Here is a 144,179-nt window from a genome sequence, read left to right on the forward strand (position 1 = left end):
CATTAATAGGTAAATGGAAATTATAGCAAGTGAATAGCTCATTCTTTGCAAAATAAAGCAGCGTAATTCAAGCTATTAAAAACAATACCTATGTTTACTTTGTATGTGTGTGGTATTTTCTGTTTACATTTTGCTGTTCTTAGAAATATTGCCCAGACAGAACTACCATAGGCATGGAGAAGTGCAAGAAGCATTCACTGTGTACTCAAAAGAAGATTTAGATAGACGAGGTAAAATATGTATGAATAAATAAAAAACAAGAGTCAAGCAATCTTAGAGGTATGTGTGCAGTTTGGTTTAAAAATAAATATAGATATTATTAAAGTATAAATAAAAAGAATTATATAAAAATGTTGCAAATGGCATTTGGAAACAGGAATGTACATTTGAGTCTATAGTTTTCTTCACTTGACTTTAAGCTGTCTGTAGACTGATATAATTGTAGCTTTTTGGTGGAGATTTTGGAATTAAAGACATTTTAGGGCTCTTTAGACTTCACAAAATCATATCCTTAAACTTTAGGAGTCTTTCTGACTATCAAATGTTGAATATTGAATGTTTACATTCATATTCAACATTACCAGTAGTTACACTGTAAATAAAATTGATCAAGCCCAGAACTGCAGGTAATGAGTAGAAAACGATAGCACGGAGAGGTAGCTGAATGGAAGAAGGAGATTAGAATTAAAATTCTAATTAACAAAATGAGAGATACTCAAGAAGGCAAAGCATCCTCAAATCAAGAAAGGATGCTTGCAGAAAGACCCTCAGAGAAAATGTAAACACTGTTGAAGTTAAGAAACACATATGTGATTTTCAGAATAAAATCCAATAGGGATTTTTGAAGAAAAAGTTAAATCTACAATATGTATATTAAAAAAAAAATTAAAAGTCAAAGTATATGAGTAAAACAAATTGGAGAAGTTCTCTGAAGGAGAAGCCAAGATGGTGGAACAGCATGGAATTTTTTTGTGTGCCTGGTGTCCATGAAATGCAGGCAGACCAACACTAAACCATCCTACACACCTAGAAAACTGATTGGAGGATTAACACAACAATCTGCACAATGTGAACCACAGAATTCAGCAGGTACATGGCGTGGAGGGGCCAACTTGAGGAGCGAGAAGGAGCAGGAAGAGAGGTGTTTTTGCGAGCAGAGAGATGACAGAGACTGGGCGGGGGGTGGAGGGGAGAATATGGGAAAAGCATCCCTCCCCAAAAGCAGCTGGAGGGAAAGTGGAAAATTGGAAACAGCCGCAGGGACTAAACTAAAAAGGGAGAAAGGTGAGGGTTTAAATTCCATTAAGACTGTAAACAAGGGGAGCGCAAAGGCTGCAACTCCACAGCTCCGTACCTGGCAGTGTTCTGGTGGGAAGGGCGAATCCCCAGGAGCAGAGTAGGCTCCAGGAGCTTCTTGGGCCACACGGGGAAAAGCAGTTCCACTGCTGGAAGGACTGCTGGAGCCACCTGGTCGCAGCAGACCCCAGAAAACGGCTACATTCGCTGGTGCTGGAACAAGGTCGTTAAGTGTGAAGCCTGGTGTCAGATGTGTGTTGTGATTTTCCATAATCCCAGAAAAGCTGCTCCTACACTATCTTGCGAACTTTTTCTGGGGCGGACTGGCACCTGGCCATAGTCTTGGGGCACTGGCAGCAGCACGGTCCCACAAGCGTTCCTGGGTGCAGCCGGCATCTGGCTATTGCTCAGTGAGACCATTCAGCAGAGGGGCGGAACAGGACAAAGCCACAGTCCTTCAAAAGTAACGGAGCGGGGAGAACAGCCGCATCTGAGACAAAACTCCGGAGAGAGGTACTACCTGGGGCTTGGTCACGGACAGTGAAGAAGCGGGGAGTGGATGAAAGCCGAAGACAGAGGACAGGTGCGCGATTGCTGATCAGGGAGAACAGAGTTCCTTCCAATACTAGAGACTGGATACCTGGGTGACGTCATTTTCATCATTACTGCGCATGCGCATATGCACCTACAAGCGCAGCAACACCCCACCCCAGTAGGCTAGCAGCGCCATCTAGTGGAGAACAGAGCCATTACACTGAGCCCCGCCCAACTGGGCCAACCTCACTCTTTAAGAACACCAGTCTCACCGCCTACTTACTTTATGGACTATAAAAGTGCTTCATAGTCCCGACTTCTAGGGAAAAATGAAGTAATTTCAGTCCTATTTCAATCCGGTAGCAGGTCCATCTATTCAATTTTCTTTCTTTTTTTCTGTTTTTCACTACTTTTCTTTTTCTTGAATAAAGAGAAAAAATTCATTTTTCTTTTCAATTTTTAGTAAAAGTATTTTTCTTTACTTTTTTCACTATATTTTTATTTTTTGTAAACTTTTCAAATTCTATTTAATTTCCATCATTTTAGTCTACTTCAGTGTATTCACCTTTTCAAATTTTCAAACGATTTCCTTTTTTTCTTTCTTTTTTTCTCTTTTAGTTTCTTTTCTTTTTCTTGAATGCAGAAAGATAAAAACTTCATTTTTACTTTCAATTTCTATTAAAACTATTTTTCTTTAGTTTTCTACTATATTTTTTGTTTTTATGTAAATTTTTAAAAATTCTATTTTACTTCCATCATTTTATTTTAGTCCACTACAGTGTATTCACTTTTTCAAATTTTCAAATGATTTCCCTTTTTTCTTTTTTTAAACTTTTTTCTCTTTTTCACTTCTTTTTCTTGAATGCAGAAAAAGAAAAAATTCATATTTATTTTTAATTTTTATTAAAAATATTTTTCTTGGGGCGCCTGGGTGGCTCAGTTGGTTGAGTGTCCGACTTCGGCTCAGGTCATGATCTCACAGTTTGTGGGTTCAAGCCCCACATCAGACTCTGTGTTGACCACTTGTTCAGAGCCTGGAGACTGCTTCATATTTTGTGTCTCCTTCTCTCTCTGCCCCTCCCTCGCTCATGCTTTGTCTCATTCTGTTTCTCAAAAATAAATAAATGTAAAAAAATTTTTTTTAATTTTTTTCTTTAATTTTTTTTCTACTTTATTTTTTACTTTCGTGTATATTTTTTCAAATTCTATTTTACTCCCATCATCTCAATTTAGTCTACTTCAGTGTATTCATTTTTTCAAATTCTCAAATGATTTCCTTTTTTTCTCTCTCCCCCTTTTTTCTCTAATCTGTCAAACCACTTTCAACACTGAAACCAAAACACACTTAAGATTCTAGCATCATTTATTCGATTTGTGTGTGTGTGTTTAATTTTTAAATTTTAATATTTTTAAATTTTAATTTTTTTAATTTTAATTTTTCTATCTCATTAATTCCTTTTCTCCCTTGAAAAAGACAAAATGAAATAATTCACCTGAAAAGAAAGAGAATGAAGAAACGACAGCCAGGGATTTAACCAACACATATACAAGAAAGATGTCTGAACCAGAATTTAGAATCACGATAATAAGAATACTAGCTGGAGTCAAAAATAGATTAGAATCCCTTTCTGCAGAGTAAAAAGAAGTAAAAAATAGAATGAAATTAAAAATGCTATAACTGAGCTGCAATCACAGATGGATGCAGCAGCAGCAAGGATGGATGAAGCAGAACAGAGAATCAGCAATATAGAGGAAAAACTTATAGAGAATAATGAGGCATAAAAAAAGAGGGAGATTAAGGCAAAAGAGCATGATTTAAGAATTAGAGAAGTCAGTGACTCATTAAAAAGGAACAACATCAGAATCATACGGGTCCCAGAAGAGGAAGAGAGAGAAATAGGGATAGAAGGGTTATGTGAACAATTCATAGCGGAAAAATTTCCTAACTTGGGGAAAGACACAGACATCAAAATCCAGGAAGCACAGAGGACCCCCATTAGTTTCAACAAAAACCGACCATCAACAAGGCATATCATAGTCAAATTCACAAAATACTCAGGCAAGGAGAGAATCATGAAAGCAGCGAGGGAAAAAAAGTCCCTAACCTACAAGGGAAGACAGATCAGGTTTGCAGCAGACCTATCCACAGAAACTTGGCAGGCCAGAAAGGAGTGGCGGGATATATTCAGTGTGCTGAATCAGAAAAATATGCAGCCAAGAATTCTTTATCCAACAAGGCTGTCATTCAAAATAGAAGGAGAGATAAAAAGTTTCCCAGATAAACAAATATTAAAGGAGTTTGTGACCACTAAACCAGCCCTGCAAGAAATTTTAAGGGGGATTCTCTGAGGGGAGAAAAGATGAAAAAATATATATCAAAAGCAACAAAGATTAGAAAGGACCAGAGACTCCAACTCTGCAAGCATCATAATGGCAATAAATTCATATCTTTCAGTACTCACTCTAAATGTCAATGGACTCAATGCTCCAGTCAAAAGACATAGAGTAACAGGATGGATAAGAAAACAGGATCCATCTATATGCTATTTACAAGAGACCCACTTTAGACCTGAAGACACCTTCAGATTGAAAATAAGGGGATGGAGAACCATCTATCATGCTAATGGTCAACAAAAGAAAGCCGGAGTAGCCATACTTATATCAGACAATCTAGACTTTAAAATAAAGACTGTATCAGATGCAGAAGGGCATTATATCATAATCAAGGGGTCTATCCACCAAGGAGACCTAACAATTGTAAACATTTATGCACCAAATATGGAGGCACCCAAAAATATAAATCAATTAATCACAAACATAAAGAAACTCATCAGTAGTAATACCATAATAGTAGGAGACTTCAACACCCCACTCATAGAAACAGACAGATCATCTAATCAAAAAATCAACAAGGAAACGATGGCTTTGAATGACACACTGGACCAGATGGACTTAACAGATATTATATTCAGAACATTTCATCTTAAAGCAGCAGAATATACATTCTTCTCCAGTGCACATGGAACGTCCTCTAGAATACACCATATACTGGGACACCAATCAGCCCTAAGTAAGTACAAAAAGATCAAGATCATACCGTGCATATTTTCAGACCACAACCCTATGAAACTTGAAATCAACCACAAGAACAAATTTGGAAAGGTAACAAATACTTGGAGACTGAAGAACATCCTACTAAAGAATGAATGGGCTAACCATTCATTAACTAATGAATGGGCAGTTAAAGAGGAAATTAAAAAGTATATGGAAGTCAATGAAAATGATAACACCACAACCCAAAACCTCAGGGATGCAGCAAAGGCAGTCATAAGAGGAAAGTATATAGCAATCCAGGCCTTCCTAAAGAAGGAAGAAAGATCTCAGATACACAACCTAGCCTTACACTTTAAGGAGCTGGAAAAAGAATAGCAAATAAACCCCTAAACCAGCAGAAGACAGGAAATAATAAAGATTAGAGCAGAAATTAATGCTATTGAAACCAAAAAAAAAAAAAAAAACCAAAAAAAAACAAAAAAAACAAAAAACAGTAGAACAGATCAATGAAACAAGAAGCTGGTTCTTTGAAAGAATTAACAAAATTGATAAACCACTAGCCAGTTTGATCAAAAGAAAAAGGAAAGGACCCAAATAAATAAAATCAAAAATGAAAGAGGAGAGATCACAACCAACACAGCAGAAATAAAAACAATAATAAGAGAATATTATGAGCAATTACATGCCAATAAAATGGGCAATCTGGAAGAAATGGACGAATTCCTAGAAACATATACACTACCAAAACTGAAGCAGGAAGAAAGAGAAAATTTGAACAGACCCATAACCAGTAAGGAAATCAAATTAGTAATCAAAAATCTGCCAGAAAACCAGAATCCAGGGCCAGATGGCTTTCCAGGAGAATTCTACCAAACATTTAAGGAAGAGTTGACAACTATTCTCTTGAAGATGTTCCAAAAAATAGAAATGGAAAAAAAACAAAAACAAAAAATAGAAATGGAAGGAAAACTTCCAAACTCTTTCTATGAAGCCAGCATTACCTTGATTCCAAAACCAGAGGGATAACCCACTAAAAAGGAGAACTATAGACCAATTTCCCTGATGAACATGGATGCAAAAATTCTCAACAAGATATTAGCCAACCAGATCCAACAATACATTAAAAAAATTATTCACCACGACCAAGTGGGACTAATACCTGGGATGCAGGGCTAGTTCAATATCCACAAAACAATTAATGTGATTCATCACATCAATAAAAGAAAGGACAAGAACCATACGATCCTCTCAATAGATGCAGAGAAAGCATTTGACAAAATACAGCATCCTTTCTTGATAAAAACCTTCAAGAAAGTAGGGATAGAAGGAGAATATATCGAGATCATAAAAGCCATATATGAATGACCCAATGCTAATATCATCCTTAACGGGGAAGAACTGAGAGATTTTCCCCTAAGGTCAAGAAAAAGACAAGGATGTCAACTCTCACGCTATTATTCAACATAATATTGGAAGTCTTAGCCTCTGGAATCAGACAACAAAGAAATAAAAGGCATCCATATCATCCAGGAGGAGGTCAAACTTTCACTCTTCGCAGATGACATGACACTCTATATGGAAAACCCAAAATATTCCACCCAAAACTGCTAGAATTGATTCATGAAATCATCAAAGTTGCAGGATATAAAATCAATGAACAGAAATCGGTTGCATTCATATACACCAACAATGAAACGACAGAAAGGGAAATCAAGGAATCCATCCCATTTAGAGTTGCACCAAAAGCCATAAAATACCTAGGAATAAATCTAACCAAAGAGGTGAAAAATCTATACACTGAAAACTATAGAAAGCTTATGAAAGAAATTGAAGAAGACACAAAAAATGGAAAAAGACTCCATGCTCCTGGATAGGAAGAACAAATATTGTTAAAATGTCGATACTACCCAAAGCAATCTACATATTCAATGCAATCCCTATCAAAATAATACCAGTATTCTTCACAGAGCTAGAACAAATAATCCTAAAATTTGTATGGAACCAGAAAAGACCCCGGATAGCCAAAGCAATCTTGAAAAAGAAAACCAAAGCAGGAGGAATCACAAGCTATACTACAAAGCTGTAATCATCAATACAGTATGGTACTGGCACAAGAACAGACACTCAGATCAATGGAACAGAATAGTGACCCCAGAAATGGACCCACAAATGTATGGGCAACTAATCTTTGACAAAGCAGGAAAGAATATCCAATAGAATGAAGATTGTCTCTACAGCAAGTTGTGCTGTGAAAACTGGACAGCAACATGCAGAAGAATGAACTTGGACCACTTTCTTAAACCATACACAAAAATAAACTCAAAATGGGTGAAAGACCTCAATGTAAGATAGGAGGCCATCAAACTCCTTGAGGAGAAACCAGGCAAAAACCTCTTTGATCTTGGCCGCAGCAACTTCTTAACACATCTCTGGAGGCAAAAGAAACAAAAGCAAAAATGAACTACTGGGACCTCATCAAAATAAAAAGCTTTTTCACAGCAAAGGAAACAATCAGCAAAACTAAAAGGCAACTGACAGAATGGGAGAAGATACTTGCAAATGACATATCAGATGAAGGGTTAGTATCCAAAATCTATAAAGAACTTATCAATCAACACCCAAAAAACATATAATCCAGTGAAGAAATGGGCAAAATATATGAGTAGACGCTACTCCAAAGAAGACATCCAGATGGCCAACCGACCCACATGAAAAAATGCTCAACATCACCCATCATCAGGGAAATACAAATAAAACCACAATGAGATACCACCTTACACCTGTCAGAATGACTAAAATTAACAACTCAGGCAACAACAGATGTTGTTGAGGATGCAGAGAAAGAGGATCTCTTTTGCATTGTTGGTGGGAATGCAAGCTGGTGCAGCCACTCTGGAAACCAGTTTGGAGGTTCTTCAAAAAACTAAAAATAGAACTACCCTATGACCCAGCAATTGCACTACTAGGCATTTATCCACTGGATACAGGTGTGCTGTTTCGAAGGGATACATGCATCCTCATGTTTATAGCAGCACTATCAACAATAGCCAAAGTATGGAAAGAGCCCAAATGTCCACTGATGGATGAATGGATAAAGAAGAGGTGGTATATATATATAATGGTGTATTACTCAGCAATCAAAAGAATGAAATCTTGCCATTTGCAACTACATGGATGGAACTAGGGGGTATTATGCTGAGTGAAATTAGTCAGTCAGAGAAAGACAAAAATCATAAGACTTCACTCATATGAGGACTTTAAGAGACAAAACAGATGAACATAAGGGAAGGGAAACAAAAATAATATAAAAACAGGGAGGGGGACAAAGCAGAAGAGACTCATAAATATGGAGAACAAACTGAGGGTTACTGGAGGGGTTGTGGGAGGGGGGATGGGCTAAATGGGTAAGGAGCACTAAGGAATCTACTCCTTAAATCATTGTTGCACTATATGCTAACTAATTTGGATGTAAATTTAAAAAAAATAAAAATAAATAAACTTAAAATAAAATAAAATAAAATAAAATAAAATAAAATAAAATAAAAAGACAAATATTCTGAGTCTCTACCCTCACCCTCCATACACCACCCAACATACATGCACACTCAACTAGCCAGGGATAGAACAGGCACAGAAGAATCATAATAAATATTTGTATCCAGAAAAGGGAATGGTGGGAGGCAACAGCAGACACTGACCTAGTTCTGCTAGCTCCTGTGGGTCTCTAGTCCATTGCTCTCTGGGAATTTCTTCACTTTTCATCCTCCTCATTGGCAACTTCTTAAGTGAGTATTCAAAATATGTCTTTCTTGGGGCATATGGATGAACATTACTAGTGGCCTGATTTTTTTTTGTCTGTACAAAGTTGAGCACACATAGGTATTTCTATATGCCAAGCAAACTCAGCGTCTTTTAGAGCAGGCTGGCAGCCCTTTTGTCAATGGTGATCTCTGAACTTTTCATGGATGTTCTGTGTGGAGTTGTTTCCAGTCAATTCCACATGCTGAAAGTCAGGCATAAAAGCAACATTTCTAAAGAGCTGTCCCTCCCTCTAGGTTAAGTAATGTGCATTTGGAGCTCTACAGACTTCACTGAACTACATCTTGAATCTTTCAGGACCCATGCTCTCCAAATATAAGGATTTAGAATCTATCTTATTTCTTTCACAGATTTTACTAAGGAGCCTGGTAATCACGCTTTGAGCTGGTCTTTATCCTAAAGCGATGTGTTAATAGCAGGGCACAGGATATCAGGGACTATATTTTATTGGCCATACCCTTGTCTGGGGACATACAGTTTTACTTCCTAAACCTGAAATCTCTGGACTATGTCCTCTAAAATCTGGCAAAATAATTATTAATTTTCTGAGCTTATTTCTTCCTTATAATATCTTTTAAAATCCTGTTAGCAACAATAAACAATTGCTAGTAACAACTCATCATTTCAATATTGAATCAAAATCTCCTCTCTCAATGCTACAAGTTAATTAAATATATCTTCCAAGTTGCTTGTCTTTTCGGTTACCCCAGGTGACAGTTTCCTAAATGCTTTCTAACTGTAATGTGGGGAAGCCTCCAATAAGAGTGTACTCTCCACTCCCTGCCCATTTTAAAGCCTGAATCACTAAAATAAATAATTTTAGATTATTGGTACTTTACACTTATTGGTACAAAATTCTGTGCCAGTTGGGGTTTGATTTTTAACAATTACACAATCAGAATGGTATTCCTTGCAAGTCTCTGCCACTTGTTCTATTCTGAACAACTTTAGGGTAGGCTTTTGTTTGGGTCTGGGTTTTCCCTACACTTCTTCCATTCTCTGTAAGGCAGCTGTTACCCGAAGTCTTTCTTCTCATTATGGAAGTCAGGAGCCCAGGCTACCCATGCCTTTGCTTGAATTAATAGAGATGGCAGGTCAGCAAGGTTACTCTTTGGCAAAAAGATCTGAAGAAATGTGAAAATCTAGAAAAAAGCATTAGGAACAATGATGTATCTATAAAATATGAGTGTATTAAAAATTGACATCAAACAAAACACTTTATTCTTTCATGGTCATACAGTTTTTTCTTCATAAAATTATTTTCTATATAAAATTACAAATCAATAAGACTTTATTGCACTTGAATATAACATCCAAACAACTCAAAGAATCAATGGTTAGAATAGGCAAGTGATGTATTCCTGTAATTACTATTTAAAGACTATAATTTTAACCTCAGTATGCATGTCACTTTACTCATGCCCAGTCATTTCCTTGTAGTTAACAATCTTGTAGGAGGAAGTTCTAAAACTGCTGTTACAATATTACTTCTTTTGAATCAAGACTTATGTATAGACATCCTGTATCTCAGGAAACTTACATATTACTACATGGAACTGTTACACTGTGAGTAAAATTCTCCTATTTAGCAGTCACGAATTTTACATGGGGATTTAGTTAGTTACTCACTGATATTCCTTGATTATAGAATTAAAGGTCATTCATTGTTTATTCTTTAGATCTTTATTTTGATTTCTTCTCATGTTAGACACAAAAAATCCAATGAGCCTGCTTTGATCCTGCAATCAAATTACGAAATGCTGTTCTGATCTTACCTTGAGCCTGTCTGGTTGGACACTTAGGTCTGAATGTTTGTGGAAATCTAGACCTCCTTTAACCTTATATGATAATAGTTATTCCTATGAAATTACTTGCATATAGCATTAATTATTTTCACTGTAAATGATTTTTGTGTGTTTTATATAATTAACATGATGCTTAGGATAAGAAACACCAAAATTCGGATTTAAGCACTTCAACTTCTTATGGACATTTGGCAGGGGATTTCAATGATAGGCCATACTTAATAAATAACTCATGTGATGCCTGGTATCTGCTGGACTCAATGTGGGTCCTCAGTAAGGGATTTTTCAAAATTTACTTAAATGAGGTTCGTTAAAAATGTTTACTCTTAATATTTTCCCTCATAATCTTTCTTGTGTGTTCTTTAAAATATTGGTAAGTGGTTTAAGCTTATAATATTTATTGTTTAAACAAGTTATTAATTTGAAAATCATTTTTTTCCATATGTTTATAACATTTTAAGAATTAATGCTTTGGTTCCTGAGAAATTTCCACTGTCAAGAGCTTCCTTGAGAGTTTAGGAGTCAAGTCCAAACAATAACATTGGCTGAAAGCTTGAAGCCAAGATGTCAGAGGCAGGCTTGGTTTAAAATAAGACAATCTGTGACAGCACCTCTAGAAACTTTTTCTCACGAGATTATTAACTACAAGGAAATCACTGGGCACAAGCAACGTGGCATGCCTACTGTGGTTAAAATCACAGTCTTTAAATCACAATGACTGTAATATATTCTTTTGCCTTGACTAATCTTTGACTCTGAGTTTTCCGAATGTTTTCTAAGTTGCAATAGGTGATGGTAACTAAACCAAATATATTTATTCTTATACTTAGGAATTATTTATTTTAATATTGTAAAAGTTTTATTTTCTGGAGTTCTGCAGAACTCATTTTTTTTACATTTGCATGCATTGTAGGAAGCACAATGATATTAAAAATAAACTAAATGCACCTGGTGTCAGAAAAACTTGGAATTAAACATCAACTCTGGCCCTACTACTGCAATCATGAAGCAATTTGCCTATCCTATGTGAACCTCTCTCTCCTCATTAAAAAATTATGATAATAACATAAACATTCTTATGGGGAGCCTTTGAGAGATTCTATTGGATATTGGAAATACATGGAAATGTCCATATGTGGTACTTTGGGACAGAGTAGTTTTGTTTGTTTGTTTGTTTGTTTGTTTATTGTTTTAATAGAGCCCTATATTTTGTCTTAGATTTAAAAATAAAACTGAGAATTCTAGAAAGGGATCAGAATACGCCATTGTTCAAAAAAGAGTTGCAAGATGAATCTCCCTCATTCTGTTTAGAAATTCACAAGATGTTCCTGCATCATAAAATATTCTACTCTTTTAATACACACTGGTCTGAACAATCACTATCAGCGAGAGAGCTTAATTTTCACCCACACCAGCACCAAAAGTCACACAGTGCAAGTCAATCTAATTATAAAGCTAAAGGTTTTCCAAGACAGTTCCAAATCAGTGCTGGATTAATGTCCCAAGAACTTTCCTATTGTTCTTTATTGCCATACTGATAATGTAAAACACTCTTCTACTTTTAAAATTTTGAAGATTTTTAGGGAGAGGAGTAGAAAGATAATATGAAAACTATTGCTTTCTTTCTTCTCCTGTAGGATTGTTTCATGTGTTAAAGCTTCCCACTAAGAGAAGGATAGAAAAGAATCACTCTTAGACCAGAGAGATCTTTCTTTCCAAAGGAGAAGTAAGAGATTGTTGCTAACATATTTTTCAGGAGGAGGATCATTATGGTCTACTATAGTTTCCACCTTTGTGCAAGTGTGTATGTAAATCTTCTTTTAACAATTCAGTCCTAAGCAGAGCTCCTGAGGCATTAAAAATGTTTCCTCTGTGCATAGATCTAAATCTTTCCAAAAGAACACTCTGTAAACAAAAATTTTTGGAAGAAGCTTCTCAAATCTCATCACGTTTGAAGAAACAAGCTACTGTACTTGAAAGCCAAATAAGTAAAAAATCACTTGTAATTTAACATTAAACAGCCTAGCTTAAATAATGATGCCATTGACAGTGATTCCTAGCTATTTCCACACCTCCTCTTTTTAAAATTTCAGGCTCACAATGCAATGTCATCTATCTGCACAGGCAAGTATACCTCCTCGCATAGACATTACAAGCACTCCACCAGCCAGATAGAATATACTGGATGTCCCCATCAAGAGTGGGAGTAGTTTGCACCTATAAAATTATCTTACAAATTAATTCTCTCCAATGCTCAGCAATATTATCTTCTCAGCCAAGGGTAGATGCATGGTATAATAACATATTTTTAAAAAATCTAATTCCCTCCATTAATATTTGGAAAGTAGGGAAGTTGATCTATTAGTGTGTAAAAATCACACATTATTTTTCTTCTTTGAATACTCAAAACCCAGCACAGTATTTGGTAGTTGTAGCCACTCATTACTTTTTTCTTTTAATGTTCTTTTTAATTTTTTTTAATTTACATTTATTTATTTTTGAGAGACAGAATGAGACAGACCATGAGCAGCGGAGAGGTAGAGGGAGAGGGAGACACAGAATCTGAAGCAGGCTCTAGGCTCTGAGCTGTCCACACAGAGCCCGACGTGGGGCTTGAACCCACGAACTGTGAAATCATGACCTGAGCTAAAGTTGGACACTTAACCAACTGAGCCACCCAGACACCCCTCTTTTAATGTTATTAATTTGAAACAAAAGGATCTCATATTTCAGCTTGCTTTTCCTGTATCCGAATTTATTTTTATAAGTTATACATTTTTATGATATTTGATATATAGTTCTTTTTAATTTTTGTGGTTATATATGTATTTAAGTTTATTTATTTTGAGACTGGGGGGGGGGGAGGAGCATAGAGAGAGGGAGAGAGAATGCCAGGCAGGCTCTGCACTGTTAGCACAGGGCCAGACCACACGAACCATAAAATCATGACCTGAGCCAAAATCAAGAGTCAGATGCTTAGCCAACTAAGCCACCCAGGCACCCCTCTTTGTAGTTATATTTTCATCATTATGAAAGCATATTTGTTTTATCCCTTCAACTATTGACACTGAATTAGATGACATCTTGTCATAATATTGTTATTCCTGATTTTTCTTCAGTTTCCTTTGTTTAATATGTCTATACCTCTTATACTCTTAAACTTCAGTTAATAATTCTAAAATGTAATGCAATGATAACACATAGTATGTAAACAATACTACATAATGGTTAAGGGATTCAAACCAGAACCCAAGCCAAAATGGACTTGCCACTTATCAACAGTGGGACATGCTTAAGTTAGCTATTTTCCAGTTTCTTTGTAAGTAAAATGATAATGATAGAATTCCCGAACTCACTGGAGACCAGTGAGAATCAAATGGAGTTGTAAATATTAATCATTCAGAATGGCTAATATGGATTTGGCTTTTTTAATGTACTTTTTAATTTTTTTTCATATAAATCCAAGTTAGTTAATATATAGTGTAATAATGATTTCAGGAATAGGATTTTATTTAGTGATTCATTACTTACAAATAACACCCAGTGCTCATCCCAACAAGTGCCTTCCCTTAATGCCCATCACTCATTTAGCCTATCCATCCACCCAACACCTCTCCAGGAACCCTCAGTTTGTTCTCTGTATTTAACTGTCTCTTATGGTTTGTCTCCCTCTCTGTTTTTTATCTTATTTTTACTTCCCTTCCCCTATGTTCATCTGTTTTGTTTCTTAAATTCCACATATGAGTGAAATCATGATATTTGTCTTTCTCTGACCTATTTCACTTAGAATAATACACTCTAGTTCCATCCACATTGTTGGAAATACACATTGTTGCATTCTTCTTTATCACTGAGTAATATTCCATTGTGTGTGTGTGTGTGTGTGTGTGTGTGTGTGTGTGTGTGTGTGTATATATATATATATATATATATCACATCTTTATCCATTCATCAGTCCAAGGACATTTGGGCTCTTTCCATACTTTGGCTATTGTTGATAATGCTTCTACAAACATAGGGGTGCATGTGCCCCTTCGAAACAGCACTCCTGTATCCTTTGGATAAATTGCTGGGTCATATGGTAGTTCTATTTTTATTTTTTTGAGAAACCTTCAAACTGTTTTCCAGAGTGGGTACACCAGTTTGCATTCTCACCAGCAATTCAAAAGGGTTCCCCTTTCTTCTCATCCTTGCCAATATCTGTTGTTTCCTGAGTTGTTAATGTTAGCCATTCTGACAGGTGTAAGGTCATATCTCATTGTGGTTTTGATTTGTATTTCCCTGATGATGAGTGATGTTGAGCATTTTTTCATGTGTCGGTTGGCCATCTGGATGTCTTCTTTCAAGAAGTGTCTATTCATATCTTTTGTTCATTTCTTCACTGGATTATTTGTTTTTGGGTGTTGAGTTGGTATGTTCTTTATAGATTTTGGATAATAATCTTTTATTCAATATGTCATTTGCAAATATCTTCTCCCATTCTGCTGGTTATCTTTTAGTTTTGCTGATTGTTTCCTTCATGGTGCAGAAGCTTTTTTTCTTGATGAGGTCTCAGTAGTTCAATTTTGCTTTTGTTTCCCTTGCTTCCAGAGACATGTCAAGTAAGAAGTTGCTGCGGTCGAGATCGAAGAGGTTTTTGCCTGTTTTCTCCTCTAGCATTTTGATGGCTTCCTGTCTTATGTTTAGGTATTTCATCCATTTTGAGTTTTTTTGTGTGTATGGTGTAAGAAAATAGTCCAGGTTCATTTGGTTCAAATCATTCAACACCAATTGTTGAAAAAACTGTCTTTCTCCCATTGATATTCTTTCTTGCTTTGTCAAAGATTAATTGGCTGTACATTTGTGGGTCCATTTCTGGGATCTCTATCCCGTTCCATTGATCTGTGTGTCTGTTTTTGTGTCAGTACCATACTGTCTTGATGATTGCAGCTTTGTAATACAGCTTAAAGTCTGTAATTATGATGCCTCTAGCTTTGGTTTTCTTTTTCAACATTACTTTGGCTGTTCATGGTCTTTTCTGGTTTCATATAAATTTTAGAATTGTTTGTTCTATCTCTGTGAAGAATGCTGGTGTTATTTTGATAGGGATTGCATTGAATATGTAGATTGCTTTGGGTAGTGTTGACATTTTAACAATATTTGTTCTTCTAGTCCATTAGCATGGAATGGTTTCCCATTTTTTGTCTTTAATTTCTTTCATAAGCTTTCTAATAGTTTTCAGTATATATATTTTTCACCACTTTGGTTATGTTTTTGGTGCAATTGTAAATGGGATTGATTCCTTGATTTCTCTCTCTGCTGCTTCATTATTGGTGTCTAGAAATGCAACTGATTTCGGTACATTGGTTTTATATCCTGCGACTTTGCTGAACTCGTGTATCTGTTCTAGCAATTTTTTGGTGGAGTATTTTGGGGTTTCCACATAGAGTATATGTTGTCTGCAAGGACTGAAAGTTTGACTTCCTTCTTGTCAATTGGATGCCTTTTATTTCTTTATGTTGTCTGATTGCTGAGGCTAGAACTTCCAACACTATGTTGAGTAACAGGGGTGATAGTGGACATCCCTGTCGTGTTCCTGACCTTAGGGGGAAAGCTCTCAGTTTTTCCCCATTGAGCATGACATTAGTGGTAGGTCTTTTGTTTATTGCTTTTATGATCTTGAGGTATGTTCCTTCTATCCCTACTTTCTTGAGGGTTTTATCAAATTATGTCAAATGCTTTTTCTGCATCTATTGAGAGGATCATGTGGTTCTTATCCTTTCTTTTATTAATGTATCATATTGATTGATTTGTGGACATTGAATGAACTCTGCATCCCAGGAATAAATCCCACGTGGTTGTGGTGAAACTTCTTTTAATGTTTTATTGGATCTGCTTTGCTAGTATCTTGTTGATAATTTTTGCACCCATGTTCATCAGGGAAATTGGTCTATAGTTCTCCTTATTAGTCAGGTCTTTGTCTGGTTTTGGATTCAAGGTAACACTGGTTTCCTAGAATGAATTTGGAAGTTTTTCTTCCATTTATATTTTTTGGAACAGCTTCAAAAGAATAGGTGTTAACCCCTCTTTAAAAGTTTGGTAGAATTGCCCTGGAAAGCCATCCAGCCATGGACTTTTGTTTGTTGGGAGATTTTTGATTAGTGATTTAATTTCTTTACTGGTTATGGGTCTGTTCACATTTATAATTGGCTTTTAAAACCATCTTTATCTTTATATTAATGATTTTGTATAATTTATTAATTTCATTCTCATTCAACACATAGTTATTGAGTATTTATTTTATGCCAGGGAATTTTAGGCATTGAGGAAACTGATAAATTATCAGAGATGTTGCCTCATAAAGTATTAAAGTATGATAATCCTTTGAATGGATACATACAACAAGCACTTGACCAAATAATGAACAAGATAACTTCAGATCACAGTAAATGTTACAAACAACATGTAATGTATAATATCATCGTTAGGTCAAGTTCAAAGAAGTTATCATTGCGAAGTTGAATATGGAACTGAGATCTGAAAAGCTAAAAGTATCCAAACACTAATGATACCAGGAAAACTAACTCTAGGAACTGTAGTCTGTAGCCTGCTTCCAAACAGTAACCTAGAGCAAAGATAGGGCTCACATCATTTATCTCTCTTCTCTCTGGGATCATAATCTTGTGGTTTGTGTAATAGGAGAAACATGTGTGTAGTTTTATTTGTTGCTTAAGATAGGAGGGTATATTAAGTCTCTTTGTTTTGAGTCCTCATTTCCATGGAAAAAAACTTTTTATTTTGAGACTTCAAATCTAAAGAAAGGATAAAAATCCTTGAATTACCAATAAAGAATTCCTATATACTCTTTACCCAGAATAAGCTATTAATAACATTTTGTAACCTTTGCTTCTCTCTCTGTCTCTTTTTCTTTACACACAGACACACATTTTTCTGAATCATTCTTATTAGTTCTTTACCCCTAAATAGTTCATGACCTGTATTTCTAAAGGACAAAGACAATCTCATTCAAAAATTCAGAACAAATTTCAAATTCAGGAAAAAGAATATTGATATAATACTATTTTCTATGTAATACTATTATCTACAATGGACTATGTATAGTATTATGATATAATCCAAAATACTATTTCACCAAACATCCAATAATGTCTTTTATGGACATAGTTTCCTGATCCAGAATCCATTCCAGGAGTGTTCATTACACTTAATTATTTTGTCATCTAAGTCTCTTTTTATCTGGAAAATTCTCTCCATCTTTCTTTTACTTTTGTGGTTAATATTTTTTAGTATAATAGAGAATATGTTTTACAGTATGATCTTCCACCTAGATTTGTCTGATGTTTGTCATGATTAAATTGAAATCATCCATATGTGACAGAAATATTACAATAAATAACAGTCCTTTTTCTTAATGTATTGCATTGGGGAATATGTAATATATGTTTTGTCCCATTATCGGTAAAGTTAATTTTGATCACTAGGCTGAGGTAGTATTTATCAACACGATTCACTGAAAAGTTACCTTTCTTCCCTTGTAATTATTTAAAATATTTTGTTGGAAAGATAATTTGAAATTTTGCAGTAACTTTCTTCCTCACCCTTATATGTACTATTTTATCATCAACTGATTATTCTTGCTTAATTCATATTTCACCAATTTTACTCATTTTCTAAATTTAGTATTTTTCTAAATTTATTATTGGCAATAAAAATATTTTGCTTCTTCTCTATTCCTTCTTTTCTTTGTATTTTTCCTTCTAATTTCAGTGAATGCAGACTGATTATTCACTGGAATATAATACTAATGCATCACTGACTGGCATTATTCTTTTGTTGTGTAAAATGCACTATATTTGGCTTTGTTCCTTCAAGATATTTACTTTTTTTCTTTCATGCTTCCATCATTTTTGAGTATTTCCCTATTTTATGGCAAAAGACATAATTACTTGCATTTTAAATTTTTTCTTGTTCCAGACCTAGAATTGTCTTTTTTTCCAAAGTACTTGATTCTATTTGGTGGAATCGTATTTAGAAACCAGAATCAGAGAGCAAGGGATTTTAGGTCATTATTTCTAGGTCAATTCAGCAGGAAGAAAGAAACCAAAAATGACTTCTTATGTCATGTATTTGTTATTTTTCTTATTATTAAAGAAATCTTAGGGTCAGAGTTATACATTTTAGATTTGTTGACACATACTGGTATTCAAGGGCAATATATTGGATGAAATCACAAGGAATTCAGATAAGATAACAAAAAACTTATGATACTCTAATAATTAGAAATCAAACAGAGATTGTCCCTAATAACCTCTTTGACATCATCTTCTATGCCTCTCTTTCTCCAACAGCTCCAGTAAAACTGGCCTTTGTGTTGTTCCTTGAACATACTAGGCACAATCCTGCCACAGGGCTGTAGTTTTTGCAGAATTTTCTGTTTAATACTTAAACTGAATTGTCTCCTGATTTATTCCTTGTTAACTGCATATCTTGGAGTAAATGTCGTCTTCTTTCTGAAGACTTCTCTATTTAATGTGGAACTCCTCATTCCTTTTTTTGTTTGTTTTATTTTCTCTACATTTTTTTATCACGTTTTGATATGTCATGTAATAGACTTAATTATTCTGATTATTTTTTTGTCTTTTGAATACAAGCCAGCAAAAAGAGAAAATTTATGTTTTGTTTATTGTACATCACCAGTGCCTAAAAATTTATCTGGCATACAATCAATGCTGTTTTGGGTATCAATGCTCATTTCAGTAGTCAAACATTCTAAATTTTTTTGGGTAACTAAAGTTAACTTCTCGTTAAAATCTGCTTCAGTTTCTAAATTCCTAAAATATGGAACCAATCATCTTTAATTATATTACTTATCTTTCATTAATATGAACTCATTTTAACTATTCTTTCTATTTTAATATACAAATTTTCAAGTAACAATTGCAGAACTTTCTTTAGTAATTAAATTCTGCAAATGCAAATTGTTTTACTTTTCCTTAGGAATAAAATAATTAAAGTATTTTCATTGTAAATTTGATTTGTTCTCTGCTTGGCTGATTTTCATTGGGATTCATTCCTACAGACAAGAGCATTCTATTCTTTTTTTAAAATACTTCACAAGGAAAATTGTTTCATTAATATTTTAATATTTATATTAAATATTACTTCAACACCTGATCATAAAATGTAATTATAAAAGTAAGTTACAAATATAATTCAAAATAATATTCACTTTAACCTATATCTTGTTCACACAGAGAACCATATGCTGTGCTATACTATTCTGGAATTAACATTAAGAACATACTTAAGTTAAACAACCAACATTTAGACACTAATCTGAATTAGTAATCTGAATTACTAATCTTATAAATACATCAAAGGAAAATAATTGATTCAAATACAATTTATTTTGCATGTGAATTCGTACATTTCATCTACAAAATGGTATAGTATGGAGTGGGAAAAGTACATTGAGTTGCCATTTAAGAGACCAGAGTAATTAAATATGCCTCTGTCCAAATAATCAGCTTCTCTAAAACCATATTTATTCTTCATATTGATCCTTCACAGATGTCATATTTGTAAATAATATTTTAAATATTTTGAGATCCAAAATATGTAATTTAAAACTCATCCATGGGGCACCTTGGTGGCTCAGTTGGTTAAGTGGTTGGCTTTTGGTTTCAGCTCAGGTCATTCATGATCTCACTGTTCATGAGTTTTAGTCTTGCTCATCAAGTAGAAATTTTCTCTCTCTTTCTGTCTTTGCCCCTCCCCAGCTCATGCTCTGTCTCTAAAAATATATAAATAAACTTAAAAATATTTTACAAAATAAAAAATAAAATGCATCCTAATTCTAAATAAAATTGAACAGTGCCAAGGAATAATTTATAAATTTAAAACAGATTTAGAAAGACAATGATGGAGATCAACTGCAAATACAGAACCACCTACTTTTAATATTTAGGTTTTTATTTTGTTTAGTTTTCCTTGTGTTTAGAGTAGAAAACACTTCTTTCAAGACTTACAGTTAATTTAACAAAAATATGAAAATAAAATTATTTTTGTAAATATCGTCAGTGTTTGGTATGAGATGACCTATAGAATGACATGAAGGTTGAATGTGTATTATTCAATGAACATAAGGAAATTATGACATAAATTTTTCTTATTTTGCACATTGAAACAAACACAATAGCAATTAGAACATAAGGACACTTTGCTTTTTAATGTTTATTTATTTATTTTGAAAGAGAAGAGAGAGAGAGCACATATGAACAGGGGAGAGACAGAGAGAGGGGGAGAGAGAATCCCAACTTGGTGCTATGCTCAGCAAGGAGCTGACAGGGAGGTGAGAGGGGGCAGGGGGGCTCACTGCGGGGCTCAATCTCACCACTGAGAGATCATGACCTGAGCCAAAATCAAGAGTCGGTCGCTCAACTGACTGAGTCTCCCAGGCACCCCTAAGTAAGGCCTTATATGAATTAAAGGAAATAGAGTTTGTTAGAAAAATCTACTAAGAAAATTCCTTGAGTGTCAATCTCAGTAATGACAGTAATTCATGACCTTGAAGTAACGCTTTTATTTTTGTTCCCAGTGGTAATTAGAAGTATATATATTGAGAGGCCAGTTAAATGGCTTTGGGATGAAATAGAACATGACATATATAGTGAGACCAATTGGAAATTAAAATAATAGCATGAGTTTTTATAGCTTTTCTATTCATGAAAATGCTATATTACACATATTTAACGTGTATTTTATGGCCTTCTGTATGAGTCCTGCTTTGATCAAGAAAACAGAGAGCAATGTAGATATGTTGAGCAGGAAGAAATTTAACAAAATAATTTGGAAACATAACTCTTACTTTAAAAACCATTAGAAAGGCAGGTGAAGCAAAAGTCAATCAAAGCTACCAGTAGTTTTGTGGAGATGAGAAGTTTTCAGTCATCATAGGAAGTAGCCATCAGTTTTCTCAGATCCTTGCAATATTGATGGTAGTATTTTGAAAGAGGATGTCCAGAAGTCACTGGAAAAACTATGTACGGATAATGGTAGGAAAGTGAGAGCTACAGGGATAGTTTTTATTTATTTATTTTTATTTTACAAGGATTTTTTTTTTTTTTTTTGGTATGGATCACTTATAGGTGTCAAATACTACCTACTTTGGTATTATTTTATCTTTACAATAATGATTTGATGTATGTATATACTGAAAATGATTACCACAATAAGGTTAATTAAAACATCTATCATCTCACATAGTTACATTTTATTTTTCTTTTGATGGTGAGAACTTCTAAAATCCACTCTCTTAGCAACTTTAAAATATACAATACAGTATTGTTAACTAGAATCATCATGGCATAGATTACATCCCCAGGATTTACTTATCTTCTAACTGGAAGTCTGTACCCTTTGACTACATCCATACATTTCCCCGACTCTCTACATAGATATTTTTGACAACCCACCCTTAGCTCTCACGGATACCTCCAAATAGGGGGTATTTCCCTGAAAGACAACAGCCCAAGCTATTTTATGCAATATGAAGACATTTCATCCCACCTTAAAATTTCTCAACTGAGTGTTCTCTTCAAGACCATATTAAGTAAATATCTAATAAAGCAAGGTACTAAAAATTCTGAAGGCTTTCTCTTATGAGGAAAATGTGTGCATTGAAAATAAATGTAAATATGCATCAACATCAGTATTTATTAAGACAGACATAAGTCTAGGTAAAAGCCTTAGTCAAAATATAATCCAACTAAATTATGAAAACTTAAGTTCTTGTTTTCTTCAAGATACATAGAAAGATATTCTCTTTTTCCACCTGACCCAGGCAATTGGCATTTCAGGATATAGGTCCAGTTGCTGAATTTTATTGTTACCCAAACTATACTGATGATGGCTTGCATCTCATTCTAACAAGATGATCATATGTGAGAATTTTCTGTGTTACCTAAGGGTATTGCCTTTAGAAAAACAAAAACAAACAACTTCTTCTAAACTGCATGGTGTAAACATGCAAGAGAACATGTAGCCTAAGGTGAATAAGTACCCTATGTTGTGTGTACAATGGCTCATCCACTGTAGATTGGTGGAAAGATGAAGTCATTGTTGTTTGATGTTCACATAAAGCAATGCAAGTGAATAGGGTACACAAATTGGGAAGTATGCCCTTCCAAATTCTATTCCCACCAATATTATTATAGGTATAAGATAACCAAACTTGCAATGACTTTATACTTAACTAGTAATAATGCCTTCAAGGGTACCTCATCCTACTTTCTATTCTCACTCACTGGAGCTTAATATGCCCAAGTCCTCTTCTTTGTTTAACAATAGTTATTTTTTATCTTTCATTTTATATACTAGGGTTGTAAATTTTAAAAATACAGTATTTTGAATTGGTATCTAGCCCCTATCCTTAAAATCATAGAGTAGATTTTGATTAAATTTTCTGGTCAGAAGATACTTCTAAATGGTAATAATTTAGAATCTTCTAAAAAATTTAAAAAAAATTATTTGTGAGATCTATTCATGTTTTTTTTACTGATTTATTTTTGAGAGAGAGAGAGAAAAGCACAAGCAGGAGAAGGGCAGAGAGAGAGGGAGACACAGGATCCAAAGCAGCTCCAGGCTCTGAGCTGTCAACACAGAGCCCAGAGCCCCACATGGGCTTGAACAAACGAAACATGAGATCATAACCTGAGCAGAAGTTGGACACTTAACTGACTGAACCACCCAGGCACCCGTATTCATATTTTAAATCATATGCTAGCAAGTATTAATAAGTGCAAAATCACATATATTTACAGCTGTATGCAACTGTTTTCTGTAAATGTGTATGTTTTAGTGTGTGTGTGTGTGTGTGTGTGCACATAGAATCAAAACATTGATTAATTCATATATTTTTGTATGAACCAAGAATGTGGCCTCAAATATCCTGCTTAACACAGTCCTGTCTTTCTCTGTTTGACAAATTTTGAATCATGAAAGAAAAACATGATTTCAAAAAGTGCATATCACATGTATTGATTATCATTATCCTAGGGAAAATTTAGGTGTTATGATACAAAATAGAAAAAAGCAAAGTTAGAAATTGAACATATCTACCCTTAGGCAGGAAATTTTTGATTTAAATTAATTTTAAATTGTAATGTTTTAAGAAATACCTGAATCAGCAATGCAAATTAAAATTATTAAACCTGAATGTAATTTCTTTGACATTGGTCATAGAAATATTTTTCTAGTTATGTCTCCTAAGGCAATGGAAACAAAAGCAAAAATAAACTTTGGAATATCTCAAAATTAAAAAAAAAAAAAAACTTTTGCACAGTGAATAGAAACATCAACAAAACAAAAATGCAATCCATGGAATGTGAGAAGATACTTGCAAATAACGTGTACAATAAGATTAATTTCCAAAATATACAAAGAATGTATATAACTCAACACTAAAAAAAAAATAATGTGATTAAAAATGGGCATAGGAACTGAATAGACATTTTTCTAAAGAAGACATGCAGTTGTCCAAGAAATACATGAAAAGATGCTCAACATTTCTAATCATCAGGAAAATGCAAATCAATACCAAAATGAGATATCACTTTAGACTGTCAGAATGGTTAAAATCAGAGACAAGAGATAACAAGTGTTGGTGAGGATGTGGAGAAAAAGGATCCCTTGTGCACTATTGTTCGGAGAGTAAATTGATACAGCCATAGCTGGAAAGGTTTAAGGTCCCTCAAAAAAAAAAAAAGAATCATCATATGATCCAATAATTCCATTAATAAGTATTCACCACCCCCTTCCAAAATAAAAACACTAATTTGAAAAGATATATGAACTCCTATGTCCTATGTTTATTGCTGCATTATTTACAATTGTCAAGATATGGAAGCAACCTAAATGATAAAGAAGATGTGATATATATATATATATATATATATATATATATATATATATAGACTGAGAAAGACTAATAATATATGATTTCACTTATATGTGGAATCTAAAAGACAGAACAAATGAATAAACAAAAAGCAGAATCAGACCTACAAAGACAGAGAACACACTGATGGTTGCCAGAGGAAAGGGGATGAGGGAATGTACAAAATGGGTGAAGGGGAGTCAGAGATACAGGCTTCCAGTTGTAGAAAGAATAAGTCACGGGAATAAAAGGCACAAATAGGAAATGTAGTCAATGATATTGTATTAGCAATGTACGGTGACAGATGGTAGCTACACTTATGGTGAGCATAGAATAATGTATACAGTTGTTGAATCACCGTGTTGTACACACAAAACTAATATAACATGTGTGTCAACTACACTCATATAAAAGAAAAAAAAAAAAAAGAAACAAAACTTTTAGACTGGAAAGTTTACAGATCAAGTCCAATGTTCTGGAGGCATAATATATTATAGACTACCAAAGTACTTTTCCTAGGCATCCAAATAATAAAGTTCAGAAGATAAGACAAAATGTTTTTTTCTAGTCTGTCGTAAAGAATTTGAGGAATGACAAACATCCTTTATTTTAAAATGTTTGAAACTGGATGAATGAAGTCATTTTCTGAAGGTTCCTTTCTTTATGAAAGTTAGACCTGTTGTCCAACAGCCTTAAATCAGATCCAACTCCCCCCCGCCCAAAAGTACTATGACACTGCTTAAGTTATTTAAGTCTCTTAGATTGTATTTCAATTTTTACAAAATGAATGTAATGATATGTCAAAGATTAAAATGGTATTTCAATGAAATAATGTATTTAAAAATACTTAGCACATTTTCAAGCTTAAAATAAACATTCAACACAACTTAATCAAAAATTTTTTTGCAATAATTTTTTGGCAATAATTTTTTGCTAGAAATAAACTCTGCCTCAACTGGTTTCATTATTTTACTTCTTTTAAAATTATACTGTTCTAGGTTTTATAGTTACAAATATGCTTTTAACATTCCAAATATATTTAATCTATGCATTTAATAAAATTAGATAAACAAAATGTCTGCATTTGCATAATGAAAACATAAGTAACATTTTAGCAAATAATGGACAAAGTAAAAAGCCAATTTGCAAACAGCAAAAAAAAAAAAAAGGATGCTTTTAACAGAAGTTTAGAAATACATGTTTACAATAACTAAGTCTACTTGTTTTTTCATATTTGCAAAGCAAACATTATATGCATCATAAGCAATTGTTTTCCATATATTCCTGAGTTGGGCAAACATATATTTGTATAAGGAATAACAAAAGCAAGTCATTTACCATAAATCTAGGGCAACTAGTCATAACAACATAAATGCTAAACTATTACAAGTAGTAAGTTAGAAACAGTTGATTTGATGAGCAATATATTCATCACATCTGTAGATCTCAACATGAATATATTTTACATCATGGAGAGAATAGTACTTCATACATAAATGTTCACAAAATAACAAAAAGCAGAATAAGATAATATCCCATAAAAATAATTACAATAGCTTATATGAATATTTTTATTTCAAAAAATAAATTTCCGTAGTGTTTTTAACATACTTAAAATCAGTTTCCTTTAGTAAAAAATGTTTAGAAATCAAATCCATTTAACTATCTGTCTGTTTCTCTCTATCCACTCACCTATCCACCCATCCATCAGTTCATCCATACATATACAGATACATATAGACATGCATATATAAATACATAAAATCAAAGAACATACAATTTTTCAAGGTCTTCCCAGTTGCATGCCAGGTTCTTATAATTCTTTACTTGTTACAAAAAAGGAAAATATCTAAAATATCAAACAAACTGACTCACTAAATTCCTTAAGTATCTTAAAGAGATTTTAGGCATTTAATACAAAATGTTGTGTAATTACTAAAAATAATTGATATTAAAGATAAAAGCACATTTAAAGATCATTGACTCCATTTACTTCCATATAAATGATCAAATACTTTATACTTGTTAAGCTATCATACTTCTCTCAAAATCTGACATGTCTCCAAGTCTTGTCCTTCTGGTCAATCTTTTCTCAGCAAAGTGATATTATTCATTGAAATTCTAGGATTAATTACTATAGGATATTTGGAAAAATAAAACATATATGCTAAGTTTTCAAAATTAAAGAAACAAGTTGTTACTAAATTTGTATATTGAGGTATAACTGAAAAGTTATTGAATTTTATGACCCTTGCTTTTACTTATATAAAAGTTATCTTACAATAGATAAAATGCTCAGTAAACCAATGAATACACAGATGATAGATAGAGATAGAAAATAGATACATAATAGCTGAATGATAGATGAAAAGTTAGATAACATTCATTTGAAGGAAACATTGATACTATTAATAATCATTATAAGATAATTTGTTATAAATACTAATCCAAAACTAGATGCATATAATTAGACTTTTATTTTCCTTGTTCATTCTGCTTTGCTTATTAAATTCAGGTATTAATTAAATCCTCTACCATGTCCAAATACCTGTCATTTTAAACATAGAGAATAGATGTACCTTTTTCATAATTGTAGGAAACTTTGGAATGCACATTTCAAAATATTGTAAAGGATTCTTCATCCTTTTAACTGATGGTTGACATGGGAAATTGCTTAGAAGTTAACTCTTTTGACTTTAAACTTAGCGCTTTATGCCACCTCAAATAAACATCAGTCACTTTGATAGGCATATTGCTACATTGCACAGAACAGATAAAAACAGGGATATGGGGGTATTTCATAGTAATGATTCAACCCAAATAATTTATTTTGAACTAACAGAATGTGAGTTTCATCAGCAATATTTAGACCCATAGTAAATGTAAAAGCCTGATTCATCAAATCATTACATCACTGAGCCATTGCACAAGGTAAAAATCTATGTGAACAATTCATTCCTACCCACGAAAAACATCAGTGTCTTGGTGGACAAGCAAAACCTAGTGGTTGTCTATGCAGAGAATGTGAGAAGTTCAACAACTCAGGTGACGCCTTTTTTTCATTTCTTTTAACTTCCTTAGCACCTAGGACTGCTAAGGACATTAATGTTTAAATTTTAAATGCTAAATTGTTTTCAGTGTTTCTTACTTCTGCTTCTGTCAGCTATATCCCAAACAAAGAGATTTTTGCTGCCATTTATACATACATACATACATACATACATACATACATACATACACACATAAAATGAAAATGAAAATTGAAACCTAAAACAGCAAAGTTTTTGGTGAAAGCTTACAAAATGCACTTTTCTCAGTAACAAGTAGCACTTATACTATATTTATATTCCCTGTTGGTCTAGTTTCACAGAAAAACCACACCATATATTTTCTTAAAAAATGAATAAAAATAAAATAAAAATGTGAAACATTACTATTCATACCAACATATGCATAATAGAAGTACCAGAAGAGGAAAAAAAGGAGCAGAAAAAGATATTCAAAAAAACAATAGCTGGAAACTTCCCAAATTTACTGAGAAAACAATAACGTATATATTTGAGAAGGTCAAAGAAACCTAAACAAGATCAACATAAAGAGTGTAACAAATAAGACACCCCATAGTTAAAATCTTGAATGTCAAAGACAAAGATTAAATGTTGAAAGCATCAAGAGAAAATGACTCATTACTTACAAGAGAGCCCCAATAAGATTAACACATGAGTTCTCAACAGAGACAGTGGTGACCAGAGGGCAGTGGGATAACATATCCAAAGTGCTCAAAGAATAAAACTGTCAATCTAGAATGCCTATATTAGTTTGCTATGACTAACATAGCAAAATACCACAGATCATGTACCTTACACAACATAAATTTATTTTCTTGCAGTTCTGAAGCCTAGAAGTCTAAGATCAATGTGTCAATAGCTTTGGTTACTTCAAAGCCTTCACTCTTTCGTTTGCAGGTGGCTGTCTTCTTGCTGTGACCTCATATAGTCTTTTCTCCATGTGTACATATCCCTACTTTCTCTCTGTGTTCACATGTCTTCTTCTCATAAGGAAGGGCACCAGACTGAATGATGGACCACCCTAATGGCCCTATCTCTAAATACAGTCACATTTTGAGGTACTGGGTATTGGGGCTTCAACATATGAATTTTGGAGGAACACAATTTAGTTGCTAACAATCCCATACCAAACAAAGCCATCTGTCAAAACTAAAGGCAAAACGCTTTCTCAGATAAGCAGGAAAGGAGTTTGTTTGTTTGTTTTTTTTTCTGACAGACCAGCCTTACAAGACATACTGAAGAAAGTTCTAGCTGAAAGCAAATAATCCCAGATGGCATTCAAATTCACATAAAAAAGCACTACTAAAGGTAATTATGTAATTATAAAAGACAGTAAAAATGCATAGTTTTATCTTTTCTTAACTAGTTTAAAAAGCAAGAGTATAAATGAATATGCACATAATGTATTGCTGGGTCTGTAATATATAGAAACATAATATGTCTATGATATATTTACCAATAAAAGCACAAAAGAGACGGGTAGGAGCAAAGCTTGTACTGAGCTAACAAAATGTTTAGAGATGGTAAAGCAATAATTATAGCTTTGTATTATTGCAGCTATAATATATAAGTATATATATAAATATACTTTGTATTATTGCAGCTACATATTTCACAGATGCAATACATTTAATAATAACACCACAAAAGGAAAATGGGTTAGACTGATAGAACAATAACATTTCTACATATCACTGAAATTAGGTTAGTATAGATTGAAAATTGATTCGGATAATTTAATATATATGACAAACTTTAGAGAAACTACTAAAAACCCTTAAAATGCAGTGTAAATCATTTAAGAAATTTACATGCTTCATTAGAAAATATTGACAATGCAAAAGAAAGGAGTAAGGTGAGGACTATAAAGAAAGAAAGATGGGGTGCCTGGGTGGCTCAGTCGGTTGAGTGTCCAACTTCCACACAGGTCAAAATCTCACAGTTCCTGGGTTCAAGCCCTGCATTGGGCTCTGTGCTGACAGCTCAAAGCCTGGAGCCTGCTTCAGATTCTGTGTCTCCCTCTCCCTCTGTTCTTCCCTCGCTCACACTCTGTCTCTCTCTGTTTCTCAAAAATAAACGTTTTTAAAAAAAGGAAGAAACAAAAGACATGAGAAAGATAAAGTGGCATACATAAATCTAACCACATCCATAAAACATTAAATGTGGATGGATTAACTAACCTAATCAATACAGAGATTGTCAAACTGGATAAAAACACTATCCTACACATGTAACCTATAGGTAACATTCTTCAGATTCAAAGACACAAATAGTTTGAATGTAAAGAATGAAAAAAGATATAGCATACAAATAGGCAACTAAATCTGGAAAGCTGGAATGTCTATACTGATGTCATATAAAATAGATTTTAAAGCAAAAAAGTTACTAAAGGTAAATAAGTACAATTTATAAATCGGTCCTATCAGGAATATACAGAAACATATATGCCTCTAATAACAGTATTTCAAAAATACACAAAGGAAAAAACTATCAGAATTGAAGGGAGAAATAGACTATTCAATAATAATAGATTGGAAACTTTTTCTCCCCACTTTTGATACCAGATAGAACAGCTAGACAGAAAACCAACAAGGAAATAGAATACTTGAACATCACTATAAACCAACTAGACCTAACAGACTTCCACCCAAGAACAGCAGGATATACAGTTTTCTTAAGTGCACATGGTACATTCTCTAGGACTTGGCATATGCTAATTAACAAGACAAACATCAAAAACTTAAAACAACAGAAACAACAAAAAACATATTCTTCAACAACAATGGAATACAAAGTATGTTCTCTGAACAAAATGGAAACTAGAAATAAATAACAGAGAAAAATGTGGGAAACTCACAAATACATGGTAATTAAATAATACATTCTTAAATAACCAATGTGTAAAAGAGAAATAAAAAGGAAAATCAAAAACTATTTTGAGATAAATTTATTATTTATGGAATGCAGATATATACGTGCTTCAATAGAGGTTTATAGCTGTAAATGCCTATATTAAGAAAGATAAGATCTCCAATTAACAACCTAATTTTACTCCTTAAGACGCTGGAAGAAGAAGATCAATGTAAACCTAAGGAAAGTAGAAGGAAGAAAATAATAAATACTAGAGAAGAAGTTAATAAAATAGAGTACAGAAATATAAATGTACACTGAAGAAGGACAGGTATTCTGGATGAAAATATGACAGTGGAAGCAAGAAGAGATAGCGTAATTTGAAATATATATTGGAGGTTTATGGAATGGATTCTAGGGTTGAATATGAAAATTTTCAAGGGTAACTCCTAGCTTTCTGGCCTGGTCAATAGCAAGCTTGATGGTTATGTATATTTCACTGATGTCAGTAGTGATAATGGAGGAAGGAAAACAGTATGGAAAACAGAGGCTGGGAAATAATATTTTCTGAATAACTGAAAGAAGAGGAGAATGATGGATGTATAGTGGAAAAGGGGGTATTGGAGGAAATAAGTGGGAAATAGAGAAGGCAGAGACTCACACAGTTCATGGGAAGGAAATAAAATGAAAAAGGGAATTCAAAGTTAGATTTTAAATAGTGGAATGTTATGACTGAAGGACCAGTATTGCCATCTTATGCAGAATGGATGAGAAGAAGCCAAAGTGGAAAGAGGGAGAACTTTTTAGGAAAATATTTAAAAGTCTTGGTAAATAAATTTGAGCTGGATAAAGATTTGTCAATGAGGACAAAGAAAAGAAGGTAAATTTATGATATATTTTGGAAGAATGAGAGACTTCCCAATGATTTTGGCACACAGAGGTTGAAAGAATGGGAACAGTCAAGGAGATTTTATTTTAATAGCATAGTGAGCCGGCAATCCATTTGCAAAACTGAGAAATGGTAGATTGTATGGAATGCTACATTTCAATTTAAGACAGAAAATTTGAGAAACATTGCTGACATATAAGGAAAAAAAAATGACACATATCCAATACATTTGCAAATCTAAATCACAAAATAAGAGCTCTAGGTTAGAGATGCTAATGCCACCTAAAGCTATTTGCATAAAGTTTATATTCAAAACCAAGGAATTTAAACTCACCTAGGGAAAGAATACTAAGCAATTGAAAAGAAGGTCCAGTATTGGGCATGTAAACTGCTATCATGTACCATTTTGGAAGAGCAAAGCAAAGATAAAATGAAAAATAGCCAATGAGACAGGAGAGAAATAAAGACTAAGTCATTTCAGAAAACTAATGGAGAAGAAGATGAATAGTTGTAATGGAAGGATGCCAAAAGTCATGTATGTCATATTCTAATAGGGTAAAGAATTGATGGAAATGAATAAGCTGAGACAGTTTGAGCTTAAAACTTTGGCTGTGATTTTTGGCTTTGAATTATTGAAGAGAGATTTACAGTAAAGAAAGATTATATTTTATTATGAAAGTTAATAAAATATATTTATATGTCCCTTGTAATAATCCAGGGAAGTGGAAAAGATGGATAATGAAGAAAAGTTGGTGACCAAATGGTGATGTCCTTGTGAAGCTGGAGGGATTGGAATAGTGATACAAATAGAGAGAATCGCCTTGAGAGTGAGACAGACAGAAAAGAAAAGGATGTCTCAAGTATAGCTGAGTTTGTGCCATGGCTCTTCTTATATCCATTTTGATACATTAAAAGATTCTGTGAGGTAATAATTACTCTTCCCATTTTTTATATACTGATAAGAAAGATTAGACACCTTTCCCAAGGGCATAGAACTAGGACACAGCAAGGATGAATCCCAAACCCAAAGTTTAGATATTCATTACACTGCTTTTCTTGTGATCATTCAGTCTGAGCATGAACCTAAGTGAAGTAGATAAAATAAAATTTAATTGACTTAGCTAAGTTACAAGGAAAGCAAAAATATTAACCTTTAAACTTTCAAGGAACTAACCAGGAAGTACTGGCTATCAACAGTGCACATGTGCATGTACAAGTGTGTGTGTGTGTGTGTGTGTGTGTGTGTGTGTGTGTGTGTGAGAAAGAGAGAGAGAGAGAGATAAAGAGATAGAGAGAGACAGAGAGAGAGAGAGAGAGAGAGAGATGATCCTAAAGTTAACCATTTTATATCATTTTATGTAGTAAAATCCACTTAAAAACATAAACTAAGCAGATTTGGAGAAACACAAATTCAGAGAGATATCTAGAATTCTAGATCTTGGAAGAATGAAATCTTAAGATTATAGTTATCAATGACTCTACCAAGTAGGTATTCCAAACAGAGACATTCAAGAAGTAGATCTAGGGAATCTTTAGTATGTTGCAGTTCTAAGACATAATCAACCAAGGATACCTGTCAAGATGATATTACTCTTTACTTCTTTCATCATTAACTAAATCTTTCAAAGAAACCCAACACATATAAATCACATTCTAGAACAATATGAACTTATTTTTATTTCCCAAACCAATAGATTTAACTATATAATGATTATATAATATTACCATTGATCTTCAAAAATACAAAATATCTGACATAGGAATACCCTATTTTTATTTTTATTAAATGTTGATTTTTTTTATTGAGAGAGAGATGAAGAGAGACAGCACCCAGGAGGGGCAGAGGGAGGGAAAGAGAGAATCCCAAGGAGGTTCAGTGCTGTCAGAGCAAAGCCCAGCATGGGGTTTGATCCCATGAACCATAAGATCATGACCTGAGCTGAAATCAAGAGTTGGATGCTCAATGGACTGAGATGCCCAGACACCCCTAGGAATACCCTATTTTTAAACTATTGCTCAAGATATGCATAGTACTATAATATTGTTGAAGTTTAGGATTAATTTTACATATTAACACTATTCTTTGTCATTATGATTGGCTTGCCTGTAGTTTTAATATCTAAAAACTACTTGATCTAAAACAAATAGCATGGGCTTTAGCTCTTAGAAATACATATGAAAAGGCATCATGAGAGAGAATCTCAAGTGAATGATTGCTTTAATTTGTTTCTTTGTATGGGCTTAGAATGTTCTTATTGAGTTTCCTTAAAGATTTTTCAGAATAGGAAGGACTTTTATTTGTTTGGTTTTTGACTGAGTTAATTGATAATTGAGTGTCACTGAGAATAAAGAATAAGAACAGCAGAATGAGAAGAAGAACTCAGTCAATAAGAGATTCTTATTTTGTTTATTTTGCCCCAGAAATCTACAAAATGTGAACTTACTGCTCCAAGCATAGTAATTCCACAGAGATACTGCCTTTCTATTAGAATAATGAGTGCCACCTGAAGCTTAAATGCACACTGGACAATTAACATAGTAAATGAGTTATTAATACATTCTGGACACATGTTTATTTTATTTGCTGGGCACCATCACTTTGGATAAAGTGTTTTATAATTTATTCAATATATACTTTTTATCTCCCACTGTTTGGTTTTGGCTTAAATCATTTGATTTAACATCAGTCACAGTCTTCATATTTATATTATGATCATTAAAATTCAATTTAATTAGAATGCACCAAATTGCATTTGGAGTCATTGATTTGGAGATTGAAATATGTTCAATCACACATCTATGAAAAAAAAAGGAACAAAAAACTTTTAATGCTAATTAAATTGTTCTAATGTTTTTTTTTTTATTTTTGAGAGAGACAAAATGTGAGCAGGGAAGGGCAGAGAGAGAGCGAGACACAGAATTCGAAGCAAGCTCCAGACTCTGAGCTGTCAGCACAGAGCCCAATGCAGGGCTTGAACCCATGAACTGTGAGATCATGACCTAAGCAAAAGTTGGATGCTTAACTGACTGAGCCACCAGATACCTGTAATGCTGACTAATTTAATGAGATAAGTTAAATATGTTTCTTAAATTTAATCTCCTTTTAAATTTTAAGTCATCTAAATACTTAAAAAATAAATGTCACTAAATTCTAGTTCACCCTTCTACTTATGTATTAACAAGTCTTGACTTCGGCAAGCTAGAAACAATAAAATGTAGAAATATTATATTTATTATCACATTATTCTATTCAACATGTAAAATTTTGATTAAAAAAGAGGTTAACTGATGAATTTCAAAATATAAAAGGAAATGTTTTACATATGCTGATTCATGTTATCTATCAAAATGTTAAGTATTCAGTAAAACGTGGAAAAAAATACATCCATTCTTAGGTCAAGGTTCTTCATCAGTACAATGCAACTCAGATAGAAGATGCAGGAGGCTTTATGTAGTTAATAAATCCTTTGACTTTTTCCTACTATCAAGAATTTCATTTAGAAAAAAACAAAGCATATATACATAAAAGAACTGTGCTTCCAATCATTTGTTTTAAGTGGCAACCATTTCTGTTTTGCATTAGGCTAAGATTATACTTCCTCAACCTATATCTAGATTTTCACTCTGGTATTAAACTTTTTTGACTTCAACCTTCAGAAAAGGGAAAAAATGCAAAAATGGATGGCAGGAAGCATGATGGTAGTATAGTATAGTCTAAAAATAACATTGACAAAAATTAATGAAAACTACAAAAATTAAGGAGCAGGGTGTAGAGACATGAAGCTGGAAGTAGGAGATTAAAATTTAGTCCAGCAGAATTATACCGGATGTTAGCTTTCCAAATCACAAATTGCTTTCAGTCCTTGGTGTACATTAATTAGAATCATCTGGAGAATGTTAAAAGAATATGGAAATTGAACCCCATTACTAACTAGTCTATATTAATTAAAATACTGATATTTAACCTATTGAATTAATACTTTTTTAACGTTTATTTATTTTTGAGAGAAAGAAAAATAGAGTGTGAGCGGGGGAGGGGCAGAAACAGAGAGAGACACAGAATCCAAAGTAGGCTCCAGGCTCTGAGCTGTCAGCACAGAGCCCAACGCGGGGTTCGAATTCACAAACCATGAGATCATGACCTGAACGAATTTGGACATTTAACCAACTGAGCCACCCAGGTGCCCCTAAATTGTTAATACTTTAAAGATTAACGCGTGTTCTGGAAATGGGTAACGATTATGTTGTTGAGATATAAGTAGTGCAATCCTATTTACCAAACCAATAGGTAACAATTATGAGACACTTAAAATATTTTCTTATAGTTTCATAAATGTAATGATATGTAACCAACTCAGATACAGGTAAAAGTTTTAACAGTGATTTGAGTCATATTGAAAATATTCATAAGATGCTGAGACACACATAGAACACCAGTTTTTATTTTTTTTAATTTTCTCTAGAGAGGGGGTATTTGCAGTCATTTAATTCAATAATTAGTAATATAAAATGTAACGAGTGCTTCATAATATTCATAATAATTTTTAAACAGACTACCTACAGTACCTATACTTATAACTTTCCCATTGAGAGAAAAACCTCTGACGGTATGCTAGTGGCTAAGACCAAGTCATTTTGCTCAAAGTGATGAATTTGACTTCCATATGAGACAGCTTTTAACAAAAAGCACACATAATATGATGGGTAGGGCGTGGTTGGTTTATATCTATGTTATTCTTTCCATGTCTTTAAAACTTAAGTCAAAGCAGTGACTCCAAGAAAGCCCTTGAGACAGTATTGAGCAGTCATTAAAATAAGGAAAAGATCTTGGAACCAGACTCACTGGGTTAATATTCTAGCTTTGATATTTGTAAGCAATATTGATGCAGGCAGGTGGTCCAAGGACCCAGAAGGAGTCCCATAGGACCAGCCAAGAGGGTACTTGGCTTTGTGTAGGATGGAAATCAAATGGGAGCCAGCAAGAAGTGAGAGAAGAGTTTATTGAAGATAGAGAGCAGGTACAGATGGAGTGTCAGGACATAGAAAGGAAAGGAGTATGAGTCTCTTCTTTGCTTGGGGTCTGGAGATTTTATTGATGATTATGGTCTGATGCACGTGTCTTCTCAGGCATCCAGGAACTGATCAGAACTAAGACAGGGTCCAGGTGCCCATCATAAATCACTCATTTTGGTGAGCTAGGGGTCTTGGCATTGAGCTATTTAGCACCAGTGGTCTGGAATATGCACATAATGGCTTTGCCTGGTCATTCCTTAGATATTATCTATTGTGCTGGACGACTCCAAAGATATCATTAACTGGAGTCCCTTAAAGTACATATGTTTAGGCATATGCAGGGCAGAGGTACAGGTCCTAGCAAGAGTAGAAGCCAGAAAAGAAGCAAAGGAAATAAAACAAAACAAAACAGCTTTTTCTTTCATGGGGTCCCTTTGGTCTCCCTGTCTCCATATGACCTTGGACAGATTACTTATCTCAGCATTAGGTAATTTTAAAGGTGAACTGAATTAATATATGTGAAGTTCTTAAAAATGTATTGGGCTCACTGTAAACCCTATATAACTAACACAACATCAGGCACCGGTTTAATATAGTCCCATATTTATTTGGATCAACTTGTGATGAGCAAATAATAATATTTGTCTGCACAAACACAGAACAGAAAGAACCAAGTATTCATGGTGGTTAAGTGACTGAAAGTTGCTCAATGACTGCAGGATTGAACAGTGATCTCAGAAAACTATTGTAGAGAAAGATATTAACCACCAAATTTATCAGTCTCAGTTTACTGCTTTTTGATTCTAGAAGTACCGGCCCTGAATTAACAGCATTTCACACCGGTGAGTGTATTTTCCTGTAAACCCCTACACATATTAAGCAATCACATTATATTTTGTCTTATTAGGTAAAAAGTCATTAACAGTACTAAAGTAATTTTGTTTGCAAGTTAAGTTTTGAATCTGATTTTGGTTCAATAAAACATATTTGGGTATAATCACACCACATTATAATTCAAAACTATGTATGTAAACAGCTGGGTTTGACTGGAATACAAATGACTTTTTTGTGTTGCAAAGTGCTGTGCTAATAAGCCTCAGCTAGCAGAAGTCTAAAGCTTGTTCAAATATTACATTCGCTGAAGTTATGCTTAAGTAATATCAGTCTGAGGGTTGGAAATAAAAAGTGCCATATATTCTATTTATTAATAAAAAAGCGGCAGAAAAATCTGGAACAATTGAAAAATGTAAATAATCAGTGGCTCTTTCTCACATTTAACAATGTGTTTTAGCATCACCAACACTGTCTAAATATATGTAAATATTTGGGTTCTCAGTTAAATATCAAAAGCCTTTTCCAAGTTTTGAAAGCACTACTTATGTGGTTAATACCTTTAAATATTTTGGTGAAAATGTCAATTCTTATATTGTTTTCATTGTCTTTTAATTATATAGTATCAAATGATGGTAAATTTTCTCTAACTGGTTTCCTTATTTGAAGCTCTTGATATAGAAGACATTCTCTAGCAAATCTTATACCAGACATTAGTCTGAATAAGTCTTCAGTTACCATGGGGGAAGGAAAGGGGGAAAAATAAGTTAGAGAGGGAGGGAGGCAAACCATAAGAGACTCTTAAAAACTGAGAATAAACTGAGGGTTGATGGGGGGTGGGAGGGAGGGGAAAATGGGTGATGGGCATTAGGGGGGCGCCTGTTGGGATGAGCACTGGGTGCTGTATGGAAACCAATTTGATAATAAATTTCATATTACAATAAAATAAAATAAAATAATCACTTGAAAAATAAGTCTTCAATTTAAAATTAGTAACAAATCCCAAAAAACAATGAAATGCATCTGTTAGACACTTATTACAATTAATTGATGAATTGGCAAATAAAGATACTAAAATAATTTAATTTCAAATTTTCATGTAGATATCATCACATACAAAGCATCTTAATTGCTCAAGGTTACTACTGTAAAACAGTCCAATAGAATTTCACTGATGTGATCTAAGTAATTCATTTTTTTTTTTACTTATCAAATGATTATGTTTTGTTGCCAAGTAATTGCAATACATATTACTTGCTGCTTTAGGAGTTTATTTAAAAAAAAGATCTGTTTCCTCATCGAAAACAATTCAAGCGTTGCCTGTGTGGCTCAGTTGGTTAAGTGTCCAACTTCGGCTCAGGTCATATCTCACTGCTTGTGAGTTCAAGCCCTGCTTCAGGCTCTGTGCTGACAGCTCAGAGCCCAGAGCCTGCTTTGAATTCTGTGTCTCCCTTGCTCTCTGCCCTTCCCCCACTCACGATCTGTCTCTCTCTCTCTCTCTCTCAAAAATAAATAAACATTAAAAAAAACCCTCAAATATAAATATATATAGAAATACATAATATGATGTCATGTAATTATTTGTATTTTTATTGTAATAAAAACATGACATAGGTACTTTGCTTTATTAAAATATTACATAAATAAAATTTAACTATAAAAAATATAACAAGCATTAGGAAATATGCCAGAATTACTCACCTTTATTTCTTGGAGATTGAGTGTAAATGGTGGTTGAGAAGGAAAAAAAAAGTTTAAATAAAAATACGTATGTATTAGATAGTAGAGTGGAAAAGAATAAAAGAGATCAGAGAAACTAACCTAATGATTTTAACTTGAGCAGATTTATCCAAATATGAATAATTCAATGCCAACAAAAAGGCCCCATGGCACTAGATAAGTTTTGTATTCAACAGTCACAAGAGAGAAACAGGAAAATAGAGGGAAGCAAGACTGAAAAATTGGAGCAAATTGTATAAAGCCTGTCAGTCTAGAGGGAGAGTGGGTATTTTCCAAATGTTGGTTATAGGTAATCAAATAACCTCAGTTCACAAGGGAGACTTTTTATGTTTAAAACAATATTTAAATAGAAAACAAAGGCATTGCCAGTTGCTGCCATCAGTGGAGATCTGAAAAAAAATGAAACTCTATTTTAATCACTGAGATCTCATTATTTAAAAATGGTATTGCATTAAAATCTTTATTGTCTAAAATCCTTGAACTCAACTTAATTTCACTTGTATACTTTTGATCCCCACCAAGCTTCCTGAAGTAACTTTAGCCAGCTACATTCATTTGAATGGTGCAGGAAAAGTTAAAGGTGGCTCTCCGCAGAGTATATGACAAGAGCAAAACAGAGCATTCATTTGATCAAGTGAATTTGGAAATAGCCAGTCTTTGGTACCAGAGAACATGAATCTCAATGGTATAATAGCATTAATAGAATATTGAGTCTCTATGAATGAAATAAAAATGTTATAAATCAATTATTCAAATCAGTTAATATGTGCAAGCTGTTCTAGGTGTTACTAATATAGTGGTGAACAAAGAAAGAGGCCCAGTCCCTATTTTATCATGCTTATATTATAGGGGAAAGAAAGAAATGAAGCTTCTATTTTACACAGGGTGTAAAGGTTATACTCTTGAGAAAAGTGAGACTTTGTCAGGGAACTAAGAGAAGTGAGACGTAAGCTATGCAGACACATGTAGGGGAAGAGCGTTCCAGTCAGAAGGCAAACCAAGTATGTATTCCTGACGTGGAGCTTCCTAAGCATCTTTGAAAAGGAGCAAGAGATGAGTGAGACTGAAGAGTTTTTCTTTTCTCCAAAAACAAATCTATTAGGCAGGTATGGCATAGGATTCCTCCTCTATTGAAGCACACAGCAGACATAGGATTATTTGGTACCATCTCAACATTCATTGTGTCTGAATCTTGTCACATTTTCCCGGAAACCTTGCCACAGCCATGAAAGTTATTTGAACTGTGAAATCAGTATAGTGAGTAGCACTAAGGATCATTAGGAAAAATATGGATTTTCCATAAGATGGATTAATCATTAGTAAATTCTATTTTGGAAATGTGGTCTTTTGAAACTAAAATAATTATCATTTTTTGACTTGCTACAAACTAAATTCAGGCAAATGGCATTTGAGGTCTAATTATGTGGATTATCTTTATTATTCTGATAGCTTTCTTTTCTAAAGGACTGGCTGGAGGGAGAGCTATATAATTTAGAATATCAGATGTTTGTAAATGTTTGGAACATAGTGAAATACGTCCATTTTAATCTAAGTTACTGTTGTTATCCAAATGTAGTCTAATTTGTTATGATATTTACTGAGCTGATTTTGCAGTTATTCTAACAATTGATTTCTGTGTAATTGAGAGGCAAGAACATTGGACTGAGAGACAAGTGACACGGATTCATGATCAAGTCTGCTATTAAGCTGCTGTAGCCATGCTGTAAATGCTCTTTAAGCCACTATTTCTTCATTCATATAACAAAGGAATACCTGGTATCTGGCTCCTTACAGAATTATTTTGAAGAACAGAAGGAATAATGTATTAAAATGTTCTTTGGAAATTATAAAGCACTGTTCAAATGAAAGCTATTATTATACTAACAAATACATGATTTAATACTGACATTTCTGTGTGATGATAGGATACCACTGTGTTAAGGAAATATACCAATATGTCATTCCACTAGTATAGCATTATTAAATTATCATTATTTTCTAACAGAAATGAAAGAATTGCTTTTTATAGTAATGTCATATTGTCAATTTGAATTCTGCATGCTACTAGTTTTAGTGAATAGATTATCCACATTATAATGTCCAATATCTCATGGCTTTATTAAAAAAAGAATGTAGTTACATAATTGTGAAGTTACATGTTTATGTTTAACAGATACTCCATGCCTAATAAGATTTCTTTTCAGATATCTACTGTGCTAAAAAATATGAAGTAAAAATATCTATGAATATAAATTTGCTATTTTCTACAGGTCAGGCAAGTTTAGGAGTTAAAAGATACCAATCACCATAGGGGTTGATTTGGAAATGTTGGGGTTTGGAGCAAATGGTCAATAAAGAATTCTCGAGACATCTTCAGTGCAAGAAGGTGGTTTTATTAAAACACGAGGATAGGAACCGTGGGCAGAAAGAGCTTCACTGGGGTTGTGACGGTGACTGATTATATACTTTCAAGTTGGGAGGGAATTAGGGATAGCATAGATCTCTAAGGAATTTTGGGAGCAAGGTTTCCAGGACCTAAAAGCTGCTTTTAGAAAAATGTCATTTATTACTGTTTAATAAAAACTTGTCATGAGACCCTTCAGATGTATATCAGTGGGCCATATACATATATCTTGGGCAGTAGGATAAAGGAAATTTCCAAAGGAATTTCTTTTTTTTTTAAATTTTTTTTTAGCATTTATTTATGATTGAGAGACAGAGACAGACAGAGTGTGAGCATGGGATGGGCAGAGAGAGAGGGAGACACAGAATCTGAAGCAGGCTCCAGGCTCTGAGCTGTTAGCACAGACCCCGATGCGGGGCTCGAACTCACAAACTGCAAGATCATACCTGAGCTGAAGTCGGACGCTTTCCTGACTGAGCCACCCAGGCACCCCGAAGGAATTTCTTTATGTTAAAGTAGACTTACCGGATCTGGAGATTGGGATAATGTTAAACTAAAATTGCCTTTTGCTCTTGGCAAAATATTAACATGGAGACAGCTGAGTTCCTACAGGAAGGTGACTCTGTCTCAAGGGCTTGTAAAAGTTGTAAGGAATTAAGTTTTTTCTTTTGCCTTTGTTTCTCAAATCAATTATTATTTAGATTCCTAGATGGATAGCTCTAATAATCAGTTATTAAAATCTAATTAAACTCATTTTATATATTATATATAATATATAATGGAATATTATTCAGCCTTAAAAAAGAAGGAAATTCTGCCATCATGCAGAATGGATAAATCTGGAGGATGTTATGCTAAGTGAAATGTGCTTATCAGAAAAAGTGATTAATGTATGTTTCCACTTATGGGAGGTATCTAAAATAGTAAAATTCATAGAAGCAGAGAGTGGACTGATGGTTGTCAGTGAGGAGGAGAAAATGGGAAATAATTGTTCAACAGATATAAAGTTTCAGTTATGAAAGACAGGTAAGTTCCAGAGATCTGGAACATGATGCTGTAGTTAACAATACTACATAGGTTACTTAAATATTTAAGAGGGTAGTTTCATGTTAAATTTCCTTACCACAATCTGAAATATACATATACACTTATATATCATTATGAATGTGCTTTTAAAAATAACTATATTGACTTATTCTTTTTTAATGTTTATTTATTTTGAGAGAAAGACAGAGTGCAAGTGGAGGAGGGGAAGAGAGAGAGGGAGACTGAGAATCCCAAGCAAGTTCCACACTGTCAGCACAGAGACCCACGTGGGGCTCGATCTCACAAACTGTGAGATGGTGACCTGAGCCGAAATCAAGAGTCAGATGCTTAACTGGCTGAGCTACCCAGGAGCCCCTATATTGATTTATTCTTAAGGGCATACTTGTCTTCCTGTTATTACCATGTTTTGTCACAGATTCACCAAGCTATCACTTATAATAAATATATATGGCTCAGTTTTCCAAGCACATAATTTTGTAAATAAATGAAACTTCTAAAGATAAAATGCTTTATAGTAGCAGAAAAGGAAATGGATTGATTTTGTTTTTCTTTTTATAATATTGGGGAATGTTTCAGATATGATCTTAGCAGATAGTATTGCTATATATATATATAATGCTTGGGCATGTCCCAACAAAAGAAAATCTCTAAGTGGTTTGCATATTTTAGGCCACATTTTTCTTTTTGTATGTCACCCAATTATTGGTCTTAAACACCAGTAAATAAGCAAAACAACAACAACAACAACAACAACAACAACAACAACAACAACACATCCTACCCTTTCTTTGCTCCTTTATGCTATTTTCCACTTTACCTTTGGTTGTATCATTGTCATTCAGTCTGAGGTCATTAGGAGAATTTATTGTTAAGGCAAATACATAAGAAAGATAGTATCATTTTCCATGTTTGGGGAAATTTAAACACTTTAAAAACTCCTGTCATTATCTATAGTTAAAAGACCAGGATTTAGTCATTAGACTTTTCACAATCCATGAGACACCAGATAAACAGATATATATTTTTATCTTGCTCAATATCACTAGCCTTATTTTTTTCTGGTTTTTACATTGTCGTTCTCAAAAACAGATTGTTAAAATTTTGCTGAATTTTAAAGTGACTTATGTAAGATTAAAGAAAGTAACATTTCTTGTATATTATTCAATCACTGGATATTTTAACATATATACAAATCCTTAAAACACAGTAAGAAGGGTATCTCTCATTTCCCATTTCACTTTTGTACACAGGAGGAAGGTGGGACTCAGGAAGATGAAGCAGAATGACTGAGCCTTTCAAAGGGATCTCAAAATTCTGAGAAATTCTGAGAAATCATAGGTTCAGCAGGATGATGGTATTCTAAATTTACCTGTAAAGCACTTGCAATATGTAACAACTTATTTGTACTTTCAATATCATAAAATGTTCAAAAGTCTATGCATCCATGGTAGGTATTACATCAATTTCACTGGTGTGTACTCTCGATGTCTGATAACCTGAGTGCTTATTTGGTGTTGTTGACCTCCACCTCCTGTGTACTTTTGTTCATAAGCGCCACTCATTTGCTTTTATGCATCATTTCAAGTTTCATATATTTAAAATTCTCTGTAGGGGCGCCTGGGTGGCTCAGTCGGTTAAGCGTCCGACTTCAGCTCAGGTCATGATCTCGCGGTCCGTGAGTTCGAGCCCCACGTCGGGCTCTGGGCTGATGGCTCAGAGCCTGGAGCCTGCTTCGGATTCTGTGTCTCCCTCTCTCTCTGACCCTCCCCCGTTCATTCTCTGTCTCTCTCTGTCTCAAAAATAAATAAAATGTTAAAAAATAAAATAAAAAAAATAAAAAAAAATAAAATTCTCTGTAGGCTCGTCTAGTCTTATTTTTCCCTTGCATGTGACTTACCATCATAGGCTGTCGTCATTCTGCTGTAAGATACAAATAATTAAATAAGAATACATTTTACCTTTTATTTTTTTATTATTTTTAAAGTCTTTTATTTCTTTATTTTGATACAGAGGGAGTGAGAAAGGGTGAGAGGCAGAGAGCGAGGGAGAGAGAGAGAGAAAATCCCAAGAAGACTGCACTGTCACGATAGAACCTGATGCGGGGCTTAAACTCACAAACCATGAGATCATGACCTGTGCCAAAACCAAGAGTTGAACACTTAACCGATTGAGCCACACAGGAGTGCCAAATAAGAATAAAAAGGCAATGCAATTTATATACTCAAACCATTGTAGATATGGTGCAGTTAATTTTCCCTTTGTGGTAAATTCCTATCTTTCAAAATCTGCCTCACACAGACACATTCACAATATTTGAAGATAGCAATAAATGGTATAATCTTTCAATTTGCATAAGAGATTTTAAAAATCTATTCCAATTAATAACTGGAAACATATGACATTCTACAGAAAGAACAGATACTTTCTTATGGATACTATTATTGATATCTAAAATTAATAATATTATGACTAGACATATATCCTCCCAAATGGGGATATATTAATATGGGTTATAGTTATAAGTAAACTTTCAATTAGCAAACAGAATATGCACAATTACTAAATTTTCCATATTGGAAACAGACAATGACACTTATAAATAATATGAATTTAATAGAGAAACAAAACTTTTGTACTTTAGCAGTTATCTTTGATAAAATATGTTGCAGTTGGAAATGGATTATTTAATGTTGTCATGTTAAGAATAAGAAAATGTCTTTTACACACACATACACACACAAGCCATACATGTGTATTTTCGAGTGATTAGTTAATGTAGTATTCCCAGAAGTATAAAGCCAAAGGTTAAGATGTACGCAGTCAAAGAAAAATAGTTATAACATGTAATTTAAGGTATTAGAAAGCCATATGGCAGGAATTTCCAGCAACTATAATTCTCACCCTGTTTCTTCCCTGCAGTGCTAAAAAATACCACATATGTGGCAAATAGCATGCCCTGAAAGAAAAACAAGACTAACTTGAATACAATTCTCTAATGGATTCACAAGCTACCTATTCATTTTTCTCCAACTTAAAGTACTAGGAACTTGACTGCTATTGTTATGGGAATTTTGCAAGTTCAATTAAAATAATAACTGGAATAGTCTTTCATTCGGGACAATACATAAGATTAAATAATAAATTATGATAACTGAAGACATTCTGATATTTAAATAAAAAGATATATAATTCAAGTTTTTAACTTCTATATACATACAACAAAGCTGAATTTCTATAAGTGACAAAAATAGAAATATTGGGTAACATTTATTGAGTGAATACTATGCAAAAGTATAACCTTAAAGAAAAATAAAGTGCTTCGCTTAAGATTTGGAATAAAGTAAGTACTCAACAATATTAGGTTATATTATACTCCTATTTTCAGCTTTAGCAGACAGGCAATGTCTCACCCACAAGGCCTCAGTTCTGCCAAAGGGGTGCCTATCTCCCACCTTCTGACTGCTTTGCTCCTGATGGCCTATTCTGAGACTTCTCCAGAGGACCGCCTTTGGGCTACTGGCATTTCTCTGGCCAAGTGTTGTGAGGTTACATGTCATTAGTGATAGAGCCAATCACTAACTGGTAGACAGAGTAGAAAAGTCCCACCCCTTCTCCTGCAAGTGAGTCTAACTCCAAGGTCTAGGGTACACTATAGAGCTTCCCATGTGACTCTCTGAGGTTCAATCTTTGCTTCAAAATACATCCTTACTTGGGTACTTCCCCTTCCCAGTTTTGGTAACTCAACTCCCTCACAATATTCTTCTGGGGACACTTCCTTAATAAATTAATTGTATTCAAATTCTCATCTGAGGATCTGTTCCTGGAGGACCAGACCTAAGGAAACTAAGCACAGAAAGCCTAAGTGATTGACTAAGATCACACATTAATGAGCAGAGATAGGTCAAGGCTCTTCATTGCAAATGCTGTGCTTTTCATCATTTCATTAACAATTAATAATATACTATACAACTTTAATGATTTATTGAAGGATTACTACATATGAAAAAGTAGTAAATTGAGACCCAAAAGTGAAAAAATAGGTCGATTTTTAAAGAAGCAAAACATTATTAATTGTAACATGAATGAAAATGACCTGTTAATATAAACAATGAGTATCTTAATTGACAGAAGACCAAATATTACTCATCATTGTTTCCTGGGAAACAAATTATGATTTAAAATAGTATTTGTGCATCCAAAGTGAGCCCTTTTTTATTTTCTCATTCTAGTTTTACCCACACAAACTTAAGAATGCTAGGCTTATGAAAGCTTTTCTTCTCATCTCGTTTCACTTGATTTTGCAAAACTTCAAAATTTCATAACTTCATTGTCTTTCTGTACCCATGATTCTTAAATGGATTTTTTAAAAATAATTTTATTTTCAGTCTTTTAATTATAGTTTATGTAAGTGAAAAATATTTTTGAAAATATATTTTATCACTTGGGAAATGCCAATGATCAGTTAACTTTTCTGGGTTAAAGCATTGTGTGTGTGTGTGTGTGTGTGTGTGTGTGTGTGTGTCTATGTGTGTGTGTATGTGTGTATATAAATATACAATAGTAGAAAGGTCAGTAAATTATGGTCCATGGACCATAACTGGTTGGCTACCTGTTTTTGGTAGGGCAAATATTTAAAAAAAAATTAATGGTTGAAAAAGAATAATAACAAGAATAATGTATCATGTAAATAAACATTATAGAAAATTAAAATTCAAATTTCCAGACAGTTTTACTACAACACAGTCACATTCATTCATTTATGTGTTTAATGACTGTTTTAGTCCCACAGTAGCAGTGTTTAGTACTGTAATAGAACATGGGATAGTGCACTGATGTGGTTGTAACTCAATAGAATTTGTATTTTATTTTTTATTACCAGACCTTCCTGATCATGTCAAAATAAGAAAAGAAGATAAAAGTGGACTTCAACATCACACTTTTAAGAACATGGACATGTGAATTATTTGTCATAAATTTTTGACGGTTGAATGTTATTTTTATTATAAAATGAAACTGGACACGATAGCACTCATCACATTATTACCAGATCATTAGAAAGCAGCAGTCAGAAAAGTTAGGAAGTTAAAATGGGATTTTTCATTATATAAGAATTTCTGGGGTTGTCTGGGTGGCTCAATCTGTTAAACGATCGACTCTTGATTTCAGTTTAGGTCCTAATCTCAGGGTTGGTACGATCAATCACTGAACTGGACTCTGGGCTGACAGCATGGAGCCTGCTTGGGATTCTCTCCCTCCCTCTCTCTCTACACCTCCCCTGCTCATTCTCTCTCCCTCTCTCTCTCAAAATAAATAAATAAACTGAAAAAAAAATTTCTTTACAAAATTAAAACAGAAAGAGAAAGAAACAAAAAGAAAGGAAGGAAGGAAGGAAGGAAAAGAAAGAAAGAAAGAAAGAAAGAAAGAAAGAAAGAAAGAAAGAAAGAAAGAAAGAAAGAAAAAGAAAGAAAGAAAGAAAAAGAAAAAGAAATGGAAAGATAAAAGAAAATGAGCACAGAACAAACCAAGTTTCTGACCAGGTCATTTTTTGCTAAGCGAGGAAAGATATTTGCTCATGATTTCTTGAAATGGTATTTGATTGCAACAACCAGACAAATGTATCCAAAAGAAAGCTAGTTTTTAATACTATTAGACTTTTGGTGAGAACAGTTGTTTGAAGAGTTGAAGACATTAGAAGCAACATCAATATTCACTTAAAAACAAGGCAAGTGCCTTTCAGCAGTTTGTTTTGTTTCTTGTTAAAAAGTTGACATGTGGTATCTATACTACTAAAATGTTTACTTGAAGAGTCAGTGCAAAGTTTGAAATGACAGAAGAATTAGCCTCTACAAAATATTCTGCACAGAATGCTACATGTGAGAATATTTTCAAATAAATTGAGAAAACAGTAATGTAGTACAAATTCAAGTGGAATATGTTAAAATGTGCTACAACTGCTTGTATGGAAAATATATGTGGAAAAAATGACATATTTGAACAAATTCTCAAAGTTTTTGAAAATAGTAGGTGTTTATAGCGTATTAACAGTTAAGCAGCGAATTATTCTTGAGTAGATACTTTGTCAAAAATATGTGAATCTATCATGTGTTACTGAACTAACCGTGTAAATGATGAGCTTCACATGTTCTCATGAACTTAAACTTCATTAATTCCAAGAGTTTTTGCAGAAATAGAAGGTAGATATCTTTACTTGACTTACCACATAGAAATCTTGACTTTGAAATCAAGAAGTTTTACTGTGATTGAATTAGTTCAGGGTAGAGATTTTTTTTTTTTTTTAAGAGAACCACCCTCAACCACCAATGTTGTATACTGAATGGCTTTGGAAAATAGCTTTTGCTGCTAACCCGAAAGTATTTCTTAATGAATTCATGCTAAACATACAAAGCAAAGCAGCACTTATATATGAATTTACACTGTAGTAAAGTGATCTCGACAACTTTCATTTCCAGATAATGGAACAGATAATGTCAAATTGCTTTATGACCTTACATGCTGTCAAAGTTGATAATGTTGATAATATCAATGTTGATAGCAGGAAATATTAACTTTAAATCCCAATTAAGCAAAATCAAAAAAAGCAATGGTTTTCTTAACTAGGCTCCATGTCCAATGTGGGGCTTGAACTCACAACCCTGAGATTAAGAGTCATATTCAGTACCTACTGACCCAGCCAGGAGCCCCCAAATCTATTATTTTTAGTAACATACTTGTATTATAAATATACCCTGTTATTATTATTGTTTGAAGTAGGTTTATTTATTTATTTTGAGAGAAAAGAGGCATGAGCAATGGAGGGGCAGGAAGGGAGAGAGAGAATCCTAAGCAGGTTCCGTGCGGCTTGATTTCTGAGCCAAAATCAAGAGTCAGACACTTAATCGACTGAGCCACCCAGGTGCCCCATCATCTCTCCACTTTCTTAAAGTCCACTTAATTGTTACCTAGCCTTGTAATATCAGTATTATTTCCACAGAGTAACTATCTCTAACATTCCGCTAGCGCAATCTTTACTTGGTCTTTTGAGTTCTCTGAAACAACTCTGCATATAATGTATCAACACACACACAAACACACACACGCACGCACTCACGCACGTACGCACGCACACACATACCAAACAAAAAGCTGCACATATTCTTCCAATTATCACTTGATGAAAACTGGCTCAAATTATTAAGCCAGTTATATACTGTAAATTCTTCTAGTTTCTTCATAACCTGTTTATTTTATTTTATTTATTTTAAAATCTATGTTAATTTTAATCATCTCTTACCTTTATTTTTTTTAAAAGGCATTATTGCCTACGAATTTTTCCTTTGCAATGTCTCATACACACCCAAATCCTTGCCCTTATTCTTTGAGTTTGAATTAACACAATATAAATCTACTTACATTGGCTTTTCTAGATTACCTAACATAACACTGGCTTCTGTGGATGAGTCAATGATGTGGACATTGAGACGCAACTGTGCACACCTCCAATAGCCTGTCATTTTCTGTCTATCCTTACCACAGCCCAGCTTGTGTAACATTGCTAGTCCAATAATTCCAGATCATATATTTTCAATCACATTACCAATTAGGAAACTATTCAATACTACATCATGGTACCAAGTAAAATAAAAACTCATTCTCAAAATCAATTATGTATCAGTGTTTCCCAAAACATTTTGGGAAATGTTTTGGTTTGCAAAACACTTGTTCTATCAAACTTTGAAAGTGATATAGAAGAATTTTTCAAAGAAATTGTGGTAATGGTCAGTTAAACGTGGAAGACTCTGGATTCAACAAATTTAGCATATTTATTTCCTATACAACTTCTTGAAGATTTTTACAGGGTACTGTGTGTGTTCTGTTCTCAAAGGAGAGTATAGGATCCACAATTTTCTAAACTTATATCAGAACCTTAGTTCTGATAATAGAAGCTTGACTTTGATTAAGCAGAGCTAGCTTTAAACCAGGTGTTTAAACACATTTTAAACCATGTGTTTATGTAATGTTAAATTAGTCCTTGCTCCATAAATGGGCATATGTTTCAGATATCATGTTTCTTTAGCCAGTTATTTGAGTTAGATAATGGCATATGGCCTAATGAAGCTATTATGAGCTAATATGTGGATTTTTGTTGGAACAACCTGAGAATGATATTCTTTTCACTGGACTTGAAAGTAGGAGAATGCATACTGGGAAGAGCTGGAAGCTACTTTGTTAGAATATAGAAACTGAAAATGAAGCCAAGTGGAGGAGAGCAAGACACTGATTTCTGGTGATAATATTTAAGATTACCAGAAAGTAAGTTACTGCAGATTGTTTTTATATTCCCTTTTAACTTACGTCACTTTGGATTGAGCTGTTGCTTAAAAATAAGAGTCTAGGGGCACCTGGGTGGCTCAGTCAGTTAAGGATCTGACTTCGACTCAGGTCATGACCTTGTGGTCCTTGAGATTGAGCTCCACATGGGGCTCTGTGCTGACAGCTCGGAGCCTGGAGCCTACTTCAGATTCTGTGTCTCCCTCTCTCTCTGCCCCTCCCCTGCTCACACTCTGTCACTCTTTCTCCCTCTCTCTCAAAAATAAATAAACAACAACAAAAATAACAGTTGAAACTAGTATACTCCAGAGACTACTTTTTGAAATGGATATCAGAAGAGTTTTTGCAAACCCATATTTGTCTCAGACCATAAGTCTGGATTTCTCTCTTGTCCAGCAAGAGAGCGGACACAGAAATGAAAACGAGAGAAGCTAATATCTGGGAGGAGACAGGAGCCCTGAGTAGAGATTTCATCTCTGTATTTATTGAGCTCTAACATGTGGTGAACGTGAAGAAAATCAGATAATAATCATTAACTTGTGTGCATAAGAAGCAAAGGGTCTGGGAGGAAAGTGGGAGTTTGAGGTTGTGATCAAAGTATATTTGCGCCAGATGGAAAGTAGTTTCCTACAGGTGATATAACAACTTACTCGTGATCCCCTCATAATATCTCATTAACTAACCTTGAGCGCTTTCTCCCTGTGGTGGTGGCTTTCCACCCTAAGCTTTTTGAACACATTTAGGTTAAGTATAAGGAATTCTTGAACATATTAAGAAATATTACATTAAATGCTATAGCACTAAACTGCACTTCTAGTTGTCTTTAAATACTCATCTTCCGAAATATCGTTTTGGCCCTGTTATTCTAACCATTAATGGTATTATTTGACAAATCACTTAATCTCCCCTAAACTGAGTTTTGTATTCATTTTTATTTCAATTTCCTTTTCCTTTTCCTCCTCACCTTAAGACATTGTTTGTGGAATTTAATGTGTATATGCTTTATACTTACTCTTACTTCAAAAGTCTTTATTCTCTGATACTATAGTAACTTCTGTCTCCTCACTAGGCACATTTCCAATTTCCAAAATAACCATTATTCTACTTAAGAACTATTTGAAGTCTTATCATCTTGAAAGTCTTCAAATAAAAATATCGCATATAGTATCTGGAAGTTCACCTCCTCCAGAGGGAAAAAAACAAAATTGCGTATAGTGCTCACTTCTTACTCTGATTATTTAAGTAATTATTAATTGTGATTGCCAATTAAAAGTAATAAGATACTATATTGTGCCATCCATTCTTTGTGGCGCTTGTTTTTGACACATTTCTCGTTATTTTAAACATTTATTTATTTATTTATTTATTTATTTATTTATTTATTTATTTATTTTTTAGAGAGAGAGAGAGAATGAGTTGGGGAGGGGCAGAAAAAGAGGGACAGAGAGAATCCCAGCAGGCTCCCCACTTTCAGCACACAGCCCTATGCAGGGCTTGATCTGAGGAATTAGTGAGATCATGACCCGATCATAATTAGGAGTCTGTCGCTGATCGGGCTGCACTCTGACACATTTATATTTTTATTCACTTTTTCAAAACATTCAGATTCTAGAATCTTTGTGGTTTATATTTCTTTAGATTATCTGCAGAACCAAGAATATTACCTAATCAAATACGTGTTGGATTGTAATTACTAGAAGTAAATGAGTAATAGAGATTACACATTCTTTCTCGGTTATAGTCTTTCTGTGTAAAATTAATAATTGATAGAATTTATAATAGAATGAAGTAGAATAATAGATTATACTCGTGCTTATGCCAAAACAATCAGAAGTAAAAGTAAAGTTGAATTTGTTTTTAGTATATTTATAATTAATTGATAGTTGTTTACTATAAAATCAATCCTCTAAATGTAAATTATTTTGTAAGTTTATTTTTTGTCAATTCTTGGTGTCAATATTCATCTAACTGCTTTATATGGAAATACTTTGCAAACTAAAAAATCACAAGAATTTTAGGTCTTATGCACAGTGGTGGGCAAATATAAATTTGTTTTGTATTATATTTTAAGTGTTTTTTGTTTACTTTTTCTTATAGTAATATTGAAATATTTACAAAATTAGAAAAAATAAAAATAATAACTAAAATTGAAAAATAATACATTTCTATGAACTAATCTGTTTCCTTAAAACTGGGCAAAAATGAGTTGAATCAACAGAAGTAAAATAATGTAATTTATTGTTGCTTGAGTCAATGTAAAGTTTTAAATATATATATACATATATTTTCTCTTCTATTTGTACCTGCACCAAAAATAAGTAGTAACATTCTTGAAAATAAAATTGAAAAAATTACATGTAATTTACAATGCCTTTATTTTGAATTATAATCACAATTCAAATATACCTTATACAACCCCATTTAATATATAATATAGTAACAACATGTTTGTATATATGCATAAATATACAAATACACATATATATTAAATATATATTACATTATATATGTATATTTATACTTATAAATATATACGAAACATATAAGCCACATCACCTCTCTGTACTGAATAAACTGTTCTATTAAGATCAAAACTTAGCTTTACTTAGCCTCTTTATTGAATTATACTGGAGAAAGATCATCAAAAGTTTAAAATTATTAACAAAAATAATGAGGAAAAACACTTTTTTTGTTATATCTATCCTATTTAATAGCTTTAAAATGGATCTTGAATAAATACATAAAATCTTCTATAAAATGGAACATGACAAAGTAACAATAATAAGCACTAAGACATTCTTCCTTATATTCATTCCTGCACCTTCTTTTGAATAATAATACATTTTATAGACTTATTTGCAAGTTTTCTTTTCTTAAAAGTAATAAAACCTAAATTTATGTAGACAACTCATAAAGAGCACACAATTAGGCCATTCTTAAACAAATCACCTTGGCCAGAGTAAAGGGCATTCATGCTTTGCCTCCTGCACCATATTCAGAGCCCTGGTGTCACTTCACATAAACTGTATATTGAGCAATCACACAATCAGTGAGCTAATTGTTTCTGTACTAAAAAAACCCCACATACTTAACACTTGAACTCAGTCATCACTATTTGTGCACTAGTGAGCCAATAGATTTCATAAAGAAATTAACATACAATGCATATTTAACCAATTTTGTGAAAATTTCATTCAGCTACAAGGAGAAAACTTTACTTATGTACAGACAGCAGTTTATCAGGTATTTTAAATCTTCTAAAACAAAGAAAGAAACAAAAAAATATTTTAGGCTAGAATTATAGCCTATGTGAATGAAGATTATATACTAACCGGAAATTTGCATTGCATGATAACCAAATGATCAAACTTTTTTTTATCCCAAAGCCCAATTTCATGCATAATTTCAATATTTCAGCTTAGATCATTGAAAGCAATGAAGACAAATTTCCTTGGCATTGTTATAAGATTTTCATTTGCAAAATAATATATAAAACTAATATTGAAGTTTATTTTTAAATATCCTGAATTAACATAGGAACTAGCATTCCTTGCTCTTTAAAAATATTTAAATGGTTTATAACTTTATAGAATAAAATGCATAGAGGAGTTCCTGGGTGGCTCAGATGGTTGAGTTTCTGACTTCGGCTCAGGTCATGATCTGACTGAGTTGAGCCCCGTGTCGGATTCTGTGCTGACAGCTCAGAGCCTGAAGTCAGCTTCAGATTCTGTGCCTCCCTCTCTCTCTGCTCCTCCCCCACTCGTGCTCTGTCTCTCTCTCTCAAAAAATAAACATTAAAAATTTTTTTGAAAAGAAAAAAATGCATGGAGAACCTTTTATTTTTTCAGGAGTATTTAAAAAATGATGTGTGCTAGAAATTTTTGACAGTGTTATTTTGCCAAAGAGATAGAACATTATTAATAGAATTAAAGTTTTTTTCCCTCTGTTAATTTTATAACCTTTCTCCATTAGATTATTACCTGCCCTTTGTCAATAGCTTTCACACAATGAACTTTTTTTTTTCCTTAGCAAAGGCAGTATTTATTAAATGGCTTTTGTAAAGGTTGTCTGTTGTTATGTTGGGAATAGATAGCTATTTGTAATCCCAAAGCTCAGCAATAACATTAATTCTAAACTAAAGGTTGAAACCATAAATTTTTCCAACATCCCCTGCAGGATAAAAACTTTGCAATCAACAAAATGAAAACAATAATGCTATTTCATGACTTTTTATTTTATTATTGAAATGGTCTAAGATAATGTATGGCTCAGGAAAATATGCTGTTGGCTTCTCATATTTCTTTATAACCCAATGTATAGTATAGTCATTATTATAATGGTAAGACCCATGATTTTCATACACACCTTCCAAAAATTGATCATTCTGAATTGAGTAAATTATATCACCATTCTTCTCTTGACACTTTGTTAATAATCTCTCATTTAACAGATTTGAATTTAAGCACATGTACATTAGTCTTTGAGAAACTTACATAAACAGAAATCAGTTTGTAGTCATTACTACAGTCCAGCCTTACAGGATTGTCTTAGTTTTGATACTCTCCAGAATGTTATTAATAAATATACTCAGCTACTGAGAAATACTTATCTAAGTTGGGAGGAGACTCATCCATAAGCTCTGTGACTATTACTACTTCATGACCTTGGCCAATTTTGCCAATATTAAGAGAAAACATAGGCAAGGTTGTTGGACATATCATACAATATCAATTAACTACAATATCAGGTCCATGAATATTATGATTTTCCTGCATGTTTAGGATCATGTGGCATTGCAGTCTTCCAAATTTGAAGTGCAGAATGTTATCGAATGTGTACTCCAAAATATTCTGTACATTTAGCATGCAAAAATGTTCCCCTTTGCTTACATATTCATGTGTTTAGATAACACTTTTAACATGTGACCATAAGGCTATCTTAAACACACCGCCAAAAATTCTTTGACACTTCATCTATCAAGAAGTGGGGTCTGTATCCCCTCTCCTTATAACTGCCCTCCCCCAAGAGTATACAAGTAATACTTTCTGACTTCTGAGACTGAATCATAAAAGGTCTTGTAGCTTCCTTCTAGTTCTGTTTTGTTCTCTTTGAGAGAACATGTTCTCTTTGGGCCACCATGCAAGAAGTCCAAGAACTCTGAAGCTTCCACGGTATGACATGCTCTAAACTACATGGATACATGAAGAGGTCACGTATAGCCATTGGTTAACACTTCCACTTGAGCTCAGCCTTTAGTTCGTCACAACTGAGGGATCACACATAAGAGTGAAGAAACTGCTGAATGGTTTCAGTCTCCAGCCATTCTAGTCACGTTGAAGTACTCAAGTCTCCCCAGCTGTGGCACCGGGGCAGAAGACAACAAATTATTTCTATTCAAATTTCTGACCCATGGAACCTGTGAGCCCTTCAAAAAAGAATGGTTTGTCAGATTTCCCTATATGAATATCTGATGATTCAAATATTTTAGGTATTTTAATACTACTTGGATCCATGGTAAACAATATTTATACCGTGATCATTAGAAAAAAAAAAACTATGTACATTTTCTAACTTTGGATTAAAATTTTGTACCCAAATCATATAGACTATAACTTGCTTCTAAGGTGGAAGCAAGTTCTTATATGTTCTTATTTTTAGTGTAACTGCAGGGAGGTTCAGATGACAGAGCCTGTGAAAACAGACAGTAGGGACGTGGCAGTTAGATTTGGGGAGTCCAAACGTCATTTCACAAAGTACTCTGGTAAGAGATACCATGTTGGTTGTTAAACAAAAAGAGGAAGTTTAGAACATCATATGACACTGCAGTGTCAACTGACAATCAAGGAGGCAAGGGCGGCAGGCAACGTTGCCCGTGTGTCGGATCTTTATATATTGTGTTTCAGAAAAGAACAAGTATCTCTGAAATTGATAAATTGATAAATAGAGCTATTTACATTTTTTCTAATAGGTATAGTTTCTTTTAAATAATGGAATGCACATCTAGTTGATAGGAATCGTCTTTCCCAAAGGAAAAAAAAAAAAAGTCTGGGAAAGGATGGGATGGAGGGCTTGTTTGTGTGGTTAGCTTTTAGCCTTTTTGTATATGAATTTCTAATCATGTGCATGAATTTTCTTAATAAATATCTGTAATTGGTAAAGGAAATACACTAAATTCATTGAGTAGAGGGATAAATGAAGGTTCACTTAAGGTATGACAGTAAAAGTGCAAGTATAGCACAAAAAGAATTAGAAGGACACTAATAGTGGACATGACAACCAAGTACATAAATGCTTAAGTAAATGAGGGACTCAGAAATGGGAAATGATATTAAGAGAGACTATTTACCTGAAGTCCAATCAGGCTAAGGTGGGGCAAGGAAATGATATGTTCAGTGAGGAGCAGAAGGAGAATATATAGTTTATTTGATTGCAGGAGTCTGAAGGAAAGGTGAGCATGTGTAAAATAACATGGCAGTTGTCTGTTTAGGAGTGATTGCCAACAAATGAAGTAGGCTTTCTGAAATAAAGAGAAGAATATTTTTTTTCTCATGATAGTATGACTGTATTCCTGGAAGAGCCAGAAGGAGAAATGAAAACTTACTAGAACTAATAAAAAGTTTGGTAAAGTGGCAAGCTACAAAATAAAAGAAAATACAACATTTCCTTTTCTTAAGATTTTTGTGAAACTATGAAAATAATATATTCATAGAAAGAACCATTAAATCTGTATACCAAATTATTAATAGTTGCCATTTCTGTGTATTAGGAGTAGGAAGTAATGTGATTTTTCTTTATTTTTATTACGTTTTCTACATTAAGCAATTTCTTTTTAGAATAAGATGACGTATGATTTATGCATGATACTATATAGTGAAAAAATATATAATGATACTACATGCAAATAAATTATTGAGAAAGAAGTGGGGAATAATAACTAGTAGCACTTTGGGATATAGAAACAAATTAAGAAAGGAGTACATGGGTCAGAAGAACATACTAAAATTACAAAAACATAGAAAGCAAAGGCACAAAATGAGAAGCCAATTATGTCTAATTCTGAAAAATATATATGCTTATGGTAATGATTGAAGTTTTTTTTCTGTAACAATAGGAAGTAACTGCAAAAACAATTAATAAATTATAAATTTTATCGATCAGTTGAATGTTCTTGTTACATACCACAAATAAATTTTTTTTCCTGAAGAAAAAGTGGTTATTTTCCTCAGTAAATTCTCTCAATTTTTTCCTGTTATAAAACTACAGTATAAGGGAAAACACTTGAAAAGTAATCTTGCAATTGGATTACATAGAACCTAGATTATGCAAGAGCAGTCCCCAAGGGGTATAAAGGATTGCATAGTTTTAAAGCAATTAATTTGCAAAAACTCAAAATCCTTATTTACTATTTCCAAATGTATCTTCCTGAGGCTGTGCTTATGTTGTTTTGGCTTTGTGACAATAATTTTGTTTGCAATCTCCCTTCTCCCACTTTACAGAAGAAAGTGTACCATTTACCCATTCAAACCTGATTACTCGTAAGTATAAAAACCACCGGAAAAACTGGCAATAATTTGTGCCTCTATTATAAAAGTGAATGACTCTAAAAACTGTTCAAAAATTATTTTTGCACATAAGGTATCCTGAAATTATCTGTTTTAAGTAAAATTGCAGGAGACCCAAAGTGAATTTGTTTTGGTAATAGATGATTCAAATTAATTCTAGAGATAGAGAAATATGATATTGGATTAAACAATTTTTAAATAGTTAAAAAATGAATTTCATTGTTGTAGAATATTTCTTCAATTCCTATGTAAGTGTTTTTGTGAAAATTTCTTTAGTAGAAGAACAGGAAAAAAATATTAATGAGCTCTGCCTTCTTGTAGGAGTGTAAGCAATATTGATCTATGAATGCTCAGTGGATAAGCGTCTCTTTAAAAAAAAATTTTTTTAATATTTATTCATTTTTTGAGAGACCGACAGAGCATGAGCAGGGGAGGGGCAGAGAGAGAGGGAGACACAGAATCCTAAGCTGGCTCCAGGCTCTGAGCTGTCAGCACAGACCCCGACATGGGGTTTGAACCCACAGGCCATGAGATCATGACCTGAGCCCAAGTCAGATGCTTAGCCAACTGAGCCACCCAGGCACACCATGTAATTGACATAAAAACAACTGAATGCCCTAATAATCAAACTTCTTAACATATCCTTTTGCTACTGATTATTTTATATTTTAAAGATAATTCAAAAAAAGATAGTGATATAATGAAATATCATAAAATAAATACACAGAAAATCACAAAATCCTAAAAATTATAAAATTATTTAATGTACTTCTTTTAAGAAACTTCTGTTTATGGGAATGATGCAACAGTTATAATATCATAGTATGTTTTAGAAAGTATTTTATACACAGCATTTTGAAATAATGCATAAATTGATGTTTCTGGCATAGCTTTCCTCACACAGTGTTTTCAAATACATTTTAAAAAACCATGAGGCAAATTTTTTTTAAATAAGTTTATTTATTTTGAGAGAGACAGAGATAGCACAAGTGAGGGAAGGGCAGAGAGAGAGGGAGAGAGAGAGAATCCCAAGCAGGCTCCATGCTGTCAGTACAGAGCCCAATGAGGGGCTTGAACCCAAAAAGCCAGGAGATCATGACCTAAGCAGAAACCAAGAGTCAGAAGCTTAACTGACTGAGCCACCCAGGCACCCCCATGAGGCAAATTTTATCAGTGGTAAACTAAATATAATTTCCAACTCAACAACTGGACATATGATGATAAAGAGTTTATATATATAGTTTGAACTTTTCTAAAAATGATATTCAGATTAATTTGCAATACTATGTATTGTTATCGTTAAATTTATATTGTTTCTAGACAAATATAATCCCTTTATAATATTAGTTCGTTTTTTTTCCAGTTGTTTATGTTCTTTTTCTAGAATTTGGTTTCAATATTTTTGTCGTGTTAAAAGCAGAGTTTAAATCAAATTCCACACAGTCAAATTCCACATAATTAATTACCTAGACCCTAAGACATCAGCACTGAGATATGCTGCACTGTTGAATTGTTCTACTTTCTGTCATATCCAAAATTAATATTTCTACAATCCTCATAAATTGGTCTCTATGGACTGTCAAGTACCCCTCTGGGGCTCACTGCAAAGCAGATATTCTGTACATGTAATGCAATAGCTTATTTTAACAGGGTCCATGGACATTTACTTCTAATTGGTCATACTGAATATATGAAAATCAATCTGAAAGGTTAGGTATCCCTAAAGGAGGATCAAAATATTTTCATTATATCTACCATAATTTGTCTCATTAAGACCATGAGCAAGTCATGGCATCTTATGCTTGTACAGTGTTTCTTAATTTGGGATTTTAGAGACAAACAATATAAAACTCTTGGCATAACCAGTGATCACATTTAATCAATATACACTTTATTTTCTTTGTTTTAATTTTATTTCTCAAATTATACTGCCACTTTATGATGACTAAAACCTTAAAATTTTTAAAGTATAATTCTTTATTTAATATCATTGTTTGAAAATCACTAATGAAACATTCTCTCTGAAATCTTGTAATATATATTTCCAATAAATAAAATCAAATTAAGATTATTAAAATAGTCCCTCTTTAACTCTAAATATTTATATATGTTAATATGAATTAAAATTATAATGAGTAACTAAAGCTATAATAACTTTATTCTACATTTATGGAAAAAGTATATTTCACAGATTTGAATACATTTATTTATCACCTATTTACAGTTGAATCTTACATTTACTCTTTATTAAAAACTAGGGGCGCCTGGGTGGCTCAGTTAGTTAGGCGTCTGACTTTGGCTCAGGTCATGATCTCACAGTTCTTGAGTTTGAGCCCCGCATTGGGCTCTGTGCTGACAGCTCAGATCCTGGACCCTGCTTCAGATTCTGTGTCTCCCTCTCTCTCTGCCCCACCCCTGCTTGTGCTCTGTCTCTCTCTGTCTCTCAAAAATCAATAAACATTAAAATTTTTTAAAATAAATATAATTAAACAGAATATAAAATACATGCACTGAAATCATTATTTGGGGCACATATTTTTATATAATATTTATAAAATATACATATACAAACACATACCAATATGCATTCATATATATTCCTATTCATATATATTCATAGATATATTTATACATTTATATTTATAAATATTTATTTATATGCATATTTTTGAATAAAGATTGTGAGAAAGTACTTACATTTTACTTCACTACAAATTTTTATTTTGCAGATGCTTTTATTAGGTTATCTTTCACAGTTTTTTTTATCATTTTAAACCTCAGTTTGAGTGTTATTATACACTCTCCAAATTTCAATCAAGGCTAATGCTTAGGTAACTGAGCTAGCACTAACAGTTAATCCCTATTAAATATCTGTTATCTAACCATAAATCCTTTTTCTTTATGCCATCTCTTTTGAAAAGTGTTCTTTTTATGACAGGTGGAAAGACTAGAAAATTCATTTCAATTCATTAGACACTTGTCATTAACATTGTTTTGTCAAGCCCAATGCTGGCTGAATGAAATGAGTGAAATCAGGATGTGAATTCATTCACGTATGAAACCTTGAAAATGTGAATAATAAAAATATCTTGTATGCTAGTTGAATAAATAAGTAAAGCAATAAAAACATATACCAGTAACTGTGATGATGCAGAGAATTAAGCAAGTGTGTGGTTTAATAGGTAATTTGACACATAATACAACAGAGCTTGGGTGGCTAATTGAATTTTCAGAGTTCTCTTGAGAAAGTAATATTTAAGATTTGACCAACATACAGGAACAAAAATTCTTTGTAAAAGGTTAAGGTAAAAGGTGTTATGGAGCTAGTTTTCCATGTTTGAGAAAAAAAATAAAAACCTAGATATTTGTGATGATTAAATCACACACACACACACACACACACACACACACACACACGCACAAAGATACACATAAAGATATAAATAAACTTTAAGGATATCAGCATTTGATAACTATTAACCATACTATGTAGGTTGTCTTATACCTTTACATTTCCTATTTTTTGAACCAAATGCAAAATGTGATACATTATCAGGTTCAAAGCAATTCTTAATGGGCTTTTTTGCCATCATATGCACTGGATGATGTAGAATAAAAGTAAAGAAAATGGAATCATAAAAGGCAGGAAGTAATTTTGCTCATTGTTATTTTCTGAAATTAAATGGGTGTATGTGCTTTAGATTTCTATTTCTATATTAAATATCTTAGAAAATTAGGGAAATTATGGTTTCCCCTGGAGAAGATTTAATAATTATATTTATCTGTATAAAAACCTGATTAATTCACCAATTATGGAATCAAAACTATTGAAAAGTTCTCTTTTATAATTTGAATAATCACTTTTCTTTCTTATTTTTATTTTTTTAGTGGTTTGGTTGTTTATTTTGAGAGAGTGAAGAAGGGGCAGAGAGAGAGGGAGAGAGAGGAATCCCAAGCAGACCCTGCACTGTTAGTATAAAGCCTGATGTGGCACTTGAACTCACAAACCCCGAGATCATGACCTGAGCTGAAACCAAGAGTCAGATGCTTAACTGGCTGAGCCACCCAGGCACCCCTTCTCTTACTTTTAAAATGTTTGCTAGTATTTAGCTTAATTAGGTACAGAGGAAAAAAGTCATATGCTTTTTTTTTTTTTTTTTTTAGATTTCTTTTACTTCTAGGAGTACTTCACAATTTCTTTTATTAAAACACTAACTGAGCACAATTATTAATAATTAAAAGGACAAATTTTGCTTTTGTTTACAAACCAATGAAGATGCTTATAGACAAGTGAAGGCATGTATCTATAAAGGGTCAAAACTACCACTAGTCAATACATATTCTGACATAGATGGACCATGCAAATACTAACAAATGGATTTTGATAAGATTAAGGAGAAAGTAGTTGTGTCTTGTATTTTGATAAACAACTTATCATTTTTAATGTCTCAAGTCCTTTAAACTGAGTAAATTTTCATAAGAGTATTTCCTGTGTAACAAATATAATGTATGGCTTTGAAGACTAAAAGTGCTGATAGATTAACAAGTACATTTGTTCCTATCATTTTATACATACATATATACAGACAACTATATGTATGTGGGACATGTGTGTTTCTACTTAAAAAGTTCTTACAGTGTAAACGCAGAAAACGTACAGAAAGAGAGCACGTAGTGATCTGAAGCACCTGCAAGTCAATACGGAGAAAGATGGTTAATATAAAATAGTAAAATGTGAAAAATAAATTTATGAAAAACAAATATCTTTATTAGTAAATTCTAGTACTCAGATATTATGAGTACATCACATTTCAAAAGTTTGGATTAATCATGGTTCAAGATTCTGTGCCGGTCCTGAATTGTCTTCTAAAATATTGTACTGGATACAACTTAGCTTTCTTTTAAATTAGGTATCTTTATATTTGAATGATTGAAATGCAATTTAAATTGATATAAGCAAAAATAAACTATTGTGAAAAAGATGCAGAAGTTTTACATCAAACACAAGTGTAGAAATGTGGCTGGATCACAGTAACAACTAGAATTTGGTAACTTGCATGACCCAAGGACCTTTTCTCCACTTATCCTGTTCCTTTGTGAATGTCCTTCTTTACTTACCCATACAGAGATGTTCTTTCTATGCTACTTTGATACTCAGTGCAAGGGACATGGATTCTAGCAATTCTTTAACTTGATATCATTTTCTTTCAGCCAGGGAAAAAAATCCAGGCCATACTTTTAATTCAAATTCACGTCATAATAATAAAGAGACATGGGATTAATTTATAAGATTTTTAAGAGTGCTTTATAGCAGACCCAACTCTCTGGTCTGGAAGCAATTTATATAATAAGACCTTCTTGCTGAGAGCCATTACAAGAGGGAATAGGATGTGCATCAAAGGGCTGGTTCCTTAGGAGAAACTATACGCAAAGAGGAAAATCCTATTTATTTCATGACAGTCTATGTGCATTTTATTATGTATTATTATACTCAATTATATTATTACTTTTTGGGAATCAATAATCTGTGTAAATTTATTTAATGAAAATATTTTAAGATCCAGGACATTTTTTCTCTAACCATTACATATAAAAATGATTTCATTTTATGTATGAACTAAGGGCTAAGAGGAGCTTCCTAATATTTCATCTATTGTGAACAGTGTTGCAAGTTGATACTTTTTGATGTATTAAAAAAGGTTTTTCTTACCTTTTCATCTCTTTGTGTGTATTCATATTTAAATTGTAAAGCCCTATGCTCTTTATAGTTGGCCAGCTGAATTTATCTCAAAATATCTATTTAGTAGGTTATAAATTGGTCTCCTCCTTTAATATTTAAATTTTTATAAATGAGAAATAAATAATCAATATACAATAAATGTCACATATTATATTAAACAAACTAGAGAAAATATATCTTAGATTGCTTTTATATTTATCTCATGCGTTAGCTATTTCAATGACAAACTTGACCAAAGTTTGTGGCTTTATTCTTTCTGGCATCTTCCATTATTAGTTCTGATGGTCCTTATCACCCAAACTGATGACCTAAATCTACATAAACAGTTAACACTGTACAAAGTGTTGTATAAATCATATGTTTTCTCCTTTGAATTTAAATAGGTTAAGTTTGCATGATTGATCTTAGATTCTGATTGGCCATTTTTTGCATGCTGAAAAACATGATCAATTGAATTAGTGAAATACACATCGAAATTCAAATGAGGCATACTAAACTGTGTCAGTCATAGAATCATGGTTTGCTTGGATGGGGGCCTGAAATCAATTTAAATGGTAATTAAATTAGTATAAAAAAAGCTTAATTTTTATTTCCAATACTTGTATTTTGTTCTAAAATAGATATTTTATAAATACTACCTATTCAAAAGTTCTTGGAAGATTAATCTGGTAGGAAATAATTAACCTTACCATCAGACAAGGAGGTCAAAATTAAACTTATTTTATTACAGAACACAAAAAAACACAGTGCATTTTTGAAATGTAATGCTCTTTTTTTTTTTTAATGTAACACTCTTTATTTTACCTCGCAAAAATATCAAGGCTATAGACACTGAGATTTAGGAATCAAAACAATATTTTTAAAGGAAATAATATTATGCTTTGACTTTTTACATCTCAATAAATTTAAGTGAAATTTTAATTAGCCCTTTGGATTATATTTCAAGGAGTCTTACTATATTGATTAACATAAGTACTTGTTTGGCACTTGATTAGTATAGTGTATGTGTTTCTTTTATATGTGTGTATGTAATAAAAGTGAAAATAGTAAATATGAGACCTTCAAAAATTAAGATATATTTCATATCTTACAGAGAAAAGGTATAGAATCTTCTTTAGAGTACAGAATTTCAAGTAACCATTAAATATTCACTCAACGAATAAAAAGATACAACAATAAAAAATAAAGTATAATAAAAAAAATGCATCACTTTGGAAACCCAATTATAAACCACAAGATGGAGCTGGAATTACATTTTCTATAAAATGTGAATGAAGATTGACTCATTATGTTTACAAAATGTATGCATTCTAGGCAGTACATATATATGATTTTTAAAGCACTATAAAGGATTGTGTGTATAGAACTAATCATACATTTTTATTAATGAAATTATTGTTTAAAATATGACTCTATAATACACATATGAAACTTATGAAATTATATCTAGAACAGTCATGTTTAAATTTTCATACATATATATACTTAAAAAAAAGACAAAAGAAAGACACAAACAGACTAAATACAGAGAACAAACTGATGGTTGCCAGAGAGGGGATGGGTAAGGAGATGGGAGAAATAGAGAGGAAACAGACTTCCAGTTATAAAATAAATAGTTATGGAAACGAAAAAAGAACAGCATAGGGAATATGGTGAGTAATGTCAGAGTATTGTATGGTGACAGCTAGTGACTACACTTATTGTGGCAAGCACTGAGTAATGTGTAGAAATATTGAATTAATATGTTGTACAACTGAAACTAATATAACACTATGTTAATTATACCTCAATTAAAAATAAATAAATAAGATTAAATAAAGAGAGAAAATAGGGGCGGCTGGGTGGCTCAATTGGTTAAACGTCCAACTTCAGCTCAGGTCACGATCTCACGGTCCATGAGTTCGAGCTCTGCGTCGGGCTCTGGGCTGATGGCTCAGAGCCTGGAGCCTGCTTCCGATTCTGTGTCTCCCTCTCTCTCTGCCCCTCCCCTGTTCATGCTCTCTCTCTGTCTCAAAAATAAATAAACGTTAAAAAAATTTTTTTAAATAAAAAAAATAAAGAGAGAAAATATAATGAGTCAGGCTGAATGGAATTTGTGGAAGCGACTACAGAGTTGTTTCCTGTGTTAGTTACCAAATAATAAAATAATATTCACTTTAGAAAGACAATTTTATTTCAGTTTTTTTGAGATTGTATTTTTAACTAATCTCTACACCCTGTGGGGCTCAAACTTATAACCCTGAGATCGAAAGTCACATGCTTTACTGACTGAGCCAGCCAAATGCCCCTGAAAGAGGATTTTATTTTTATTTTATTTTGTTAAGTTGGTGCTTAACTGAATTAGCCATCCAGGTGCTCCAAGAAAAAGGATTTTAATAATAATACTAGAAATGATCACTTATACACAGTTGGGCATATTTTATATACATTAAAGATACATATTGAATATATTATACATATCATAAATATATAATTTATCATATATAGATTTCCCATTTATGAAAATGCAATATTTAGCAATATTTAGTCACATTTCTTTCTCTGTATTAACTGTTTTTGTGTCTTTGGTATTTGTATGCACTGAAACAAAATTCATCTTCTGCAACTTCCACTTGTGAAACTCTGCATAGATTCCTGTCTTGATGTCCATACCTTGTATGAAACTGTAGTAGATTCATCTTAACTACAGCTAACCTCAAAATCACTGCTAAAATAACAATAGATTTTTAAGCAATGGAAATTATTAGCTGTGACTGTTCAATATTTTATTTCTACATTTTTGACAAGGCACTGAATAGAGATTGCCAGGAAAGAACCAAAACTGTTTTCATTTTAAAGTATCAACTTGAGTAGAGAACATGCCTTCTATTTAAATTAAGATCATTTACTATTCGACAGGTATATACAATGCCAGAAAAATAATATTTTATTGCTAACCAGAATTTAGCATTTCTGATGTAGATCAGTAAGTCTACTGATATATGCCAGTAAGTTTAGAAAAGGAATATGGACTTAAAGTTTCTCCCAAATGTACATATGATATATTAAAACAAAGATGAAAACCATTGAAAAAATAAATGAATTTAGAAAATTTAATAAATATTTCTAAAGAAGTATAATTAAACCAGGATTTAGGGCCATTCTGGGGTGCTGAAAAAAATTTCTATGAAACTTCATGGCTCATATTTTTGAAACAGTCCCTCTTTTTAACTCAATTGCCTTTGTTTTCCTAATGATAATACCCCATCTCAGTCTGATCCTCTATGAGGAAATTACTTCAACATAAAAATACTAAAAAAACTTTTTCTGGTAATTTTAAATATATTTACATAGGGAAATGGTTAGCCTTTCATGGAGAATTATGAAGAATCATCTCCTGGAAGGTAAGAGATGAGGTTAGTGTACCGCTGTTGTATTGGATGGTCTCTTTTGATAATTCAATCTTGAGGAAGTAAGGGGCTAAAAGAGGAGCTATTCCGATGAACTGGTTATACTGAAGGGAAGAAAAAGGGAAAGAAATTTGCACCACAAATGATTAATTACTTTCTTTTGAACTACAAGATAGTTTTGTTGCTATATTTAAAAATCCTGTTATTTTGATACGAATTTTAAGATAGGATAAGGATATGTTCTAATAGTGATAGTTTAGTGTGGGGAATAAGCTTAGGAACTCCCTGGGCTTACACCAATGGGTTAACAAGGCATAAAGAAGTACAAAGCCATAGGATGCTCACACATGAGTGTAGGTAAACAAGATTAGAACCACAAGACAGAAATGGGGTGCAAAGGCACCCAGAATAGAGAGGGGGTACAGAGCTCCCAGAATAGAGAGGGAAGGGCAAAGGTCCCAGAAAAAGAGGGGTGCAAAAGCACCCAATTCAAATGTATATGAGGTAAGCAAGATTAGGTATTCAAGGCAAAAGTGCCCCCCAATTTAGTAGTATAGCAGAAAGCTGCTTTCACAGGAGGTAAGGACTAAGTTAGGTAAGCAGGTAAATAGGGCTATAGACCCTGTGCTGTGCTGCGGGTGATGTTGCCCAGAGCAGAGCTGATTAACAAAAGAAAAGGTGCCTTGTTAACCCATTGGTGTAAACCAGAGGGATTCCTAAATTATTCCCCACATCTAAATCTATAGGGGCACCTGAGTGGCTCAGTCGGTTAAGCATCCGACTTCAGCTCAGGTCATGATCTCATGGTTTGTGGGTTTGAGCCCCGTGTCAGGCTCTGGGCTGAAAGCTCAGAGCCTGGAGCCCGCTTCAGATTCTGTGTCTCCCTCTGTCTGCCCCACCGCTGATTGCACTCTGTCTCTCACATTGTCTCAAAAATAAATAAACATTAAAAAAAAAACACATCTAAATATATGCTACAGGTCAATGTTTCACCCTTCAAAACTGGAATCTATATAAGAATGGAAGAGGTTCTAAATTATCAACATAGACCAAAGGCCATCAACAATAAAAAGGCAACCTACTTAATGGGAAAAAAATATTTGCATATTATACATCCAATATGGAGTTAATATCCAAAATATATTATAAACTTACACAACTTAATGGCAAACAAAGCAAAAGGAACAACCCAATTAGGGGTGCCTGGGTGGCTTAGTTGGTTAAGCATCCGATTTTGGCTCAGGTCATGATCTCGCAGTCCGTGAGTTTGAGTTCTGTGTAGGAGTCTATGATGACAGCTCAGAGCCAGGGGCCTGCTTTAGATTCTGTGTCTCCCTCTCTCTCTGCCCCTCCCCTGCTCATGCTCTGTCTGTCTCTCTCGAAAACAAACAAACAAACAAACAAAATTTAAGAAACGACCAGATTAAAAAAAGCGGGCAGAGGACTTGAATAGATTTTTTCCCCAATGAAGATGTATGGATGCCCAACAGGCACAATAAAAGATGCTCAACATCACTAATCACGAGAAAATGCAAATCAAAACCAGAATGAAGATATCATAGTAAGATTGGATATAATCAAAAAGACAAAAAAAAAAAAAAGAGACAAGTGCTGATAAAGATGTGGAAAAACGGGACTTTTGTATACTGCTTGTTAGAATGTAAATTTGCACAGCCACTATAGAAACTATATGAAGTTTCCTAAAAAAAAAAAAAAAAATGCAACTACGATATGATCCAGCAATTCCACTTCTGGGTTTTTATCTGGATCAAAGGAAAATACCAAGTTGAAAAATATATGCACCGTTATGTTCATTGCAGCACTATTTACAATGGCTATGATATGGAAGCAACCTAAATATCCACGGATAGATGACTTGATGAAGAAGATGTACAAACACACACACACACACACACACTGAAAGGAATATTAGTCATAAAAAAGAATGAAATTTTGCCATTTGTGACAGCATGCATGTATTTAGATGGTATTATGCTTTATAGCAAAGGAAATCATCAACAAAATGAAAAGGCAACCTATGGAATGGGAGAAAATATTTACAAATCATCTAATAAGGGATTAATATTAGAAAACATACAAGGTATTCATACAACTGAATAAGCAAACAAAAAACTCAATAGCCCAATTAAAAAATGGGCAGGGGCGCCTGGGTAGCTCAGTTGGTTAAGCATCTGACTTTGGCTCAGGTCATGATCTCATGCATTCATGAGTTCAAGCCCCACATCAGGCTCTTGGCTGACAGCTTGGAGCCTGGAGTGTGCTTTAGGGGGCAGAGAGACAGGTAAACTCAGATTCTGTCTCTCTCTCTCAAAAATAAATAAACATTAAATATTTTTTTAAATGGACAAGGAATCTGAATAGACATTTTCCCAAAGAAGACATACAAATGATGAACAGTTATATGATACATGATAATCGCTAATTATCAGGGAAATGCAAATCAAAACCACAATGAGGGTGCCTGGGTGGCTCATTAGGTTAAGCATCCAACACTTGATTTAGGATCAGGTCATGATCTCATGGTTCGTGAGATTCAGCCTGGCACCCATCTCTGTACTGACAGTGGGGAGCCTGCTTGGGATTCCTTCTTTCCTCTTTCTCTCTCTATATATGCTCCTCGCCATGCATATGCACACATGCGTACTCTTGCTCTCTATCTCTCAAAATAAATAAACTTTAAAAAAATTTAAAAAATGCAATGAGATATTCCCTCACCATGTTAGCGTGTCTATTATCAAAAAGAAAAGACACAACAAGTATGCGGTGGCAAGTATGTGTGGCAAGTATGTGGTGAAAAGGGAGCACTCGTATACTCTTGATGGAAATGTAAACTGGTAACAGCCAGTAAAGAAAACGAAGGAGATGGCAATTTATACAGCAGGACTACTCAAGCAAATATGGTTGCTTTGGTATTTTTCAGGGCATTTGGTAGCTCATTGTCAGCTAGCATTTTTGTGGAAATGCAATCGCATAAGTAAACCTTACCATAATATAGAAATAACTCACTTGTTATGTGCATTATAAAAGTCAGCAAGTCTGACATGTCTTTGATCTTTGCATTATGCTGGTCCCCTATTATCTGTTTTGATAGTTAATTAATTGATCTCTTTCTAAAAACAGGTTTGGTAAAGATACTAAACAGGACTACAAAGACACAAACACTCTAGAGAAATTTTAGAGAGAGATTTAAATATTCTACTTGAAGTAGTACATGTTTTGAATTTCAGAAACATATAAATTCAAATCAAAACGTGTATGTATCTCTAGTTACACATATTTAAGTTATCTACACTTTCTTCTGATTCTACAGATGTACAAAAGTTGACCACATGCATTGTTAGTCTCAGTTCCCCACTCAGTAATGCATTTTCTCTGCCCAAAAGGAACAGCCAACTGAGCTTTAGTATTCAATCCAGTATTTACAAACTAGTTTAATGGCATCGTAAAAACATTCACAAAATAGCATGAAAGGTCAGCAATAAACTGGCTAAATCTTCTTGCCTTATAAATATATGGGTGACCAGCATATCCCCAAAAGCTCTGAGTTTGAAAATTAGCTGCTGAGCATGCACTGCAGTTAATTTTCATTGCTGTTTAAATATGATGCATCAGCAACATAATAAACCATACCCTGCATAATAAACCCTACTTTGATGCAAATCAATATGCAGTAATGCAGTATAAAAAGAAGCAAAATAACTGGAAATTATAATACACCTATGAGTAGTCAGAGCATACAAACATCACAAAGCTACCTAAACCATTTTTGATATGAATATTGGAGCAAACTAGCAATAGCTGTCTGTATTACAAAGTACTAAACAAATATAAGGAAAGCAAGTGGGACTTAGATAATAGGAGTCCAACTCTGTCACATGGTTGTTTCCTAGGTAACTAGACAGTGGAATAGGAACATCTCAAATAATCAAAACTACAAGAACCTTAACTTTAAAAATGCTTTTGTACTTAAATCTTTACTGATTCACAAGAATAAAATTCAACTTCAAATCCAGGGGTAATTTTAAAACACGATAAGAAAAAAAAGAGAGTGATCCCATACTGGTACCATGACATTATTCCAGAAGTAGTAGTCATTTCCCGGTGGTGTTTGTAGGTTAGATAATCTGATAAATTTGCCTTAACACACAGTCATCTTCTAGTTTGGTGAAACTGAATTGGAAAGATAATGTCATAAAAGTAAAGCTATTGCTAACTCTTACTCTATCCCTCTTAAACAATTCAGTCTTCTGAGAAACTTTAATGTTACATTAACTGATCACTGGAATGATGGCTGTAACATGGCAATAGTTGCTGCTTTTGACATACATGTGTTCTTAAGAGATCTGACTGACTTTTCTTTACTATTAGCTAAAAGATAGGGAATTTTAAGGAGAATCTCAAAGAAACACTGTGAAGAATGAAGCACCAAATTACTAAAAACCCAATCATGACAGTGCCACATTGTTTTAAAATGACCACATTTATTGCTTTTTAATAGCAAAGCATTTGATTTTCCAGTCCTTCCATCTCATCAATATTAATATAACAATAAAAAGTCTGCAAGTGATGCTAGTCTATAGGAAAGGAAATAGAAAATTAAAGGGGATGATGTTAACTCTTTAACTTCAAATTCTGTTTCACTTTGCACTGTGTTGTGTCCAAGCTACTCCCTGTAGCCTGGGATATGCAGAATCCCACGAAGCACACCTATTTTACGTCCTGGCAATAATGAGTCCAAAGTAACAGTATTTTCTTTCATTGATTCCTGCTTTTAAGTATTTATATTACAAGACATTACTTGTCCTGTAAAGGTAGTCTTATGTAGGCTATTAAGCTGAAACCTAACAATCTATAATGGGTGATAATATGATAATGTTACTTCTCCAATAAAACATACATGAATTGTTATTCATTCAATCATTTGCCAGCCTTTAATTGATTACTTAGTCTGTAGAAGGTACTGTGCCAGATGATGAGGGGGGAAAACTGACCATGACAAAATAAATCATATTAGTCTTGTCTTACGAAGTTTGTACTATTTAGCAGAAACTACACACAGGTTATTTCTATTCTCTTCATACCAACACTTCAGCATACATGTTATCTTCATATTACAACTGAGAAGGCAGAGAATTAAATAACTTATTCACTGTTAATTGGGAAAGCAAACAAACAAATCAAAAAAATACTTCTCTCATGTCTCTATGCATAAAGGAAAACTAAACAAAACAAAAACATATAATCAAATCAAATAAAAATAAAACAAAACAAAACCCAGATATACCATATAAGTAGAATCTTGGAGGAAATATCTGATTCAAAAAGTGTCTGCAGATTTAATTGCCAGTATTGTGAGAGATCAAGTGTTTTGAATAAGAAGATTTATTTTTTTCTTATTTTAGAATTTCAGATAAAGCCACGAAATTGGGGAAAATAGGCAATTAGCATCTCCATATTCCAAAGAGAGTCCTAAAGAACTGCAAGTTCTTTGCCCCACTCCTGTGTTTATAAAATGATCACAGTAAAAATCTTTATCACTCAGTCCACTACCAGAATCAGCTCACAGAAAGAAAAATCTGAAAATTCAAAAGAAAGTTCTATATTCTGTAAGTTGGCCTGAACTTTCTCTCTTTCCTCTACATTGGTCCAAGTGAAGATGATTCAGTGATACCTGCTCTTGAAGAATTTTCATATCTAGAAGAATAGGAGTTTGCCATCTCTTCTCCCTCTTGGCTTACGAGGGAAACAAACAAACAAACAAACAACAAAAAAACCCTACAGTGCAATGGAATAGTAGACGAAAAGAAAGTTCTTAAGAGAGCTTGAAATGTACCCCTTACAGTAAGGACACAGAGAAAGGTTTCTGATTTCCACATGAAGAACACAGAACATAAAAAAACATGGCTGGCTCAGCCTCCCATGAAGAAAAGGAGAAAAGAAAAAGCAGTGGCAGGACTAATTTTGCTATGATTTGGCATGGCAAGGACTCCATCTCCTGTGGGCCTTCCCAGAAACCTCCTGCAACCTCCACCTCATCCCAGCAGCTCACCTCTTCTTTCTCAACTTATTTACACCTCTTCACATTCAAGAAATTGAAGGAGCAGTAAATCACTGCTCTATCCAATACAAGTATTATGAAACAAAAACAAAAATTTTCTTTATTTCACAGTTTGACACAGTCCATGTGTATACTGGGGAAGAACAAACAAAAATTAAGGGTCATGTATTGTTCTTAAATAGTTGAGCTTCTTCAGGTAAAAGGAATTTTCTTGAGTACATACTAACAAAGAAAAAAAATACCACACAGCCCTGACTATTTTCCCCAGTATCCATCAAGACTGTATGCATATTGTTTTCTTCTCTGGCCCCGTTTAAATATTTTGACAACTCCTTAAGTCAATGTAGTCACTCATTATAGTTAAAATTAGACTTTATTTCCAATTTATTCTTTCTGCATATATGATATTAAAGAACCTGTAATGAGTAAATGTCTAGAGATACATGGTTCTAATGAACAACTGTTGACAATTTCTCAACAAATGTCAATAATTAAAAAGTAAAATAGAAGTCTCTTTCTCTATTTTCCCTAGGGATAATATATTATGGTTGTAGGGGAGGTGATGAATTAAAAAAAAAACTAACACTGAAAGGAAGAAAAGTATTTGCTGGAAAAATGAATACTAGAAAATTTGGTAATATATATTTTTTAGGACAATTCACAGTAGATGATGGAACAAAGTGACCAAATATCTTAGTGGCTTAATAAAATAAAGGTTGTTTTAATTCTTAGCGTGTCTAGGTCTTCAGGTACACCCCCTCTAGTGATTCAGTAGTCCTTACTCATTTCAACTTTTGACACCACTATCTTATTATATCTGTAGACTAAACCGAAGTCCTAGATTTAAAAAATCTAGCCAGTCTCTTAGTTTTTTGATAATCTAATTACTGTTTTACTCTTTAATCAACATAAGGGATACATTATCCCTAACCTAAAGATACCACAAAGTCCCATACAGTCATTACATGCTATTCAAAGCCCAGGATTTCCAATTGATATGTCATTCTCATCATCATGGCCAGACATTGTACATTATAGTCCATTAATATTCTGGGAATCTTACTCTTGATGTATAGGAAGGTTCCTAATTTTGCTCTCTAATAGAAATTTTCCTCTCCACTGTTACTCACAGCCCTTAGCTGAGTTCCCAGTCTTTGAAACATTTTGTAAGATTGAAGAACCAAGAGTTGTTTCAAGTTTGAAAGAGTTAAGGTTTTGTTTTGTTTTGTTTTGTTTCTGGGCTTATTTATTTGCCCTCCAAAATTTTGACCTTAGGGGGAAAGCTCTCAGTTTTTCCCCACTGAGGATGATATTAGCGGTGGGTCTTTCATATATGGTTTTTATGATCTTGAGGTATGATCTTTCTATCCCTACTTTCTTAAGGGTTTTTATCGAGAAAGGATGCTGTATTTTGTCAAATGCTTTCTCTGCATCTATTGAGGGGATCATGTGGTTCTTGTCCTTTCTTTTATTGATGTAATGAATCAATGTGATTGTTCTGAGGACATTGAACCAGCCCTGCATACCAGGTATAAATCACACTTGGTCCAAACCCTCCAAAATTTTAATCTGTATCTTATCTATTTCCTTCCATCTGACTCCATAGTTAAGAAATCATACTCATAGTTTTTGGTTAGGCAGAACTTTAGCCCTTATGTTTTGTTTTGTATTTTTTTTCCACAACATAATGACTGCTACCTTGAAGTCACCTAACTTTGAGAAACCATTTAAAGTTGGATCTTTGCATTCAGTCACATTATTTAACAAAATGTTTCTTTGGCTTTTATTGTACCAAACTTTGTGTTTTAATTCTTTGCTGTATCTAGATTCAATTAACATTACCACCCTTGCAAATACCATGAAGATCTGAATTACTTGTTTCCCTTTCATGTCTGCTTACAAACTGGTTGGTCCTTTCAGAACTCATCTTCCATAGGAATATCTTGCCAAGTACAACCAATAATAATCCAAAAACACTTTGAATTTTAATTTTCCACTTTCTTCTTATATATCCACCAATTCAGTATGTATGTGGTTTACTTCCCAGGTTATGGGAGATGAGAGGGGTTTTAAGCAATATATTATCACCACATAACATGGACTGCCATCTTTCTAAACACTAAAACTTTCTAAACACTAAAACACTAAAACTTACTTTGCTGCCAATTTTCTGAATATTAAACCAATACCACACATTTTAGTCTTTGTTAGAAAAGTACTGTAATTCAAGGTAAAAATAACATAACAGACCACGTGAAATTTTGGTTGTTATTCAAAATGAAATGTCATCATATATATACACAGTCAAATAGGGAATTGCCAAGCACCTTTATATGGAGACTTAGGGACTCCTGTGTCCTCCTTCTTGTGGCATTTCCATCTTCCCAGGTCTCTTCTAGTCATATACTGGATATGTTGCTTTGATCTTGTCTATGGAGAAAGAGAAAGAAAAGAAGATGTATTGGCTTAGTCCAAGGTGATATACATCTCTTCTACCCAAGTTCACTGGAAAGAATTTGCCTAAATATCATGGGGACTAGGAAATGTAATATTCTTATGCCTACAGTTAGAAAAAAAGATTCCTGAGCATCTTGTGTGTTCTTACCACATTACATAGAAGAAAAACACATGTGCATACAACACAAAATATCACCTCAATGTTTCCTCATCCTTTAACCAGTTGTCACATTAACTCTGAAGGAGTATTTTTCTGGAATAGATTATGCTTCCTCACCACCAAATTTATATATTGAAGGCTTAAACTTCAATGTGACTATTTTGGAGATAGAACCTTAAAGAAATAATTAAGGTTAAATGAGGTCATAGGAGTGAGGCCCTAATCTAAGATGACTGATGTTCTTGTAAGAAAAGGAAGAGATACCAGGGATGTGTATGCCCAGAAAAAAGGCCATGTAAAGACACAACAAGAAGACAGCACTCTTGCAGGTCAAGGAGACAGGGCTTAGGAGAAATCAATTCTGATGATACCCTGATCTTGGATCCCTAGATTCCAGTACCGTGAGAAATAAATTTTTGTGGTTGAGTCCCTCAGTCTATGGTATTTTGTTGTGGCAGCCCTAGCAGACTAACACAAATATCATAACTTTTCATTTCTGTAAATGTCTTAAGTACTCCTCTGAATGTCAACATAAAAGTCCTTGACTGAGGTAAAAGGATATTAAACACTCATTTTTCAAGATATCATGCTCACCTCTGGGTTCCTTTTTATTATTTTTGGTATTATTAATAGAAATTAAATATATATGCTGTGAGAGTGCAATTTATAAAGAAAAAATCCAAAGAAGAAAAGGACTTCTTAGTTGTCTGTCACTTAGGAAGTGAAGAAAAAGTCATGAGAGCAGGGGCTTGTTAGAGTGAATGCTTTGACTTCGGCTACATTGCATCCTGTGAGATGAACACGTAGAAGAGCTAAAAAAGACAGCAAAGTAAAATATACATAAAATCTAAAAATAGGTTATTTCATTTTATTTAGGTATTTGCTTAGAGAGCACATATTTGTTTAGAGGCCCGTAAACTTCTGTTCATGTAAAATCCCCTCTCTCAGGAGCCAATTGTAGAAGAGATGCTATACACAGAGGGGGTCATACATTCAAGTTCCTATCGTGATATCTTTCCCCTTAAAAATGGGGCTCTAGGGGCACCTGGGTGGCTCGTCGGTTAAGCGTCCGACTTCAGCTCAGGTCATGATCTCGCTGTTCGTGGGTTCGAGCCCCACATTGGGCTCTGTGCTGACAGCTCAGAGCCTGGAGCCTGTTTCAGATTCTGTGTCTCCCTCTCTCTCTGCTCCTCCCCTGTTCATGCTCTGTCTCTCTCTGTCTCAAAAATAAATAAACGTTAAAAAAAAAATTAAAAAAAAATGGGGCTCTATAATAAATTCCTTGTTTAGAAAATAAAGCCTGATAGAAGATTTCAGTAAACCTACTACTTTTCAGTTGAGATGGTAACGAGGAATCAGAAAAATATTGAAAAACAAGTTTCCTCTGCGTATACTCTGATATTGTCAGATTATGAATGCAATAGACCTTCCCATCATACCATTTTTCATCCATGTTTATACCCATTCCCAGCTACATGGCTAAAGAAGTAGATAATATGTTATACAGAATCTCTGAGACTTGACAACCTTGATGCCCTTTAAGATAGAAGTGCCCAATACTTACAAATCAACACTGATAACTTCCAAGTTCATAATAAGTTGAATCATGCATGAGTGTCTTTAAATAATAAGTAAAATTTTGAACGCTCATATGGTCTTAAATTGGGTTTTCTTACTATATTATTTATATAACTGAAAACATAAATATAGCTGAAAAATTATACTTTAACAGAAAATTAATAAAAATATCCAAAATTAGTACAAATGATGCAAAATACAACATTAAAAATATATGATATATGTTGTTGTGTTGAATAGAAAGTGACTCATTTTGTGGCTTATTTATCTAACATATACTATGTAAAGAACAAACCATCCCTATATTACCCTTTTTAAATTACAATAATTTATTTATTAAAAAAAATTATGCTATGGTATTTTTGGCCTTCACTCGGTCAAAACTAACATATGTCCTTAAATTACTTTGTAGTACTAAGTTATTTTCATTAAAATGATTTAATAAACATAACTGATTAAAAATGTCTTTTTTTAGGATTACCTTTTGAATAAAAGCAGAATTCTAGAGAAGCTAAACACATTGCTTGAGAAACACTGAACTCTGACCTTAACTTGGAATAAACTAAGAAGCACCAGATGCCAAGATTCTTACATCATGACTTAAATGGTAAGGTGAAATCACATTAGAATTGATAATAAATACTATGATTTAGAAAATAAGAAAATGTAATACATACTAACCAGATGAAAAGATACTGTTAATGATATTCGATTTTCATACCTCAATGAAACAAATATTTAAAACTGAGAATATACATTAAATACTTTCTCATTTTCCTTTTTCTTCATTGTTCACTGTTTTTTTTTTTTTCCCCAGAAAATTCTTCAAAAAAAAAAAAGTAAAAGCCAACTATTTACTTTAAAAGAGACTGTAACAAATAATTGAGCTGTTTTTCCTTCCAGGGGATAATGTTAACATTTTCATAATCTGCACATCTATAGCACTTGGAATATATCTGTGAAAACTTTGTGACATTAAATTGTTTATGTAATCAGGGACAAGATGTTTAAGCAGATGAACACTGGAAATGAATATGTAAACATGAGTTTGTTTGATTTCCAGCAGTCATGCACTACAGTGCCTGCCATTAACATTGCTTGAATATTGGGAATCCATCTAGTTAGATGTATCTTTAGTAAGTAAATTCACCTTCTTCTGTGATGGGTGTTTATCACATTATGAGATATAAACTCTGCATAATGATAGAAAAGAAAATTAAAAGTTATAGAGGACATATTTACACACAAATTAAGACATCATGTGAAAACTTTGTGAACAGTTTAATATAACAAAAATAGCAAGCACCAAGTTGTGTGTATAAAAACACAAAAGGGAAGCTAGAAAATAAACAGTATTCTTACATAAAAAATTATCTTAATCATCATGACTGGAATGACTAAATAATCTAAGTAATACGGGCTCATTTCAAAAAGAGTTTGGAAAAATGATATACAAATGCAATTGAATTATGGGACCTCGTTTTTAAAAAAATCAAAGGAAATAGAAATTTCTCACTTATGTGTGCCATGACACCAATAGCAGGTGTTAGATTATTTTCATTGATGTAGGGAATAGTGATGTGTGACCCCTCAGTGAATTTATAAATAAATATTTTGTTAATTCTGTGATAGAATGAAACCATAAAATTTCAAGTTATTAATTAAATGTTAACAATTCTATCTTTAATGCCTAAATGAGTTTCTGACAGTAATATGTTCTCAGCAAATATTGTTATGTGCATTCTGTAGTGAATAAAAAAATACTTTAAAATTGAATTATTCAATCTACTCAGAATTTGACTCTGTGGCTTAGAATGAGTAAAGAAAACATGTAAGGAAAAATGACAAATACGAAAATATAAGATTACAGGGATATTCCATTAAACTCAGTGAAAATGAAAAGATCAGCCTCATCAAACACTTCAAAGTTATCAAAATATTTTATGCTTTACTGAGTTTTATATAAACTTATAAAAATGTATTATCAATGAGATTTACAAAAATCCCCACACAATTCATGGAAAAAAATAATCAAAATGTACCCAATTAATACGTAAGACAAAGCAATAAAAATTACTCCTGTACACTCTTATTGCATATAAAATTGGAGATGGAAATAAAAGTTAAAAATATGACCCTTACATATACCTTTAACAACTGGATAGAATCTCAAGTTATTGGAAACTCCAATGGACATCAAAAGGCACAACCTAAGCTTCAAGATGGTTAAAGCACACTGATTAAATAAAATAAGTGAACTCAATTTAATTGAGATAACAAACTAATATCTGTATTGTATTAAAGTAACTTTAGGTACAAGTGGTTTACTTTATACTAACATTATCAAATTTTATAATCTTTTTGAAAAGTAGTGCTAAATCCTTGTATACCATCTCATAAAAGTAATGCAGTATTTTTATTTTAAAAATTAAAAACAACTTGGGGAGCCTGGGTGGCCCAGTCGGTTGGGCGGCAGACTTCGGCTCAGGTCATGATCTCGCGGTCTTTGAGTTCGAGCTCCTTGTTGGGCTCTGTGCTGAGCGCTCAGAGCCTGGAGCCTGCTTCTGATTCTGTGTCTCCCTCTCTCTGCCCCTCCCCTGCTTGTTCTCTCTCTGTCTCTCCTTCTCAAAAATAATAAACATTAAAAAAAATTAAAAACAACTTAAAATATAACTGAATTTGGTAATTAGAATTTACACTGGGTTCATCATGTAGTAGTTTATAATAAGATACCCAGGTATTTACATGTATTTTTTTATATTTTTGTATTTGTATAAGAATGCTTAGTTGATATAACAACTTGTTATATATTTCCTAATCCCCAAGTAAGCCAATGTATTTAGAAAATATGTTAATGTCATCATATTAATTAGGGCATATTAAGTCAAGAACTGGATATAGTTTCAAGTGAACCAACATATTTAGTTAGATGTGTTGAGTTTTCAAATGTTGTAGCAATGTAATGTAACATTCAAACATATAAGGTTCGAATTAAAAAATCATGCAGGAATATTTGAATGATGAATGACTAAATCATATTTATACCTACTAGTAGTTCTTATAAAAAATAGTCTCAAATGATGTATAAAAATGACAATTTTAGAATGTCACATTGTTTTGAATTATCTGTATTTTTATTTGCATCTAATCTCTACTTTCTTACCTATCTGGTTGTAATGACAACTGATATCTCATTAATTATAATTAAGAAATCCAATTCAGAACAAATAAGAACATTTTAGGCACCATTTTTTTTTCATATTTTCATCTCCATATTTATTGAAAATAACGTGTAAGAGTAAGAGCAGTTTTGGAAATACTTGTTGAAACAAAAAGGGTGAAAATAAAAAGGTTAGACTATAATATAAAAAGTTAAAATTACAAGATTAAAGTTATAAGTTAAAAGATAAAGATGAAAAAATTAGAAAGAAATGAGAAAATATTTCAATTTTAATTAATTAAATTAATTAATTAAATATTTCAATTTAGTCTTGGTATAAAACATTATTTTTAGTCAACAATGCCTCTAATACAACTGAAAGTACAGTCATACTGTGATTAAACTTATAAAAATGGTATGCATTGTTTGTTATTTTATAATGCAGAATAATTTCAATAAAAATAAAGAAAATTTTTTCTAATGTACTTTTTTAATGGTTACTTTTTGAGAGAGAGAGAGAGACACACACACACACACACAGAGCGCAAGCACGGGAGGGGGCAGAGAGAAAGGGAGACACAGAATCCAAAGCAGGCTCCAGGCTCTGAGATACCAGCACAGGGCCCGATGTGGGGCCCTAACCCACAAGCCATGAGATCATGACCTGAGCTAAGTAGGACACTGAACTGACTGAGCCACCCAGGCACCCTGCTAATTTCTTGCATAACTAGAATAATTCATAACTATAATTTGAAAATACAATTTTTACTGTTTAACAAAATGTGTCAATTTTAAGCATCAAGTAGACATAATTATAATTGAAACATAATAAGACTATACTTCTTAACCAGGTAGTTACAAAGTTAATTGAAATGATGATTGATCTAGTCTTTTACAAGTTCCTGGTTCCATTATCAGAACAACCTTAAAATGAGGGCCCGAAGGTGACAACTCATTTTCTTAAACAGTTTCCCTTGGTGTTATGTTTCTTGTGATCTTTTACTTTCCTTATCATCCATGGATTTTTAGTTCAGTCTATTATTTAAATTAGAGGGAAAATGACATACATTACACCAAAGATTCTATGCTTTAATGTTATAATCTAAGCAAAGCAAAACAAAACAAAACAAACAAAAAATACTTCAAACAAACCAGCCAACTGTAACACTCTGGATGAAATATTATACTTCGGATGAAAACCTAACAGCAATAAACTTTTATTAAGTTGGAGCCTGTAATTATGGAACGTGGCTAGGAGAGGCCAATACTTGCAAAACCCTATCATGTACTTTTAGTGCATTTCTTCTATCCCCAATAGCACAGAGGGATATTTTAAAATTAAAATTGTAGGGGCGCCTGGGTGGCTCAGTCGGTTGGGCGACTGACTTCGGCTCAGGTCATGATCTCGCGGTCCGTGAGTTCGAGCCCTGCGTCGGGCTCTGTGCTGACAGCTCAGAGCCTGGAGCCTGTTTCAGATTCTTTGTCTTCCTCTCTCTCTGACCTTCCCCCATTCATGCTCTGTCTCTCTTTGTCTCTAAAGTGAATAAATGTTAAAAAAAAAATTTTTTTTAAAAATTAAAATTTTATTAAAACAGCAAATTTAAAAACCTTGGAATATGAAATCTGAATAAAATATATTAACTTCCTTAGGCAAATACCTTGTATGTAATGGAAAGACCGTTCATCTAACTATAGAGATTTTATGTCCACTTATATTAATTTTTAAAATTATGAATACTTTGTTGTATTCATTTTTAGTTACTACTAATAATAGGTACAACTAACACTGATTTTATTATTTTTATATGTCAGGTGTTATGCTGAGAGGTTTATATATGTTAAAGGTTGCCATCAAATTCTCATGAAGGCAGTGTGTAACTACAGATCTAGTGAGAGGTACAGCTGGCATTTACACCCAGATCTGTCTATCTTCAGAGCCAGTTCCCTCAATCACTACACTAAAGTGAATTGAAATATGAAGTAAACACATGCTTTATAGGGCTGGTGTGCTGTAATAATAAAACAAATTAAGCTAAGTGTTACAGAAAGCATATTGAGTTGGCTAATGGCTACTGGGAAGACTCCTTGTTTTCTTTTTGTCAGGTTAATTCTATGTACTCTGTGTCCAAGGCCAAGTTCCCTGGAAACAATTCAGAGAAAGAGATTCACATACACAGTCTTTATTGGAGAGTACTCTGCAACAGTACTTAGGAAGGAGTGAAGAAAGCAGGATGAAACAGATAAGTTGAACTCTGAGATACGTAACTATACATAATATAGCATGGAGGGATCTTAAAAAACAAAACATTGTGCTAAGGAAGAGAAACTAGACATAAAAGGTCCCACATTACGTGATTCCATTTATATGAAATGTTCAGAATAGAAAGTCCATAAAGACAGAAAGTAGATTAGTGATTTCCAGGGTCTGGGCATAAGGGAAAATGAGGAATAATTGCTAATCAGTGTGGAGTTTCTTTTATTAGTGATAATTTCCCAAAGTGGTGATGCATGCTAAACTCTTTGAATATACCTAAAGACTGATTTGTACACTTTAAAAGGATGGATTTTATGTCATGGTAATTATATCTTACTACCTGTTATAAAAAAAGTCCTCACAACTCAAAAAATAATGCAAAATATCTCTAAGAGCATTTAATAGCCATACTGTGTAATAATTTTATCTTTTTAATCAGAGATTTTGCAATCTATTAAGACTTTCTGATTTCTGTTTAGGGTAAATAAGTGCCAAATTCTCATTAATTTTAGGTTGGCTCTATTTTTTGCTTATAGACTACCTGGCAATATTTATGTGATAATATATATCTAGCATGTCTTATATCATCATCAAGACCATTATTTAGAACCAGAGAAAAAACTACCCCCAAAAACAATAAAAACAAAACCCAAAAGTGAAACTGTAAAGAAACTTTACTCCTTGTAGTAATTTTTTTTAAGAAAAGGAGATGAATCCCAGAGAGATAAATTGATGAAGCTCCATCACTTATGATAATAAGTATGTATACACTGATATACTATCCTTCTTAGTGATTTTATAATAATGATACACCAGATTTTCATGTTTAATTTTAAAAACTCTTTGTTGTAGATGCGTGTGTGTGTGTGCGCGTGTGTGTGTGTTCCTTCAACTTAGCTTTCATTGTCCTTTTTAAGTACTGAATTTCCCAAATCTTTGTGGGAAAAATATTAAATAATTTTAATATTTCTTGTTTAGTTGTTTTGTTAAGTCAAATTATGAATTAAATGTCAAAATTCTTACTAAAATACTTCATTAAAATTAATAAACAATGTTTCTACAAGTTCTATTTTTAAATTGATATAAATCCAGATGTCATTAAAACACATGTAATACTTGATCATGATATATTGCATGTTTTATCATTTTAAGGCTTATTGAAAGAAAATCTTTTGAAAGAATTATTTGTATTCTAATTCAATAAACCTATGATCTATGTAACTAGATCAACCGTTACATAGAATAATATACTTTTTTATCATTAAAAAAATAGTGGTACACTGAAGTCTGCAACCATTAAATATTTAAATTCAGTAGATTTTTTATTGTAGAGAAACGTAAAACACTTTTTTTGTATAACTACAAGGTAAACAAGGCCTTAAATAACTAAGACCTAAAAATGCTATTCTATGCTATCCATTTAAATATAAGTTATATATTTTAACTGTGTTTAATTCCTTGACATTATTTTACAACTGAAATAATTATATTGGATATTTTTTCTATGCATAATAAAATAGAAAAGTCACTAAATCATTTGACCGTATTTTAGAATGCACCAAGAAACCTTTTTTTTTTAATGAAATGGTGTCAAATTCATGATTATTTGTCTATTATTCATGGTCCTTTTATAATATTGTAATTGTGGAAGGTAATCATTTACATTAAAAACAAACACAGATTTAATTTTTATTTCAGAATTGTAGGTAGGAGTAAAGTGTTTAGACACAGTTTTTTTTTAATTAATTTAAAAAAAATTTTTTTTAAATTTATTTTTGAGACAGAGACAGAGTGCGAACAGGGGAGGGGCAGAGAGAGAGGGAGACACAGAATCTGAAACAGGCTCCAGGCTCTGAGCTGTCAGCACAGAGCCCAACGCGGGGCTAGAACCCACGACCTGTGAGATCATGACCTGAGCTGATGTTGGACGCTTAATCGACTGAGCCACCAAGGTGCCCCATAGACACAGTTTTAAAAGGTAGTAAAAAACTGCTTATGCTACTTCTCAAAAAAAGAACATTATCTATGTCCATCACAATAATATATTACTAAATGTTCTTTTAAAAAAAATATTTCTAATCATATTAACTAATTCTCTAGCTTCTTCAAGTGACATTAACTAAGCATTTTAATTGAGTATTCAAGTATTTTCATTTGACTTTTAGGTCAATTCACATTTAAAACCTGACAATATAATAAGTTTTATAGTTTCAAACTTTTAAACCATGAGTCTTAAATACATTTTGATATTTTAATGTAAATTATGAATTCATTAGGTAATAATAAGATTTTATTTTGCATTAAGGTTGCTAGAAGACTCGGTGTAGTTTAGAATTTATATTACAAGATTTTCATTTGAGTATTAAATTATGACATTAATATGGGATAATGGAATATTACCAGTTACTTTTTTATTTTGTACATACATACATAAAATGTATCATGTACATAATAATATGTCTAAGCAACCTTTTAACTATTAAGTACATGCAAATATATATACTTATAAATGTATATACTTATAAATATATTACTTATAAATGTATGCTTATAAATATACTTATAAAAGTATATAAATATATATACTTATAAATATATATACTTATAAATGCAAATATATATACTTATAAATAAAAGTATAAATATTTACTTATAAATGTATAAATATATATACTTATAAATGTATGCAAATATATATAAATGTATACTTATATAAACTTATAAATGTAACATTCATTTTTTAAATGTAGGTTTATATTTTAATAATAAATTATTTTACTATTATAAATTCACCTCCACCACATGGTCAAGTTATTTTATAAAACATACATATGTACTTATTGTATTGTTTAGGATAATAATGAAGTATGAAATAATAAGATCAAATGTTAATGCCTGTTTTCTCAGAGTATCTTTTTTTAAATGTTTTATTTTTGAGGGGGGGAGAGAGAAAGAGAGAGGGAGACAGAATGAGCAGGGAGGGGCAAAGAGAGAGGGGAACAGAGGATCTGAAGTGTGCTGATAGCAGAGAGCCAACATGGGGCTTGAACTCACAAACTATGAATCATTAACTGAGCTGAAGTCAGACACTCAACTGACTGAGCCACCCAGGTGCCCTTCTCAGAGTATCCTTATTGGTATTTATTACCATATGTTTTCACAACTTCCATTTATACTACTATTCTGAATTTTGTTGTTTTATAAGTTGAAAATCTGTTCATAGTTGAAAATCCCACAGAGTGGTTTAAATTGTTGTATTAATGCATTATTGAATGTTTCTCACTTAAAAATATTTTTACAAAATACTTGAATACATTTGTATTGTTTATAATGTTAAAACTTTCTTTCATATTCCTACTTATGGTAAAATAAACACATGAGCGTTCAAACATTTAGACATGTATAGATACTGACTTGCATATTTGTCTTAGTCATCTTGGGCTACCATAACACAATACTAGACTGGGTGGCTTAAACAATTGCAATTTATTTTCTCTCAATTCTAGAGTTTGCATGTCTAAGATTAATGTCTCAGCAATGTCTATATCTGGTGAGGGCTCTCCCTTTGGGTTGCCTTCTCCTTTCATCCCCTTATAACCCTTCCTTGGTGTTTAGGTCTTCAACATACAAATTTTGGGGAGACACAAACATTCAGTCTATAACTGCTGTTTTTTAAGACTCTTTCAAAAGTTTCTATCTGAAGTTATTTGATTTTTTAAATCTATATTAACACAATTTATGCAACAAAAATAACAGATACTGCTATTAATCTGTAAACAATATGGGTGCCTGGGTGGCTCAGTTGGTTGAGAGTCCGACTTTGGCTCAAGTCATGATCTCACGGTCTGTGAGTTTGAGCCCCGCGTCGGGCTCTGTGCTGACAGCTCAGAGCCTGGAGCCTGCTTTGGATTCTGTGTCTCCCTGTCTCCTGCCCCTCCCCCGCTCATGCTCTGTCTCTCTCTGTCAAAAATAAATAAACATTAAAAAAAAATTTTTAAAAATCTGTAAACATTAAGCCAGTTGTAGTTTGAGGTCTACAAGCAAACATGCTTACACAGGGAGAAAAACTATTTACTCCATTAAATGTAACATAACTTTTTTGGAGGCAATAGTCATTCTATCCTTGCTCCATCCCACTTTGGCTTCATAGCAATCTATTATGTATGTGCCTACATAACAGCTATGTAGTGATTATAGCTATATATATATATATATATATATATATATATATAGCCAGATTCTTAAAAGGAATCAAGCTCAGAGTCCGATATTTTCCCCCTTCCTTAAGCAGTGCCTGAAATATTTTTCCCCAAAGAATGACCTAGAACAACAGGAACTCAGAAGATCTATAACCTTTTACTCAGTAAATCCCAGGAGTTAAGGCATTTTCCTTATTATATTAACATTTCTTAACGTGACCAACAAACAAACAAAATATGTATATTATGTATGTCTTATATATTAGGTATTATATTTGAAAAATAATTGGCATATATTTATAATAATTTCATTAGAAAAAAATGCATTTTCATCATTTCTTTTTCCTTTTTGTTTTTATATGTCTTCTTTCAAAAATCAAATACCTTAAATACAAAATATGTGTTCAATCCATTTACTCTCTCATTTTATAACAAACTCACAATATGTAAAACGTCTCTTTATAATTACCATAAAATCTAATTTAATGGGGAAATGATAGAACAATTCAAATTATGATAGGAAAAATGTAATTGTGTTGTTAAGATTAAGTATATCTAGTAAAGTGGAACATGAGTTGTTTATTCTATACTAACCCAAGGGCTATAAATTAGGTGTGACACATAAAGGAAGGAATTTCAAATTTTGGTGCCAACTATTATTCAGACATAAAAGAAAATTAGTCAAAACAGAAAGCATGGAAATGTTATTGACAAATATGACTTTGATGTAAAAAGATAGTCAAGAAAGATAATTGTGAGTTTTATGTTGAATTTATTGAAAATTATACTAATTGCTATATATAGATATAATGGTTGAATTGGAGGATATGAGCTGGAAGTATAAATTATGAAATATTTCTCAGGCTAAATGAATGAATCCACACTTACATGTGAGGTTAACTGTTTGAATGCAATACTAAAATGAAAGGGATATATGCATAGATGAATGTTAAAGTAGTTTTAGGTACACTAAGATTTTATGTATTGATTATCAATACATCACATGGATGAGAAAGATATATGAAAAACTACATTTGGATATGAATATGTCCATGATCACTTGGAATTGTTTTTTATCCTGAAACCCTGATTTCTCGACTAACACACATACCATAGACTATCTCTTGAAGGCAGAGATTTAAGATGTGAAGAAAGTCCACAAAAACTAAGGATCTGTGTAGGGGTAAGTAGATGGGACTTATGTGGAAAGAGAAATGTCTGTTCATGCAATGACAGGGGAGTGGGGAAGTGAGTTTTCTAGGATAGAGTTAGGTAGAGTATAGATGCAAAAGGTTGTTTCCCTAGGTACACATTTATGTAAAACTCCTGTGGAATTTATAAGCAAGGCAATAGCTGTTAGTAAATATTATGGGTGTAGATTTGCTATATTCCATGAGAGAAAATGTTCTGAAGATTTTTAAAAGGTAGTGGACTTAGGAACAAAATAAAAACAGTTGTATTGATTACATTGCATATTCCTTTGTGCAGTCGGCTCAACAGCAGTATGAGTGCTATTAAAATACAGTTATAAGTAGGGATGATCTAAGTTTGGAGATTGGCAGAGTGGCTCTAACAGAGAGTTATATGTAGACCAAAGTTTCTATATCTATAAAATGTATTTTTTTTATGTTTATTTATTTATTTTGAGAGGTAAGGGTGGATAGAGAGAGAGGGAGAGAATCCCAAGCAGGCTCTTCACTGACAGTGTGGAGCTCAATGTGGGGCTTGATCCCAGGAGATTATGACCTGAGCTGAAATCACGAGTCAGTCTCCTAACTGACTGAGCCACCCAGGTGCCACTATAAAATATAGTTTTTAAAGTATCAACTTGAAGCTCCATGGACTTGGGTACCTCAGCTCTGCAGTTTACTCTTGTATCTTTAGGTCTAGCAGGATACCTTGCACAGAATGAGACTCTCCATATTTGCTGAATGAATACATGCATTAATGAATAAATAGGGTCTGATGAGAGTTAACTAAAGCAATTCACCATAGATTCTAGGATTGTGTTATATAAGCTGAATTTTATAAGTGCAGTGAAGTCTCTATGACTATTTCACTTAGAATTAACAATAGTACATGAGAACACTTCTATAAAATAAGCATGATAAATCTATTACTTGATATAAAAAAATCTGAAATAGAATATTATAATTTCCCTCAGTTTTAGCATCATACATATGCCTAAAGTAAGCATTTATTGCATGAATGACATATTAATATAGGAAAACCCTAATTCTCATTAAAAATATTAAATACACATAAGTGCACATTTTAAAACTATAAGCTATCCACATGTCACATAACATGTTAATGTTTTTAAAAAATAATTTCTTATTCATAAATATCACATTATATTTCATTCGAAATTATATGTTACAAGTATAGCAAGCCTATCTCCCCAAATGGCACAAATTGAGGTTGTAAGACATCAAAGACTATCAGGTATTTTGATTAATGTATCAGTTTAACCAGGTGGGAGAACACATAGAAATATATATAACCACATTAATTTTATTTTCTAAGCCTAGAGAAGGATTAGGATTATATTTAGAAATAAAATTCTGAAAATGAAGTGTGATTGTGTGATTTAGAATGTTGCTAAAACCCATCTAGTAAATAAGATTTTGGAAGCATTCTGAAATAATATGAAAGAGCTTTATAAATATTAATTTGTTATAGCAATACATTCACTCCATAGGCATAATTACAGGTTTGTTACCTTTACTCTTGTGCCTGATGTGGAAATAGTGGAAATCTATAATTAATAACTTGGTTAACACAGTAGGATGGCAATGTGTTTCTCCCTATGAATGTGATACAATCAGGATGTCGATGTGGAAGCTATGCCAAAAGCTTTCTGAAGGCAATCAGCCTTATCTGACACCAAGACATAACCAATTGCCTGATGTTTAAACTGATGCCCTGTAGTAAATATGGCACTGAACAAAAATTCTCAGGGTTTCAGAAATTATTTTCCAGACAAATTAGCATATCATCAATTCAGAAGTGGAAATCCACTCCATGACACCAAATTAGAGAACTAATAGGAAGCATAGAAAAATAAAGTTCTAAAAAAAAATCCAAGAAGTAATTTAGAGGACATAGTGGTTAACAGCTGTGGAAGCAGGTGCAAAGCATGCATAACTAACAAAGTTGAAAAAAAAAAAACTATTAAAAGATTAAAATGCATACCTTTAACCAAAGTACAGAATTCAAATATAGAAGGGCACCACATATTAAAGCCATTAACCTTTTTCAAAATTGTAAAGCATGTGAACTTGATCTTCTAGGGATTTTCCACTTGCCCTTCATCATTCTAAATGCACATGCATTAAATACATTTAATGGTTGCTGATAGTTTAGAGAGCCAGTGATTAGTGTTTCTTCCTCCCCTGCCCAAATTCAGAATCAGAGAGAAACAGACAACCACAAACCTCTGATACAGGGAACTCTGTGGGCTGGAAACCAGAGCAGGGTGATGTCCTTTTTACTGGTAAATCTGGAAAGATGTGCTCAAAAGAGATGGGTATAGCATGTACAATTGCTTAATGCAAAACTCATTCACTTGGGAAATTGCTTTTTCTCCTAAGGTAAGGAATGAATAACAGGGGCACAGATAAAAGTGGAATTTTCCAAGTTTACTTCATCTGGTTCCTACTCGGCAAGAATAATCTTTAAAAAGGAAAGGATAAGAAGTTATACTACATTACAAATTACATCTTAAAACTTAAATGTTGTCACTTCTAGTTTTTGTATTTCTACTTTAAGCAAATTCTCTTTTTTTTAAAGTTGTTTTTTTTTTTTTTTTTTTTTTTTTTTTTTTTTTTTTTTTTTTTTTTTGAGAGAGAGCAGGGAAGGGCAGAGAGAGAGAGACAGAGACAGAGACAGAGACAGAGACAGAGAATCCCAAACACTCTGTGCTGTCAGAGCAGAGCCCTACATGGGACTCAAACTCACTGCAAGATCATGACCTGAGCTGAAACCAAGAGCTGAACACTTAACCGACTGAGCCACCCAAGTGCCCCTACTTTAAGCAATTTCTTATTCATAATAGACTTTGGATTGCATTACAAAAGATAAATCAATCCAATGATTCTTCTTTCTCTCCTCCCTCTTTCCTTTCCTTAACTCCTCTTCCATTACTTCTTTCTCAGTGAAATTCACCAGCACAGTTCAATTATGCCTACAAAACTGCAATCTGTATTTCACGTTTTAACTAAAGTATTATGGACACTTTTTAAAAGTTACATAATCACATGAAGGAAGATGCTATATGAATATCACGGTAGGCAGAATGTTAAACTGATACCCAGTAGCCCAAACCTTTATTGCCATATTTTACAAATCACTCCTTTTTGGAGGTGGGCAAGACCTTTGAATATGATGAGCTATTACTCCCATGAGCAGTTACCAATAGTTGCTTTGAGTAAATCGAAAGTGATATTGTCCTGGGTGAGAAAGATTATCAGATGAGCCCTTAAAGAAAGTAAAGTATCAGATGATTTCACCTGGTCTGGTCTTGAGGAAATGACCTACCGCATTGTAAGAGATCTTATGGAGAGGATCATGTGGCAATGATTGGTTGCCAACCTCTGAGCCAAGAGTATCTCTGGCCAATAACTAGGAAAATGGAAGAAAGAAAGAAAGAAAGAAAGAAAGAAAGAAAGAAAGAAAGGAAGGAAGGAAGGAAGGAAGGAAGGAAGAAAGAAAGAAAGAAAGAAAGAAAGAAAGAAAGAAAGAAAGAAAGAAAGAAAGAAAGAAAGGGAATGGAGGAAAGAAAAAAGGAAGAAAGAAAAGAAAGAAAACAGAGAGAGAGAGACTTCCCATCACAACCACAAAGAACTGAACTCTGCCAACAAGTGAGCTTGAAAGGTGACCTTCAGCCTCAGATCAGTTTGCAGATCTGGCCAAGAACCTAGCTAAAGTTGGGTGAGACCCTGAGCAGCGGACCTAGTGATCTCCATCTATAATTCTGACCTATGGAACCTGTGAGACAATAAATGTATGTTGTTTGAAACCAGTAAGTTTTTGGTAATTTGCTACACAAGAAGATAAAAGGAACAAATATTTTCATGTTACAAAATATACTGCTATCAAATATTATAGAAAAGTAAGTATAATAAAATTTGAGTCTATTATTTTAAGGTAATTACTGAGAGCCGTAATTTCAAGGTAGAACCAGACTTTGAGATGGAGTTTTTCATGCCAAAAGTTTGTTGGGAATTGCTCTTGAAAACTACACTGATGAGAATGTAAGAAAGCAAATCAGAGAGAGAGAAATTGAACTGTGATACAATTCTAAAGAAAGGCCTCAGCTAATACCATGGAAAGTTCTGGAGCTGGGAGGTCCTTCAAAGTTGCCTAAATTAAGATAAGGAGACTGGGACTTCATACCTACACATCCACCAGTCATTAGATTTGATATGATCCTGGGGAGGGTGATGTTTAAGACCTGAAGCTTTTAATTTTGATGAAATTCAACTTATCAACATATTCTTTTTGGATCACATTCTTTCCTTTGGATGAAGCTGGTTACTGTAAAGCGATTCATATGTGGACATTTACCAGTCTACACTCCCAGAAAGAATGCTTTGTATATAGGGAGAGTTCTCATTTGCAATGCAGAATGAGACCTGGGCTCTGTGGTCTCTGAAGTGGGAGAACTGAAGAAAGATGTTCACTCTACTGGAGCTGGAATTGTGAAGTCAAGGGGATTGAACGCTCTGAGTGAGCAGCTTCAACAGAGTATCGCTGAATGTCCCCATAACTCTTACCCTGACAGCTGTTCAAAACAAGCAAGAAGTAAATGATGAAAACCCTTCTTCTTAGAATATTTCTCCACTGACAAATCTTAGCATTGTGTTCCACGCAAAGGAACAATGATTAAAATCTCTATCTCCAGTATTTCTGTATCTTCTCAGGTTAAGTGTCTGCTCAAATCTTTTGTCAATTTTTAATTTGGATATTTGTTTTCTTATAATTGAGCTTTGAAAGTTCTTTATATATGAGTCCTTTATCTGATATATGTTTTACAAGTATTTTCTTCCAGTTTATGACTTGACTTTTAATCTTTAACAATGTCTTTTGAAGACCTGAAGGTTTTAATTTTGATGAAGTGCAACTTATCAACATATTCTTTTTGGATCATGTTCATTGCTATCAAAAGAAAGTAATCTTTGCTTAACCCACAGTTATAGAATTTTTCTTATATATTTTATTCTAGAAACTTAATAGTTTTAGATTTTATAATTTTATCTTTGATCTATTTTTAACTTTTTCATATATTGTAAGGTATCCATTGAAGTCTATTATTTGAATATAGATATCCAATTGTTCCAACATCAGTTTTTGAAAAGGACACTTTTTTTCCTCCAATAATTGTATTTGTATCTTTATGAAATATCAGTTGTCCCTATATGTGTAGGTCTATTTCTAGATTCATGTTCCATTTCTTTATTTATGTCAATATCACACTCTTTTTAACACTGGAACTTTATAATAAATCATAAAATCTTGTATGGTTGTGCTCCAATATTATTTATCTTTTTCAAATTTGTTTTGGCTACTTAAGCCCTTTACATTTACACATGATTTTTATTAAGATACAATTAACATGTACTATTATATTAGTTTCAAGTGTACAACATAATTATTTGGTATTTGCATATGCTGTGAAATGATTACCACAATAAGCCTAATTAATATCTGTCTTCATACATAGTTACACAAATGTTTTCTCTTTTAATAAGAACTTTTAAGACCCAAACTCTTAGCAGCTTTAAAGTATGAAATACTATTATTAACCATAGTCACCATGTTGTATATTGGATTCCAGACATTTATTTTATAGGTGGAAGTTTATACCTTTTGACTTCCTTCACTCATTTCACCCACCTCCCAACCCATATCTCTGGCAACTGCCAATAAATTCTCTGTATTTATGAGTTCTCTGTATTATGGTGTTTGTTTTCCTCTGTCTCACTTATTTCACTTAGCATAATGTGCTCAAGTTCCACTCAAGTCACAAATGGCAAGATTTCCTTCTTTAATATGGCTGAATAACATTCAATTATATATCATTTCTTTCTTATCTGTTGATGGACACTTAAATTGTTTCCATATCTTGCCTTGGCTATTGTAAATAATGCTGCAACAATCATGGGAGTGCAAACATTGTTTTGAGTATTTTTATATTCTCTGGATAAATACCTAAAGGTAGAATTGCTGCATCATACAGTCTTTTTATTTTTAATTTTTTGAGGAACCTCTTTACTATTTTCCATAGTGGGATTCCTACCAACAGTGCACAGATTTTCCCTTTTCTCCACATCCTAGCCAAACTTATTTCTTGTGTTTTTGATAATAGCCATTCTTTTTTTAAAATTTTTTTAAATGTTTATTTATTTTTTTTGAGAGAGAGACAGAGTGTGAGTGGGGGAGGGATAGAGAATGAGAAGGAGACAGAGAATCTGAAGTAGGCTCCAGGCTCTGAGTTGTCAGCACAGAGCCCGACATGGGGCTCGAACCCACAAGCTGTGAGATCATGACCTGAGCCGAAGTCAGACACTTAACTGACTGAGCCACCCAGGTGCCCCTGCCATTCTATTTGAAAATAGTCAGGTATGAGGTGATCCTGGGAGAACAGAGAGAGGGATTTATGCTGGAATGGTGGAATTGTTTAACAACAATAAAAGACATCTCACAAGAATGGTTAAGTCAGATGGCTTTTATTTTATCCTTCATTATGATGTTGGCTCACCAGAGAAGCGAAGACATAAGTAAAAGCACACACACACACACACACACACGCACCTTTGCCATTAACAGGCATAATTATAAAATCTTTTCCCTTCCCTTAAACATGAGGTATGGTGAATATCCTAAAATAACATTTTTCTATCAGATCCCTAGAACAGTAGTGTCTCATTTCTCAGGGTATGTTGGCAGGTTACCTTTGAGCATAAATAAGGCCATTGTTACCATATTTTTTTATCTTTTTTAACTTTTTTTATTACTTATTTTGGGAGACAGAGAGAGACAGAGCATGGGTGGGGGAGGGACAGACAGAGAGGGAAACACAGAATCTGAAATAGGCTCCAGGCTCTGAGCTGTCAGCACAGAGCCCGACACGGGGCTCGAACTCATGAGCTGTGAGATCACGACCTGAGCCAAAGTTGGATGCTCAACTGACTGAGCCACCCAGGTGCCCCAAATACATAAACTTTAAAATAATACATACAATAAAAAGTTATCATTTATTTACTGTAGGATTTGTCATATTTTTAATATACTAATTTAAACTGACAATATCTAGAAAGGTAAAAATAATAACTTGTCAATTTTATGGGCAATGGAAGCATTTTGAAAGAGAACTATTAACATTATGATAGACACAGTATGATGCTGAACACAGTTTGAAAATCCTTTTGTTGGAGGCTAAACAGCTTTATAGATCTTACAAATAGTTGTGGCTCTGACATTGTCACATAATTTTAATCAATAATATTTCTTATATTGCTGATAATTGGAAGCAAGTTTTTTCTGGGTCAAGTTATTTTGGTTGATTAGAAGATTAAAGCACTAATGGCATGTAGGTGTGTGAAATCAACTGCTAAAGAAAATAGCAAAAAACTCAAATTTTTTTTTGTTGTTAAACATGATTCAAAATGAAATTGTATGCTGTTGTCTATAATAATATTAACTAAGCAATTAATTCTATATGTATAAACAGATATTACTTATCATGCCTTTCAATATTACTTCAGTTTTACTTTTTCTCCTCAAGTTGCTTTTTTTAAAATGACTGATAACAGTACATTCATATATAAGTATATGAATATGTAAATATATATTTTATATCATATAGAAATGTATAATATAAATATACCATTTATATATAAGATGTACTTTTACCCGTAGGGAGATTTTTCTATATATGAACACAAAATTTTCAGGTCTTTCATAACAAAGCATACCCACACATGTAAAATTAATGATAATTAGATTTGGCAGGTATGATATTGCATACGATAAATACTAATAAACTCATCCAGGTACTACTACATATTTTTTTAAAAGATTAAGGAAATAAGTTATAGACATCACATTGATAGTGTTAGTAACGTCCATATACTACAGAATAATTCAAAGCACATAGAATGTTTACTTCTTTAGGCATATAGTGTGATTCTCAGACTACCGGGGCAAATGGAATTTGATGTGTATATATTTAAGTAATATTTATTTAGCCAATCCCTGCTGCTTTAACCTAAAAAGAAACAAGCACTTTTTCATCTCATCTCCAAACATATCATCCTTCTTATACCTGATGTACAGTATTCTCTATTTTTTATTTTTAGTTTCTTTTTATAAAATCAAGGCTTCAATTTTCACTCTGGAGTCTACATTTCTTTCAAGATCTCATTATTGCAATTATTGCTTTTCTCTCATATGTGATCAATTTCTATTTCTATTAAATCATTCCTATAGCATACTAATAAGATACAAAATTCACATCTCAAAATATATCTTCATCTATCCAACTATGTATCTCTTTATACATACATTCCAAACTTCAATCCATACCCCTTTTCAGCTATAAACTCACAGCAAAATTTTTTAAAAAGCATATCTTACAGTAAGTCACACTGCATCCTCACACCACTATCTCCCTAAATAACTTCCAGTACCTTCAGTCCCAATACAACACTGAAACCGTTCTTGATCATCACCAAAGACCTCCATATTACAGTTCTGCCAAAGTAGGCCTACACATAATTTGTATCATACTTTGCTAGCCCATACCACGTTTTTAAAAAGTGAAGTTTTATTGGCAACATTTAAAGATTAAGACATCACAGGGTGCCTGGGTGGCTCAGTTAGTTAAGCGTCCGACTTGGACTCAGGTCATGATCTCACAGTTCATGGGTTCGAGCCCCGTGTCGGGCTCTCTGCTGACAGCTCAGAGCCTGGAGCCTGCTTCGGATTCTATGTCTTCCTCTCTCTCTGCCCCTTCCCTGTTCATGCTCTGTCTCTGTCTCAAGAATAAATAAATATTAAAAAAAATTTAAAGATTAAGAGATCACAATTATTATCTCTAGAAGATATGTCAATGTCAGGGTATGCCTAGAAACAGTGTCCTAGAAGTGAAAAGCCCCTGTAACATGAGCAAAGGACATTCTAGCTCACTTGAGTCCTTTGACTCCCTGAGACCGTAAATATTGTCATTTGCTATTTCTATTTCTTTTATTATTTTTTGGAGGGGGTAGGGGGCATAAAAATAACTACATTTATCATCTCATAGTTTCTCTATTTCAGTGTGCTCTTTCCCTTATTTATTTATTTATTTATTTATTTATTTATTTATTTATTTATTTATTTATATTTTACTTAATTATTTATCTTGAAAGAGAGAAGGAAGAGTGCAAGCAAGGGAGGGGTAGAGAGAGCAGGAGAGAGAGAATCCCAAGCAGGCTCCATGCTGGCAACACAGAACCCAATGCGGGGCTCGATTTCAGGAAATGTGAGATCATGACCTAAGCCAAAATCAATAATGAGATGTTTAACCACTTGAGCCACCATGGAGCCCCCTTTATTTATTTAAAAACATTTAGGAAGTATTGACATACAAAAAAAGCTTTATATATTTAATGTAGACATTATGATGAATTTAAAGATATGAATACACCTATGAAACTGTCACCATATACAATGCCTTAAACTCAACCATAACCTCTAGAAGTTTCCTTCCCTCCTCTTTTTTAAGGACATTTAATATATGATCATCTTAAATTTTTAAGGATACAGTATAGTATTGTTAATTATATGCACTATGCTGTACAGTAGATCTCTTGGACTTATTTATCTTTCATAAATAAAACTACATACCCTTTGATCAATGTCTCTGATTCCCCTTCCCCAAACCTTGGTCATCTCTACTCTCCTCTTTGCTTCAATGAGTTTGACTATTTTAGATTCCTGATAGAAGTGGGATCATGTAGTATCTGTCTATGTTTGGTTTATTACACTTAGCATAATGCCTTCCAAGTCCATCTACATTGTAGCAAATGACAGGATTTCCTTCTTTTGCAAGGATGACTAATATTCTATCATATGTCTACACACATTATCTACATGTTTTCGTTACCCATTCATCCATCAATTAACATTTCGGTTGTTTCCACATCTTGACTACTGTGAATAATTCTTCAATGAACATGAAAGTACAAATATCTCTATGAGATCCCAATTTCAATTCTTTTGTATAAGTATTCAGAACTGGGACTTCTGGATCACATGGTAGTTCTATTTTTAATTTTGAGGAACGTCCATATTATCTTTCATAATGACTACACCATTTTGCAGTCATATCAACAGTGTATGAAGGTTCCCTTTTCTCCACATTCTCCTCAAAGCTTATTATATATGACTCATCTTCTTAATAATAGCCATATTAACAGGTGTGAGGTGATATCTTCCAATGGTTTTGACTTGCATTTCCCTCATCATTAGTGATGTGGAGCACCTTTCTATATACTTGTTGGAATTTTGTATGTCTTCTTTGGAGAAATGTCTATAAAAGTCCTTTGCTCATTTTTAATTTGAGTTTTTGGTTTTTTTTTGATAGTGAGTTATAAAAGTTCCCTATATATTTTGGATATTAACCCCGTATCAGATATATGGTTTGCGAATAGTTTTCTCATTCCATAGTTTGCCTTACATTTGTTGATTATTTCCTTTGCTGTGCAGCAGCCTTTCAGCTTGATCTAGTCTCATTTGTCTGTCTGTGTTTTTCTTACCTGTGCTTTTGGTGTCACATTCAAGAATTCACTGGCAAGGCCAATATCAAGAATTATTTTTCCAGTATGTTTTCTTTTAGTTCTATGGTTTCAATTCTTTGTCTTAAGTGATGCTGCCTCAAAAATAAGTTTGGAAGTGTTCCCTCTGTATATTTTTGGAAGCTTTTAAAAAAAGAATTGTTATTATTATTTTTAAATGTTTGGTAGAATTCACCTTGATTTTTATTTGTTGGGAGGTTTTCCATTAATGATTCTATCTCCTTGATTATAACTGCAATGTTCAAGCTTTCTTCTTGGTTCAGTCTTGGTGAATTGTGTTTCTAGGAACTTATCCAATTCATATAGGTTGTCCAATTTGTTGATATATAATAACCCTTTATGATGTTTTCAAAATTTCTGTGGCATGAGTTGTAATGTCTCCCTTTTCATTTCTGGTTTTATTTATTTGAGACTTCACTCTTTTTTTTTAGTAAGTTTAAGTATTTTTTAAAAATTTTATCCTTAAAAAATCACATCAATTTTGCTTTTCTATTTTTATTTTTAATTTATTTCTGCTCTAAATCTTAAAGTTTCGTTCCTTCTGCAAACTTTGAGCTTCATTTTTTTTTTCCTGTTTGTTGAGGTTGTTGATTTGAGAGCTTTCTCTCTTTTGTGAGGTCATTATCTATTGCTATAAACTCCCCCCTTACTACTTTTGCTGCATCCTATACGTTTTGGTATGCTGTATTTTTGTTTTAATTTTTCTCGAGGTACTTCCTTTTATTTTTAATATTTTTTAACATTTATTTATTTTTGAGAGACATAGAGAGACAGAGCATGAGCAGGGGAGGGGGAGAGAGAGGGGGAGACACAGAATCCAAGCAGGCTCCAGACTGAGATGTCAGCACAGAGTCCAACGTGGGGCTTGAATCCACGAACTGAGAGATTATGCCCTGAGCCAAAGTCGGACACTTAACTGACTAAGCCACCCTGGTGCCCCTCTCAAGGTACTTTCTAATTTCTTCCTTGATTTTTTCTTGAACCAAAAAGTTGTTAAAAATATGTTGTTTAATTTTAATGTGTTTGTGAATACCTGTCTTCCTCACAATTATTTATATCTTGTTTCATTCCATTATGTGTAGTTCACTGAGCCTCTTTAAGAGAATTGTTTTGAATTCTTCTTTGGGCCTTCATAGATCCCCATCTCTTTAAGATCAGTGGCTAGAGATTTATTAGCTTCCTTTGGAGGTGTCATGTTTTCCTGTTTCTTCCTAATCCTTGCATTCTTGCCTTATTTCTGCACATTTGAAGATCTCTTCCAGTCTGACAGGCTGGCTTTGGCAAAGGAAAGATTTCACCAGTCAGCTGTTGGATGAGGTTACAGAGAGGACATAAGTACCCATTGACCTATGACCTAGACCCCAGCAATCAGAGGCTCCTCGCCCTTTCTCCATCCTTGGAATGTGCATTCCCCTTGCCTTCCCATAATGACACAGCCTTGAGATGACAATGTGCTGTTGTGACCATCTGGATGGTATATGTGACAGATCCCACTGAAGGCCTTTATATAAACTTTTAAGATTCTGTTGAAGAGCAGTGGAGATCTACTCATCTTGTGACTGCCCAAGACACACCTCATAAGTAATTTCCCTTGCTTATTAAAATTGCCACCTATCAATCTGGAATGGCCTGCCTCTTTCCTCATTCTCTTTAGTCTTCATGTGCAAGGTCAGCCTCAGATTTCACCTGGGAAGCTGCTGAGGGAGCTCACTAACACTTGGCTAGCTAGTAGAAGACCAGATAAATAGGTCTTAGGAAAAACAAAACAAAACAAAACAAACATTTATGGGGGAAATCCTGAGTTGGCCATTGACCTTTATGTGTGGAGGGGTGATCCATATGTTAGATACTTGTGTATCATGTTAGTATGGGGATGCTCCCAAGTCAGTGGCTGGTTTGATGCATATTGGACTGAAGCAAAGAGGGGAAAAAATAGCTGACACAGTGTTCTGGCCCCTGCTGTGGTCAGTTTGGCCACTGATGTCCAATTAGAGGCTGAAGTTCAAATTAGAAATTTGAAAGAAGAGCTGACTTAGAGTAGAACATGTGGCTCTCCACTACTCTGCTAGCTTTGGGTCTAGTAGATAAGGTGGGAGAATAGAATTATAATATAAATTGGAGACCTTAGCATGCTGTTTTGCAAAGGTAGGAGGGTGCAAGTTGCCTTGGATTAAGTTCCAAGCGCTTTGACAAAGCCCGATTAGAACCCTAAGAGGTGGAATCCCTGGGGGATTTAGGAGAGCAAAGAGAAGGATGTTGTGATAATTGACAGTGAAATAGATGAAATTTCATGGGACCATGCCATCCAACTCCTAATACAAAGGAAAGTAGGGGCGCCTGGGTGGCTCGGTTGGAGGTCCAACTTCAGTTCAGGTCATGATCTCACAGTTCGTGGATTCGAGCCCTGTGCCAGGCTCTGTGCTGACAGCTCGGAGCCTGGAGCCTGCTTGGGACTCTGTGTCTCCCTCTCTCTTTCTCTCTCTCTCTCTCTGCCCCTCCCCTACTTATGCTCTATCTCTGTCTCAAAAATAAACTTTAAAAAAAAAAAAAAAAAGGAAAGCAAAACCACCACAACAACAATGCCACCCAGTGGGGCAGGCCCTAAATCAGGAAATGTTCATGATGAGCTTACTCCTGCTGAGCTTACTGATAATAGATGCCAAATTCCAGTAAAAGGCCAGGGAAAGTATCCAGACATGGTTAGAGGGTTAGTGCAGCTATGGGATGTGGAAGAGCAATGGTACTTCTTTGACCAGGCAGGAACATAATCACACTCTCTGTCCTCTGGCAGTACCCACACTGCATTTGGGGGGTTCAAGATACTCATTCCCTTATAGTTTGCATTATTCTAGCCTTCAGGGAGGTTGAGTCCAATGAAAGGGTTCTCCCTGGGCATGTAGGACCCTGGAAATCTATAGAGAATGTACAAAAATTCTTAGGGAGTTGGGAATGAGACAGACCATCTATGCCCTGATGTTTCAAGGCCCTGATTAGGTCACATTCACTGTAGAAATGAAAGTGAGACACTACAGTCCACACCCATCACATAGTATGGAATAGATATCCCGAGCCAGTCATGGGCAAGCATACATAATGTTGGGAAATCCATGATTCATCTGGGGTAATTTCACAAATCCTAGGAATGGGTACAGGCTATTGGAAAGACCCAACACAGAAAGGAAACTTGAAAAGCGAAAAGGCTATTCCAATCATGTGTAAAGGGTCCAATAAAAGTCACGTAGAAGCACATGTGGCTTGACCTCACTGTTGCCATGATCCCACCTACAAAGATAGACCAGTATCACAACACTATGCTGGGTGGCCTGTGTAAAGCCTTAAAACCTTAACAACAGTTAAGACCTTTCTCACCTGCCCCTACCCTCTCTGATGCCCCTCCTGTTTCAGCAAAGACCTCAGGAATATAGTCCTACTCAGGGTAGGTGTCTCCCATGCCCTGACTATATAATTTCAGCCAAGACTGCCTGCAGGAGAGGGCCACTGGAGGTGACCAGACATCAGGTTGAGCTCAATATTCACTGGTTCCCCAGAAATAAACAAAAGATGATGACTCTAGTTGATACTAGCCCTCAAAAGTTTTCTGGCCCCCTCAGTGCCACCAATGGTTATACAGGACAAATAGTTATGGTCAAGAAGGTCTTTTTGACATTGCTAACTGGGCATTCTTTTCCATGAGAATATGAGATTTTTATCTCTCCAATACCAAGAAACATACTTAACACTGATATCCTATAAAGTCATGCTCTACAAACTTCGATTGGTACATTCCACAAGTGCTGGGGGAAACACTAATGAGAAGCTGCCAAACCTGCCTCCCCCAAGGAAGAGTGGTAACTGTCACACAATATAAATTGCCCAGGGGCACAATGAAATAGGAGAAATATCCAAGAGCTGCACCAGCTGGGTATTGTACACTCTGCCCATATTGTTTCCAACAGCCCAGTTTGGCTGGTAAAAAAGTCACATGGCTCATGATAGATGATATCTATCAAGAACTGAACAGCGTGTTATCTCCCATCTATGAAGCTGTGCCTGACATTGCCACCATCTTAGATACCTTGACCACAGTCCTAGAAATGTACCATACTCTGCTAGATTTAGTCAATACTTTTTTTTTAAATATATCCCTGGCTGCTAAGTCACAAGATCAATTTACCTTGATGTGGGAGGAGCATCATGGATCTTTCAAGTGCTTCCTCTGGGTTACCTGCATAAACCCACAGTATGTAATGGGATAGTAACTCATGAACTGCCCCTGTTCTCCTTCCACACATTAGTAAAATGGGCTCATTACATTGATGATATAATGATAACATGTGAAGACTTGCTTCTGCTACAGGACACTCTATAGACTTTGCTGGGACATCTGCAAGGGAGATGACAGGCAGTGAACCCCCAGAAAATTCAAGGTTTAGGTACTGCCATAAAGTTTTTGGGAGTTGTTTGGTCAGGTAAGAAATGTGTTGTTCCAGACGCCATAATTGATTAGGTGTAAGCCTACCCAGAAACTGTAATTGATTAGGCGCAAGCCTAAGAGTATGAAAGAGGTGCAAGGTTTTGTAGGGTTTGGGGGTTTTAGAGGACTTTTATTGCCTACCTAGCATTGTGTCTTTATCACTTATATTGCTGAATAAATAAAGGGCAAGTGTGGGGCTGGGGATCAGAGCAGCAAGTCACCTTTGAGCAGTCAAAAATACTGGTGAAGTAGATTAAAGCTCTGGCCATCTCCTAAGCAGGGCTACCATTTCAGTTAGATGTGCCTGTGACTGTGGAAGTAATGGTGCTGGACACAGTGGGAGAGACAAAGTGAGCCATGACTCACCCTCACTTTGACTAAGTGGCATGCCTATTTGCAACAGAGGAGTATCCTGTTTTCCAAACCACTGGCACTAGAAATGTAGCTGCTACTAGGCCCTTCAGAGTGGGTAGATACTCCAAATGCCCCCACCCCTATTCTGTGGTGGCCATTGTGTCCTGCAGAGAGGGACTGGGGGAAATTCCCATCGATGCCTGGAATACAGATGAATCTGGTCAGGACAATCTGCCCACAAGGACTGTAGTCACTATTCACCTCAACACTGACACCATCTGAATGGAAACAATTATGAACCACAGAAGCTAGTGACCTGAACTAAGAAAAGTTTGGCTGGAGGTGCTTGGGTGTCTCAGTCAGTTAAGTGTCCAATTCTTAATCTCAGCTCAGGTCTTGATCTCAGGGTTGGCAGTTCAAGCCCTGCATTGGGCTCTGCACTGGGCTTAGCTTCCACTTGGGTGGTTGAACCATTGCACTCTGGGTTTACCCAGGGCACAAAGGGGAATCTGCCTCATGGTAACCATTGCCAACCTCCCTCTCCTCAATGGCAGATGAGCACATCCTGTGTTCCACTGGTACAGTCATCCAGGACACCACCTTTATCCCCTCCATTGGCATGGAGGATGTTATAGCGTACATAGAAGCCCTTACTACATTCGCCAAGCAAGGGTTGAATGACAGCTGATAAAGCCAGTCTCTCCTGAACACTGGAAATGTGTCTAAGAAGACAAGCTGTCCTCCAAAATAGGAGGGCCTTGGACATTATCACTACCTTGCAAGGAGGCAACTGTGTTGTCATTCAAAGAGAATGTTGTGTGTTCACATCCATGAGTCAGCTAATGTATTATCTTTATTAAATCACATTAGTCAATAATTGAATGCCCTGAATGATCCAACTCTCAGCCTAGGGGACTTAATAAAGCAGTGGATTAGATCTTTGAGCTCCTGGGGAAAAAAATGTTACTTATTTTGGGCATCATTATTTTAACCTGTGTTTTCTCTTGCATATGCCTGTACTGTCGCTGTAGCATCTGCTTCCAATACAGCCAGAAAGCTGCCAAACAAGCAACTTCTATGCCAGTGAAAGCCCTTGCTGACCTCTCAGGGCACAGTGTGGAAGGGGAATGAGGTGTGTGTAAGATTTTAAGAGCTCCTCAAGAGGGGTGGATTGTTGGAGGACATTATCAAGAGGACATGACCAACATTTGACCCACAGGCTGGACCCAGGAAATTGGAAGCTCTACACCGCTTCCCTTGTCCTTGGAACATGCATTCCACTTGCTTTATCCATACTAGACGCTGTTTCAAAGAAATATCATTGAGATAGTAAGGTGCTGTTGAGACCATCTACAGTGTATACCTGATTGAACCCAGTGAAGGCCTCTATATAAACTTAAAATTCTGGTAGGCTGGGGTAGAGATCTACTTATCTTGCAAATGCCTAACAAGCCTCCCAAGTAAGTTTCCTTGCTTATTAGAATTGCCACCTACCAATCTGGAGTGGTCTGCCTCTTTCTTCAGTCTCTTCTTGTCCTCCATGTATGGGGCCAATTTCAGATTTCACCTGGAAACTCCTGAGGGTGCAAGCCAACATCAGCCAGCCAACAATTCTGGGCACATCAGTTGGTGGTGTCCATAGTGAGCCAGTTCCCTCTCTTGGAATCCATTCTGGAGGGGGCTGGGGCTGCCTGGTGGGTTCAGAGTTTCAGCAGGGCCAGCTGACCGGTCTTTGCCCGGTGGGTGACCTGTTGCCAGGGTCTGCAATTGGATAAGGATCAGGGTTGGGGTCTCAGGGTCCACAATTGGGCAGGACACACTGCCACGGCCCTGCAGTTCGGCAGGGCTGTCTTGCTGAGCTCTGAGTTCTGGTGAGGACACCGCCAGTAAATCGCTGAGGTCACCTGAATCGGCTGGCTGGGCTCGATTGTCCGGCAAAACCGCTAACTGGGCTCTGTAAAGCGACGGTTCCCCGCGGGGCTTTTTGGGTGGGCGTGGCCAGGAGCAGGGCTTTACGTCGACGTTGACGTGAGTGGCGCGCAGGGTTCAGGAAGACACTTGCATGGCTTCGCGATGAAGGCGGCCTCCAGACAAGCTCCAGCATTGGGCGAAAGCTGTTGATGAGGCTCTTCAGGGGGATGAGACTGCCAGTGGTGCCGCGCACAGACTGGTAGGTGGGTTTCTGATTGCCAGGTGACTGGCAGGGTCTGCCGTGGAGAAGAGCTCCAGGTGTGGGTTCCGCTGCGGGAGGCCCTGAGGATGAGGCAGAGCAAGCTTGGCGACAGGCTCCTCATCTGTGTGTGGCATTGGGAAAGCTGTGTGATAGAGCAAACCCTTTTGCTCTGTGGTTGGCCCGAAAGGCGAGGGGCCAGCATCACTGAGATTCCAAGGACTGGTCACAGAAAACCCTGACCCGTTTTCCTCATTCCTCGCTGTCCCCAGATGGTGTAAACGTGCGGGACCCCACGTTGTTCACAGTTGAATCAGAAGTGGGCTTCTCTGTCAGTGTCGGAGAAGCCCATGGAGTTGGACTTCTTCTAGGTCTCTCCCTCACAGGAGGAAATGTGGGCGGGGAGTTTCTCAGCGCTGTGCTAATGCACTTCCGGGAGGGGTGTGGCGGTAAAATGGCACTGCTTTTCTTACCCTTGTAATGCAGTGTTTGTCAGGTCTTTTGTTTGTCTTGTTTGGCAGGTGAACTATAACGTTTCCGCCTGTGTTCCAGAAGTCTCCCAAAGTCTCATGGGTAGTTGCTTAATGGGAGTTTCTGTGGGAGGGACTAGAGCAGGGCACCTCTCCTTCCACCATTTTGCCAAGTTAATTTCAGTTTCTTTTTATCCTTGTGATTGCATCTTGTTTTAATGGTAAATTGACGCGGGACAAAGTTGTATGCTTGTTATAAGAAGGCTGTGAAGGCTCACACACGAATTGTGTGTTTCCATAATGTCATGTTTATTCAGTCATAAAGCAAGGTTAACAATGCAGGTTCAGGATCCCAAAATCAGCGATATTTCACCACACGTTTAATTTGGCTTCTCACACCTCCTGCAAAGCGAGGCACAAGACAAGTCACACAAATAAGATAGAAAGGGAGGCGGGTAGGAAGTTAAGGAGCTAAACTAGAAGTCAGTCTGCGGGTGCACAGTTGAAATAAGGCCTGGGTCTGGGGTCCAGGTGATCTCTCTCGGCATTTACTGCTTGCAGTGTTCAAGCAGTGAAGGATCTCTGTTCTTTTCAGAGATGAGGCAGAGTCTTCAGAGGCAGCTGCCTTTTTGAAGTAGACAGACTTAGAAGGGTCAGTGTCTGAGGAGTCTGACAGTTTGCTGCACAAATCCTCTCTTTTAAAGGATTTAATCAGTCTTGGGCCTTTTCAGACCTCCTGTGTTTCTGCTGGTTAACAGTTCAGACTGTGTCATCATCTGGTGTCGATCTTGGGGATATCTGGTAGTTGCAATGCCCGTTATTCTTGCATCATTGCTTGACACAGGTCCCTGCTTGACATGAGTGACTCCATCTTGCTCTCTCTATAATGTTTCTGGTTCCTAGTCATTTTATGTTACTCACAGGGACTTGGTAAGCCTGGATTTTTCAGATACAACACTGTTGGTATTTAAGGCTACAATATTGTTTGTTGCGGGGTTTGCCATGTGCACATTGTGATGTTTAGTACCCTCATGATACCAGAGGCATATATAAAATATATAAAATACATACATACATATATATATATATATATATATATATATATATATAATACCAAATACAAAAATATAGTTGTAGGGGAAATTCAAATGCAGTGTTTTTAAAAGAATTTTTATATGTAATTTTGTATGCTTTTGTCAGGAAAATCACACACTTGAAAAATTGAATAGTAATCTAGTGGTACCACTGTAAAGAAATATATGTAATTATATTTATACGGAGAGTCTCACCTAATTTTTTTAAGAAGTTTCAGTGTTTGCTTTTTATAGGTAAAATGCATAAGGAATCATTACTGGAATTCTAAACTCCAATGTATTCTTCATAAATAGCCCAGTGATCTTTTTACAACCTAAATCACATTATACAATAGCACCATCAGCCCACATTTCCCCACCCTACCCCAACCACTAGCTTTATGTTCTGGGAGTTTTCCATTCAGAGTAAACTCTATGGTTCCTGCTCTGACACATAATAGTCTGAGGCAGCCTATTATGCCAGTCAAATCCCATGATGCTCCACCACCTGTGCCCTAGTAGCCAATGTCAGCCAGGACTGTTTCTCATTCGACAAATATACCAAACCCTTTCCAGGATTAAGGCCATTGAACAGGCTATGCTCTTATGGAGCTGTGGCTCTAAATCATCCTGGATGGCTCACCTTAGATATCATCTCAATTAAGCCTTCTGTGATAACTTTGAATGCCCCCCTCACACCATTCTCTGTAACGGCTTTTGGTAACTTTCTTCCACCCGAAGTTTACATTTGGTGTTTTTTGTACATTTGTCATTTATTTGGTTTTCAAACCATTGCCTCCTTTCCCACCCCATTTCAGAAGACAGATTATATCTATTCTATCATATACATGGAATATAGAATAGCTAGGCATGTATCGACTTTTATAAATGTTTGTCAGGTGCATTTTAAAAATTCAGTGTTTGGGTGCCTGGGTGGCTCAGGTGGTTAAACATCTGACTTTGGCTCGGGTAATGATCTCACAGTATGTGTTGGACTCTGTTGACAGCACAGAGCCTGGAGCCTGCTTCGGATTCTGTGTCTCCCTCTTTTTCTGCCCCTTCCCACTCATTCTCTGTCTCTCTCTCTCTCTCTCTCTCTCTCTCTCTCAAAACTAAATAAACATTAAAAAAAATTTTTTTAATGCAGTGTTGAGAGATGATGTCTCCTAAATATCATTATCTCTGTATGTTAACTAATTAATTATGTGATTTAGTTACAACTTAATAAATCATTTAAAAGTTTATAAAAGAATGCTGTGTGTTCAGTTTAAGTACTTTTTTTTTTTTTTTTTTTTTTTAAATTAGGCAACAGCTAGGGCACCTGGGTGGCTCAATTGGGTAAGCATCTGACTTGTGATTTCAATTCAGGTCATGATCTCACGATTTGTGAGATTGAGCCCTGTGTTGGGTTCTGAGCTGACAGTGCAGAGCCTGCTTGGGGTTCTTTCTCTCCCTCCCTCTCTCTCTCTCTCTCTCTCTCTCTCTCTCTCTCTCTCTGCTCTTCTCCACTCACACACTCTCTCTGTCTCTCAAAATAAATACATAAACTTAAATAAAATTAGGCAATAATTACATAAGGAGGAATGTATGTCTTTTTGCTTTTTTGGCAGAGTGATGTTTAAGCCATTTAAATGAGATTTTAAGAGACTTCACAGTATTAAAACCAAGATTTTTTTCTTTCTTTTTTAACTGAGAAACTATATTAAATGAAGTATCAATATACAATAATCTATTAAAATAGGACTGTGAAATAACTGTAAAAACTTGCTATGGTAACTCTGAACAATTTTGAAGAAGCAATAAAAACCCTTTAGCTTACTTTTGATTGAAATAGGTGGGAAATGCAGAAAATTGAATGAAGTGTAGATTTTCTTATCTGTACATTGGAAATGAGAATTTCTATGAATATAAAACTAAGTAAAATACAAATACATTTTTTATTTGGTGTAGAAATGTATTTCATTGACAACTTCATACTTGAAACATTATTTCTTTTAGAAACATTTATTTTTCTTTTTTTTTTCTGAGCAAATACTGAATACTATTGGAATAAAACAAACATTCACAGAGCAACCTGAATAAAATCATCTATTCTTTGAAATGTTACTTTATTTATTCAAGCAAATCTTCCTTGCCTTCTCTTATAATTGGGAGTTTACTCTTATATTTCCTGTATTTCCTAGTATAACAAAGGTACTTTCCCTTAGTGTGTGATATTTGCATGAATATACTTTATACTGGCACCAAAATTCTGACTTTAATTATGAAATAAAAGCCTCAAAATCTCTATGTTTTGATGTATAAAATTAATTGGAAATTCTTTTTGTTTTGTTTTGCTTTTAAGCTGTATACTAAAAACACGAACAGCAAAAGAGTGACTGTGCCCATAAAGACAAATGACTTATAAACTATTTTTATATTTAACTCCAATATGTCCTGAAACTCAAAAGAATTAATATACATTAAGCTATGATTCTTATATAAAACTCTAACTAGGTCCTCCTCTCCACAGATTCTGACTGATAAATTGTATTAATATGGTCGGTAGTCTTCTTTCTAGTTTTTACTTATTATTATTTTAATTTTTTTCTGCCTTCTTCTATATGTATCAAGGCTATTCTTTTCAGTCTTTACTTGTTCAGTAATTCCACATTTAATATATTGAAGGTATTTGCATATAAATTGCAATAAATCTGTTCCTAACCATCTTTCTTTATCTAGTATCCTAAGGCAGCTGGTTATCTCACTGGCAATATTCTTATCAAGCCATTAAACCAATCACTGTGGGCATGATCCTCTGTTTTACCTTAGATTTTTTTCACTGTCCTGTATCTGATTTAATAGGGACCATTCTTCTAACTTCTGATACATATAGTATCCATACTAGTTGATTTACAAAACTATCTCAATTTAATTATCATCTGATTCTATCATTGGTCATTATTGGCCTATATTCATTAACATATTTTAGATTGAAAGTGAAATAATTCTAACTTAAAATACCTTAAAAAAAAGTAAGGACATTACTTTTACCCAGGAGTTTAGGTATGGCTGAAACTAAATGCTTAAGAGATCTCTGATACCAGTTCATCTCTTCATCTCTTAGACATATTCCAGCTAATTGCTGGACATGATGTCCTTAGATTACATCCTACAAGTTTTTAAGGCTTACTCTTATCTAAAAGTTGTGGCACACATTCTAGAGGAGTTGTCTGCTTGGTCTAGCTTGACATGCAAGCCTAATTATGTGTTAAGGAGAGACCATTTTATAAGCAAAAGATGATCAGAGTTCTAGAAATACAAAATTGTATGTTTATTACATATTTCTTTTTCTATATAATTTCTTTATTTTTTAAGCATTTACTTAAGAATATGAAATATAAACCTTTATGAAACAAGAAATGTCATTTTGTTAAAACAGTGTATTTCATTTTTGCAAAACACTACCTGTATATCAGGATACATTACATTTAAACTCTAGTTAATATTTTTAAGGGAAATTTTCACACGTGGAAAAATGTATTCTGGTATAATGAACCGTCAAGGAGTCATTACCTAGATTCTGTTTATTAACTCAAAATTGTTTGTGTTTTATCTATAGATCCTATCAAGCACCCCACCAACCCACCCCAGTGGATTATTTTTAAGCCAGTTTTAGATATTATATGATTTCATCCACATATATCTCAGTATTAACCAGTGGAGGTTTCTCTAATTTGGATCCTTATATTTTTGACATCACTAAAATTGTCTATTATTGTTTCATTTGCATTGTTGTTTGCACAATATCCCAGGCACATCTTGTACCTTTTCTACCAGACCTGTAATCAGTTTTTTTCCCCAAGTACCATGGGGATTCTTCAGGGATTTGTATACTTTAAAATACCATTTTGACTTTTTATACCATTTTATAGTATTTATCCCTTTAACCATTCAAGTTTAGGATATCATTCCTGCCTTTCGAATTTTTTTTTTATAAATTTATTTCTTAGTCTTTTTTAATATTTAAAAAAAATGATTATTTATTTATTTATTTATTTATTTATTTATTTTGAGAGCAAGAGCAGACAGAGCATGAGTGGGGGAGGGGAAGAGAGAGAGGGAGACACAGAATCTAAAGCAGGCTCCATGCTGTCAGCACACAGCACGATTTGGGGCTCAAACCCATGGACTGTGAGATCATGACCTGAGCTAAGCTCAGAGGCTTAACCAACTGAGCAACCCAGGTGCCCCTCTTAGTCTCTTTAAATGTTTGTATGTTTGTTTGTTTGTTTGTTTATTTATTTATTGTGAGAGAGAGAGAGAGGGAGAGAGCACGTGACAGGGAGGGGACCAAAGGAGAGGGAATGAGAGAATCTCAAGCTCAATCCCACAAATGATGAGACCATGAACTGTGCTGAAACCAAGAGTCGGAGGCTTAACTGATTGGGCTACCCAGGCACCCCTTGCCTTTGGAATTTTTATTTTCACTTCTTTGTCTAACTTACAAAAGGCTTCTATTCAAGAGGTTCATTCATTCATATATTCATTTAATATTTATCAAGTGCTAACCACATGCCAAGCAGGGTTCTAAGTACTAAGAATTATGGTTATGAACAATAGAGTAAAATTTTTGCTTTCATGGAGCTCTTTCTGGAGAATGATTGATTTGACTTGAATATACTTTGGAGTTCTCCCTTTAAATGCTATCTTGTTAAAAGGAGTATTTGTGTTCTCCTCTCCATAGGCCTATAACACCTGTCTCTGGTCTATTAGTTGGTATCATATTTAAGAATAATTATTGTTGCTTTCATATGTTCTTCAACACATTAGATGTCTGTTACACTTGCTATTATTGGAATAGTTTGTTTTCCCAGTATCTTTTTCTTCATCTGTCTTCATTATTCTGTATATTAATTCCATGCTGTTGATTATTTGCTATATTTCCATAAGAGAATAGACCATTATAAATTAATTGAGGATAAAAAATAACTTTTTTTTAAAGAGTCTAGGCTAATTTTTTATTCCTTTGGAGCCAGAAACAATCATCCTTGTCTTGGGAAATTTATGGAAAGGTACTGAATTATTGTCACTATTCAAAAAGGTATTGACTTAGAGCACTGTTGTGTCAGATATACAAATAAATATAAACAAAGAAATTTACAGTTATATTTTACAGATTAAGTGAATTTAGATAAAAGATTTTAATATTAAATTTTTAAAGTGCAAAGGTTTTATTATCATATTTATTTTATAATTGTATATTATATATTTTATATATTATGTGATTGTATATATGATAGTTATAGGAAATACAACATATATTATACATTTTATGCAGTTCATCTGGAGCATAATAAAATAGCTGGGGTAAATAATTAGTTCATGACTTTAAAGACTCTTAACATAAGTTGTACCATCAATACTAATTAAGTTAAAATCTTGGATTTTCTGTTTTACTTATGAGAATTTCACCTCTTAAGAATTGTAACATAACAGGAATTGTAACATAACAATTTTTTGTAGGAATTTAGTTTCCTAATCAACATATAATTTAAATTCAATTTATTGGCCAAATGACAGTGTATCAGAGTTGTCATGATTTTATTTATATAGGTAAAACAGACATAGAAGATATTGATTTGTTTTCTACAACCAGTATTGTATTAGATCTAACAATAGATTAATTTCTTGGAGGTCAAGAGAAAGGCTGATTGATTGATGTTATAAAGTATTAGCCGAAGAGTTAGGTTTGGCCTAATTATGTTCAGTAAATAGCATTTTGTTTTGATATTTAATTGAACGTATACTACATTAATTGCGAAAGTTACTTTTTCTAGATGTTTCAATTTTACTCTATGTTTTTTATTCAATAAAGAATAATAAATTTTTCCATTAAATATTCTTGCCAGTCAGAATGGAGACATAGTCTGTTCAGAAATGTCAGCTTTCTGAATATGTTTAGAACTAGCAACACAAGTTTTAAATACCTGTCATGGGCTGTGACAGCTTAAAGACTCCCTACTTCACGTTACAAAATAAAGTTGGAAATTAACTTGCACATTTTGTGGTAGGTTGAATAAGTCACAAATAACAATGTTCTTCCTTTGGATAACAAAGGAGGGAATACAAGCACTGTAATTAAATTGATGATTTCTGTTTTCATCTTTGTTGGGGAAAAGAAAAAAGACAAAGAATACACTTCATAGTAGATTGTTAGCAATTCATGAATTCTTCAGCACTTACTTTAATGTGAATTTGGTATTTATGGGGTCAGCTATAATGGCACTTTTAAAGTACACTGGTGTTTTACTGCAACGGTGAATATATTTTAAAACGAGGAGAAAAAACTCAGCATAATGTCCCCTCTTATAGTTAGTATTAAAATATGCTTAACCGGGTTCTCCTATGTTTTTGCCAAATATAGGAAATCTATAATTACACAATTACGTTTTCAAATACCTAATAGTATCAAAAGAGTGTAGTAGGAAATAGTAGAAAAATAAGAGGTAGATTTAGCCTTCTGGAAATTTTCCTTTTTTATTTGAATTTTTGAAATCAAGTTGTCTGTCACAACAACTAGGGTAGAGTCTATAGATAACCTGATAAGGTTGTTTTATTTATTTGTTTAAAATCTCCAAACAATAAGCATTTATTATGATGCTCAGAGGTCTATTGGGAAAGCTCCTCTTTAAGCTGTGGGTCTGCTAGTTGACTGGATTGGTTCTGCTCCATGTGTCTCTTGTTCTTTTGGGATCAAGTGGGCTACCTTCTCATAGTGGCAGAAACACAGGGAGACAAGGCCCACGTCCTTGTTTAACTATGCTAGTGCACATCAAGCCTTTGCATGAGTCATCTCTGCTACCATACCGCTGATTAAAGCAAGTCACTGTCTGAGCCCAAAGTCAAAGTGTGGGGAAATATACTTTAAGGAGCCAAGCAGATTATATTGCCAAATTCAACATCAACGGAGCAGAAAAATATAATCTTTCCATGGCATGTGTATGAGTGGGCTGGGAGCAATCGGAATTGAATATTTACTGAACAGTCCTCTACTTGATACGGCCTCCAGGAGGAATGAAAAAAAAAATTTGCAAGTAGGATATTGGGAATGATGGTTGGATGAATCGATTCTACCTCTATACAGTATATCATTTTTTTGTGTGTGTCAGTGCCTATGCTGCATCCTGAAAAATGACACTCAAACCCTCCAGGGGTTATAGCCAAGGTTTTCGTATGCCAGTGTTGTGTGACTCTGGAATGACAAAACATTTCAGTGTTGTTTCAGGTTGTGTACCTCTGGGTGATGTGGTGTATGGGAAAAATTGTGGATCCCAGGGTCATGTGCTATTCAGAACACATCCTTCAACATATGGGTCCCTTGGTTAGAAGCTATGTTCCAAAAGATTCTTTATCAGTAAACAAGTCAAAATTTTACTGAGTATACATTACCTGACTCTTCTGTTTCCAATTATGTAAAATTTATTTGGAATATAATAATTTTCATTGATGTATTAAGTTGAAAAGATAATATACATAATATATATAACTAGTGGTACATTTCTATAGACATTTTTAGAGATGTTCAACATGTTGAAAATAAAACAGGCCCAAAATGGAGTCACTTATAATAAGTACCATGTCACCAAACTGAGATTTGACAGTTACAGCTTTCCTAGAAATGAAATTTTAAAACCTGTCAATCAGGAATCACCGATCAACACTAGTTAGATGATCTGCCTAATGGATCCCTCCCATTGTCTAAAGGAAAGTAACTTTGCAATAACAAGCCTGCTTTTTTTGCCAGTATAACTTCCTTTTTCCTGCTTCCTTCTGTCTATAAAAGTCTCATTTTGTACAGCTGTTCTGAGCTTCTTTCTATTTGCTGTATTGAATCAGTTTTGCTCAAATAAACCCTTAATGTTTTTAATATGCCTCAGTTTATCTTTTAACAAACAATTGAAATATTTCAGTGCTCTAGTAAAATATTAGACTTTGAAAAAGCATTCATGCATGTCTGTTTCTTGTATCATAGACTCAAACATATGTATTTAAAATTTTTTTTGATGTTTATTTATTTTTGAGAGAGAGAGAGAGAGCGATCACAAGTGAGTGAGGAACAGAGAGAGAGGGAGATACAGAATCTGAAACGCTCCAGGCTCTGAGCTGTCAGCACAGAGCCCAACGTGGGGCTCGAACTCACAAACTGAGATCATGACCTGAGTCGAAGCCGGACGCTCAACCAACTAAGCCACCCAGGCACCCCCTCAAATATATGTATTTTAAAAAGAAAAATGTTATTTATAATGTTCCATACAGTTTAAATAATTGTAAAATACTTTGACATATTTTAATATTGATATTCTAAAATATTTATCTTTAAAAATAATGAAGATTTCTGGAGCTAATGCTCTTCAAAACTTTGGATTATAAATGTCAAAGTATCTACAAAGTTATTAAACTCATTAACAGAATAGAAATGTTTTATAGTTTATAGACATTGGAGGATATAAAATTCTGTGAGCCGATATCTTATGATATAGTATATTCTTATTTTAGGCCCTACTGGTAATTATAATCGTGATAATTATATTAGCTAACATATATAGATATTATGAAAATCATTTACCATGCATTTTTGTACTTAATTTTTACAAATGCCCTATGAGTTACATATTGTTTTAAATTTCAGTTTTGTAAAGATGAAGCAAAGCCACTTCAATGCTTATTCACTGAAAGAAAGCTTGAAGTGAGCTAGAATCCACTTATAATATGCACTGATTTGGGGTGTAGCTAGCTGACTTTGTTTAGGAGTATGTGATTTGGAATACATATGTGAAATATATATATTGTATTCGTTATATATGGTCATGCATTTCTCTACATGCCAGAGGACAGAATATTCAATTACATATGCATATATCCATGATAATCTTTGTGTATGTGTGTATATACTTGTGTGTATGTATGTATATATGTAGGCAAATACAGTGAAACCTTGGGTTATGAGTAACTTCTTCTGCATGTGTTCTGCAAGACAAGAAAACATTTCTAATAAATTTTAGCTTGATAAATGAGCAGTGTCTTGCAGTACGAGTAGTATGTGATGTGACGCTGAATGTCACATCACAACTGAGCCAATAATTCTTCTCTGTCTCTTGCTGTGGGATTGTAGGTGATCATCACTCATGCTCAGGTGCTCCATCTCAGTCCGCAGTGTTTCGCAGAAATCAGTGATTTTTTTGGAATGTTGGAAGGTGCTCATGACTGGCACTAGTGTATTTGTTGTCACTTCAGAACACCTACAGACACTCCTTTATTTTCCATACGAGAGTAAGCTTAGGTATGTTTTGCTTTATTCTAGGTCAGGCTGCCTGCAGATATAGACCTTTTCCTCTCCTGCCTTATTGCCAGTTACATTAAATGCAGTATATGACAAGAGTTTATTAATACCATACTGTAGTCAACATCTGTGGAGCGTATACAATGGTCCCCATGCAGAGAAAAGTTGAAAAAAAAGGTGATAAGAAGGAGATGATTGCGGTGGAAGTTAAGAAGGAAATCATCGAGAAACACGGGTATGCAAGTGGACAAAATTGCAAGATTTTATATCTTGGGAAACAGTGCAAAATTTTGTAGAAAAGCACCACAGGAATAATGCTGTAGCAGTGCAAGCGATCAATCAGTTTAATGACAATGCAGTGTCATACTTATGTGAAATTCTCAAAAGGAGACAAACACAAGTGTCATTGGATAGGTTCCTTGTTAACATTGCACGAAAAGAAAAAGATTCCATTGAGCCAATAGAGAGTGTTTGCTTTGATATATAGGTGCTTGGATTACAAGCATGTTTCTAGAATGAATTATGCTCAGAAACCAAGGCTTTACTGTATGTACATGTGTATACAATATATGTGTGTGTATATACATATATATACACACATATGCATGTGTATACACATAATACATGTATCTCTATTATGTGTAGACATGTACACTACATTGTATCATGTTTTATATACTTGTTCACCTTTGTTTTCAATTATTTAACTGCAAAAAAGATGATTTCATAATTAGTCTGTGATATTAAAAAAATTATTTTCTGTACAGAATAAGTAAAAACTGTAACAGGAAGAGTAATGGATTGTATGTTAACTTAGTTTACAATTGTCTTTAAAAATAAATGTCATGTAGAAATAAGGATTCTCCAATAGGCTAACCCTCAAAAGTTGGCCTATATTACTCTTTAATATATTTTCTTTCAACGTTTTTTTTTTTTTTATTTTATTTTTTTTATTTTTGGGACAGAGAGAGACAGAGCATGAACGGGGGAGGGGCAGAGAGAGAGGGAGACACAGAATCCGAAACAGGCTCCAGGCTCCGAGCCATCAGCCCAGAGCCTGACACGGGGCTCGAACTCACGGACCGCAAGATCGTGACCTGGCTGAAGCCGGACGCTTAACCGACTGCGCCACCCAGGCGCCCCTGTTTAATATATTTTCTTATGAGGACTGACACATGAGACAAAATCTAACTGTGATGATTACTTACTGCTTGTTGACACATTCTTGCTTATGCATTCTAAATTCTTAGGAAAAATCCAAAACCCAGGAATAATATATACCTGGACAAACTTACAATGTTAATTTGCAAATTAAATCTATCTCATTTCATCACTACTTGATCAGAGACATGATGAGTTCAATAAGAATATTCTATTAATTTAAATAACTAAATTCTACACCTGAAACTAATATTACATTGTATGTTAACTAACTGGAATTTACATAAAAACTTAGAGAAGTAGCTTTTGGTTTACCTGAGTTGTGAAACAGAAACATAAATGCTGCATATTTTTAATTAATTTAAAAATCTGCATATTCACATATCAGTTAAGATAAAACATTAAGCTTTCATTTTAAAATAATGAGGCTCCTTTTTTCATTATTTGTCCTCAATTATACTTTCAACTAATAACTAGAATCCTAAGCAATTATTTAAACTTCTTTTTAGGTTTAGAGTAGAACTTACTTCGTATTTGCTTTATTTACTTAGGTTGTAGAATTTTAGATTAATACAAATAGTAAAAAAGTTTCTTTCATTCCAATCCACTTTTCTAAATTGGAGAGGAAATATTTTCAAAGAAAACATATGGAAAAAAAAAAACAGGTATCCAAACATGGAGTAACACTGCAGATTTTAAAAGTAAATATGAATATAGTTTTTGTTATAAATGATGATCCTTGGTTTCCACACATTTACTACTATAAATTATTCACATAGAAGATGAACTTAACTCAGAGATTTCAAAGAGATTTTTATTTTTATTTATTTATTTTTTAAATATTTATTTATTTCTGACAGAGAGAGAGCACAAGCACGAGCTGGGGTGGGGCAGAGAGAGAGAGAGAGAGAGAGAGACAGAGGATCCAAAGCAGGCTGGCTCTGTGCTGAGAGCAGAGAGCCTTATATGGGGCTTGAACTCACAAGCTGTGAGATCATGACCTGAGCCTAAGTAGGATGCTTAACCAACTGAGCCACCCAGGCACCCCTCAAAGAGATTTTTATTTTTATTTTTTTTAACGTTTATTTATTTTTGAGGTAGAGACAGAGCATGAATGGGGGAGGGTCAGAGAGAGGGAGACACAGAATCTGAAACAGGCTCCAGGCTCTGAGCTGTCAGCACAGAGCCGGATGCGGGGCTTGAACTCACAGACCGTGAGATCATGACCTGAGCCGAAGTCGGCCGCTTAACCGACTGAGCCACCCAGGCGCCCCGAGATTTTTAAATTCGTTTTAGGCACAAATATGTTTAGGAGTTATAAATAATTTTTTTGTAGAATTTGATTTCCATTGTCTAAGGTTTCTGTGTCTACCCCCTTTTGAATCACCATCTCAAATTACAGCTATATTCCTCTCAACCTATGTTTCTAAGAGTGAATGCTTTGGAACCTAGTAATAAATAAAAATAACACAGCATCTATGTAGCATTTATTAGATCTTTACTGAATTCTAGGCATATTGATTCGTATATCATCTAATTGAATCTTTATAACCACACTCTGAGGAATAGAATCGTATTCCTTATTTCACAGTGGAAGAAATAGAACCTCAGAAGTGTGTATAGCTTGCTTAAGTACATTACCAAATGGAAGAACATGGTAAAAATGATCCAGGATTCTGAGTCCAAAGTCAGTACTCTCAGTACTTTTAGGCAGGCAGTTAATAAGGTATAATTTAGTATCCTGGTTGCCAGGATATAGAATAATTTTATCCAAAATGAGATGAGATGTGTGTGTGTGTGTGTGTGTGTGTGTGTTGTGTGACTGTAGACATAAAATATTAATTTGGAAAACATAAAGTTTCTCAAAATAATGATCCATGTTTTAGGAATGATGATATTAAATTCTAGAATTTAAAGTGTTTTGTTTTTCCCACTACCAAAATAGCTTCTATAAAAGAGTGGTCTGTATAATTTTAATTGTCCCAATAATAAGTTTTAGATATAGTATATTAGAATTTCACAGACAGTTGTGTAAAAAAATTCTTTGATAAATTACAAAAAAAAACCATTATTAAATAAATTCACAAATGTTGATTGTGTGCCAAGAACTTTTCTAGTATGTGTGTATGCATATATATATATATATTCATTTAATTCTCATAAAAACTTTGACATAAATAATATGTTTTATAGTAATTTATTTGAATAAATTTAAATCTTCTGGAGATTTGAGGTAGGCTTATAGACAAATTAATTAAATTTAAATGAAATTAAAAATGCTTAATGTTGATTTAATCCATTTTCATACTTACTGTATCCTAGAACACTTAAACCTTGGGGAAGCAGATACTGCTTTCATGCTGTTTTTAATATAGCAGGGGAGAGAGTCCATCAGATACACTATAATTTCATATAGTGAACAAGTGAAGTAGATCAGGAAGTCTAATTGTAGAAAGAGAATAATTAAGATAACTATAATTATAGAAATCTCATATTTTAAGGTTGTCACTTTAAAAAAGGAATTTGAAGAGATTGTGGATTCTGCAGTAGGAAGGTTATGGGATGAAAAAGACATCAGTTTTTTTGAAGGACCTGGTGTGAGAGGAAGCAGCAGACGTGGAACCAATGAAAAAATAACCAACTGAAATCCAGATGATTAGCAGAATGTTCAGTTGTTTAAAAACTCTAGAACGTAGATAGTTGTAATAACTCAGTGAAGGATCTTAAAAAATAATTTTTTAAGTTTATTTATTTATTTTGAGAGAAAGAGAGGGAGGAGCAAAGAGAGAGGTAGAGAGAAAATCCCAAGCAGTTTCTGTGCTGTGAGCACAGAACCCAATGCAGAACTTGAACCATGAGATCATGACCTGAGCCAAAATCAAGAGTTGGGCACTTAACTGACTGAGCCACCCAGGTGCCCCCAAAATAATTTTCAATCCAGTTGGCCTTTGAACAACATGGAGGTTAGACACAGTGATGTCCCACACGTCTAAATTTTGATTCCTCAAAAATTTAACTACTGTTAGCCTACTGTTGACTGGGGGCCTTACAGATAAAGGCATAAACACATAATATTGATTAACACATATTTTGTATGTTATATTTATTATACACTGTATTCATATAGTAAAGGAAGCTAGAGAAAAGAAAATGTTATTAAGAAAATTATTAGAAAGTCAAAATACATTTACAGTATTGTACTGTTCAAAATCTACATATGAGTGGGCCCACACAGTTCAAATCTATGTTAATCTTTCTGTCTTTTGTTAAAATGTAAAGAACATTAAAATAGACCTATGAAATTTTAAAATTCAAATCCTAATTTGGATTAAAAAAAATTTAATGCCATTTGTTTTTCTGGAAAGTTATCTTTTAGGGAAACAGACTTACATTTAAAAGAACTGGCACATTAAAATTTTTCATGTCATAACTGTGAAAATATCCCCATAAATGAATAACATTTTGAATATACTAGATATTTAAATAACTCATATGATGACAATGGAAGAGAAACTTGTGGCACTAGAGATGCATTTTTAAAGTGATTTTCAAGTGTGCAAAAATGTAGTACCTCATTCTGAAAGGATGGAGGACAAATTAAATAGCCTTAATGATGTGTAAATACCTCTTTACCTGTTTGTTTCCAGACAGAATATTAAAGAAGGTATAATACCAGTCAGTATGATTTTTGTAAATTGGAGATTTTATTTCTTAATGGCAAGAATTCTTTGCTTTGGTATGTGCTGTTCTTTCACTGTTGTTTTTGATAAAGCATTATTTTTTGTTTGTTTTCCTGTACAAATTCTCATTAGCACAGAAAATATTTGATGAATATGTTACACAGCATGACCTGTGTGGATAGAACATCTTCTCTAAAGCAGTGGAGCAGTAGGAGGTAATTAGAGCTCCCCAGGATATTTATTACTAATAATCTTCCATTGACATTTGAGGTTGATAGGCAGTATTTAAAGTTTTCCACTGTTGGCTTAGGCATGCAGCTTTCCAAACTCTACCTAGCACAACAGGTTCATCTAAGAATTGTGAAGATTCATTTTTTTCAGGTTTTGATAAGGTATGAAATCATCAAACCCCAATTTGTGTTTAATACAGTTTTCAGGTTTTGATAAGATATGAAATCATCAAACCCCAATTTGTATTTAATATAGTTGTGAAGCTTCTTTTCTAAATAGTATCTTGCAGTCTGAGTATATGTATAATAAAATTTAAAACCATAATCACAATTAAATAAAATTTGGGATGCCTGGGTGACTCAGTCAGTTAAGTGTCCAACCCTTGATTTCAGCTCAGGTCATGATCTCATGGTTCGTGAGTTCAAGTTCCGTATAGGGCTGTGTGCGGTCAGCACAGAGCCTGCTTGAGATCCTCTCTCTCCCTATTTCTCTGTTCTTTCCCTGATTGTGCTCTCACTCTCTCAAAATAAGTAAACTTAAAAATCAACTAAAATTTCATTGCCATGTTGCATAAACATGTTTATAGAGAGCCTTCCAGTATTAAATAGTCTTAACTCAAAAGTTGCTGCTAAAATCAAATAATATCAGATCACAAAAGCATAGAGAATCCATTTATCAGATTTTTTTTTAATTGATAAAAGGAAGAGGGGCGCCTGGGTGGCTCAGTCGGTTAAGTGTCCGACTTCGGCTCAGGTCATGATCTCACGGTCTGTGGGTTCGAGCCCCGCGTCGGGCTCTGTGCTGACAGCTCAGAGCCTGGAGCCTGTTTCAGATTCTGTGTCTCCCTCTCTCTCTGACCCTCCCACGTTCATGCTCTGTCTCTCTCTGTCTCAAAAATAAATAAAGATTAAAAAAAAAATTAAAAAAAAATTGATAAAAGGAAGAAAACTAAATGCAAATGAAAACAAATTGAATGCAGGTTTTTGTGTATCTTGTGTGTGTGTGAAGAGAATAATGAAATGTATATAGAGTGACTGAAGGAAGGGATGCCTGAAGCAAAAGTATATTCTTCTGTTAATTTTCCTGCTATATTTCAGATGCAAATATTGAAAAAAATATTTTCATAATATTTCTACCACATATATCTCTTTTTCCAAATGGAGGTCAAGGTAAGCTCTGTTAAATATTGAACTAATGTGTTTTATTTAAAGATAGAAATAAATTTATTTTTCCTCAAATGTTATTATTTTTTAATGAAAGTCTTAATTTGATCAATTTTAATGGGATAAAAATGCTTTCTCTATTAGAACTTCCAAAGTGAATATATTACTGTCCTTTTACCTACTTTATTACTTTTAAAGTTCATATTCACAAGTAAATAATCTCTAACTTTACCTTTTGTTTCTATGAGAGCATAATTTTCTACTTGAGCCACTCAAATTTATTTTCTTTTTATTATTTTCAAAGAAATATTTTTGGAGATGTTATAATTTTATTAAGATTATTTTGTCACATCTTTAACCTATGTTATTCCAGCAAGACTTTTTGCTGAAGGATATGAAGGCTAGGATGTACAAGCTTAGATACCCTTCCTTAAATTGATTTTCAACATATGCTTTTATGGGAAACCTAAAAAGGTCGTATTTCTTTAAAAAAATTTTTTTTAATGTTTATTTATTTTTGAGAGAGAGAGACAGAGAGAGAGAGAGACAGAGAGAGAGAGAGAAAGAGACAGAGAGAGAGGCAGGGGAAGAAAGAGCGAGACACAGAATCCAGAGCAGGCTCCAGGCTCTGAGCTGTCAGCACAGAGACTGGCACGGGGCTCGAACTCATGAACCGTGAGATCATGACATGAGCCAAAGATGGACGCTTAACTGACTGAGCCACCCAGGCGCCCCAAAAGGTTCATATTTCTGAGAATACCCTCATTTTTAATAAAAATGAAACCATTCAATTTAATGAATATAAGTGGATAGAGAACAGATAAATTGCATTAAGCTCTGTATTTATTAACTATCATTGTTTGAATGTGATTTCTGATTAGTACTGAAACAAAATGGGATGGAGTAAAAGAAGGAAAGGTGAAGATAAATCGACTTATCTGATTGTTGGACTCTTTCGCTGACAGCATAGAGCCTGCTTGGGATTCTCTCTCTCCCACACTCTCTCTCTCAAAATAAATAAACTTTGTACATATAAATTTCTAAAGCAATCTTTTTTTTTTTTTTTAATTTTATTTTGAAAGAGAAATAGAGAGCAAGCACGGGAGAGACAGGGAGAGAGGGAGGCAGGATCCCAAGCAGGCTATGCTCTGTCAGCATGTAGCCTGATGCAAGGCTCCACCTCTGTGAGGTCATGAATCAGAATCAAGTGTTGGATGCTTAACCTACTGAGCCACGCTGGTGTCCTTGAAGCATTCTTCATATATGTTAAAAACAAGATAATTATTTTAGAGCAACATATTATTTGAAATTGCCATACTAAAGAAATGAAGCAGTCTTTAAAAGAAATAGATATCTAAAAAAAACAATGACTTTGTAAAAGTTTAAATTGTGCCAGGCTTTCAGAATTAATTCATAAGTTACTGATGTAAGTGTAGTGATAGTTTCAGTGTTTTTTTTAGCATGTTGTTCTCATATGGTTTCAGAGTAAGGTGTAGGAGGTGGAATAACGTCACAACAGTAAATATTTAGGAAGTGCTTTAGATTAAAGACCCTGCTTCATAAGTCACTATTTGTGCCTTACATTTATTTACAGAAAGCCTCCACATCTCTGATTGATTCCATACATGTTTCTATGAAATTATAAATACCTGGTGTTCTGGACAGAATTAAAACCAGTGTTTTACACACTGGAGGTCACAAATATAATTAATCTGTGGTTGCCTTTTTTAACCAAATGAAAAAAATAAAATGACATGCAAGTCAAAGCCAAGGGAGATGTACATTTTCTCCTTACTTTGAATCTGCTACAGTTACCTATGATAAAAAAAAAAAAAATAGAAAAGAAAAAGCTGTGTTTAAAAAGTACAAAATTGGGGGTGCCTGGGTGGCTCAGTTGGTTAAGTGTCCACCTTCAGGTCAGGTTGTGAGCTAAGGTGATGATCTCACAGTTTATGAGTTCGAGCTCCACATCGAGCTCTGTGCTGAAAGCTCAGAACCTGGAACCTGCTTTAGTTTCTGTTTCTCTTTCTCTGCCCCTCCCCCATCACACTTTCTCTTCCTCTCTCTCTCTCTCTCTCTCTTTCTCTCTTTCTCTCTTTCTCAAAAACAAATAAATATTAAATAAATAAACATTAACAATTATAAAAAGTCTAAAATTATATTTTAATAGATTTTAATTTTAGAGCACTTTTTAAATTTGTAGAAAAATTGTGCAGAAAGTATAGAGGGGCGCCTGGGTGGCTCAGTCGGTTGAGGTCCAGCTTCAGCTCAGATCATGATCTCGTGGTTTGTGAGTTCGAGCCCCGTGTCGGGCTCTGTGCTGACAGCTCAGAGTCTGGAACCTGCTTCGGATTCTGTGTCTCCCTCTCTTGCTGCTCCTCCCCCGCTCATGCTCTGTCTCTCTCTCTCTCTCTCAAAAATAAATAAACATTAAAAAAAAAAATTAAAAAAAAAAAGAAAGTACAGAGAAATCCTATATAATCCCCTTGTCCCCCTGCACAGTAATTGTAATTATATTACAGTTGATGAGCCAGCATTGATACATTATTAAGTCCATTTTACCTAAGAGCTTTTTCTCTTTGTGTTATATGGTTTTAAGGATTTGGGCAAATGCATAATGTCACACATGTACTGTTAAAGTATCGTACAGAGTAGTTTCACAGCCCAAAATTGCTTTGTGCTCCATCTATTCATTATGTCCAACTCTCTCCAGCCTCCTGACAATCACTGTTTTGGTTTTTGTGGTTTTTTTTCTTTTTCAATTTCCATAGTTTTGCCTTCTCCAGAATGTCTTATAGTTAGAATCATACAATATGTAGCCTTTTCAGATTGATTTCTTTCACTTAGCAATACCATTCAAAGTTCCTCCATGTCTTTGTTTGTGGTTTGATTAACTCAGTACTTTCTTACTTCTCAATGCTATTCAATTGTATGAATGTATATAACATTTTACTTATCCATATTCCTATTGAAGGACAGCTGACCGATTCCACGTCTTAGCAATTATGAATAAAGCATCTGTGAACATTCATGTGCAGATTTCTGTGTATGTAAGTTTTCAACTCCTTTGGGTCATTTGACCTAGATGCAGGATTGCCCAATCATGTTGGTATTCTGTAAATAGTGTTGTATAAAACTGTCAAACTGTGTTCCAAAGTGGCTGTACCATTTTGCATCCTCACCAGCAATGAATGAGAGTTCTTCTTAATCTACATTTTTACCAGCATTTGGTATTGTCAGGGTTTGGAGTTTTACCCATTCTAATAGCTGTATAGTGATATCTCATTACTGTTTTAATTTGCAATTTCCTAGTGACACATGCTGTTGAGTATTTTTTCCTATGATTATGTGACATTTGTATGTCTTCTTTGGTGAGGTATCTATTCAGATTTCTACCTATTTTAATATAATATATATATTTTTTTCATTTTTTTTTTGAGAGAGAGCAAGAGCACGCGTGCAAGGGTGGGGAGGGGCAGAGTGAGAGAGACAGAGAGAGGGAGGGAGGGAGGGAGAGAGAGAGAGAGAGAGAGAGAGAGAGAGAATCTCTAGCGGAGCTCCACACGCAGCTTGAATGGGACTTGATCTCATGACTGTGACATCAGGACCTGAGCCAATATCAAGAGTCAGCTGCTTAACTGAGCCATCCAGGAACTCCAGATTAAAAAAAAAAAAAAAAAAAAAAAAAAAAGATTAAAATTGGGTTGTTTTCCACTGTTGAGTTTTAAGAGTTCTTTTTAAAAATTTAGTTACCAGTTTTTTAAATAATATGTTTTGCAAATATTTTATCCCAGTCTGTGGCTTGTCTTTTCTTTCTCTTAACTGTTTTTTCACAGAGCAGAAGTTTTTAATTTTAATGAAGTCCCAACTTACCATTTTTTTTTTATGTTTATTCATTTTTGAAAGAGAAAGACAGAGCACAAGCAGGGGTGGCGCAGAGAGAGAAGGGGACACAGAATCCGAAGCAGGCCCCAGGCTCTGAGCTGTCAGCACAGAGCCCGATGTGTGGCTCTAACTCACAAACCATAAGATCATGACCTGAGCAGAAGTCAGACGCTCAACCAACTGAGCCACCTAGGCGCCCCTCATTTTTTTTCATAATTATGCTTTTGGTGTTGTATCTAAAGAGTCATCACCATTATGAATAAGGAAAATCACTTAAAGTAGCTCGTCAGTCAGTAGTTTTGTTTTAAAATAGAAAAAGCAATCTTAAGGTTCCTGAGTTCTTTGTTCCTCTTTCTTCACTGCCCATGTCCAGAATCCATCCATTAGCCCAATGCTTGGGTAATTATATAATATTCTGAAATTAGGGAACAGTAAGTAGTTTATGATGTGTATATTTTAATCCAAATGGAAATAAATGTTAATTTAATTGCTTAAAATATGAAAAAAAAATGGTCATCAGTTTTCTTCTTTATTATATTCTACAAGTTTTTTAAGTTTTGCACTTTAAATTTAGGTGTATGATAAATTTTGAGGGTGTGTGTGTGTGTGTGTGTATGGGGAAGAGTGTAAAATCTTACTCTGTATCGATTTTTTTTTTGCATGTGAATTTTCAGTTATTCCAGAATATTTATTGAAAAGATTATCCTTTCTCCACTGAATTACCTTTGTTCCTTTGTCAAAGTTAGTTAACAGAACTTCCACTTCTGTTCCATTGATACATTTGCTTATTCTTTTGCCAGTACCGCACTGTCTTGATTACTAGACTTACAACGAATATCGAAGTCAGTCAGTGTCAGTTTCTGAGTTTTTTGTTGTTGTTGTTGTTTGTTTGTTTTTTCCTTCAGTGCTATGTTGGCTATTCTGGGTCATTGGCTTTTCCATCTAAATTTTAGAGTCAGTTTGTTGATATCAAAAATAAGCTGCTGGGATTTTGACCGCGATTATGCTGTCAAGTTGAGAAGAACTGACATCTTAATAATACTTATTCTTCTTAACCACAGACATGGAATATCTTACTATTCATTTAGATTGTTGATTTCTTGCATCAGCATTTCTTTTTAAAGATTTCTTCATATAGATTTTGTACATATTATGTTAGATTTATACTAAAGCCCTTCATGTTTTATGTGTATGTGCTAATGTAAATGGTGTTGTGTTTTTAATTTCAAAATCCAGTTGTTCATTGATGATATATAGAACAACAATGAACACTTTTCTATCAACCTGCATCTTGTAAACTTGCTGTAAATACTTGGTAGTGTTAAGAATTTTGTTGTTGTTGTTAATTCTTTGTATAGAAATGTATTTTCTTTTATTTTTTATTTTTTTCATTTCATTTATTTTTGAGAGAGAGAGAGACAGAGCACAAGCAGGGGAGGGGCAGAGAGAAAGGGAGACACAGAATCACAAGCAGGCCCCAGGCTCTGAGCTATCAGCACAGAGCTGGACACAGGGCTCGAATTCACAAACTGTGAGATCAGGACCTGAGCCAAAGCCGGATGCCCAACTGACTGAGCCACCCAGGCACCCCTAGAAATATATTTTACTATAAATATCTTTATATTCAAGATTCTGTGAATTCATTATTTCCATTTTACCATTCTACGCCTTACAGAATATTTTTGATAAAATGCAATGAAGTACATAACTAAAAAAGTAATTTTCCATTATTATTATTATTGTTATTTCTATTATCTATTTTCTTAAGCTTTCTGATATTTTACCACAGCATGTATGGGTAGTATAGTGATGCATTAATCATCTCTTCTCTGACCCATCAAAGGCAGAATCCATTAAAATATATACACAATTTCACAAATGCATTAAATTTATTCCTAGGAATCCTTGACAGCAATCTACTTTCCACATTAGACTACTTGTATTCTTTTCTCTTCTCACTTGCTCCTCAAATCCTGGTCAGATACACACACTTTTCTAGATCAGCTTGAGCCAACAATACCCATTTCTTGATTTGGACACCTGTTTCATATTTCTTCCTTAGCTAACTCTATCCCATTTTAAATTGAAGACATCACTATGAACAAGAACCAAGTCCCAGCTCTGTATAAAGCAAAAAGTCATACGTGTCTAATTAGTTCATGAGTCTCAGAAAAGATCCATATATGTTGTCAGAAAAATAATAGTTTTGGACCATGTATTCAGTCACTAAATCACATAAGATTGCTAAAATTACGTTCATTAAAAAAGTGGGGGGATCATTTTTCAATGTCAAGAAGACTGCATTTGGCAGTGTCTGAATTCTTATTCTCTTATCATTGTTTTCTTTTTTACTATGCACTGTATGCTTTGGTTAGCTGCTCTTTGCAAACAACAGCCACAGAAGAGTAATTCCTAATCATTTGAGAATTCCAGTGTGACAGATTTAAAGAATTGGTTGTAGTGGTGTCATCAATCTTAGATACCTTATAATGATTGAAGCAAAGTTATTCCTACTACTTAGGACACTTGAAAAATTGCCCCATGTATCATGTACCATGATAATAATTGTACCATCATAACTAAAAATAATAAGAAAAGTAACCAGAAAAGCAGTAAAATCTCTACATAAAATCTACACAAGGTTGAAGTGAACTGAACATGCTTTAAAATCAATAACCACAAGAAGTAGACAAATCCCACTTATATCTATGTACGTGTGAGTGTATTTACAGAATGTGTATATATCTACTCAACATAAAAATAACTTTTGTGTGAAACTGATTTCTGAAGGATTGTTTATAACCTGAAACATGCACACTATTCTTTTATTGAAAAAAAAGTGACATGGCATAGCTCTACCAATTTTCATTTAAAAAAGCATTGATTCAAAAAAAGTATAGAGAATGTACCTCAGCGTAATAAAGGCCACCTATGACAAACCCACAGCTAACATCAAAATTGATGATGAAAAGCTGAAAGCTTTTCCTTTAAGACTAGAAACAAGACAAGGATGTCTGCTCTCACCACTTTTATCTAAGATAGTATTGAAAGTCCTAGCCACAGCATTTAAGGCAAGAAAAAGAAATAAAAGACATCATCAGGTTATTTGAGTTGTATTAGTTTTTCAAGTTTTTAATCATTCAAGACCTTTTGACCAAATCACAAGCCATTAATGAAGCTTAAAAAAAATTCTGTGAAGGATGTTAAATTATTTAGCTTTTATTTCCATATTTGTATTACTGAATAATGGAAGGATTGAATGATAATTGGTGTATGGGTTATCTTAAAAACTCTAATTCTTGGGGCTCCTGGGGAGCTCAGTCGGTTAAGCATTAGACTCTTGATTTCAGCTCAGGTCATGATCTCTGGTTTGGGAGATGAATCCCTGAGTCAGGCTCTGTGCTGACAGTGTGGAGCCTGCTTTGGATTCTCTCTCTTCCTCTGCCCCTTCCCAACTCGTGCTCATGTGCTCACTCTCTCTCTCTCTCTCTCTCTCTCTCTCTCTCAAAATGAGCTTAAACACTTAATTCTTTAAAAAATTATTGATTGTAAAGTTTATTATAACTTTCAGATTAAAGAAAAACCTTTAGCATCACAATAAGTTAATTAAAATGTATACACATACATCTTAGTGTCTTGGGGTGCTCATAAAAACTACATATATATGGATATATGTGGATATAAACTGTTTATATGAGTATGAAATATACATGTGTATTTTTGTCCAAACTCATAAGGTAGAAATATATATATACATACACATTTTCTTCTTTTTCAAATTTTTATTTAAATTCCAGTTAGTTAACATACAGTTTAATATTAATTTCTGGTATAGAATTTAGTGATTCATCACTTACATACAATACCCAGTGCTCATCACAACTGCCCTCATTAATACTCATCACCCATTTAACCCATTCCCCTGTTCATCTGTCTGCCAGTAACCATCAGTTTGTTCACTATAGTTAACAGTCTGTTTTCTAGTTTGCCTGTCTTTTTTTCTTTTTACCCCTGTGTTCATCTGTTTTGTTTCTTAATTCCACTGATGAGTAAAATCATATGGTATTTGTCTTTTTCTAACTTACTTTGCTTAGCATAATACCTTCTAGCTCCATCCACATCATTGCAAATGGCAAGATTTCATTCTTTTTTTTTTTTTTTTTTTTGTGGCTGAATAATATCCGTATATGTATCTGTATCTGTATCTATACCTATATTTGTATTTATATCTATATCTATACCACATTTTCTTTATTCATTCATCAGTTGGTAGACATTTGGACTCTTTACACAATTTGGCTATTGTTGATAATGCTGCTATGAGTATCAGGGTGCATGTATCCCTTTGAAGAAGTATTTTTGTGTCCTCTGGGTAAATACAAAGTAGTGTAATTGCTGGATCATAGGGTAGTTCTATTTTTAACTTTCTGAGGAACCTCCATACTGTTTTTCAGAGTGGCTATACCAGTTTTCATTTCCACCAACAGTATAAGAGAGTCCCCCTTTCTTCACATTCTCACCAACACCTGTTGTTTCCTGTGTTAATTTTAGTGATTCTGACAAGTGTGAAGTGATATCTCATTGAGGTTTTGATTTGTATTTCTCTGATGATGAGTAATGTTGAGCATCTTTTCATGTGTCTCTTAGCCATCTGAGTGTCTTTGGGAAAATGTTTCTTCATATCTTCTGCCCATTTTTTAACTGGATTGCTTTTTTGGGCATTGAGTTTGATAAATTCTTCATAGATTTTGGTACTAACCCTTTATCAGATATGTCATTTGCAAATATCTTCCCCCATTCTGAAAGTTGCCTTTAGTTTTGTTGACCCATTTCCTTCAGTGTGCAGAAGTGTTTTTATCTTGATGAAGCCATGTTATTTTTGCTTTTGTTTCTCTTGCCACAGGAGACCTATCTTGTTAGAAGTTGCTACAACTACAGCTTGTAAGAGGTTGTTGGCTGTGTTCTCCTCTAGGATTTTGATGGTTTTCTGTCTCACATTTAGGTCTTTCATCCAAGAAATATATATTTTTAATATATTTTCATGTCTCCTATCTTCTGAGTTTCTTTGTAAATTAGATTATCGAGTTTTCAGAATGTCTTTTTTTTTTTTTTTTAATGTTTATTTATTTAGGGAGAGAAAGAGGGAGAGAGCAAAGGAGAGGCAGAGAGAGAGGGAGAGAGAGAATCCCAAGCAGGCTTCACTCTGTCAGCACAGAGCCTGACATGGGGCTCAAACTCTGGAGTGGTGAGATCCTGACCTGAGCCTAAATCAAGAGTTGTATGCTTAACTGACTGAGCCACCCAGGCATCCCTTAGATAAAAGTTTTATTTAAAATTCTTAATCTTCATATTTAAAAGTTTCGATTTTCAAATGTAAATCATTTTGTATCATCTACTTGCAGACTTTAAGTAAAATTATACTACAACCTAAATAATACAAGTAAAACCTAGGAATATGCTTTAAATTACCTTTAAATAAATTGAGTAAACATTGCACTCCCCCTGCATTTCTACTGCTACAATTTATTTTTAGCTCTACTTGTCCACTTATATACTTGTACATTATTTGTTTAACTTTGAATATATTATGATTTCATAATAAATGATTCATAATAATGTTTCAAAATTGTGTATTTATAATTTGCTCATTTTAAATATTCTAATGTAAATATAAGTGTATAATTTCCCTTGTTCAGGGTTTCAGGTTTTGAATATTAAATTCCACTCTTTCATCAATTGAAGCAATTCCTTTACTGAGAACATTTATGAAGAAACAATTGTAATCCCACAGGTGACTTTAATAGTGACAATGAGAACACTATATTGAATGAAAAATAAAAAAAATTCATTAGTAATAAGATAACTAGGCCAGCAGAAAGGATGACAAAATAGCTTAACATATAGTTCATAAAAGGGAATTAAGGTTATGTCATAGCAGCTACATTTATCTTAATTTATACAATAATATTCTTAATAGTATAATTTGTAATCATGTATGCATTAACATATAAATGGTAGATTTTGATTATAAATTCATATTACTTAATATATTTAGTAATACTCATATAGTTTATAACTGTTGCTCTGTTTTCCTTTTTCTCAAGTATTAATTTAATAATTTATTTTATAATTATAATTTTCAAAATCTCTGAAATAGATTTGTTTGCATCCCCATTATTTTATCTTCCGACTTACATTCAAGTTATCTGCATTACAATCAAATAATGAGAATTACAATTATTTTTCATAGCTGCATTTCCATTTTGATATATTGAAGTTTATGTAGTAGTAAATATGATTATGGTAATCCCTGGTAATTTGTAATTGTTCATTTATCAATTTAATATGTAAGAAAAATTATCCTATTTTGGAAAAAAAAAACTTGAAAAGATGGTGGCACATCTTTAAAAAACACCCCAAAACAAAAAATACCCAAATATTGCTCAGGGGACTCTATTCAGTTCGTGTCATTGTTTTTTTATTTTGTAACGTCTTAAGGTTAATGAAGTTACTTGCTAATTAGTAGAGATTTATCCAGTAGGGATTAAAAAAAATCTTTCTGGTGAATCATATAACCTCAGATATTAGGGTCTTTTAGACATAACCAGTTTTACATTTTGCACAATAATCTCATCCACCCATTTTTGTGCTAAATTACCTAGATATATCATGAATTTTCAGATGATTTTTGAGCCAGTCACAGCATCTTATTGGTTCTTTGTTAATCAGGTAATTGACCTATGTTAAGTTTATATGTTTCCCTGGAATTCGTGGTTTAGTTTTTGAATATCATTATATTTAAAATTGTTGCAAAATACAATAAATGCAAAGTATTCTGTTTATTTATTTAAAACCACCTCATTGACTGTATCATTCATGCCTTGTTTGTATTTGGATTTAGCCGACAGAGTGGTTTCTCACTACCACAGATTTGAATTATATATCGGCCTATATGTTTATATTATATATATATATATATTATATTATTATGTTTATATACTTGAAATCTAAAAAAGTCACATTTATACAAAGTCTGTCTTAGCTATTTTTTAAAGGTTTATTTATTTATTTATTTATTTTATGAGAGAGAGTGTGAGTGGGGTAGGGGCAGAGAGGGTGAAGGGACAGAGAGGATCAAAAGCCGACTCCACGCTGACAGCAGCGAGCAGATGCAGGGCTGAAACTCACCAACTGTGAGATCATGATCTGAACTGAAGTTGGGTGCTCAACACACTGAGCTACCCAGGTGCCCCTGTCTTAGCTATTTTGATCAACATTAAACATGTAGTAGAGATTTATCCAGTAGGGATGTAAAAAGAAAAAAAATCTTTCTGGTGGATCATATAACCTCAAATATTTAGGGTCTGTTGCACATAACTAGTTTTATATTTTACACAGCTAATAAGATTAGAACGGGGACACTATTATTGTCCTTGCATTGGGCTGAATGTTAGCTCCCCAAAGATACATTCACATTGTAGAGCCTATGAATGTGATCTAATTTCTGGAATGTGGGTGGGGAGAGATATTTGTAGACAAAATTAAGGATCTTGAAATGATATCATGCTATATTATCCCAGCGAAGTTTAAATAAAATTACAAGTGTTCTTATAAAAGACACAGAATAGAAACACTTACAGAGAAAAGAAGGCCATCTGAAGACAGAGGCAAAGATTGGAGTTATGCAGCTACATGAGAAGAAATACTTGGAGTCACCAGAAACTGGAAGAAACAAGGATTTTCTCCAAGAGCCTCTTAGAGAAGCAAAAACCTGGGGACATCTTGATTTCAGATTTCTGGCACCCAGACTGTCGAGAAATAAATTTGTTATTTTTAAACTATAAAGTTTGTGGTAATTTGTTAAGGAAGCCCTAAGAAACGAATGCAGTTTTTAGTGACTGGTGATTTGGGAAGTTCTTGGCCTATCCAGATTGCAAAAGATACTAAAATTAGTAAATTCATTGTTGGAAAAGCATGCTCAGGACAGAGAACCAAAGGTATGGCTTAAATGTTTTGCTGAAGAAAACAGTTGTGTGACACTTGGATCTACTGAACCATTTCAACAGAAGCCAGGAATAGAGATGGGTTTAATAAGGAAAGATGTGTAGAGGTCCTTCTGATCTAATGGCATGGACCCCTGTTTCACACAGGAGGATCAGAATTTTGAGGATTCTATATCAGAAGAAATGCAGGATAGGGACACTTGAGTGGCTCAGTTGTACTCTTGGTTTTGGCTCAGGTCATGATCTCATGGGTTCGTGAGTTTGAGCCCTGCGTCAGGCTCCTTGCACTGACAGAATGGAGCCTGCTTGGGATTCTCTCTCTCTCCCTCTCTGTCTGCCCCTTCTGTGCACACTCTCTCTCTCAAAATAAATAAATAAACTTTAAAGAAGAAGAAGAAGAAGAAGAAGAAGAAGAAGAAGAAGAAGAAAAAATAATAATAATAATGCAGGATGGAATGAGAGAATGTTGTGGGGATTCCAAAAATTATGAGGGTAGAGAATGAATTCAGAGACCTACTTGGCTGCAAAATGTTCTACCCTCCAAAGAAGGAAGACTGCGTTTGAAAGCGGAGCCTCCATGCACTGCACAGATGTGTAGGATTGCCATGGGCAGAGCAGAAGGCAGGGCTGCTGCAGTTCCAGAGGTCAGGACATGGAATTACAGAGGATTATTCTCAGACATTGAAAAATAACAGAATTTGTCCTGCTGGATTTCAAATTTGCTTCAGATCAGTGGCTACTTTATTCTTTCCAATTTTTATATTTTGGAATGAGAGTCTTTTTTTTTTGTTTGTTTTTAATGTTTACTTATTTTTGAAGGAAAGAGAGAGCATGAGTAGGGAGGGACAGAGAGACATGGAGACACAGATCCAAAGAAGGCTCCAGGCTCTGAGCTGTAACTCAGAGCATGACATGGGACTTGAATACACGAACCGTGAGATCATGACCTGAGCCAAAGTCGGACGTTTAACCGACTGAGCCACCCAGGCACCACTGGAATGAGAATCTTTAACCTATGCTGGCCCCACCATTATACTATAGAAACAGATACTTTTTTTTCTAATTTTAAAAGTTCATAGATGGAGATTAACTTAGTCTCAGGATGAATCATACTGATTCTCATGGGTATCTGATTTAAGTCATGAAATTGAGGACTTTTGGGGCTGATTATGTTTAAATGAGAGTTTGAATTTAGAGTTGATACTGTAATTGGTTGAAGCATTTGTGATGTTAGGTGGGTTAAAGGTATTTGGTATGTGGGGTATAAATTGGGGTTGGGGGGAGGCAGTAGATGTAATGAGTTGAATAATGTCCCCATTAAGGATGTGGACATGTTCCAGAAGGTATGAATGAAACCTTATTTGGAGAAAAGGTCTTGCTGATATATTTAGTTAAGAATGTCGGGGTGCCTGGGTGGCTCAGTTGGTTGAGCGACTGACTTCAGCTCAGGTCATGATCTCACGGTTTGTGAGTTCAAACCCCATGTGGGGCTCTGTGCTGACAGCTCAGATTCTGTCTGCTTCTGATTCTGTGTCTGTCTCTGCCCCTCCCCCACTCATGCTCTGTCTCTGTCTCAGAAATAAACATAAAAAAAATTAAAAAGAGAATGTCAAGAAGATATCTTCTTTTCCATTCTTGTGGGCACTAAATTGAAGGGCAGATATCAATATGAGAAACATATAGAACAGAGACAGAGAAAAGGAGACTGTATAAAGACAGAGAAAGAGATTGGAGTTATGTGACTATGGGCGGAGGCCACACATAGAGCTGCTAGAAGCTAGAAGTAAGGGAATATTCTCCCCTAGACTTTGGAGAGAGTGCTGCCATTCTAGCACCTTGAATTTGGACTTCTGGCCTCCAGAATGGTGGGCTATAGTTCTGTTGTTTTAAGCCAACACATTTTGTAATGCGTGATAAAACATGTTAAAGTTGTGAGATTTTAATAGAATTTTACAAATTTTCCTGAATTATTTTCTTACATGTGCTCTTCTCTCAAATGATGTCTTTTAGTATAGAGACTCAGATTATGTCTTCAGACCAACCTTGAAATTCATCTTGCGCAAAGAAGTTACTTACATTATCTTTACCTAAATGGCTACCTTTCCATTTATTCATTGTCAGTACTTTTTGAAGCTTATTTATACCTCACTGCTTCTTTGGAGTGAATATAAATGATTAAGTTTACACCAGTATCAAGAAATAGTCCATTAGTTATAAGTGCTATAGATATTTAACAGTCTATTGTTCTAATAATGGTAAAATATTTCTAGATAGTCCTGAAGCTCTGGAAAGTTTGTTAGCTTCATAATTTCATTTTACCATCTTATATAATGTTTATGCTTGCCTTTTGAACCAGCTTACAGCAAATAATAATAATCATGGGCAGTACAAATATTTATTTACATAATCAACAATATTTATTAAAGTTCTATGTGTAAAATGCACTGCATGTGTTATCAACACATAGTCTGTAGCATAATATATTTAATACCTTTTGTGAAATATTTTTTATCTTGTATTTATACCCTTTTAGTTATATTTGATAGGTACACACATATATTCTGTCAAATACTGCTATCACAACACATATTAATTATATGTATTTTCAGTTTATTATTTGTTGAAATCACATTATCCTTCAAAAATATTATTCTATTGCCAAAAAAAGAAATTAATATACAATGGACACAATGATGATGTGTCCTCTTATATTAGGAAAATAGTTAATGAAAAAATCTGTATTATTTTTACTTCATAGGGAGAAAACAATGCAAATTGTGAAATTTCGGCAATTCAGTTACTTGTTTTAAGTGTATCAGTGTGTTTCAGATGAAATAGAATTGCATACTTCACAATTAAAATGGAAAAGATGGCAAAGGTACCTGAGGACTTGTAAACCATGAAGGTAGTCAGTAAAGACAAAAGAAGTCCATACATCACAGAAAACAATAGTTCTAAATAAACTTCTTGGACTGTAATGGTCCACATTATTTCTGTTTCATTATTTCTGTGAGCAGTACAGTGTAAAATAAAGAAAGCATGTGTTATCTCAAACATTGATTTTAATTCCTGCCTTTTGCTTATTATCAACACCGAGTACCTCTTCTCAGCTTCCTTATGTTATATCAGTAATAAATTATATCTATTTAATGGAACTTTAGTAAGAATAAAACTAAAGATAAATATAATTATTTAATTATTCTGTATTGTATCTTATTATCTGAAATTTACAGCATGTCTTCAGTGTTACCACAGCAAGTTTTATATGTCAATTTGGCTAGGCTATGGTTTCCAGCTATTCAATCAAATACTAATCTGGGTTTTGCCCCATAGGTATTTTGTATATGTGATTAAAGTCCATAATTAGTTGGCTTTAATATTATCCCAATTAATCTGGGTGTGCCTGATTTCATTAGGTATAAGGATTTAGGAGCTGAAGTAAAGGTTCCTGATGGAAGAAAATAATCCACCTATGAATAACAGCTTTAGTTCATGCCTGAGATTCATCCAGCTTGCCCTTTCTTATGGTTTGCCCAAAGGACTTTGATCTTGCCTTTCCAGGCCCCATGATCGAGAAAGCCAATTCTTTGCAATTTATGTATATATGTTTCTCCTAGTGATTCTGTTTTTCTGGTTGAACCCTAACAAATACAAGTGTCTTTTTAGCTGCTACCTACTGTTATTTTTCCTATATTTTAGATGACATAACTAAGGTAGGGTAGTGTTAAGTTTGCCCAAATAAAATGGAAAAACTGGAATCATTTTCTCTTCGTGCCTCTATTATTGATAGTATATAACAAAAATGTATGTTCAATATTATTTTATGCAAGTACCTTCAGTACATAGCTGTATGTATTTTAGGCAAATTTTATGTTAAAATGTGAAGCATTTGTATTCTAGAACTTATAAGATTTTCAAGAAAAGATACCATACTTTCTAATTTAATATGCATGGTCTCTGTATTTTCACCCAGACCAACTCTAGTGAGTCACACATTTTCATTACATTTAAACGGATATTCAAATTCCCTCTAACTAACATTATAGTTACTGCTTTTAGATGGTCAAGCTCTGAGGGACATCAAGAACCAAGGAAACTATTGAGAGTTAGGGTAGTCTGGCCAAAAGCAAAAAAAAAAAAAAAAAAAAAATGAAACGAAATTAAAAAGTCTACATGGTAAATTGGCAAATCTGGATTGTAGTCACCATGAACATTGTTGAAATGGGAACATTGGTTCTCTGTAAATGTTATCACTATGGAAACACTTAAGATTACTTTTTCATTAGTGTGAAACATGTTCTACTTTTCCAAGTTCAAGGCCCAATTGAAGTTTTAAATATATTTAGAAATTTCCCTAAAATAGTTGACATATTCTTTGGTTAAAATCAGTTACTATATAATCAACCTAAAATTAACTTTTGAAATATTCTTTATAACAATTTCCTTGATAATAAAGATGGCTTTTTATTTTTTCCTTTTTATCCTCAAAAATCCTATACAATCTTTTTTATTATTATTTGAGAGAGAGAGAGAGAGAGAGAGAGAGCAAGGGAGAGGGGCAGAGGGAGAGAGAAAGAGAGTCTTAAGCAGGCTCTACACCTAGTGCGAACCCCATGTGGTCCCAAGACCCTGTGATCATGACCTGAGCCAAAATCAAGAGTTGATTGCTCAGCTGACTGAGCCACCCAGGCACCCCTGACCATACAATCTTTCACACAATAAATATTATAAAAATCATATGACAAATTATCAAAAACATCTTATTCTTTGTATATTAAAATATGTTCTTTGTCATTTCTTATTTAAATTTATCTTCTTTCATTTCAGTAAGTAGACATTTTGCTACTTATTTTAAATTATCTTTCCTTGCGTTTTATTTTGGTTGAATTTTTATTTTAAGGCATTCACTTCCAGGAAAATTTTCTAAAAAAATGAAAATTTCCAGTTTGACTTATGTACTTCTTTTCCAGTACATTATATGTGTTATCGTATGCTAATATATGTATATTTAAACGGCAAATTCAGTTAGCCAATGTATAAACAAAGATCTTAGCAATTTTTATTTCAAAAAATATGTAGAATAGCTCTAATTGTATTCTAGTAATTTTAAAGAGATATGAAATATTTTGGAACATTTCACTGTTTTCTAAATAATGACATATATACTTTGAAAAAGTGCTTTAAGAGACTTTCAGATATCAACCCTCCCTTTTCTGCGTGTGTGTGTGTGTGTGTGTGTGTGTGTGCGCGCGTGTGATAGAGAGAGAGAGAGAGAGAGAGAGAATGTGAAACAAATCACTTCTCCCAAAACAAAAGAATAGATGATTATGTTGATAAAAGTATCAAAGGTAAAAAAAAAAGAAAATTATTCATATTTGACAAATCAATTACTGATTGTTTCTCCCATATAGCTGCCATTGTATCTAAGTAATTTCATTGACTAGGTAGACTTTTAAGACTGATATCTATCAATATATCTGTGTATCTATCTATCATAATCTGTATCTGGCATTGTTATCAGAAATATTTTCAGAGTACAGAACTTTTACCTCTGTGGTAAAGTTTCTTCCTAGATATCTTATGGTTTTTGGTGCAGTTGTAAGTGGAATTGATTTCTTGATTTATCTTTCTGCTGCTTCATTGTTGATGTCTAGAAATGCAACAGATCTGTACATTGATTTAGCCAGTTTAAATTGGTTGGGGCAGACAATAAAAATAGAATTGAATGAAAACCAAAAAAAGATTAGTCATTTGCTAAAATAAGTAAATTATCTTCTGTCAGACTGATAATCTGTCAACCAAAACAAAATTGACAGATAAAATTATTAAACATAATTTTATTTTTTTAATTTTTTTAAATTTTTAAAATGTTTATTTATTTTTGAGAGAGAGAGAGACAGAGTGCCAGCAGGGGAGGAGCAGAGAGAGAGAGACACAGAATCCGAAGCAGGTTCCAGGCTCTGAGCTGTTGGCACAGAGCCCGATGTAGGGCTCGAACTCATAAACCACAAGATCATGACCTGAACTAAAGTCGGACGCTTAACCGACTGAGCCACCCAGGGGCCCCAAACATAATTTTAATTTTAAGTTAATCTTTTAACAATATAATAAAAAAAATCAGCATAATTATGTTTTACAAAATTAATTCAGTATTAAAACTGTGCAGATTTATTCTATACTGCTTGATTTAAATGGGTCAATACTTTATGCCCTTAGCACTTGTAGAAATCATTGATTTTTTTTCCCACATTGTAGAATGGACAATTCACATTTTAAAACCTTTCAAATGCCAGACCATTCAATGGAAGCATTAAATGAATCCTAAAAAATAAGCCCAAAGGGTAAACTTGTCGAACAAATAGGGCCCAGTGGTCTAAAATTTTATTTTGATTAAGAAAAGAGCTTTTTCTTCTTTGTTTGGACATTCCAGACAATTAACAAATTGTTATGCAGTTAGAAATTGCCTTTTAGGTACAGAATCTGCACTAATCAAACCAAGTTCTGTTGAATAATTTTAAGTACCAGATTAGTGAAAGATTAAAAAAAAGTTATAGAGAAGTTGGAAAACAATATGAATATAAATAATGAAAGGTTCAAATTAGATTAGTTGATACTCTCTTGAATTTAGTAGCTTTTATTGTTCTACAAACACTATAAGAATCAAGACAAAATTATGAATCAGCCTTCAGAAAAATTCACATAATCAACTACCTAAAAAAGATTCCCAGCATGACATCAAATTTAACTTTTTTACTGTCATGTTAGGTAAATTATTTCTTTACATTGAATTATTTGTTTTCCTTTTTCTACACATTTCACTTTTTTAAAGGATTAATTAAAAAAAAAAAAACTTAGGAAATTTTCTCCCAAATGGTGTAAATGGTAACAATTTTTTAATGAGAGGTAAAATTGTGTCCTAAACAGTAGGCACCTGATTATTTTATGACACAGTTACAAACTAATCCTGATATAGGAAGATGATGATCAACAGTAAAGAGAATTAAAAATTCATGGTTTATTTTGTAGGCAAAAACCAATTTGTAGAAAATAAACATTATTAAATATTTTATGATTTAATGTATATCCTCAAGTCAGTAATTGCATCGTTGGTGATATCTGTGTGGATATCCAAAGTACTATTTATAGAGTTTTGTATTTAAGTTTATGTTATTTATATAATTATAATATATGCATATTATAATCATAAAATAATTTACTTATAAATATAAAGCTATATAATATATAGTTTTATTTATATATGTTAAACATGTTTGAAATTTCAGCCATGATAATTAATAGTCACTTGACTATATAAAGAATTATTCTACACCCGTTTGAACTGAAGGACCACAATAATAATTTGGTATTAATGTAACTTTCAAAATTATTTTTAAAGTATCATTAATAAAATAAAAAGTAAATGTATTTTAGGTATTTCCATTTCAAGCATTTCCTTAAACTCCAAGAAGCACAGATAAATATTTCATGTTCTATTATAAATTTGAAAGGACAGAAGTCTTAATATTTATGGAGAATATGTATCAGGTCTCAGATACTTAGCTGTCGGATTTTGATTTTTTTTTTGTTTCCCACCCATGAAATTATATTAATATACTTATAGAAGAAGTGGAAGTACACCCTAAAGTGATGAATTCTGAAGAGTTCCATCTCTTGTAGTTGGAGAATTTAACTTTCAGTAGGGTCAATACCTTCTTCTAGTTCTAAAGTGAGAACTTTTCTCACACAACACTCAGACTCAACTTCCTTTGTAAAAACTGCATTAACCCAAAGTATTTAGGGACTTAGGCTGAAGCATCTTAAAATTTCCATTACTTCGTCTTGACCTGAGTATAATGGGTGTCTCAAACTCACTGTGCCACAAATAGAATTTCTTATCATCCCTTTCAACTTGTTTATCTTTCTACATTTTAATAATTTGTACAAGTATTTGCAATGTTCTCTTAAGTGAGGGAACAGAACTGCAAGTTCAAAGTGTAGTGAAGAATACAGAATATAGCCATTGAATGAGTAGAAAGGAGAGTTAGATAAACTTTAAATATAGGCAGAGCCTATTGGAACACATTTCTGTAGCACCTGATCCAGAAATTAGATCAGAAATTAGAGTGGACTACTGGGAAGAAAGGGAGATGTCAATGAAACAAAGGATACCTAGCTTTAGTCACAACAGTAGGTGGGAGTACTTTATACTCTAACAGTAGAACAAAATAAAGAAGTAAATTACAAAGATTTTCCATTGTGGGACATAACATTTAAGTCACCTGGTTTCCCTCCTATGTCAGAGTTGGCTGCCTCAGTTTTCATTGCTGATTCTTTTTCATCAGGTTCACAGAAATGAAGTGCCTTAGAGCTCAGGGATAGGTCCCCTCTTTGTTTTCATTCTTTTCTTTGGCCCATGGCTTTCATTTAATGTCTTTGCTAAGGATGTTCTGGTTAGTATTTTCTGACCATATTTCTCTTTTCCTCTGAGCTCAGGATTTAAAAATTTAATAAGTCACTTGATATCTCCATTAGAAATGAACCCCAGGGGCGCCTGGGTGGCTCAGTCGGTTAAGCGTCCAACTTCGGCTCAGGTCACCATCTCGCGGTCCGTGAGTTCGAGCCCCGCGTCAGGCTCTGGGCTGATGGCTCAGAGCCTGGAGCCTGCTTCCGGTTCTGTGTCTCCCTCTCTCTCTGCCCCTCCCCCGTTCATGCTCTGTCTCTCTCTGTCTCAAAAATAAATAAACGTTAAAAAAAAAAAAAAAAAAAAAAAGAAATGAACCCCAATTTCCTATATCCATTGCTCTTTCCAAGAACCCAGAAATCAACTTTGATTCTTTTTTTTGTCACAACTCAGGCCTAAACCCATTAGCCTAATCCTGTTTTCACAACCTCCACATTGATTCCTAAAACCCTCCTCCTCCATTGTGCCTAGTACAGCCCAAGCCATAAATTCTAGTCTCCATTCTTGCAACAATATCCTAAAGAGACCTTCTTGCCTTGCTGTAGTCTGTCTTCATGGCTCAGTCAGAGAAATATAGTAAAACCCAGTGGATCACATATGTCTCCTATTTTATATATTTCAGGGATTTCCAAGGACTTAATTTAAAAAATCCTAAATGCATAACATGGATGCCTATTAAATAAAAAAAAAAAAAAAATCA

At 33.9% G+C, this 144,179-nt stretch overlaps 1 long non-coding RNA gene across 2 annotated transcripts; it reads right to left on the reverse strand.

Annotated features, from left to right (window-relative positions):
- Positions 1-2,144: 2,144 nt before the first annotated feature.
- LOC109278392 (uncharacterized) lies at positions 2,145-105,916 on the reverse strand. 2 transcript variants are annotated; one of them, XR_008421762.1, is made up of 3 exons: positions 105,355-105,916; positions 75,712-75,814; positions 2,145-2,250 (listed from the first exon to the last, which is right to left on the reverse strand). It is a non-coding gene; the product is annotated as an uncharacterized LOC109278392 (long non-coding RNA). The 2 variants fall into 2 exon arrangements; XR_002085647.2 differs by lacking the exon at positions 2,145-2,250 and having other exon boundaries at positions 75,588-75,814.
- Between the last annotated feature and the right edge of the window lie 38,263 nt (positions 105,917-144,179).

This window comes from Panthera pardus, unplaced genomic scaffold (assembly GCF_024362965.1).
Source record: "Panthera pardus isolate Hobbes unplaced genomic scaffold, ASM2436296v1 HiC_scaffold_13, whole genome shotgun sequence".
Lineage (NCBI taxonomy): Eukaryota > Metazoa > Chordata > Mammalia > Carnivora > Felidae > Panthera > Panthera pardus.